General features: G+C 42.9%; 1 protein-coding gene across 1 annotated transcript; it reads left to right on the top strand.

Moving 5' to 3' along the window:
* Nucleotides 1-23,968: 23,968 nt before the first annotated feature.
* TNFRSF21 (TNF receptor superfamily member 21) lies at nt 23,969-90,397 on the top strand. Its single transcript, XM_070584752.1, has 6 exons — nt 23,969-24,876; nt 46,115-46,766; nt 48,590-49,084; nt 68,532-68,797; nt 87,440-87,668; nt 88,985-90,397. The coding sequence occupies exons 1-6, from the start codon at nt 24,790-24,792 to the stop codon at nt 89,212-89,214; spliced, it is 1,959 nt and encodes a 652-aa protein (XP_070440853.1). The 5' UTR covers nt 23,969-24,789; the 3' UTR covers nt 89,215-90,397.
* Nucleotides 90,398-144,179: the final 53,782 nt, after the last annotated feature.

The following is a 144,179-nucleotide window of genomic DNA, read 5'->3' as shown; positions in this document are numbered from 1 at the left end:
GTTGCCACAAAAGGAGGTGGACGATTTATTTTCTCTGTGATAAATCTAAAGTAGATGGGTTTTCCTTTCTCCAGATAACAAGGCGACATTGACCGTCAAAATCGATTCTCTCTATTTTTTTTTTTGGTGAGGAAGAGTGGCCCTGAGCTAAGATCTGTTGTCAATCTTACTCTTTTGTTTTTCCTCCCCAAAGCCCTAGTACAAAGTTGTATATCCTAGTTGTAAGTCCTTCTAGTTCTTCTATGTGGGATGCCACCACAGCATGGCTTGATGAATGGTGGGTAGGTCCGTGCCCAGCTTCCTAACCGGTGAACCCTGGGCTGCCTAAGTGGAGCACGTGAACTTAATCACTATGCCACTGGGCCAGCCCCAGGAATCTCTTTTTTTAGTTCATTTAAACTCTTAATTTTATGTAATGATATACCAAACCACAAAAATAGGCCAGTTTCATCCTACTGTCCCAATCAGAAAAAAATTTAGTGTAACTGGGAAAGGAGCATATTGATAGCTGAGTTTCATATCAAATCCTTAGGCCGTATGGACGATTTCATGGTTGTATAACTAGTCTATTTCTTCAAGATTCACTGGAAAAAGAGACCCTACCTATTTTTCTGGGCACAAGAAGGTAAGTGGCCTTGCGGGGATGCACACAGGGTGGCCCTTTCAGCTTCCATTTTCATCATGGCTCCCAGGGAGCCACGCGCTCAGCCAGCTCCAGGGTGTCTGACTGCCAAGGCTCTCGGGCCAAAGGGCTTTACCCCCTTCGATGGAATACAAATTTCTATGAAGGGCTTATAACCTTCAAAGGAACTTGAAGCAATTATATTCTGGCTTTAATATAGAAGCCATTTGTTCCACACATTTAAATCAATCCAGTTACATTTCAATTTACACAGTTAACATTTGTTGAGCGGTTACTATGAACAAAGCACTATATAAATGCTTCAGGATAGCAGTTCTCACTCATGCAGGGAATATAAGAAGACCTGGGGAGCTTTTCTTTTTTTTCTTCTTAAACAGCTTTGTTGAGGTTTAATTTACACAGTCGTAAAATTTACCCATTTGAAGTGTACAATTCAATGATTTATAGTAAATTTGCAGAACTGTGAGAACATTGTCACAATCTAATTTTAAAACATTTCTATCCCCTTGGGAGCTTAAAAAAATACTGATGCCCAGGCTTCACCCAGATCAATTTAGTCAGACTTTTTGGGGTGATTTAGGCAGCTTCTCAAGTGGTCGTGAAATGGCACGTGTTAGCAGGACCGCTGTAGAAGGTGCAAACGTGGCTGGTTCGTAGTTCCTGCTCTCAGGGAACTTATAGACCCCAGCCACCTCAACCGTGGCACTATTGACATGTTGAGCTGGTTAATTCTATCTTGTGAAGGGCTGTCCTGGACATTGTAGGATGTTCAGCAGCATCTTCGGCCTCTATCCACTAGATGCCAGTAGCACCCGCCACCCCAAAGTGTAACAACCAGAAATATCTCCAGACATTGCCAAATGTCTTCTTGGGGAAACTGCTCCCCATTGAGAACCATTGATATACAGAGGCAACAAGACAGAATTACAAGTAAGTGAAACTTTGACAGAAACATAGTAATACCAGGAGATACAAAAACAATGCTAGAGCATTTTAAAGAGGAAGAAAAGATCTTGTATGTGTCTCAGTGTGGTATAGCGGCAAGATGATGGGCTGTGATACAACCAATGTTTAGACCGATATCCCAGATCTGTCACTCGCTGGCTTTATGATCTTGGATAAGGTCGCCCAATTTAGGGGGAGTAGAGGGAGTGTGCCAAGTGTTAGCACACAGCAGGCACTGGATAACCTTCCATTGACTGGGCACTCACTCTGCCAGGGATGATGGTAAATGCTTTACATAATATCTCATTTCATCCTCACTACAATCGTATTAAATAGGTACCATTATTATCCCTATTTTACAGACGAGGAAGCCAAGACTTATAGAAGTCAAGGAGCCTACCTAGGTCATGGACCTGGGTAAAGTAAAAAGGGAGATTCAAGAGGAAGATTGGTTTGACTTGAAAACCAGTGTATTTGAGAACTATGCTACATGACGATGCTTTTTAGACTTGCTCATCGTAAGGACCACCTGGTGCATTATTAAAAATGCACATCTCAGAATTCAGAAGTTCCGGGATAGGATCGTGACTCTGTATTTGCTTCAAGTACCACTGATGATTTCTATGATCAGCCAAGTTTGGGGATGATTCTTATGGTGATTCTCCTAAGTACTGAATAGGTTTTAAATAAAAAATAAGCTAGCTAAAAATTCAGGTTTGGAAAATTAGGAAAATGTGTGGGATTTTGATAGAAATAGTAAGGAGGGGACAGCATGAACAAAGTCGAGGATTAAATGTATGGGGTGCGCTGGACCGTTGCAGTCACAAGAGCTAACATCTATTTCGCACTTACAGGGAACAGGCGCTGTCCTAGGCATGTCTCATACATCCTCTTATGTAATCATCACAAACAACTTTGCGAAGTAGGTACAATTATCTTCTCATTGACAGATGAAGACACTGAAGTGCCAAGAGGTATAAGATCTCATGGCTGGCATGTGGTCAAGCCAGGATTTGAAACCAGACAGCTTGCATCCCATTCTCATAACAACCAAACGGAAGCACCTGAGGCTCATGGGGCATGTGGCATGTGTCCAACACACCTACTGAGTCACAGGGATCAGGCGGAATCTTGAGTTTGTCTATCCCCAAACCTTTATTTTTCCACTACACCACAATTGTCTCACTCCAAATTGTGGGGAGCTGTGTGTACTGTATCTTCCTAATGACTTTAAAAATATTTGCTTCACACCCATCATTCATTCAACACTAGTCGGGGAGTGCGTGCATTGGGCCAGAGCCACGGAGCTCCAGAGAACTAAGGCATGCTTGTGTCCTGGGGGATCACAATCTTGTGTGGAAATGGACACATAAACAATTGATTCTAACAGTAGGAAAGTGTAAAAGGCACTCTGTCTAGACAACAGGAAAGACTAAATTCTGCCCAAGGGAGCAGAGACATGAAGAATAAGCCCCAGACACATGCTGGGGGCAGAGTCTATTCTTAATTCCTCAGAAGAGGACAAACTGCATTTAAAGGTTTGTTGATGGTAGGATGGAGATGGATTAAGAGGAGATAAATGGTCAGTCCAGTCAGGAAGCTATTCTCATAGCCTGGAAATAGGAGGGGAGATGCCAGGGTCCTAAATTAGGGCCAGGAGAGTGGAGAAGGGAAGGTGGGGAGAGACGGTGGGGAATATGTGCACAATGGACAGCAGTTAGTTCTAGGTCCTTCTGTGCACTCAGTCCTGGGCAGGGGCCTTACGGGGGGAGGGGTGAGAGAGTGCAGCGCTGGATCTCTGTGATCACTCTCTGATCCTGCGGGGAGCTTTGCTGACCCAGAGAAAAGGAAGAGAATCGATCCCAAAGCTCTTGTGCACAAAACTTCCCCTCCCTTCTCCCAAACATACAATTCCTTCCTTTAGAGATCTTTTAGGGTTAGAAAGTGGCCCTTTGGCAATGCAAATACTTTTGGGAGAGCATCTGACATACGGGAGGAAATGGATGAGAAGTGAAGACAAAATTACCCAAATTTCTAATTTTGCTAAAGCCTCTGCTGACAGTTTGTAAGTGAAAATTCTAACTTTTAATTTTTTTATTGAGATCACAACAGTTTATAACATTATATAAATTTCAGGTATAGATCATCATATTTTGACTTCTGAATATTTTTGGTTTTGGTGTGGAAGATTGGCCCTGAGCTAACATCTGTTGCCAATCTTCCTCTTTTTGCTGGAGGAAGATTGTCGCTGAGCTGACATCTGTGCCAATCTTCCTCTTTTATGTATGTGGGACGCCACCACAGCATGGGATAATGAGCAGCATGTAGGTCCACGCCCAGGACTTGAACCCCCAAACCCTGGGCTGCTGAAGCAGAGCATACAAACTTAACCACTAGGCAACCAGGCCAGCCCCTGTCTTCCGAAAATTTTAACTTTGAGTAGCTCTTATTATTACAAGGATATTATGGCAGGACCGACTGGAAGGCTTTCCAGTTTCTTAATGCAAAATGTGAGTTGGCATTCATTTCCAAGAGGAATCCTTGGCAGATAAACTCTTGTGTCCTCTACAGAAGTAAGCCCACAAAGGGACAGCCCAAAGGAACTCAAAAGAAAAGAATCTACTGTACAGTCACATTCCAGAGGGCCATCACTGGTGCATGTCTTGCTGATATAATGGCCAAGAGGAATCAGAAAGGCTTAACCAGAACAAACTAACCGGGCTGCCAGGGAAACAAAAAAGGCTAAGAAAGCAACTAAAAAGACTGCAATGGCTGCTGCTAAGGCTCCAGCAAAGGCAGCACCTAAGTGAAAGATTGTGAAGCCTGTGAAGGTTTGTGCTTCTTGAGTTGATGGAAAATGCCAAATTGGCAGATCAGATTTTTAAATAAAGATTTGACTATAAAAAAGGCTCAGTTCTTAAAATAAGGTACAAGTATTTACATCTTTTCCTTTGCTCTATCCTCATTTCCTCCCTCTTGTTTTTTCTTAACAAATTTGTTCAGAGGCTTCTATGAGCTAGATCAGCTGGACCTTCCCTGGCTCCGAATATCTAGACACGGTTGTCTTGAACCTCCACTTGGTGCCTGGTGGGAGTCCAAAGCCCACCCCAAGATAACTGTATTCCCAGGAGGCTTATAGTGTGTTCTGATCCAAGATCCTACTTTCCTTGAGTTCATAGGTTGATGAATCACCTGGCAAAACCCTGTGTGCCGTCCCTTCTTCCTGCCTAATCTTTCACTCCAAGCATGTGATGTAGGACTCCCTAAAGACTTAGGGAGACAGAGGGAGGCTTTCCATTGCAGAAAGGCAAATATCTTCAAACCTACAAAGTCAGCCAGCCTTATCACTAACAGCAACTTTCCACTGTCCTAGACCAGATTCCTAGTCATGCCACCCTCTTCCTCTCTTCTTCCTGCCCTTCAAAATTCTCCTCTTTGCTTTCTGAGAAGGTATCCAGGTCCCAGCAGTCCATACTCTCAGACCTACTGGATATCAGAATGATTCAAGAGCTCGACAGCACAGTAAGGGGTCTTGATTTAACAGAATCCAATCTTCTTAGATGGAAATTTGTGGTTGTAAATAGCAGGTCTCCTTCTCCCCCCTCCACTTTAATCACTCTCTGTCTCTACTATTACATGGTATCTTCCCTTTAGGAGCTCTAAGACCCTTGGAAATAAGGACCAATAAAGATATGAACGAAGCGCTGAAAGACATCAGGAAAGGAAAGACTTGACCCAAAGGGGATTAAGGGAAAGCTTCAGAAGTAGTCTATCCATGTATTCATCTACCATCCATCCATCCATCCATCGACTCATCCATCCATCCATCCACACAACCAACATTAACTGAGAGCCAGCTAAGTGCCAGGCACTGCTCTAGCCATTGGGTATATAATCATGAAGAAGACAGCAAGGGCCCTGCTCTGTTGGGGTTTATATTCTATTTAGGGGATATGAATTTTGATTCATGTCTTGCAGGAAGACTAGGAGGTCACTGCATAGGTAAGGGAGCCAAGACTCTCCCAGCAGAGATAACAGGATGTACAAAGGCACAAAGGCAAGAAATAGCATGAAATCTAACTTAACCACTTAGACAGTTAGTATGGTTGGCTCATAGGGTGTGCAGTGTGAAGGCAAAGAGAGGGGAAGATGAGGCAGGGCCAGTCATGCATGTAGCTGGGAGTTGGGGTATTATCCTGTGGTGAGGAGAAGGTTTGATAAATGACACATTGTCTCGGCCTGCTTTTTCCTGCTGCTGTGCCTTCTCCTCCTCTCTATTGCAGTCAGCATGCATGCAGTCATTCCCACCAAATGAGTCAGTAGAGATGGGAACATTAATTTATTTGAGCAGACATGTGTCAACATCATTTGGAGAATAAGGCACCGGACTTATTACATAGACTCAAATAACGTGATTAGGACTAGTTTGAAATCAGCAAACCTCAGGCCTTCCTAATTCAGTCCTGACCGCTTTAGCCCACTCTGCTTCTCAGCCTGTCTTCCTAGCTATTTCTATCTCCTTATCTCCTTATCCCTCATCTCATTCCCCCCATAACCCCAACACACACTGTTCGCCCATCTCAGTCTCTCTCCTGCTGTTTTGGTTCTTGTTATGGCAAGCCACAATATTCACTGGGTTTCCATAATCAGAAAGGGGTAAATTCTTAAAACATCTCTCTCTTAATCTGGGGAAAGGTATTGTCATAAAAAACATGGGGTGATCCTAATCTCTTCACATTTTTATTAGAGTGACGGAATTCAAAAAGCAAGATCTGGACAGGACCTTAGAGATCACCTAGCGAGACCCAACTCCTTTATTTTAGAAAAATAGTCTCAGAGGAACTTACCTAAAGTTAACATGGCTCTGGGGTTGAAAGCAACAGAGGCACATTCTGGCTCCCTTACTCTGTGAGTAATATGTATGAGTATGTGTGTTTGTGTGTGTGTGTGTGTGTGTGTGTGTGCATGAGTGTTGGAGAGGAGTGTGTGGTTGGAGGCCCTGGGCTACCCAGGGAAGTGGAAAAGGTAAGACACTGTCCCAACAGCCATACAGCCAGGCTTTAAAGATGCTGGAACATTCTTTAGGTTCTGCAGCATTTGATACAGCACAGAATCCAGGTCATCTGGCCTTGCCTTCAACGTCAGTGAACTCAGTTCCTACTCAGTCTCTGCTTCCACTATTCCTGCTACTTCTGCTACCTCAGGTTGATAACTTGAAAAAAACACTTCATCTGTCTTCTTTATGGCTTATGCTGGCTCTTGGCCTCTCCTGATTATGGTTTCTGCTTGTTGGTTCTCTGTGGATGAGTCAGCTCGTGCCCTTTGCTGACTCTCTCTCCTTCTGCCTAGCCTTCAAACTCCCTAAGAGAGACGGACTGACTGATTAGTTCATTTAGTTTCACAGTTATTCTTTTTGGACAAAATTCTTGTGCTGGACCTTCTTGAAGACTGCCACCTGCCCCGTGGATCAGCTGCCCTTGGGCCCATCACCTGTGACCAGGGCGGCAGTAGTTTGCTTTCATTAGACAGGACTGCACAGGTGGCAGTGTCAAGTAGACTCCTGTAACATTGGTGACTAAGGCGAGGCTTAAATCCAGGTTCAGACTCCGAGTTCAGCGTCTCATCAAATTTGGAAAGCCCAGACTTGCCTGGGCTCTCCATGGTTCTGTGTATTTCTTCCTCACCAGCTGCATGCCCCTTAGCTTCTCCTGCCCTGCATGGCATCTTGTAACATGCACCCTCTCACAGAGCAGGCCCATGCTCAGATCCTGGAATTATTGAAAGGGACCCAATAAACTAACTACAACTCAGAAGGGCTTAGTCTATTTCCTTGGGTATGTACATTTTAACGATGTCTGAAGCTGAATAAATTACCTTCTAATGCGGCATTTCATACTGTGCTGGAAGGAAAGAAAGATTTGGGAGGGAGCAAATTTCCCAGGGCTACTCCAATTACTATACGAAGAGGAACTTATTCTGTAGGCCAGGAAATAAAGCTTCTAACGTCTTCTACACAGATCATCTCCTCTGTTGCCACCACCTTTATTTCACTGATGGCAATTGAGAAGTTAGTAAGTTTTCTGAGCACAACCCAGATTAGGGATGTTGAGTCTGGCACAAATAAACCCATTTTTTGCTCTACGAGAGGCTTAGAAAACACAAGGGGAAGAATAGGAATGTGCTTTTCCAGGGGAAAACGCTTTTAATTTCAGAATTCTCCAATTTCCATCACTCATTGCAGTCTCCTGCAAAGTAGAGGTCAGATGTCATTCACCGCCCTAGAGTTAGTTTTCCTATCTTCCTGGGGAGCTGTTTTTTAATCAACAAATATTACCCTAGTGCCTAGTATGGACCGGGTAATATTTAAGAAATCCCATTTGGTACCCTGTACTGAGTAAGTAGCAGCCGTATGTATATACATACATGCATATATATAAATATTCAATTTCTGTTAATTTCATGTTATATTACAAAGATTTTTATACAACTAAATATGTGAAAAGATATTCTCAAAAGATATTATTCTAATAGCTACAGAATATTCCATTACTTCAATATATAGCATAATTTAAATATTTCTCTGTCGGTGAATATTTAGGTTGTCTTCAAATGTTCACTATTGCAAAGATGCTATAAGTATCCTTCTCATAAATCCTTATTTACATTGATTCTTATTCCTTAAGATAGAGTTCCAGATCTGGAAGCAGTAGGTCAAAGAACGTGATGATTTTTAAAGCAAAAAAAGTTATCTTTGAGGCTGAGCTGCAAAGGAGCTGCGGTGGCAGACAGAGGACGAATGCCAGGACCCCCTTCCCGAGTCAGAGAAAATTCGTAAGTCAACACTCAGTTTCCTCCATCATGGGAAGAGAGCCTGCTGTACGTGTGACTTCCCTTCTGTTGGAGAAATGTGTAAGCAGAGTTAGGAGAAGTCAGTCCTTTCATATCGCTGACCACCTCCCACTCCCAGCTTACACGGCCCTCTCCTTTCAGTGGACTTCTGACTGGTCCTAGAATAACATCTAGAGCCCGTTCAGGGCCCGACAACAGGCGTGTGATCTGCCCCGACTGCCTTTTCAGACATCTTGGCACTCTCCTCTTTCCCTTCCTTCAGTACCTGGAACGTGCCAAGCTCTCTAAAAGGTATTAGTCCAGCCTTTTCTTCTGTGTGCGATATTCTTCCCCACACTCTTTTTTTTTTTGGAGGAAGATTAGCTCTGATCTAACTACTGCCAATCTTCCTCTTTTTGCTGAGGAAGACTGGCCCTGAGCTAACATCCATGCCCATCTTCCTCTACTTTATACGTGGGACACCTACCACAGCGTGGCTTTTGCCAGACGGTGCCATGTCCACACCCGGGATCCGAACTGGCAAACCCCGGGCCTCCGAGAAGTGGAACGTGCGAACCTAACCGCTGCGCCAGCGGGCCGGCCCCTTCCCCACACTCTACCTGATTTAGCTCTTTCTCTTCCATTAGGACTCTGTTTTAAGTGCACCTCCTCAGAGGGTTCTTGCGTGTCACTCACAGTGTCGCTGCTTTGTAGAACTTACTAAAATTTGCAACTGTTTTCCGTATTTTTTCCCTCTGGTTTCCATTGATGATGGCACAGTAGCTCCTGGGGATACCACGTAAAGTCTGGAATCCCCGGGGCCTAATACAGTGACTGGCATGTGGTAGGCATTCAGTAACTATTTATTGTTGAATTTCTGGTGACCTCGGCCAGTTGTGGCAGTGGGACAAGGTGTACAGTAATATGAGATGTGGGATCGAAAGCCGGATTTTGAAGGGAGGGACTTGGTCTACAGGCCCAAGGTTGGGTTGATCTGTGTTACCTGGTGAAGTAGCTGAATAACGCCTCCCAAAGATGTCCACGTCCTAATGCCTGGCACCTGTGAATGTCTCAGGATGACACACTGAGCTTTGCTTGACCAAAGAGCCGACCAACGACCCTAAGGCTGGAGTAGCTGTGATCTGGGTTCAAAGCCAGGACTCCATTTATTAAGTGCCTGGCTCGGCAGAAATCTGAACTGCAGTGGTCACAGCATCCACTGAAGGCAAAATAAAACCAAGACAAGGCCAGATGCTGAAGTCAAAACTGAGTGTAAACCTAAGTGGACCTCAAGATGCACTCTGTTTGTGGGCATTGAGTATTAGAAAGGGCCTAGCGTAATTAAAATGACATGGACTGTGACATTAGACTTGGGTTTGAATCTAGACTAGCCACGTACTAACTAGCTAGTTAGCCGTGGACAAGTCCTTTAACCTAGCTGAGACATAGTTTCTCATTTGTAAAATGTCAGAAATAACATCTACCATATAGGATAGTTTGAAGATTACAAATCCCATTTATAGTGTGCCTGGTACATAGTAGATTTGCAAAATGGTGATTATTATTATTACTGGGGTCTCTTCCTGGAGCCATTGCCAGAGTCATGGATTAGAGTTAGGGTTCTGTCTTAGGTAGGTTCTAATGGATGGGGGGCATTCTCCCCCACCCTAAATCCCAAAGAAGGAGGCAGATATCAGAAAGGGAGATACTAAGGGATCAGGTCCATTTCCCCACCTCCTCCTGTACTCCCAATCTCAAAGCACAATTTAGCAAACCATAAAGTAGGAAATATTTGTATTTCTCTACCTCATAGAAAGCCTACAAAACCTTTGTATAAAAAGTTAACATTCAATCTCATTTTCCTCATCTCTAAGAGTAATCATAGTATCTTCCATACAGGGTTATTATAAATATTAAATTAGATAATGTGTGAAAAATACTCATCAAGGAACCTGGTAGAGGCCGGCCTGGTGGCATAGCCGTTAAGTTCCTGTGCTCTGCTTTGGTGGCCTGGGGTTCACGGGTTTGGATCCCGGGCATGGACCTACACACCACTCATCAAGCCATGCTGTGGCAGTGTCCCACATACAAAATAGAGGAAGATTGGCACAGATGTTAGTTCAGGGTGAATCTTGCTCACTGGAAAAACAAAAAAAAAGGAGCCTGGTATATGGGAAGTGCTCGGTAAATGCTAAGTGTTGCTGTGGTGGCGTAGTGGTGTAGCAATGGTGAGCCTGAAGATGCTAATAAGGAGGATGGTGATGATGAGGATGGCGATTCGAGAGTGACTTCAGGGTTAAATTCAGGGGATGCCCTGGGAGTTGACAGTTCTCACACCGCCTTAAGGCAGAACTCTTTCTTTGGGGTGGGGATGGGTTCCAACAACACAAATTTATTCTCTTGCAATTCTGCAGTCAGAATTTTTTGAAGTCAGTGTCATTGAACTAACGTCCCGGCATCAGCAGGGCTGGTTCCTCCTTCAGGCTCCAGGGGAGAATCTGCTTCCTTGCCTTTTTCAGCTTCCAGAAGCCACTTGCACTCCTGGGCTCATGGCCCTCCTCCTTCTTCCAAGCGGATCACTCTAAACTCTGCTTCTGTCATCACATCACATTCCTGTTCCTCTGACCTTCTTGCCTCCGTCTGACAAGAACACTGTTGACTACGTTTATGACCCACCGGCTAACCCAGGATAATCCCCTCCTCTCAGGAGCCTTAACTTTGTTACGTCTGCAGAGTCTCTTTTGCCATATAAGGTAACGTTCACAAGTTCTGGGAATCAGGACGTGGATATTTTGGAGGGAGATTATTCAGCCTACCACAACCACCCACTGTCTGTCGCCTCATCCTCAGGGTAGTTTCTGGGACCCATTTTGTGAGGCCTCCATTACATACACCCTCAACACCCTTGTCACTCCCCTCCTCTGTTGTAACCCTCATCCCTGTGTAACCCCACACTCTACTGACTATGTGCCTGCATCCACGCAGCTCAGGGAGTCTGGAGAAAAACGCAATTGTGCCAGTAGGTCCCATCTTACATTTTTTTTGCTCCAGATCTCAAGCAGGGGGCCTCAACATTGTGGCAGGGCTCCTGACACAGACCACAGCAGAGACAGACAAGGTAGAGGCAGAATTTTGAGATAATCAATAAAGCCAAAAAAAAAAAAAGGGATCGGAAAGGTTAAATGGAGATAAGACAATTCCATCTGGATTCAAAACTGAATTGTGAGGAATATTTGTCCCCATTGTGAAGAGTTTTTGTGCAAAGCCCTCTTGGTGATGGAATTCTACGGCAGAGGGAAAGTCATGTGGCCAACCCAGTGAAAAAGGAATCTTTCCAGGTCTGCTAGGAAGCTTGGGGAAAAGGTCATGTAAGTACAGCGCTTAAATGCTTATGGGGAAGACAGAAAAAGATAAGATAAACACAGAGAGATAAAATATAATCCCAGCTAGAGAAAAATGCTGATAGAAATAAAGGAGGGAAGAGACTGGAGAATGACAGGGGTTGCTATTTTAGAAAGAGGAGTTAGAGAGGGCTTCTCCGAGGAGGTGGCACATGAGCAGAGGATGCAGTGAGGGGGTGCAGAAAGAGACTGGCAACCAGGAGAGCAGCCTGAGAACAGAGTGAACGCCCTGAGGCAGGACTCGCTTGGTGAGTTTGAGTAGCAGCCTGGGAGTGAGTGCGGCTGGAGCGGAATGAGCACGGAAGGCAATGGCGGATGAAGCTGGAGGGTCCTCAAGGGCCGGAACGTGGAGGCTCTTGGAGGACTATATATCTTCTTCTGGCTGCTTCTCTGGCGGAAGGAGAAGACAGTTAGGGCTTTTCCCCTGTCAATCGGAGAGCAATACTGCCTTCAGCAAAGCCCTGCTCAGGCGTCATCTCTATGAGAAGCCCTCTTGGATCTGGGTTCCCCCGGAGGCATAACTGATCAGTCTCCTGCCTTCTCTCATGGCTCTGGGAGCACCTCCTCGTGAGCAAGTCAATACTTTTCAAGGTGTCAGCGTCTGCATCAGACCAGCTCTCCCTTCCTGTCAGAGTGAAGTGACCCACCCCTTCCCGAGACCCGACATCTGAGTCACCACCACATGACAGGCTCTTTCAGAAGATTTCCTTCTTCCTGTTATGTTTGCAAAGAAATTTTGCTTTCTTCTCCGTGGTCCGGCTTTGTTTACTTTTCATATTTTTGCATTTGTTACATGATTCGCATTTTTGGCACATGGGATGAAGAGGGACTCAGAAGTGGGGAAGGGGTCAGGGAGAGGTGAGAGAAGAGCTTGGAAGACCGACGTTGAGAGCATGTGATCGAAGAAGGGTGAAGAAACCAAATACAGCAAAGAAGGAGAGTCTGACCACCCCTGGGCAACCGACTTCGGCACCATTGCTGCCCACGCCTTCTGCCTGATCCAGGGGCTGGAGTGGGTGTCCTTGACTGTCCCTGCCAGGAGCAGCTGAGTCCCACTGACCTCCTGCAGCTGACATGCAAGAGGGTTGGGGAGCTCATTTTTGAGCATGAGGAAGATGAATAATGGGCCTCGGGTTTTAAATTTGGTCATTACATCGGTCAAAATTAAGGACTGAAAATGTAAAACCCAAAATTAACAATAGCAAAAATAAAGCATAACTTTTTGTCTACAGATGTCATCACTCTGGTGTATTTTTTTTTTTTTTAAAGATTGGCACTCAAGCTAGCATCTGCTGCCAATCTTCTTTTTTTTTTCCCCCTTCTCCCCAAAGCCCCCAAGTACATAGCTGTATATTCTAGTTGTGAGTGCCTCTGGTTGTTGCATGTGGGACACCATCTCAGCATGGCCTGATGAGCGGGGCAATGTCTGCACTCAAGGTCTGAACTGGCGAAACCCCAGGCTGCCGAAGCAGAGCATGCGAACTTAACCACTTGGCCACGGGGCCGGCCCCACTCTGGTGTATTTACAAAAAAGAGCACAAAGAGTAGGCCAGCTAGGCAGGCCTGGGTTCAAGTATTGACTTTGAAATTTAATAGCTGTATAATTTTAGTATATAATTACATTTTTCCACACCTGAGTTTTTCTTGTGTGTAAATGTGGATAAACGTACCCAGGTCACAAATGTGTGCAATTAGTTAACCCACACATTTAATTAGTTAATATAGTATATTAGTTACATATATTATATTAGTTAATTAATGGATATACCTAGCAAGTTGCCTAATCTATGGTTACCACCCACGGTCCCTCCTTTTTAACTTACTCTCTTTTTCTTTCCTTCCCATTTTTTAAGAACTGTACAGCATTCCAAAGATATTTAGCAAGAACAAAAACACCAAAAAGATTTTAATAAAAATGTTGACATTTTTCTAAGGAAATGTTTCAGGTGTCATACCAAACCAAAAGCAGAAAGAAGGAGAGAGAGAGAAGAAGAAGAAGAAAAGAGAAGAGAGGAAGGAAAAAGCTACATAATTTTCCCTCTCTTCTTCCACTCTCTCTCCCTTTCTCTTTCTCTCTCAGAATATAAATTCCTGGAGGGCAAGTTTTCCAAACTTATTTTTATATCAACTCCAGTCAATGTATTCTGGTTGGATTTACCGCCAATCTTGAATTAAACAGGCCACGTTTTTCAAGCCCCTGTAAGGAGAGCGTTGCTCCAGGTGCTGCAGGGCGATACAGACGTGGACAAGAAAGGTCCCTGTCTACAGGTGGCTTCTACTCTAGCTGGAGCAGTGAATCTTATGAAAATAACTATAATGCACAGTACACATTCATGCGCAAAAAGAGCAAAACCTAATGTGTGGTTGGAACCAAATAACTAATTGTCCTTTCCATGCATGTTGAGGTTTTTATATCTAAGGAGGATATGAGGATCTGGGGCAAGGTTAGTACTAGTGACTCCAACGCTGTTCCAGACCACCATCCTCTCTGGTCCGGGCTATTGCAGTAACCTCCTAACTGGTATCCCTGCTCCCCAGCAGTCTATTCTCAACACAACAGCCAGACTGATCAGGATAAACACACATCATCATGAAACTCTACTCAGTGGCTTCCTGATGCACTGGGAAAAGCCAATGTCTTACCCATGGCCCACAAGGCTGGCTAGGATCTGGTCCCTGTTACCAACTGACCTCCTCTCCTGCCACTCTCTGGCACTGGGTTTCTTGTGGTTCCTCCAAAACAGCAAGGACACTTGTGCCCAGCGCTTCTGCAGGTGCTGTTTCTTCCAGACACCTGCACAGCCCCCTCCCTCCCTGTCCTCAGATCTTTATGCAAGTATTGTCCTCCTTGATCATCCTATTTAAAATTGCAACCTCTCTCTCTGCTTTGACTTGTCGCTGTTCTACTGTGGAAGTGACTTAGTTGCCTAGGTCTGCCGTAGCAAAATTTCACAGTCTGGGCTGCTCAAACAACAAAAATGCATTTTCTCGCTCTTCTGGAAGCCAGAAATCTGAGATCAAGGTGTCAGCAGGGTTGGTTTCTTCAGAGGCCTCTCTCCTTGGCTTGTAGATGGCTGGCGTCTCCCTGTGTCTTCACGTAGTCTTCCCTCTGTACTTGTCTGTGTCCTCATCTCTTCTTTGTATAACGACACCAGTCCTGTGGAATTAGGGCCCACCCCAATGACCTCATTTTACCTTAAAAACCTCTTTAGAGACCCTATCTTCAAATGCAGTCATATTCTGACGCCCTAGGGGTTAGGATTTTAACATATGAATTTTGAGGGGACACAATTCAGTCCTTCAAAATATCTTAAGTATTTTTGTCTGTCTCTTAGTAAGTTCCACGACAGCAGGGGTTATTGGCTGTTTTGTTTATTGCTATGTACTCAGAAATTTGAACAGTGCCTGGCACACAGGGGTGCTTAATCGATATTTGAAATGAGCAGATAATAAAGGGATGGAAAAGAAAGCAAAAGTAATCTTTCAGTAGTTTGGATATGTAATGGCCGGCGGCAAGTGAATTTAGAGAGCTGTCTTCAGCGAGGGGCAACCGGTAAGGGAGCGGAGGATCTCAGATTCTTCCCTGATCTCAGTCAGCTGGGTAAAGCTGCATTTCTCAAAGTGTCTTTTGGTTCCTGCCACCAACAGGTGTCATCCCTAAGCAGCTGGGTAGGACTCTAGCTTTGTTGCTTGACTACACGAGCTTGATCAGTTGCTTGCCTCTCTGAAAATCTGTTTCTTCATCTGTAACATACTGTTAAGGATTTTCGCCCTATAGGATTAATATGAGATGATGGTTGTGGAAATGTCTGGCATATAGTAATCATTCAACTCAAAAGTTTGTAACCCCCGGAATTTCAAGTTATACCCTTTTCTTTTCTTTTTTGGTGAGGCAGTTTGGCCCTGAGCTAACATCTGTGCCAATCCTCCTCCATTTTGTATGTGAGATGCAACCACAGCGTGGCTTAATGAGCAGTGTGTAGGTCCATGCCTGGGATGCAAACCCGCAAATCCCAGGTCCCTCAGGCAGAGCATGTGAACTTAACCACCACACCACCGGGCCGGCCCCATACCCTTTTCTGAATTCTACAGAAATAACACTCCATTCCCTGCCTGTAGCTTTCCCAACATCATATACTGCTCTCTGCCTTGCAAATCCCTCCATCTCAGCCCATTCAACAGGAAAATTTGAAAAAGAAGCAACAAAAATGAGGTGTGGTTATTTTTAAAAAATTTCTTGTAAACAAATACAATTAGTTTATTAGGGAAACAGCAATTTAGTGCCTTAAAATAAAACTCATTTTACAATTACTCCTAAGAGAAAAATTCCATAAAATACTAATTTAGTAACCAATACTGTCATTTACAACCCTTACTTTTAATTTTTTAATTTTTTTTTGGTGAGGAAGATTGGGGTGAGGAAGATTGTCCCAGAGCTAACATCTGTGCCAATCTTCCTCCATTTTGCATGTGGGATGCCGCCATAGCATGGCTTGATGAGTGGTATGTAGGTCTGTGCCCAGGATCTGATCCCCCGAACCTGGGGCCACTGACGTGGAGCATGTTAACTCAACCACTGTGCTGCCAGGCCGGCCCCGATCTTTGCTTTTTCACCTAGTGAATGGCTCTATATTAAAGATGGAGTTGAACAGATTTTTGGAGTAGACACTTACGTAGGATGGGTTTTCAAACAATACCGTTCATAAATCAGTTCTAGAAGAGACTGCTTTAAGATGCAAATATCCATTGTGCTGCTTATTATGAATTCTTTATTTAGCATTAGTTTTAGTGCTGTGAAGAGAGACGGCTGAAAACCTTGCAATGTGACACCACATTGCTGATTAATCTAAGGCTCTTAAATATTTTAGATATTTCAGTGAAATGCCTAATTTCCAAGCAAAGTTTGGATGTTCATGTTGCTTGGAAAGTGACTTCAGATACAAGCAAGTTACTTCAATTCAGACTGGGGCTTAGTACGTGCAAGATGTCCAAAAATCTTAATGCCGTTTTAAACTTTACTTCAAAAGTATATATCTTACAGGTAACAATTACAAATCATTTAAAAGTGTTATTATTTCAATTACTCTAGCTTTATGCATTTTGGTGAATTTTGAATAACTACTGTTTTATTTAAATTTTTTTCTGTTTTGGTCAGTGTTTGCAATCTTCAACTAGAGGGGGTGAAAATTCAAATTAAATACGTATTATTCCAAAAAATTTTTAAAAAGCATCAACTGTACAAAAAAGCTAAAAACTTAAACTTTCAAATTTTGGGGGTAAGTTTGTTGCATGTATACTTCCAAAAGTAGTAAAGTTTAAAACTGCCCCAAGGGGCCGGCCCGGTGGCGCAGCGGTTAAGTGCGCACGTTCCGCTTTGGCGGCCCGGGGTTCACCGGATCGGATCCTGGGTGCAGACATGGCACTGCTTGGCACGCCATACTGTGGTAGGTGTCCCACATATAAAGTAGAGGAAGATGGGCATGGATGCTAGCTCAGAGCCAGTCTTCCTCAGCAAAAAGAGGAGGATTAGCAGTAGCTAGCTTAGGGCTAATCTTCCCCCCAAAAATTAAAAAAAATTAAAAAAACAAACTGCACCAAGTCCTTTGGGGCAGCCCTTGGAAAACATTATATATAATAGGTGCTGTGGGAATAAAGGTGACAAAGATTTAATCAGAAGGGGAAATTCCCTCAAGGAAAAAATCCCTTTGTCCTCAGCTCAGTTGCTACAGTCAGGGCACCAACGACCAATGACCAATCGTCCAAAAAAACCTCCAGGCCCTTGAAGGGGTGAGACGGGGTGTGCGTGGAGGATGGTGAATGGGGGAGTCTGTAATTACATTGCCTACATTTCCATTGCTTAAGTGACTTTGGATCCAGTTTTCTCTTGCTGATGAAGTTATTCCTCTGTCCATTTGTCAGAGGCTTTTAATGCTGCCCTCGTCATTTACAAAAGCTGAGGAAGGGCTCAAGAGAGTGCTGGAGTGTCTGTTTATCCAAAAGGTCTTCTGCCTCCAACGAAGGATCTTCTACAACCTATTGTAGTGAGGCGATCTCCTGTGCATTGGCTAAGCGAGTGAGCTATGAAGCCACAAGACTTAGGTTCGAATCCTGTCTCCACCAGTGGCTAGGTATGTGACCATACACAAGTTACAAAATCTCTATAAGTCTCAGTTTGCCAATTTGTAAAATGGGGATGATGATTCCAATAATACATACCCCAAAACTTTGTTGTGTGGATCAAATGAGATAATGTATGTAAAGGACTTACGTGGTGCCTAGTACATGGTAAATGGTCAATGCATGCTGCTGACTATTTGTGTTACCTTTGTTACAGTGCCCCAAACCCTCTCCTTGCTTCCATCAAAAATGGAACCTTCAAATGAAAAAGGTTTCTGCATTTGAAGTTGGCAAAAGTTGGGGGCAGAGGATCTGAGGAAAATAGAAGTAAAAGAAAAAAGCGTGATTGTACTGAGCAGTGAGGACCAAGATGAGGCCAGACAGCATGGAGCTCTGTTAGCGTGGACACGACTTCTTGACCAACACTGACCTGAGAAAACAGAGGCAGAGCTTCTGCGAACGTGGATGAATGTTGTAAGGTGAGGATGGTTGGTCATGGGGTGAGGACTTCAAGGATGACTCCGGGGCAAATGAAGTGACAATGGGAGGACGGATGACAGACTAGGAGAGCGGGGAGAGGTAGACAGATGGGAAACTGTGGAGAGAATGAATACAAGGCAGGCTCAGCAGGGCTGAAGGAGGAGAAAAGGACAAGATTTTTGATCAGAGAGGAAAGACCTTAGAGCTTGGAATGGCAATGTCGTGTCTTCCCTCTGCCTTTGCTTGTGTTGCCTCCCTGGCTCAGAAACCTAACCAGTTTCTTCCAAAACAAATTTCCGCATTTTCAGGGAATAACCCATCTAGCCTTCTCCAAGTACTCAAACCCTCAACAGTCTTACTTTCTTCTATACACGTGTAGCTCAGGCCACACATCTTGGTACTAAATTACAGTCTTGTCCTACATGCTTTCATGTTTGTTCATCTCATCTGTTTGATTTTATTGTAAGCTCTTGGAAGGCAGACAACTTGCTGGATATTCTGTCTGCAGCCCTGCGTCTTCGCACAGTGCTGGGTGAAAGCCTGGCCTCCATATCTACATGGTGATCGGGTGGAAAAGGAGATCAGTCAGAGAGAGCAAGTGGGAAAAGTGCAGAATCCAATGGCTTGATGAATCCCAAATGGGACGAGCAACTCCCGAACAGAAGCTAATTGTGCTGCATGTTCCCTCCATTCCTCTCAGCATCTGCTTGGACCTCCTCTTTCCCAAACGCTTCCTTCTTCAATCTTCTCTCCCTTCCTACCTCAAACAGCTTGAACTCCTCATAGCCACGAGAAAGCATGGCACGTGAGCCAACTGAAATCCTAAAACTTAAGTGGGAGAAAGGATTGTAAAAGATCTCTTAGTCCATATTTATCATTTTGCACATCAGGAAGCTTAAAAACACACAAACAGATACAGAGGAGTATAGTGACTAGTCCAAATTTTTACAGCAGAGCCAAGACTAGAAATCACATCTCCCAACTATAACAGTTTTCTTGATGCTACATTGCATCGTATCAGAGTAAGCAATTTTTCTATTCATCCTAACTTCAAATTCTATGCGTCTCCGAAGAAATTTCAAACTTTCCAACTCAATGTGTCTTCTCTAATTAGAGTGGTTTATAACAGATAATTCTTTCAAAAGGAGATTGGAGAAAGGAAGTTGATTTATTGAGTACATGCCAAGGGACAAGCACTGTGCTGGGAATTTTACATATTTTATCTCATTTATTCCTCATATCACCACTATGAGATGGTTCTGATTGTCTTATAAACAATAGATTAAGGTATTGCTCAAACCCACCCAATTAATAAATAGTTTAGTGGAGATTTGATCCCATATCTGGTGACTCCCCCAACCCAATGACTTTCAATTAAAGTATTAAATGAAGTCTATTTTCTCATTCTCTCTCCTATTAAGTGAGAAATGATTTAGGGCACTGAGTGGAAAAAGCTTATGGCAAAATGAAAGTGTTATGGGTGTGGACTCCTAAGGCACCTGGATGCTGGCAAGTCAAGGTGAGCTCTATTTTTCACAGGTGACAGTTTCTCTCCTTCAGGGAAAGGAAATAATTCAATCTCCTCACTGTTTCTGGGAGTGAGACAGAGGTGTCATACCTTCAAAGACTTGGCTATTTGACTTTTCAAATCATCTCTCTCTTATCATCCAAAAGACAAGGAAGCTTCTGGAACTGTGCCTGCTTTGCAATTCTATTCCCATTTGATCTTATCCAACAGTGTCTTCTTTGTAGCACGTCACCATGGAGACTTGATCAAACTCTTGCTCATGCACTTAATCTTGGAATCTGTTGCTGAATGGTTGATATTCCTTCCTTAGGCCAAAGAACAGAAAGTTCTTAAATGAATTCCTTTAAGAAAACAGAGCTGTGCACAAAATGTTTAACCCAAGTCCGGGATATGGCACTTTACTAATACACCAGATTAAACCTGTTATTGTTTGTATAACCCAACTCAGGATGTTTGAATTAAGGCTTGGAAAAAGAAAAGGTACATCAGGTGTGTTAACTATTCCACAGCTTGTCAGACTTTCCAGTTTGCTTCACTCAACAAATATGTACTGAGTCAGGTAAATATCTTGAATCTTGACTATGGAGACATGAAGATGATTAAGACATGGATTTTGCCCCCAAAGAGCTCAAGAACTGGCCAGGGACACAGATAATTAAACTGACTATAGCATAATGTCATGCATGCATGCCATAAGAGAGCCACGTGGGGAAAAAACGAGAGGAAGGATCGACTAAGTCTTTCCAAATGAGGGTAGAGAAGGTGAAGAAAGGACGTTAGGAAAGGCTTCTCAGATGAGGTACCATTTGAGGTTGGTCTTAAAGGGTGGATTCATAGGGATTCGTAAGCAGAGGAGAGGAAATGAAAACAATACCTAACAAAGGCTTGTTAACAAAGGAAGTATGACATGGACTGGGTAGTTAAGAAACGTAATGATCTACATGGGATTAGTATGTAGAAACTGGGGTTTATAGGGATTGGCAGGGGGTGGGAACAGAAAACGAAGCTGGATATAGGAAGTAAAGGCTCTGTGTGCCATGTTGGTACACGTCTACTCAATCTCCTTGCAGTGGGGAGGGTTGAATTATAAACAGAGATCAGGACATGAGTAGTTTTATTGACTTTGAACTTCAAATTGAGAATAAGGAGGAATTGTTGGGTTTTTGGCCAGAGGGAAGGACATGATCAGATTCGGCTTCTAAAAAGCTCACTTTCATTAGGGTGTGAAGAAGAGATTAATTGTAAGGACTGAGAGGTTCAGGCAAAAGGAGAGGCGGGGATACCAATCATAGGTTTGTGTAATCCTCTAGGCAAGCAGCCTTGACCAGAGCAGAAGGGATATAGGGGAGGAGCAAGGGAAAAACTGATAGAGACGGAATTAGAGTAGAATTGACTGAGATAGAATTAGCAGGTCTTCAGACAGATTGATGAGAGGGATGATGGATAACTCAGTCCTAGCCAATAGGAATGCTTTTCAGAAGGCACACATGATAAGTGTTCTTGCCCAGAACTTTAATCACATGGCCATACCTAGGAGCACCAGAGGCTGGGAAACACGGGCTTTTATTCTGGGCAGCCACACAATCAGCTGAAAATAAGTGTGTGTCTATAATGGGGGACAATAGCAATCTCTACCACCCATTCCTGCTGAACTATTTTAGTCACCTTTTCACCTTTCTCCTCCCTGAGACTCTGAGCTCCCCAAAGGCAGGATCAGCTCTTATTATTATCTCTGCAGTGGCCAACAGTGCCTGTCACACAGCAGATACTCAACACATGTGGAGATGAAACAATCTTGCTGTTGCCCAGACAAGCTTCATGCTCTTCTTTCCTCTGAGCTTGATTTTAGCTGATTCCTGCACCTTTTGCACGCTCACATCTATTCCTGTCAAATTCCTGCCATTCCTTTGTGGGTCAGCTCAGGATGTTGGCCATAAAGCAGTCACTGCTCAGAACCTCAGAACGTGGACAACTGTTATTTTCATTATGAAAACTGGGTACTTGATTTTTAAAGACTAAAATTTTACTAGAACTGCCAAAGGTACGCAGGATAAATAAAAAAATAAGGTAAAACTCAAGGCAAGATGGTAATTTTGGTGATTTCTCCAGTGTGCAGATACATAATCAGGTTTTTAACTAGAAAGACAGAAAATGGAAAAAATAGATAGAAAAAGCAGATCGGCTGGAAATGTACTAAGGGAGAGGAAGGAATTAACAATGATTTTGAGACTGGGAGGCTAGGAGACTTGTGCAGCATCAGTAGAAATAGAAAAAGCCCAAAGCTGGGATGTGTGTGAAGAGATGCGGGCTGGAGAGTGATTATATGGCAGAGATATGACAAAGCTAGTTCTTGCGCATGATTGAATTTCTATCCTTTCCCAGAAAATAAACGTCTAAGTGACCATATTGAAAATGTGGCAATGAGTTAAACAATACTTGAAGAATTTTTACAAAGTGAAATGAAAGCATTTATACATTTTAATTCAAAGCAATAAAGTTTCACATCCCATCTAGATTCAAGTTATTCATAATCTATTTATCACTCATATAGAGGGATATTTATTTAAATGTTAACAGCAAACAGGATTGAGTGAATTCTCATCTGTCAAAATGGATATTCGATTTCAACTTGATGTGATCGATGTTATCCCAGGAAATGATGAAACCTGAAAGTAGTTGAAGCCAATTCAAACTTAGGTTTTAGGAAGATTGATAGTTGAGAAAGGACTCCTTATACTTGCACAGTAACCCAAACGCTAAATTTGCCCAACTTCATGGAGCAAATCACTCAGATCCTACTTTGAAAAATGTGAAGTTTGGATGCAAAGAGTTAAATGGACTAACTAGCAACAAACAACTGCTTTGACCACCCCCCCGCACCTTTTTTACACCTATGTAACTTCTTTAACAAAAACTTACGATGGTATTGACCAGTCATTTGAGTTTTTGAAGAAATAATGGAAACTGTTATATATGGAGACACAATGCACATCCCCGACTCTTTTAAACTTCTGGAAATAGCTGGACAGATTCAAGTTCAGACACTGCCCTCTCCTTAAAACTCCATATTTAGTCGTAACATTTTCTAGAAGTTCTTTGAATTTAACCAGCAGTTATATGTTCTGGCTTTTTCTACCTCCAACATTTATGGACAATTGTTTTCTTTACTGACACATGTTTAAACCAATAGATTGGAATTAAACCTCATATTAATTTTAGCATCCCCCAAAGTGTTCAGAGAACAAAGGCCAAAGCACTATACATTAAAAAGAAAACGATTAGTTGGCACCTCTGCCTAAGTTACCTTCCGGGATACTGGGTATTGAAGCAGATAATTGAGAAAGTGTGTTTATCTTGAAGTAGAAGCGGTCAAGGGAAGTTAGACTAAGACAGCACCATAGGACCCACAAGTGAGCATGTGGACCAGACGGCCAAAGAGGTCATTTCAGTATAGTATGCCATGGGCTGTCAGTACATAGACAGGGGACACTACTGTACCAGAAATGGTGGCCACAGTCAGGAGACTCTGCCTTCCCGAGGTTAAACAAGGCTTAACACATTCAGAAGTGTGGGAGATGCCAACCATCCAAGAGAACGTTCTGCTGGTTCTTACTTCCGAAGCGGTATACTACCTCCCTTTCTACACACCCACATCCCACAAAGGCATTTGGAACTCAACTCAAACGTTTTTAACACTTTTTTTGTGGGGAAGGGTGTTTCTTATCTCTGTGATAATCTGATTCAAGACTCTGGATCCTTTAATTATGAAAATGCACCTGCCCACATGTTTCAAGGATTTCCAAGGCCTCTCGAGGACCATCCATGGACCCAACTCCACGGACTCCGGGTTTGGAATTCTTCGTCTGATTTCCTTAACTGCATTCATTAGCCTAGAGGTTCTCAAACTTTGCCACATATTAAAATCACATGGGTAACTTTAAAAAATCCCAATGCTCAGGCCACATCCCGTTCCAGTTAAATCAGAGTCTCCGGGGCTGGGACCCAGGCATTAATATATATGATCTAATCTCCAGGCGATTTTAAAGCTCAGCCAAGTTTGAGAATCAAAGCACTGGTTTCGTTTTGGCACGCAGTTGCTCTAAGTCCTCTAGGGTCGGCTGTTTTCAACCATTGCGTCAGAAACAACAGAAAGGCGTCCGCTGCAGGAATAATTTATTTAGAATCATCTAGGAAGAAAGAAGTTAATTTGGGTCAGCGTGCGCATGACTTCGCAGCGTTTTCCCTGGGTCAATAAGCAGCTGCAATTTCTTCAGCGAACGCCAAGGGGCACCCTCTCCCTCCTGGCTCCACCTGGAACGCCTTCCCCTTTCGGATAGCACAAAGAGCCCGGCCTCCTCCAGGGTGACATCACAAAGGGCCGATCCCCCGCCCCTTCGGCGCCACCACGTGTGTCCCTGCGCCCGGCGGCCAACCGACTCAGTCCCTCGCCGGCAGGTCTTGGGCAGCGGAGGAGGGTGGTTGGCAGTGGCTGGAAGCTTCGCTATGGGAAGTTGCTCCTTCGCTCTCTCGCGCCCAGCCCGCCTCCCTGGTTCTCCGCAGCCGCTGTCGGAGGAGAGCACGGGGAGGCGCGGGCTGCAGCCGCCGCTGCCTCTCCCCGCCCGGGCGGCCGCGCCGCTGGGCAGGTGCTGAGCGCCCCGGAGCCTCTCTCGCCGCCTCCCTCCTCTGCCCAGCTGCCCGGCTGCCGCAGTGCACATGGGGTGCTGGAGGTAGATGGGCTCCCGACCGGGGAGGCGGCGGTGGATGCGGCGCTGGGCAGAAGCAGCCGCCGATTCCAGCTGCCGGGGGGCCACACGCCCCGGGCGCGCCTGCGAGTCCGGAGCTCAGCCATGGGGACCTCCGCGAGTAGCAGCACCGTCCTCGCCTCCTGCAGCCGCATCGCCGGAGCCACGATGATCGCCGGCTCCCTTCTCCTGGTGAGCGCTCGGGGAGACCGGGGGCGGCGGCCGCGCGGGAGCCGGAGGCGCCGCTCTCCAGGAGCGGGGCGGGTCTCCGGGCTGGGGCCGCGGGAGGCGTGGGGTCGGGCCGGCCGGGTTGGGGGGCCCTGCAAGACAAGACAGCACACGGGAGGGGCTGCGACCGGTTTATTTGCGGGAGCCGCAGAGCTCAGCCGGGACTCGGGAATGTGGGTGAATTGTTTTCCTTAAAGCCTGGCTGCTCTGGAGGAGGCGCTAGGGGTGGCCGCCGGTTTTCCTGCGCATTTCAGGGCTTTCCCCCTACTCGGCCGCCCTCGTGCTCCCCACCCCCTCCCCACAGCCCCCCAGCCCCCGGCCGCTGTTCCCTCCGCGTGGTGTGGGGCTGGGGCTGCGGCGTGGGGCGCCGAGGGCTCCCCGCGGCCGCCGCTTTGTTGCAGCCGCAGTGTCATGTCGGGATGCTACCGCAGTGGGAGAGAGTGGGACCGGTGCGCGCCGGGCGGTGGAGATGCCGGGCGCATCCGCGCCTTGCGGTCCCCAACCGGGCGCAAGCCGCCCCCTCCCCCATCTCTCTTCCTTGGCTCGGGTGGGTCCCAGTTTCTGCACGCCAGAAAGAACCTTGAGACCCACTCAGGCGCTTCCAAAGCGGCAGCTCCCAGCCAGCCAGCGCGCTGACACTTAAGTTGGGGGAGGGGGAGAGAGCGCTGCATAAAGGAAGATGAATTTTCTCCAGTCTTTCTGTCCCTCGTTTACCTGGGTCCAGGCTGAAGACCCTACAGGGTGGGGCAGGTTCCTTCTTCAGTACCCGGGTCACATTCAGCTCTAGGGCGTGCCCTCTCCGGAATCCCATCACTTACCTGGTTGAAGCCTGACGTCACCCTTGACTCAAAACTTATCCCAACTTCCCCAGAGCCCTTCTCCTTCTTTCCAAATGTTAGGGGAGAGGGGGCGAGTTAGGTGGGAGAAAATTAATTTAAGATCAAACCCTTGAGCCACCATAAGCTTCCCATGCCTATCTTTTTGTCTCTGCAAGGAGGGTGGAGATTCTTAGCTAAAAACCAAACAAAAACAAAAAACAAGAGCCTATTTTCATGGCAGGGCTGTGTAAGGGAAAGGCAGGCTTGCTGTCTCCTTCCCGAAAAGGGCTTCATGCCTGCCTGGCCAAGATCTGCCTAGATCCCAGGGCACTGCAGTTGCTATGGCCTGGGCATTCATCCTACAGACACTGGTTCCCTGTGAGTGTGTGTTTTAAGGGAAGAGAGAGACTACGGGAAAGTTTGGTGCCCTTAGCATTTATAATGAGGCAAGTCCTAGTCTCCTTCGGAGACTCTTTTCTGCCCATTTAGAGTAACGGGAAAGTCAAGATTTGTAGCCTTGAAACAAGCTGCGAGGATGGTGAGCAGTTGCGGGTGGGGGGAGGTAGTCCCTTCAAGCCGGCACCTGGATTGATATAGTCTTGGTGTGGAGAGAAACCCGTCTAAGCCCATGGGAACACTGATCTTGACATCAGTGGACGTAGATCTGTCCTTGAGTTTCTTCCTTCTCTGCCTTGGATCTACTGTTCTAGCCCGCCACATGTCTGTCGGGTCCCTCCAACACTCACATCGAGTCCAGTCCTAGATTAAATCTTAAATCAGTGTATTTCATTTATTTTACCTTTTAGCATGAAATAGGTTCTTTTTTTTTTTTTAAAGATTTTATTTTTTCCTTTTTCTCCCCAAAGCCCCCAAGTACATAGTTGTATATTCTTCGTTGTGGGTCCTTCTAGTTGTGGCATGTGGGACGCTACCTCAGCGTGGTTTGATGAGGGGTGCCATGTCCGCGCCCAGGATTCGAACCAACGAAACACTGGGCCGCCTGCAGCGGAGCGCGCGAACTTAACCACTTGGCCACGGGGCCAGCCCCTGAAATAGGTTCTTAAAGTAAGGTCTCGGTGTACTCAAAGTGTAAGAGCCTGGCTCCTTTTCTTAAGTCATTAACCTGGATTTACCTAAAAATTTTGCACTGGATTTGCAACTGAAAACCTGAGAATTGAAGTTTGGCTAATTTTTTTAAAAAGTGAAATTTATAGTGGAGCTTAGAAGCAGCCTCAAGGTGTTAGCTGAAATAGGAGTCCTTATTCTCCTGTTAACTACAATAGAAAGGCTCCACTTCAGTTCATGGAATGGCCGGGGGTCGACCCCTTGTCCTGAAGGGTGACTGAGAAGGGTGTACATGGGTCACCGGGGGCTATGTTGTAACCCCCAAGCAGGGTGGGGAGGTGCCATCTTTTATTTTTCCCATCGCCACTCTTGCAAGCTCCAGTCCTCAGGACAGGTGTTGTTAATGTATCAGACCATGGGCTCGTGACATATTTCTCAGGATTATTTATCCCATTGGGATTCTTGACCATGTGAAAATAACAGGCACCAGGTCCCAGAGCCCAAGTAAACATGGCAGGGTGCTCAGAACACTCCTGGGGGCCGTTAGTGACCTAAGTATACATTGTGATTAGATTAGACAATAATGAACCCAATACAACGTCCTGTTTATTATGGCTTACATTTACCCCTCTTCTTGCAAATATCTCCTCTATTGTGTGGCAATATTTGTTATTGTCATCATTTTTGATGCTTTTTCTTGTCGTGACAGGCTAGCTGTATGAAAGAGAACTTACTATAAGATTTTAAAAAAAAGCTAATACAAGGCCAGCCCTGGGGGCCTAGTCATTAAGTTCAGCGTGCTCTGCTTTGGTGGCCCAGGTTTGGTTCCCAGGTATGGACCTACACCGCTCTGTTAGCGGCCATGCTGTGCTGGTGGCCCACATACTAAAAAATAGAGGAAGATTGGTACAGATGTTAGCTCAGGGCAAATCTTCCTCAACAAAAAAACCAACCCCCCCATATGTGTATACTTATATATGATAATGATATGTATAACATATAGTATGATTTATATGTATATAAAAATTACTGTGCTAGGTGCTTTGTATATAGTATCTCATTTAACTCCCACTGTCTCTGAAGGGGGTGGTATTATTTCCATTTTACAGATGAGAAAATGGAGGCTGCAAAAGCATCATTGGTTTGACCTGGGCCACACAGCTCCCAAGTGAGGGCACTGAGGCTGGAGCCCAGGACTGTCTGACTCTCAGCTCACGCTCTGCCTCACGCCTGGGCCACACTGCCTGTGTCACAACTCCAAACTGCTGGATGATGAAATGTAACAGCAGAGAAGGCTCACTGGGGCAAAGTTGAAATGGGTGGTTTGGTCTGTCGCGGAACGTAATGAGAATTACGAGAGTGCCTCTGGTAGGAAGTGTTCTTGCTGCTTGCACTTCTGTTTCTGATGAATTGAGGTGTCTGCATGATACTGGAAAGTAAACCATAAACTGAAAGACAAAATTTTCTGTGTTCCAGCCCAAAAGTCTGTAGAGAAGATAAAGGAGATTTAGGTTTGTGCCGGTGTGAAGGAATGCCCTAGAAGGGCTTGCCCACTATGATGCGACACACTCAGGGATGTCTCTTGCCCTCAGGGAGCTTGCTTTGACTGGACGGATAGAATGTGGGCAGTGGGGCCAGCAGAAGAGAAGGGAGCCGTAATTGATGAGGAAATGGTGTCTCAAGTTTTCGAAACTGCTATTCTGCATATATTATGAATTCCAGAGAGAGGGACATTTGCTGCAAGGGCCTGGTCTTCTGTGTGCTGGCCTGGAAAGTACCAAGTATTAGTATTTGTCACTGTTATTGAGACTGGATACCTAGCTTGGTGCCACCTTCTGACCTTAGCTTCTTGAAGTTGTTGTCTAGAATTTGGCGCTTGACTTTGGCTATTTGACTAGGTAGGTGTGGCGTGCTCTGGTGGAGGCTGAACTTCTGATGGACTTGGTGGTAAGTTCAAGTAGAACTTTGAATTAGAGCTGATAGTACATCCAAAGGATTTTTCTCCTCTCTGTATAGCTCTTTCTTTTAAAGATTGGCACCTGAGCTAACATCTGTCGCCAATCTTTTTGCTTTTTCTTCATTTACCCAAAGCCCTCTGGTATATAGCTGTATATTCTAGTCGTGAGTGCTTCTGGCTGTGCTATGTGGGATGCCACCTCAGCGTGGCCTGATGAGCGGTGCCATGTCCTTGCCCAGGATCCGAACTGGCGAAACTTTGGGCCGCCGAAGTGGAGCGCGCGAACTTAACCACTTGGCCATGCGGCTGGCCCCTGCTCTCTCTATGTCTTAACTCCACAACACTGGAGTGTGAAAGTTGGAAGGAAAAAAACAGCCTAGATTTGGGAAGCAATTTATTGTATGTTAATAAACCTACATTGAGCACTTTCTCTGGGATAGGCATTGTCCTAGGCATTGGGACCCCAGGGATGAATTAGGATCTGAGTGAAGCCCCACAGGTACAGTTTACATGGTGTATAAAATGTACATGGCTCCCAGCAGTGCTGGTTGGGTTTCACTGTCTTATATGGAATCAGTGGCTGAATGTGATATACTCGAAGTAATACACAAAATGTGATTGATGTTGAAATCTTTAAACTGCTTGAAGTAACTTTGGCTGTTAGTCTGAAAGAGGAAGGAAAATCTTCCAAGTCTCAGAATAACATAGATTAGTCTTGGTAAGGAAGGTGACTCATAATCAGAAGAATGGAGAATTCTGGGGATCTGTACTGGAATGCGGGGTTTCCAGCATTCCCCGTGAGTCTTCCATCCTTGTCAAAATGTATAGAATGGGATCGAGCTTTCTCATCGAAACTGTTTCTAGAGGCGTGTGGCTGGCTGAAGCTGCCTCAGGTCCAGTCCAAACCTCCAGTGTAAATAACATACGCAAGCAAACCCAATCAGCAAGAAATAAATTCCTCGAAATGGAATGTCTGCTACCTTAGGTTAAGAAAAAACATGAGACTAAAAAGGCATAAATCCACCAACTGGCTAAATTACATATTTTAGCGTGGCTAAATTTGGACAGAGTCTATCAAGCTGGATGTGTAGGCACAGTTAATGCCCTATTTTCCAGGACAGTTTGCAGAAGGCCCCTTTCTCCAGGTGTGCCCTTATTGGATAGGGGCAAGTAGGCATGAGCTGCTGGGCTGGCCCTGGCTGGTGGTCTGTGGACTTTCTGCATTGTGGATCAGAATGCAGAGACATCACTTTACACTTGATTCCATCTGTCCAGATGAGAGGTAAAACCTCTTTGGAGATTCCATAGGCAAGTTGAAAATTGGTTTTGTACTCACCTGGCCCTTTATAAAGTACATGAAATGTAATTGGCGTAAGCAAACTTCATTAATTTTTTTGGTGTCGGGAAATGGTCAGATGCATCATCAGACTATTCAAGGGCCTGTATGAATCGAGTGACTTTTCATTGCGTAAACTCCAATGCCTATTTTCCAGTAAGCACTAATACTCTGCTGGCCCTCTTCCCCCAGTAGGCCTGGCAAATTCCGGTGATGCCAGGCCACTGGCAACTTCCTGGCAAACTCAGGTGCTTCTGTTCTGTGACAAGAGGAGCCCAGAGTATCATCACCTTTGGGCATGTGCCTGATGACCATTTGGAGCAGACTCAGTCTGCACCATCAGGCTCAGAGATGTCTCTTTGACAGAATGAAAACTGAAGCCATAGTAAGAGTCAACTTGGCCCCCCAAATTGAACCCCCCTTTAGCATTAGCAGGACACTGGGCTTTGTTGCTTCTGGAGTGGCAGCTGCTGTGCTTTGATTCTTTAGGAATAGGGGCAAGATCATGAGTAAATACTGGCCTTGCCCAGTGTTTGTATTTGTCAAATACCAAAAGTAAATAGGAATCCTAAGTTGGCTTGCATGCTGCCACCTGGCTTTCCTACCACCTCCCGTTTCCAGCCTGAGTCCAGGAGGAGGGGAGCTGGGCAGAGGTTATACCCCGGGAGGAAGCTGGCAGATGTCATTGAGCGTGTGCTGAACTGGGACTGTCGAGAGGTGGGGCTCACTGATGCAGGCTGTTGATTCAGAGCAGCAGTGGTCTCACTCTTCTTGAGGGGTGCTAAACGCTGCTGGGAACGGTTCATTCTCCCTGCATTCTGGCTATCTCGATTTTTTTCACATCAGCCTCCTGGCCAAGGAGATGACAGATGTTTGCAGTGGTGGGAAAGTTGTGCTCAGAAGGACCTCAGACAGTGGGCATGGCCAGGATGTGGGTGGGTAGTCAGGGCACTGAGCTGTGGCCCCATCCTGTCTTTAGAATATATGAAAATTATGTCAAAGGCTTTGTTCTAAAGTAAAAAACAGAACAAAAAGAAAAAAAGGAAAGGAGGCTTAGTAAGGGAAGTCATAGCAAGGCTCATTATCTGCTCTTTGTATAGTTTTCCACGTGCTCTTCTAGCCTGGAACTACTTGGTGGCTCTGTTGCTTGGAGCCATTTGCAAATCTGTTTTGGGTGAAGGAACATGAGTTTAATGGCTTTAGGAGAGAGGAGAGGAATGAATCCATGAGTCGTACAATCAAATGAGAGCAGCGGGGAATTTAAGATGGCTTTGGTGCTGAGAGCCCAGAAGGGAGGAATATTAATGGCTGTTAATATTAATCATTGATTTGATATTACCAACTCCTCTTATGTTCAGTACTTACCATTGACATTGTGTTGAGTACCTTCTACAAATGATCCCGGTAAATCTTACAAATCCATGACCTAGTAAGTAGCATTAGTCCCATTTTACAGATAAGGGGATGAGGCTTAAGAGAGGTTACGGTCAAGCAATTGACAACTGCTAGAAAGAAGATTCAAATCTAGGTCAGTGTGGCTTCGTACACACCGCTCTTAGTGCCCGCTTGTGGGTAGGAGACGAGTAACCTGAATTTACTGGAATTTTGTTTTCTGTTAAAGGAATGATTTTACCCAAGAATTAAATGTTCTCTTTCCATCCGATGAACACTTCTGCTCCATGATGGCATTTGGAAGTTTAGCCAAAATGGCTGATTATATAGTAAGAGCAACCTGTGTGTGTGTGTGTGTGTGTGTGTGTGTATGTATTAAAAGGGGAGGGCGTGGAGTCATTGGCAAGCGTTTTCCTATGGTGTGACTCTGACGGGCAAGGTGCCATGGTTAAGATGGAAAGATCCTCTTGCAAGTTGAAATGTTATAAATAGGGGATGGATGCTTTGCTTTCCTGCTACTTGGGTCATTTTGAAAAATATTTGCTTAGTGAGTAACAGTGTAACATGGGTTCTGCTTAGCAATGTAGTTTCAACTTAACTTAGCCTGAGAACCTGGGGACTGTTTAGGGTTTTCTTCGCTGCTAGTCTGATTATTTGTATGGGATGAGTGCATGGGTTTGCAGCACCTGTTATTAGTATTTCCTTTGTTAGCTATTCATTTCAGGTCTCTGAAACTTTAATTCCGTGATGTGCATAGTCCCACTGATGATGTTCTCTTGTGGTTTCTTGCGCTCTCTGTAGCAGACGTGTAAACAAGCTTTTAAACACCCCTCCTAGATTGTAGATACTGAGAAAGAAAGGTAAAGTGTGAGAGGAAATTTAATCACTGGTTCTGGGAAAGAGGGTGGAATTCTGGTCTCCCAAAGAACCTTTGAGATGAGACCATTATCTGATTTCATCCTTGGCATGGCCAGGTCAGCTTAATCAGGATTAGGAGAGGAGGGAGGGGTCAGAAGGGGGAAAAAGATTCAAAGGCAAATGTTGGCAGATTCCAAGAATAATTTAACTGGGTTATTCACTCCTTGCTCTTCCTTTACTTCTAGAAGTTCATGGCTCCTTGTATTTAAATCTTGTGTACCTGGCCCAGGGAAAATGCCAAATTGGACAAAGTTTGGGTCTGCGTCTCTCCTCATTTGGAATGCTCAGGGGCCAAGGTTGTTATTTCATTTCAGCTTCTTAAAGACGCCGGACAGTGTGTTATTCATCTTTGTATTCTGGCTCAATGGCATGACACATAGTAGATAAGCAGTAAATGATTGTTGAATGAATTCCGGAAGGATCTTGTTCTAAACTGTTCATTCATTCTGGACAAGTTAGAGAGCAATTGGAGTTTACGCTACATTTCAGTACTCTGAGCTACAACTCAAGGGTATTTAGTTATTAACGAAGAACATTTTAAACTTAAGCAAGTTGGCAGACTAGAAGAACCTAGTAGGTATGGAATTCTCTTTATGTGTCTTCCCAATTCATTTTTATTCTTCGACAGTATGCAAACATTTATGTATAGTTAAAAACTAATGTGTATGTACTTAGTTGTGTTTTGCTTTTCTTGTGTAGCTATTTTCTATTATCTTACAGATATTTTTCACTCATTTAATGAATATGGTGCATCTATTAAATGTTAGATGTTACTAGTCTCTGGGTATATGATAGTAAAAGGTTATTCATGGCCCCTTCCTCTTGGAGTTCATAGATTATCAGGTAAAACAGAAGGGGTGACTAAGTCCTCTTTAAGGACTGACCTCCTTAAGGAACAGAAGGAAGAGTATGCCAGTATGAGGGAACAGCATGGGGAATGGTCCAGAGGTAGGAAAGAGGCTACGTGTTCAGAGAGCAGAAAGAAGGCCATCATGGTGGGGGCTCAGGTTGGTGTGGTTGGGCAAAGGGAGTGTGGATTGAGGTTGAAGAGGTAGGCAGGGCCCAAATCATATGAGACCTTTTAAGGTGTGAACGTGTCAGCATATCATTTGGAGTTCAGAGGCAAGCAGGGTTGAATTAGATTTTGTTTTTTTTTCCTGGGAAAGACTTGCTCTGAGCTAACATCTGTTGCCAGTCTCACCACCCCCACCTTTTTTTCTCCCCAAAGCCCCAGCACATAGTTGTATATTCTAGTTGTAAGTCCTTCCAGTTCTTCTATGTGACCTGCTGCCACAGCATGGCTACTGACAGACAAGCGATGTGGTTCTGTGCCCGGGAACGGAACCTGGGCCACCGAAGCGGAGCGTGCCAAACTTTAATAACCACTAGGCCATCAGGGCTGGCTCTGAATTAGATTTTTTTAAAGCTCGTTCTGGCAGCTCTATGGAGAATGGATTAGAAAAGGGAAGCACAGAAGCAGGAGGCCAGCTGCAGTCTTTCTGAAGCTCAGGGGAGAGGTAAAGATTCTCGGTGGTGGCTGGGAAGAATGGGGATTAGTGGATAGATTTGAGAGATTTTGCAAAGAGTTTACTGATGGTGAGATATGAAGGGGCAAGTGGAATTGAAGGAAAGCAGTCATGAGGGCTGACTCCCTGGTTCCTAAGTTGAATAGTCCACAGCGGTCTGATTACCTTGAAGGGAAAGGCTGTGTGCGGGGGGACGGAGCGGGATTGGGGAACCCGAAGTTTGGATCTGTAGGTTTGAGGTGCCCGGGATTCCTGGCAATTCAAGCTTTCATGCCTGCCATTTTTCATGGCCCCCTCTGCTCTGGTTGGCAGTGTGTTGGGCCATCCTTCTGTTGTTGGATGCTTGGGTGGTGGTGGTTGTTCTCACTGCCAGCAGTGCTCATGGAATTGTCTCTGTACAAACCAATTGCTCTTTGTCCTTTTGGGTTGTTCCCAAAAGTGAGGTATATTTGAGGTATATTCCCCAAAGTGGAATTGCTCGGTTACAGGAAATGAATGAACAGTTTTATGGCTCTTGCCGCATATTGCCAGATTGTCTTTAGAAAGACTGAATTAATTTAGAGCCCCACCAGCAACCTATAAATGTGCCTTCTACCCCACAAGCCTGCCAACACTGGACTTTAGCATCTTAATTTATTTATGCTGCTTTAATATAGACATGTAAGGGTCCTTGGTTATGCAAATTTGCATTGCCCTAGTTGCTAGGAACATCATAAATTTATCCAGATGATGATTACCTTTCTAATTACTCATGTTGTCCTCTGTCTCTGCTATGGACTGGACTTTGTGTAAACCTCATTTGCATTAATTCTTTATATATTCTCGTTATAACCTTTTATTACTGTGTATGACATTTCTACATTCTACATTTAATATTATATTTAATAACACAAATTTAAGTTAATATTCTTAAGCCCATTTTTTTATATATCTGAGAATATCTTTTTTGTCGATTTTAATGGTCAGAAATTGATCTCTTTGCAGATGGACTAAATAAACTATTTGATTACTTTTAATTGTATATTTGATCTTTTTAATGTTGCGTTTGTTGACTTTTCTGGACTTCAGCATCATATGAACTACCTCAGTGTGATCTGCAGGATGTTCATACCCATTGCATAAGTAAGGGATTGTATGGCCAAATAAGTTTGGGAAGAGCTGGGTGCTAATAAGTGACCATTTTCTGCAGCCTTCCTGCAGGGTCTCCTGGAACGCCAACAGGCTAATATTGTGTCTCTCCAAGAGAGGGCTGCAATCAGGAGCATTTCCTAAACTTTCAGACCAGGGATTGGTAAACTTTATCAGTAAAGAGCTGCATAGTAAGTATTTTCAGCTTTTTCTGCCTTGTGGTCTCTGTGGGAACTACTCAGCTCTGCCGTTGTGCTTTGAAAGCAGCTGTGGGCAATACCTGAAAGAAAGGGCGTGGCTGCATTCCAATAAAACTTGATTTGTGGGCACTGCAATGTGAATTTCAAATAATTTTCATGTGTCACAAACATATTCTTCTTTTGATTTTTTTTTCCAACTACTTAAAATGTAAAAACCATTCTTAGCTTGTGGGCTATAAAAAAAGCAGGCAGCCGGCTAGAGTTTGTTCACCTATGTTTTAGACCCTAGAATCATTTTATTTTTATTTGTTTATTTATTTTCTTTTGAGGAAGATTAGTCCTCAGCTAACTACTGCCAGTCCTCCTCTTTTTGCTGAGGAAGACTGGCCCTGAGCTAACATCCGTGCCCATCTTCCTCTACTTTATATGTGGCATGCCTACCACAGCATGGCATGCCAAGCGGTGCCATGTCTGCACCCAGGATCGGAACCAGCGAACGCCGGGCCGCCGAGAAGCGGAACGTGTGAACTTAACCACTGCGCCATTGGGTGGGCCCGACCCTAGAATCATTTTAACATCTTATAGGACTAGATCAGGGAAATTCACTCTGGAAACTGCTTACTTAAATTCTGCCCCATTTGTCTGAAGTGTACTTATTAATAGTAAATCCTTTCTCCTCTTATATTTTCTCACTTGCTATGTACTAAGTTTATATTTTAAATGTGTGTGAAATGCCAGTTGGTCCTTGTGTGTCCTTTAACTCATTGTTGTGCAGGCTATATCTTTGTTTTGTAGAATGCTCCAAGTCTCATCGGGTATCTTTTAGGATTACAGCTTTTTAAAATCTGGAGTCTTGGATACTGCAGAGGGTTCCTGGATCCAATTCCAACACGTGTGTGGAGGCGTCCCCACACCAACGAGCAGATCTTGGTTGCCAGCAGGGTGTCTGAGAATTCAGTTCCTTCTAACGCTGTCTACCCAGGCAGAGAATCAGATTCCACAGGTAAAAGGCTCAGTCCTACAAGACCACCCTTCTCGAGTTTGATTAATTTGCTAGAACGGCTCACAGTACTCAAGAAAATCTACTTACTCACTAGATTACCAATTTATTACAAAGAATGTGAAAAGATACGAATCAACGGCCAGATGAAGAGAAACGTAGGGCGAGGGCCGGAGCAAAGGAGTTCCTGTCCTGGAGTCTGGCGCAGTGGCGCAGGGAAGCGGGGAAGCGGTCTGGTTCCCCAGTATGGAAGCTCTCCTTCTGGGTTTTTAAGGAGGCTTCATTATGTAGTCATGATTGACCAAGTCGTTGGCCATTGGCAGTTGATCCACCCTCAAATTGCCCCTCGGATCCCCCCTCTCCTCCCCTCTCCTGCCTGGAAATCAGGGAGTGGACTCCAGTCCTCTGATCATCCGCTGGTGCTGGTTCTCCCGGCAACCAGCCACAGCCCTTGGGTGGGGTCCAAAAGTCACCTTAAGTCATCTTTGTGGCCCTGAAGCATTTCCAGGAACTGAGGACAAGAATCTAAATATTATAACAAAAGATGCTCCCTTTGCTCTTATGCTCGGGCAACTCCAGGGTTTTGGTTGCTGTGAGCCAGGAACTGTGGATGAAGACCAGATATATCTGAACAATATATTTTGGTCCTCTGAATTGACCCAATGTATATTGCTTATAAATCACAGTATTGCAGGAATTGGATATTTGCATTTTCATTGGGGTATTTTAAAAGATTGTCTAATCCTGAGGGAATGAAGCTAAAATAGAGTAGAACGATAAGTAGAAGGAGTGATCATTAAAATAACTGACATTTGTGGAGCACTTACTTGTGTCACACGTGTTCTACCTGCTTTATCTGTGTTAAAAATTAATTGTGAAAACAATCTTAGGAGAGTAGCTATTACTATTATTTCGATTACACTAATGAGGACATGGAGACGTGGGCTGAGCCTCTTGCTAAAATCCCCCAGCTGGGACCTGAGAGAGCTGGGCCTGCTCAGCACCCTGGAAGCTAAAATGGGTTTTGTTTATACTTTCGTGCTGGAGTTGCTGCGCTGGCTGGTGCGTGTTAGCCTGCCTTGGTTTATATAAGGATTCTATAAATTCTTTGAGCACAGAAGAGTATCTCCCTGAACCTTTGCCACTGTCTTGTTTATAACGTGGCTTCTCCCTGTTGGTGGGGGTCGTAGCCTATAGAAATAGTCGTCGAAGCGGATGGAAGGAGATGAAGTTCTGTGGTCCAGGGATTGAGTGCCGGGTGCGCAGAGGCCTCTCTCTGCACTGCAGGTTGCAGGGAAGACGGCATCTGGGTTAGGTCTTGTCCGTTTTTTTCCTTTTCCCAGTGTCCCCTGAGCTTGCCTCCTTCTAGTCCTACAGTCAGCACATTCTAGCCTTGGCCGTCTCCATATTCACTTGCTTTGACAGCAGTCCCTGCTTTTGACCCAGCAACAGAAGACTTTTTTAAATCGGAGAGGGGAGAAGGAAATGCGGGAGCTGACCAAATTTATGTAACTGGGAGCAGTACTGTCTGTGCTTTGTGGAAGCCTTATCCTTGGAGCTTTCCTCGTTGCGCGTTCTTTTTCTCCCTTCAAAGCTAGAGAACTCTCAGCGGTCAGTGTCTTGCTGTTATGAATATGTGAGGCTCACAATGGCCAGACATTCTAGGGCGTCTAGTTCTACCTGGCTTTTGCCTTTTGATCATCTTAATAGATGTTGCATAGTCACCTTCTCAGGAATAACTTGCTCTCCTTATCTTTATTATAGTATCTGCAGTAGCTGAGATCCCTCTGAAAGTATTAGTTTTATGCAGCATTAAAAAATTTCTAGGGGGAGCTGGCCTGGTGGCGTAGTGGTTAAGTTTGCGTGCTCTACTTCAGAGGCCCGGGATTCGCAGGTTTGGATCCAGGCGCATACCTAGCATCGCTTATCAAGCCATGCTGTGGCAGTGTCCCACATAAAATAGAGGAAGATTGGCATAGATATTAGCCCAGTGACAGTCTTCCTCAACCAAGAAGAGGAAGATTGGCAGTGGATGTTATCTCGGGGCCAATCTCCCTCACCAAAAAAACCAAGTAATTTCTAAAGTAAATTCACAAGCTGTGTTCCTGTTTGTCCATTATGAATAGACAAAAGTTTACCACTGCCTTGAGTTTGCTCATTTCCATTAAAAATTATTGGAATTTGCTAGGGAACAAGAATGACATAAATATGTTGTTCTTGTAAACTGCAAGGAGTTTTTTCCCATTTGTTCGAAGGGTGAGGTCATGGGATAAGAATTGTTGAGGTAAATAGGCATCAACTTTCTAACGTGTATTAGCACATCTGGATGCTTCTGGTCTTCAGTTGGGTCCGTCTCTTCCCTGGAGTAGAAGTGACAACAGGGCAGATGTGATGTGGGTCACCAAGGTGAGTGTGGGGGGTCCTGGAAGCCTTTATAGCTTGTCCTTTTATTTTATTTATTTTTTTGAGGAAGATTAGCTCTGAGCTAACATCTACCACCAAACCTCCTCTTGTTTGCTGAGGAAGACTGGCTCTGAGCCAACATCCGTGGCCATCTTCCTCTACTTTATTTGTGGGACGCCTGCCACAGCGTGGTTTGACAAGCAGTGTGTAGGTCCGCACCTGGGATCTGAACTGGCGAACCCCGGGCTCCCGAAGTGGAACGTGCGAACTTAACCGCTGCGCCACCGGGCCGGCCCCGTCCTTTTAGACCTGCCTCTTCCCTCCTTCGAAATCTTTGTCCTGAGCATTACCTTTTAATCACTCAGTAAGTATGTGTAGTGTTCTCATATCCTGTTGGGGATGGGACACTAATATTTGCCTCATTTGTCCATTATTGTTGGTGAAATAAGTGTCCTGGCGAAATAAAATTTTCCAAATTACCAAAGTTTAAACTAGGATGGAACATAGATAACTTCTGAAGAATAATCTCATTATACTGCTTATAATTCTAAGCACCGTTAGTATATAAATCTTTTTCATAAAGTGAGAGGAGATGTTTTAAATTCATGGTTATATTTGCTTGTCATCTTAAGCAACATGCTGAGCATCATTCTTGTAAGCCAGTTATGGTTCTGGAAGTACAAATGATGTCGTCAGGGTCTTTGGAGGGGAAAGGACCTCTTTCCCCATAGGCTGAAGGCTGCCAGACTGCTTTCTCTCTTGAATTATCCTGGCGATTCTCTCACGCTTGGCTTAACACCTGTGCTTTCCTCCAGCAAGCTCCTCTGCCACCACACTTTCATGTGCTGCTTCTAATTATTTATGGTCTGCAGATCCATTCGTTCATTTAGTCAACAAACGCATGAGGTATACCCTGACTCACGTGCGTCCTTGAGGGCTCGGAGAGCATTAGGAGGGAAAACAGATTCTGTTCTTGTCCTCATGGAGTGTGGGGTCCAGGGGGAAGACACACTAAACAGATCCATGTGCAACTACAAAATTGTGGTAGTCCTATAGGAAAAAAGGGAAGAAAGGGAAACCTGTTTTAATTTGGGGAGAGGGCCAGGGATGGCGTTTCCGAGGGAGTTCCATCTCTGGTAAAGATTTTGCATTTCGTCCGTGAGTCATGAGGGAAGCCATTGGGAGTTCTAAGCAAGGGATGGAAGGATCAGATTTGGTGTGTGAGTGGGAGTGAATGTCAAGAAAGGAAGCCAAGAACTCAGTCCTCATTGCTAGACACTCTGAGGAGGTCTGAGGATCCCTGCAAGGGAGCTCCTGGTCCCTGCATTTTTGGACATTTCTTTTCACTGCTCAGTGCGGGTATTGGTAGCCTTTTTTTCTGTAAATGGGCAGACAGTAAATATTTTAAGTTTGCGGGCCATATGGTCTCTTGCAACTATCCAGCTCTGCCGTCGTATGAAAGCAGCCATAGGCAATGCCTAAACGAATGTCTGGGTTCCAGTAAAACTTAAAAGAACAAGTGGCATGCAGGATTTAGTTTGCTCACCCCTGGTTCAGAGGATGCTCTGTTGATGATTTCCGTGATCTTTATTATTGAGGTGGTTGAGCAAGGGAGGAAATGCAATCTACGTGGTTGTTCCTGGCCTTGAGCTGCTTATGATCATTATGGGAAGATAAATATATACACTTAGGAGGTCATCAACAAACATTATAAGACAATATGTAATTAGATACCAAAACAATGAAGAGAAACAGGAAATGTGATGAAGAGTTTGCTCCTCTACTTGGAATCTGGGTGTCTAGGACTAGTTGTAAAGGCTCCACGGAAAAGGTGAAATTTGACAGACAGTCACAGACACCTTGAAGGTTACAGTTGAATATAACCTAGTCCAACCCGCTAATTTTACAAGCGAGTAAAACAACGTCCTACTGGTCTTAAGGCAGAGCCTGGACAGGAACACAAGTCTTCTGTTCTCTAAGTCTTTGCCTGGGTACTCTTTCTACTTCAAATCTGATCCTTCTGCAGGCTGAAAATACAGATCTGGTAGATTCATATTAGTGGGGAGGAGGAGGAGCGAGAGGCTCTAAGCCATGGCTTGTGTGGAGACTTGTCCTTGAAGAAAGCGGTTCTCAAGACTGAGCAGCGTGGCTGTGGCTGTCATTTGGGATTAGAAGGAAAGAAGAGAAACTGGGGCGTGGAGTGGGAAGGGAAGGAGGGGAATACGGAATAGAGAAAAATGCACACGTACGCCGACATATGGACTAGGAGGCAATCTACATGTCCTTAGAAGGAGGAACCTCTACATTAAGGCGTATCCGTACTGTCGAAGAGAACTGGACCGTTATAAAGAATGAAATGTCTGTATTTCCGACATGGAAAGATTTCCGCGATGTAGTATTAGAAGCTGAATGAAAGCAAGTCACAGAATAGTATGTGTGGCCTGTCCCCTTGAGACACGTGAAGCAAACCTGCAGTAACTGAGCCAGCCAGCTTAAAGTGCGTGTGTATGTATTATGTGTAAATGCTCAGAATGGTCTGGAATCATGCACACCAAAATAGACAGTGGGTTTCTCCAGGGATGGGTGGATTTGAGAAGAGACTTCAACATTTTACTCTATTTCATAATTATTAGCATTATTGCAAAAATGTTTATCTTTGTTATAAAAATAATTATTAAAAAAGAACAATATGAAGACAGCAAAGGTGCCAGGTTGGGTAAGACGTGGAGGGAGGGGCTCTGAGTGGAACTGGGCTGTCTCCAGAGTGTTTCTCAGAATCAGAGGATTAGAGTTAGAGGGGTCCTGTCTTAGCTCAGGGGGTCCAGAACTTAGCTGGGCATCAGAACCACTTGGAAAGCTTAAAAACAGACAAAACGAATTCCTGGCCCCATTGCACATCCGCATGATCTCAGGTGATGGGACTGGGGATGTGACCTTTTTAAAAAGCTGGTAATTCTGATGCTGCGTTTGAGGCCAAAGGCTTTGGTGAACCTCTGATTTAGTTTCTCTGCCTCTGTACAAATGAGAGCATTAAGGATCGGGATCAGGTAGAACCTCAGGGTTTCTGGCTCCCGCTCGCCCACTTTTTAATGACTGTGTCTCCAGATTCAGGTGTTTTCCCTAACATTAGCTTTTAGGTATCAACTCAGCTCGGTTTTACAGTTTGTACGGAACATTCTTAAATATTGCTTTTGAACTTGACCCTCTTCCTCCCCATTACCCATCGCTTCACCCCTAGAATCGTCTTTGGGAATGATTTTTACATCATTCTGATTTTCTTAGAACCCAGAGGGCCACCACCAGGCAAGTTTTCAGTTGACTAAAAGGAAAATAACTTTTCTCAGGTGCCACCTGTGTCTCTGTTAAGAAAAAGGGACAGTGCCATCGCTTCTCTCAGCAGGGTTTCAGTAGGCTGAGGAGCCCAGGGGGCAGGTCCTCCAGCTATGTAGCTCAGATGGGATTGGCTGGTAACTTTGTTATTGGCAGAGTTCTTTGGGGTCCTTATAGCACAGTGATTTTCAAATTTGCTGTAGGAGTAAACCCTCCTTAAAATGAATTCTTATCTGGAAACCCCCTTAGCACATTGGTAAATCAGAGCTGCTGTGTTTGAGGCAGAAATGGGGAGCTTGGCGCCCTACTTCCCATCCCTGCCCATGGGCCCGCAGGTGCCCCCTCCCGGGCCTCAGGGGCAGCCCTGAGAACCGTTCCATCCTGTGCTCTCTTGAGTGCGATTTGAAAACTCTTGATTTCTTCCTCTTTCTTCTCTTATAGGTCATCGTTCACCAAATCCAGCTGATCTGACCTCTCAAATCTGTTGCCTTCTCCTCTTTCCATGGCCACCACCCTAGTCCAAGTCACCCAACTTCCACCTTAGCCTTCACCTTCTGAGTGAGTTTTCTCCTCAGCTCTCGCCCCACGCCACTTTCACCTTCCACTCTGCAGCCAGATAAGTTTTGAGTTCACAAATGTAGAGTATATGCCTCTTTCCCCCCACCTTCCGATATAAACATATAATGACTTCTCATTGCATTCTGGATTAGGATCAAAATGTGGAGCCTCTCCAAATTTGACAATGGCCACTGTGTTGCATCTTGAGGTAAAGCTACGTAAATTTTTTAGTTCCTGTGCTGAGCTTCCTTCTACTTCAGACTTTTGCTCTGGGACTCCCTCTGCCTAATCCCCTCCACTTCCCCTGCCCAGAGTTAAGTTCTGCTTCTCTATCCTTCAGAACTACTCCAGAATATTTCTCTACCATTCCTAAGCTAGGAAGCGCCTGTTAAACCCCCTCTCCCAGGGCTCTGTATTTCTCCTTCTCAGAAGGAATCTCAATTCTAATTGAGCAATTACTGATGTAATCGGTTGTTTCTGTGTGTCCTGCTTTGGAAGGTAAACTCCAGGGGCCGGCCTGGCCTGGTGGTTAAGCGGTTAAGTTCACACGTTGCGCTTTGGCGGCCCACGGTTCGCCGGTTCGGATCCCGGGTGTGGACATGGCACATTTGGCAAAAGCCATCCTGTGGTAGGCGTCCCACATATAAAGTAGAAGAAGATGGGCATGGATGTTAGCTCAGAGCCAGTCTTCCTCAGCAAAAAGAGGAGTATTGGCGGTGGATGTTAGCTCAGCTATTCTTCCTCAAAAAAAAAAAAAAAAAGAAGGTAAACTCCATAGGGCTGCCCTGTAAACTCTCAAGGTTCTATCCTCAGCCTCTGGCCCAGTGCCACACGTGGCACGGTACACACGTGGTAGGTCTTCGATAAATATTTGTCCAGGGAATTAATAGTGTCTGGTTTTTGCATAAGTCCCACATCTAGTGTTCAGCCCAGGTGAAGCTGCTGAGGCAGCATTGTTTGTCAGCTCTATTTGCAGGAGCTGGAATTGCCTCCTCTAGCATGAGGTAATTTAAAGGTCCATTTTTAGAGCCACATTGTCTAAAGTGGGTTACCTACAATGTTGCAGTTTAAAGGGCCCTGAGCTTTGCTTTAATTAGAAACGTGATCAGTTATTGTAAATGAACAAAGAACTGAATAAATCCACTTAAGGAGTGGGGAAGTGTGCAGGTGTAATGAGGTTTGGAGGTGGTACTGCCAGGGGGCCCTGTGGTAATTCAGTCATCGGGGACTGATGAGAACCTAGTAGCATCCCTGGCCTTAGATCTAGAAGCATGTACTTGGGGAGATAGATGAAGCTGTAGGAAGCTTAGCTGCAACCCCAGGTGCAGACGCACACACCGTGAATTCGTGACGCCCCTGTGCTGGTTCCACAGAGCCATCCCCTGGGTGTGTTTCTGGCTGACCACCCAGCCTTTCTGCACAGGTAGAGGGCCAGACTCAAATCCACAGTGCATCAGAGAGATGTTTGTCCCCAAGCATTGCTCTCTGGCCAGATCATCCGTTCCATTCTTTGCTTTCATTTAATTTGCATGTGTAATAACCTGCCATTTTGGTTATTTATTCATCTTTCAAACTTCCAGAACACTGCAGCTATCTAAAACTGCTTTTGCACTTCGAAGCTGGATACGTAGGAACTCAGAGAAGTACAGAGGAGAGCCACTTTTGCACCCTCTTGGGTCAAGTCCTTAGCTTTGAGGGGGTTGGGACGAGATTTGTCCTCATGTATTTGCCAAATGCCACTTAGGTTCCACAAGATGGTGATGGACTTTCTTCCCTCAATGTAATGTGTCTGCCATGCTCAGAAGAGGGTGGCTGGGACTGGTTTTGCAAATAGAAGGACCAAGAAAAGGAAAGAAAGCCAGAAGTAAAAAGGGAAGATATTACAGAATTTACCGTTATCAACCAGGAGATTCCTTTCCTTCAGAATCCAAGATGAAGTTGAGCTTCTTAACCAAGAAAATCAACCGCCATCATTTTTGGTCTCAGAGTAAAGAAAAGATATTCTCATAAGCTGAAGATTTGTTTCCAATATTGTCATTTAATTGGAGGCAGCTCTGGGATAGGGTAAGGGGGTCTCGAGATACTTTTGGTTCAAATAGTTAGATTATGGGATGGAGAAGAATTGAATCTTGGGTTACCTTTCAAAGTGCTAAGAAGATAGGAACTCTGATCACCTATGAAGTATTCTTGCTTTCTTCTCTCAGTTACTGGTATAGCAGCAAAGTTGGAAGGAATTTTGCCCTGGTCAGTAGCTGGTAGTTTGAGGAAGCCATTATTTTCTTGACACATAACCTTTCTCATTTTGTCGAGGACAGTGGAAACTTTCTTGTTGGAACCTGTCAATCTCTATTATTGCAGAAAAGCTTCCTTTTAATGTTCATTCTTAAATGCGCCTCCCACCCCCGCCAAGGACCTCCAAATTTAGTACCATAAGTATAATTTCCTTGCTCCCAAATTTTCATTCTGGAAGCTACTATAAAATCCTGTCTAGCTGGGTGAAGCTTCTGTTCTATGCATTAAATTTATATGTGTATTGAGTCCTTGCTGGGCACAGCTTTGTGCTTGAGCTTCTAAACGGCATCAGCTCCATGATCCAGTGACCATGGCCTTCAGAGGCTGAACAAGCAGGATGTCCTAAAAACGTCAACTGTTGTTTAAAGCATGTTAAGAATGCCAAGGGCCCACCCCTGTTTTTGTTTTTGTTTTGAGGAAGATTAGCCCTGAGCTAACATCTGCTGCCAGTCTTCTTCTTTTTACTGAGGAAGACTGACCTTGAGATAACATCTGTGCCCATCTTCCTCTACTTTATATGTGGGACGCCTGCCACAGCATGACTTGCTGAGCGGTGCCATGTCTGCACCCAGGATCAGAACCAGCGAACCCTGGGCCACCGAAGCGGAAGGTGTGGACTTAACCGCTGTGCCACTGGGCCGACCCAGGCCTGCCTCTGTTTTGCAAAAATAAACAGAAACAAACAAAACATGTTTGGCTTTGCATAGACAAAACCTTTGGAAAAATTGTGCCATGTCTATTGGTTAACTCCAACTGGGTAATTTGGTGCTGTGAAAGTAGCAGCCTGAACATATGCCATCTTGCTTCTCAGTGGCTTTGTCGTGGTGTCAAGAAATGCCAACTTGACATTTGAGTCATGGAAAGGAAGACAACTATTCAGCAAGTCATTTTCCTCTTGCGTTAAGATTTTGACTTCTAGATAGCATTTTTAATATGAGCTACAAAGGGCTTTCACGTTCATATTCTCAATTGATTTTTTTGAGAAGACTTGTCAGCTTTATTTTACAGATGGAGAAAAAGGAAGCTGAATCAAAGGTCAGGCAACAAAACCAAAGCTTCCCAGCCAGTAGATCAGGCCCTAGGATGGAAGCAGAGTCTTTGCCTCTCTCTTTGTATTGTGTTGCAGGAGCGGTGTTAAGAGGATACAGCACTGCTCAGGTCTTTAATAGGAATGATGATGGTGGTGTTGGGATTGTTCCATTCCATCCTTTTCTTCTCTTCTGTTCCTATATCACACCTTCTCATTTTGTTCCTTCCCCTCCCCTTTTATTTCTTTCAGCTTGGATTCCTTAGCACCACCACAGCTCAGCCAGAACAGAAGGCCCCAAATCTCATTGGCAAATACCACCACGTTGACCGTGCCACCGGCCAGGTGCTAACCTGTGACAAGTGTCCAGCAGGAACCTATGTGTCTGAGCACTGTACCAATACAAGCCTGCGCGTCTGCAGCAGTTGCCCCGTGGGGACCTTTACCAGGCATGAGAATGGCATAGAGAAATGCCATGACTGTAGTCAGCCATGCCCATGGCCAATGGTTGAGAAATTACCTTGTGCTGCCTTGACTGACCGAGAATGCACTTGCCCACCTGGCATGTTCCAGTCTAATGGTACCTGCGTCCCCCATACAGTGTGTCCTGTGGGTTGGGGTGTGCGGAAGAAAGGGACGGAGACCGAGGACGTGCGGTGTAAGCAGTGTGCTCGGGGTACCTTCTCCGATGTGCCTTCTAGTGTGATGAAATGCAAAGCATACACAGACTGTCTGAGTCAGAACCTGGTGGTCATCAAGCCGGGGACCAAGGAGGCAGACAACGTCTGTGGCGCACTCCCATCCTTCTCCAGCACAACCCCACCTTCCCCTGGCATAGCCATCTTTTCACGCCCTGAGCACACGGAATCCTATGGAGTCCCCTCCTCCACTTATGTTCCCAAAGGTAACTTAAGTAACTTAACTTCATGAGTTATTTATTTGAGGACAGCTTTGAGCCCAGGGAAGTGACCAAGACTGGGCTTATACCAAAGATGTTTTCTTTATTTTGTATATCCCAAAGTCACCCCTTAAAGAAGGGGCTTGCGTTTTGTGACTAATTAAATGTAGCTTCTTTGGACCTGTTAGAAACATATAGACTTAGAATAGAAATTGAGGGGATCAAATATCTACAAACTGGATCACATCAAGCTAGAAAATAAGAACCGAAATAAACAAGGACAGCATGTGGCCTTATGTAAGTCACGGAATTTCTTCAGGCCCTGGTTTCAGACATGTCAAATAAATGAGTGATTTAGATGTTTAAGGTCCCTTCCAGATTAAGTTTTCCAACATGGAGTCCATCCTGGGTGGACACAGCCGGAAGGACAGAAGGAGGGAGAAAGGGAGAAAATAACATGCCATCTGCATGGGAGGGATGAATATTGGATCTAAGTGGGGCAAAGAAGGGGACAGAAAGAATTTCAGGAAATAAGCAAATTTGTATCACATTGACGATAACTAGCGTTCACATCTGGAAAATAATGTTTGTTTTTTCGAATGATTTTAACTTTATGCCTTTCATCAAGTACCCCAGTTTCCCTCAGAATTCATTTTAAACTTCAGACAGAATATAAAATTTAGCCTTTATTTTCAAATCCCTTCCTATTTAATTTAATTTTGTTGAGATGATAGCTGACTTGAGTTGTGCTTTCTAGCCTAATTGTGTGTGATTTCGCTTGACCTTCATGGTAACCCAGTAAGGAGGGCCTTCTCAGAACCGCCATTTTGAAATGAAGAAACAGGCTCAGATGACCTGTCCAGGCCTTCTCAGGGCCTGAAACAGGCCAGGTCCTGTCTCTTGGAACTCAGAATCCCTGGCTCTCATGCTTGTTAATGAAGACTACTTGTGGAAGCTTCTCTGAAAGAAGTCCACTAAGCTGCCAGCCCAAATTTTGTTTATCTAGTAATAGCAGATACTAAGTAAGTCTTGCGCTATTTTATTCACTGACTTGTTTCACCAAACCTTCTACTGGTTAAACATGGATTTGAGTTTGAACTCTTTTCGTTTTTTTTAAGATTGGCACCTGAGCTAACATCTGTTGCCAATCTTTTTTTTTTTCTTCCTTTTTCTCCCCAAAGCCCCCTAGTACATAGCTGTATATTCTGGTTGCAGGTCCTTCTAGTTTTGCTATGTGGGATGCCACCTCAGCATGCCCTGATGAGTGGTGCTAGGTCTGCGCCCAAGATCCGAACCCGTGAAACCCTGGGCCGCTGAAGCGGAGCACGTGAACTTAACCACTCAGCCGCGGGGCCGGCCCCTGAACTCTTTTCTTTATCTCAGTCGTAGTCTGAGTTTTCCCATTGCATCATGAAATAGTCAAAAGGTGGGAGAGGAGGAATAGAGGAATTAAAGGTCCAAGGAATTAAATTTGAACTAGTTCTCTGAATAGTCAGTACAATTAAGAGTTGACTTAAAGCTGTGAACATACGTGTCCGCTCAGTATGTGAAACACAGGAGAAGCTGCTATGAAACTCAGATGTTGGATCCCCAAGCGATGCCCTTGGTTCTGGCATGAGGAAGTGAGTTTACCTGTTCAGTTAGTTTTTACCTTCCGTATAAAGGTGCTGTTAGGGTCTTTATGAAAATATGCACTATAATTCATTCTCAGGCTCCAAAGGTCATCTCTTCTTTATCTGGCCTGGTTTGGAGATGACCAGGAAGAGGAGGGAATATATAGATCCCCAAATATAGAAAAGCTCTTCCCCCCTCCTTACTCTTTTTTCTAGGCATGAACTCAACAGAATCCAACTCTTCTGCCTCTGTTAGACCAAAGGTACCGAGTGACATCCAGGAAGGGACAGTCCCTGACAACACAAGCTCAGTGAGGGGGGAGGAAGGCGTGAACAAGACTCTCCCAAACCTCCAGGTAGTCAACCACCAGCAAGGCCCCCACCACAGACACATCCTGAAGCTGCTGCCATCCATGGAAGCCACTGGGGGCGAGAAGTCCAGCACGCCCATCAAAGGCCCCAAGAGGGGCCATCCCAGACAGAACCTGCACAAGCATTTTGACATCAATGAGCATTTGCCCTGGATGATCGTGCTTTTCCTGCTGCTGGTGCTTGTGGTGATAGTGGTGTGCAGTATCCGGAAAAGCTCGAGGACTCTGAAAAAGGGGCCGCGGCAGGATCCCAGCGCCATCGTGGAAAAGGCAGGGCTGAAGAAATCCGTGACCCCGACGCAGAACCGGGAGAAATGGATCTACTACTGCAATGGCCATGGTGAGCCTTCTTCTCTCCTTGCTTTCGGATCCTCCTGCCTCTCCTTCCCTGGGCCCGGTTGTCTGAAGGAATGGGAAATGCAGTTTCTGGAAGCTCTTTTGTATACCAAGCGCTGTTTGATCACGTTGTGTCATGAAACATAAGGTGCTCGGCATTTGACATAATACACTCAGAGAGAATAACCACTTTGCCCCTTTCTTCCTCTGGCACATTTATAGGAGAATGTTGTAGGATAAGAAACCCGAGAGTGACGGTGAGGGACTTTGTTCCACTTTGTCGTTGAACAAATGAGGAGATGGAGTTCGGAGAGCTTTGGCTGTGTTGACCCAGGCTGGTTGTTTGTTCAGGATGCGTCGGACTGACTCCACGGCTCCTGACGGGGGGAGCCCTTGCTTGTTCTACACTGTGGGGCCGCTAAGAGAACAGAGGGGGAAATAACAACTTGTCTTCAGTTTGCCTTTTTGAATATGAATTTTGCTGTTAGATTCCTGTCACTTTTCTCACGTTTACTTTTGCCTTCCTTAGGTTTTTAGGATCCCATTTCTGTCAGGAAGATAGGAAGGTCTTTTGGATTATAGACACCCACAGCTTAGCATGTTGGTGACCATCTGAGGCTGGGCCCTGCATCTTTTACCCAGTCTGTGTGTGTGTTGACACAGTCTGGAATATTGTGGTTTTTCCTCTTTTGAAGACAAAAAATAGCTTATAGAACTCGTCCCAGCAGCTAAGTTTGATCCGAAGACGGCAGTCTTCAGACCGAGGCAGTAACTTCTCTTTCTTTAAACCCTACATGAGATTTCAGCCTGAAGTTTTGAAGATCCCATTCAGGTACCTTCTTTCTACTTAAAGACAAAGATATAAGCCTAACTTGCGGAAAAGCAGTTTGACCTTTTTATCTTGAGTCTTAAATGTTTATACCCTTTCGCCCAGGAATTCTATTTTTGTGAATTTATCATAAAGATATAAACCAGAAATACTTAAAAAGAAATTTAAGCACAAAGATCTTAAACTTTTAACTCAATGTTATGTGTAATAAATGAAATTGGAAATAATCAAAGGGCCAGTTTTAGGGAAATGACTAAGTAAATTATGGCATACCCATACAATGGAATATTATGTTGACATTGAAGGTTTTATGAATTTTTTTTTACCTATGACCTAGGAAAATGTTTATACTAGGTTAAAGAAAAGAAAAGAACCCAAGCTACATACTTTATGTGATATAATCCCAATTCTCTTAAAACTTTAGAATAAAGATTGAAAGGAAATATACCAAAATGACAACATTGTTTCTTCCAGTTTGATGAGATACATAAAATAATTTTTCTGAACTGTATCATGGACCCTTACGCCTAGATACTTCAGTGAATATTTCCTAACAGTAAGGATATTCTCTTAACAAAAACATAGTACAGTTTTCAACCTCAATAAATTTAATGTGAATATAATATTTTAGTTTACTGTTCATATTCCAGTGTTGTCAGTTGACCCGGTAAGGCCATTGGTAGATAGCATATTTTTTTCCTCTGGTCTGGGATCAGCTATTCATTCAATTGCCCTTTAAGTGGCCAATCAGAACACTTGTTCTAATATATCTAATTAGTAAAAACAACGTGAGCGTCCTGCTGGACTATGTAAATATTTGAAACTGTCCTCTCATTATTCACTTTATCAAAGTAGCAACTTCGTTCCTTTGGTAGTTGCATTTATGGATTAGATTGTGGTCAGCTATATTTCTAAACTGTATTTGTCAGTGTCGTTTTCAGAATTCTTGCAAACACAGTGAGTTATAGAAGCAAAACTGCCCCAGGAGCAGAAAGCAATTTAACACAATGACCTTAGACATTCCTGCGACCCTGCTAACTTTGTCAGCTGCTGTGCCTGTGTCCTTAATATCCTATTTCATAAAAAGAATGGAAGTGCCAAATCTCTACAAAACCTGACCATACGTTCTGTGAACGCAGTAATATGCTTTTCCAAATAAATCACAGTAGTCTCATTCCGGTGCAGCTATCTCTTTTAATAATTTAACCTTTTCCCCCAGATTTTTGCATTGGGATACTTATATTTAAGGTGTTTTTCTAAGGAAGACCTCTTCTTTCCAAATTGCTCTTCTCAAAGGTACCACCAGGTACAATTCCATTACAAAGAGAGGTTCTGTTTAATAAAAACCATTCCAGGTGCTCAGAGAGGCCTGTAGAAACAATACCTTGTTGATCTGATTTGCAGTGAGTGCTGGGCAGCAGATAATCCTGTATAATAAGATCTTGTTTTGGGCCTTGTCCATTTCACGCTGAATTCCTCCTGACGATGAGAGTGGGGATAAAAATGCCTAGCTCTGCGTGTCCTCTCTAAGACGTTGTGTAAGAGCTCACTTACCCCTGCCCGCCTTAAGCAGACCATGCTGTGCCCACGAATGCCGCATAGACCCTCAGCACTTTGAAGCTAGGCCATTGGTTCTCATCTTTCTTGTCACCAAGAGCCTCTTCTTTATTTGGCTCTGCTCACCCTTCTCTGCTAACCATGGACTTAGGACTTTTAAAGTTGAACTCTACAAAACTGTTGTCTGACTTTCACGGAATCCTACTGTTAGAAACACGAGATGAGACCTTATGTCGCCAGGAGGATGGAAGATTAAGGGTGCTGTGGCATTTTGTAAGCTTCCTTCCTTTCTGAAGTCAGAGCAAATTTACGTTTGGTAGATTGGGACTGTACTGTGGTTTTTTGCAATATGTCTTACTTCAGCAACAGGAATTGGAAGTCCCTTCGGAAATTTTATACACAGAAATTTATTTAAGAGTTTATTACGAGGTCCAAGTGTCATCAAGATGTCAGTCTATTGTTAATGCTTAATTTGTTGTGGTCTTGTCCTTTTTAAAAACTATTTCTTTATGAAGTGTCACCCCAACATAATGGGGTAAGTAGGAGTCCACAATGTTCAGTTTAATTTAAAATTAAGATTAATGCAGGTTCACATTAATTGAGAGGTTACAGGGAAAACAGTATTTTTTCTTTGATCTGTTTTGTCACAAAAAGCCTAAAAGTAAAGATAGTGAAAGTTAGTCTGTACACAACTGGCCATACGTGGCACTGAGCAAGTCTAAATGGTCTCAAAACACTTTCCTTCTCTTCTTACTCTCCTCTCCCTGCCCCACTTCTCTCTGTCTTCCGCCTTCCATCCTTGATTCTCCCTTCTCTTTAACTATTTGCAAAAGGTGTGAAGTTGGGTTCCCAGCAATCTGTTGCCCTGGGGTTGGGGGGGGGGGCGGGGGGAGGCGCGGAGCTTGAAAAGCAGATGAAGAGTGGAAATTGCCCTGAAATTACTAGTGGAGGAGACTCTGCAAGGTTATAAAGAGAGCAGAAAATCAGCAGTCTCTCTCTTTAGTCATATTCCCCCCCTTTTTTTTTTTTGAGACTTAGGCTATGAAGAAAAATAAGGGAAAAAAGGGTGAGAGGCAAACGAATTGGATTTATCTTGTTTGAACTGCACTTAGTTCTGATGAGCACGTTCTTAGTCCTGTGCCTTAGGGAGAGTAAGCAGTTGACTGGGACAGGACAGTAATCCCTTCCCGTGTAGTTACTTACAGCACATGACATAGAAAGACAGCATCTTCTTTAAATTGACCGCAAAAGGGATTGTGAAAACAGCTGGGGCACTCTCTCAAGCAGACTGTTTTGTACCTGCAGCGGTGAAAGGGCAAATGTCTCCTGTAGAACTAGATTCTAAGATGTTATTTCTTAATCCCTTTCGCTCTTATTGTCTGTCACTGGTTAGCTGTTTGTGGGTATGTGGTTTCTCTCCCCACATTGCTTATAAGTTCCTAGAGAGCAGACACTGAGTCTTGTTGTTTATCCCCTATGCCTGGACCATAGCCCAGGGCCCAAGGAGGGGTGGTCTAGAGCTGAGCCGGCCCATATGGTAGCTACATGAGCTTTTTAATTAATTTAAAACTAAAATGAACAATTCATTTCCTCAGTTGCACCACCCACAGCTCAAGTGCCTAACAGCCGCACGTGGCTAGTAGTTACCATGTTGGACAGGACAGGTGTGGAACATTTCCATCATAGAAAGTTCTCTTGGATAGCACAGGTGTAGAGCACCCAGGAAGTAAACTTTTTTCAAGGTTAGATTGTTTTCAAGCCGTTGAATGATTGGTTTCTTTCCTTTGGACTAACAACGATATGTGGTGCTAGGGATTTAAACATAAAGATCTTAAGCTGGGTTCTTTGTACTAAATTGCCATAGATACCAAGTAGAATGATTTCTCAGAGCTAAAGGAGGTTTTTATGACAGCACTGCTTTAAAATATGCAAAAACTGGCTACAAAAAGATTGCTGGTCTTCTCCCATCTGATTTGCTTCTTTAAAGTAGAATAGTTTGGCCCAAGGACGCTGGAGAGCAGAGTGATGCGAAGAGAGAAAGAAACCCGCTAATTCCAAGGCCGAGGCCCCTTTGTAAATGCTTAGGTGTTTGTGTTTCACCGGAGTGGAAGTGGATGAGCCTTGCTTGCTGGTGGCCTTAAGCAGAGAAGCTTGTGGGAGTCATCTGCTTGGGTCAGAGGTGGGAGCGAGGGAGGCAATGCAGGCACGGACTTTTGGGGGAAGTAGCACCATAGCCTAGAAATTGCGTTGGTAAACTTAGGCTCTAAAATTCTAGATTGCCATTCCCTCATCATCTCAGTTTAAGACCTTTAATTTCCCTGGGGCTCTGTTTATAAGGTTAGAAAAAAAGTGTTATAAAATGCAGTTAAGAGGAAAGACTCTGGAGTTGAGTTCCACTTACTAGCTGTGTGATCAAGGGCACGTTATTTAACCACTCTGTGCCTCATTTTGCTCATGTGTAAAACGGGAATAATAATAACACATAGTTTGTTGTGAATATTAAGTAGGTGAATGTGCCCAGTGCTTAGTACTTTGCTGAGCACATGGCTAGCAGTCCATAAGTGCTGGTGTGAGGATGAGGATGATAAGAGATGACACACCATCCTCACTACTGTCATCATCATCTCCATCCTCTCTGGTAATCTCTTGGTCTGTTTCCTGATTCACTCGCAGAAATAATGACCATAATGAGTCTTGTTAAAAATACGTGCGATGGTACTTACGTAGTGTCAAAACTACCACTTTAAAAGAGCTTCTTAGAAACACGGTTTTCCCTCCATACCAGGTATGATTCCTTAGTAGTTAATTGATCTGCTGTTGTAGGCAGTGCCCTCTCAACTGGGCAGAAAGCCTCATAGATAATTCACCAAGATTCCTTATTGGCTTTTTCTCTAAACTGTCTATACCAGGGGTCAGCAAACTAGGAAATATTGTAGGCTTTGAGCATTATATGCTCTGTGTTGCACCTACTCAAGTCTGCTTTGGTAGTATGAAAGCAGCCATAGAAAACGGGTAAAGATGGGCATGGCTGTGTTCCAGTAAAACTTTATTTGCAAAAACAGGCCATAGTTTGCCAGCCCCTGATCTATAGCATAGAGCCGTCATCTCTTAGCAGCTTCTCGTCTCTTGCCTCCTGGTGGCTTGCACAGCTTGGGTAAGCAGTCTGGTTCTTCTTAGAGACTTTCTCAAATTCCAGCAGTTCTAGCACCTTACTTTTAGCAGTAACTGCTTCCCAGTCTCCTGAAGGGATGAGTAACAAAGCAGGACCATCTGATATGTGTGGGAGCGAGGAAAAGGTGGCAGGTATCCTTGTCTTTTCTCTTAAAAATTGCTCCATGCTCTCTCTGTTTCCTAAGAGAGACAGCTTTTCCCAGGAGAGCTCAATCTTACCTTGTGGGTCCACCTCACAGGTATACCTGCTGTGTTGTTGCTACGACTTCTCTCTTAGACAGACAGGAGCTGTGGAGGAAGAAAGGATAGCTTGGGTTCCAATCTCTCCTCCTGTCCTTTGTTTGCTCAGGGAACTGATATACGCTGAGTGGAGAGAGGGGCCAAGAGGAGTAGTAGACACACCTACCTGGCTTTATTTTTTATTTATTTTTTGAGGAAGATTAGCCCTGAGCTAACTGCTGCCAATCCTCCTCTTTTTGCTGAGGAAGACTGACCCTGAGCTAACATCCATGCCCATCTTCCTCTACTTTATACATGGGATGCCTACCACAGCATGGCTTGCCAAGTGGTGCCATGTCCGCACCTGGGATCCGAACCGGCGAACCCCGGGCCGCTGAAGCTGAACGTGTGCACTTAACCGCTGTGCCACCAGGCCGGCCCCACATCTGGCTTTAGACTCCAGGTCCACCCCTGCTTTCCTTATAGAGAAGCTGAGAGTAATTGAGTCCAAATGTCTTCCTGGTTCAGAGCTCAGATAGTGCTATTTGAGGAGAGCTGGGAGGGATGCAGGTTCCGCTACCCATATAAGGATGTCTGAAATGCCGTCCTTTTAACAAGTATGTGATGGTTGAGCAGAGGATTGGGCTCACTCCTCACAGGTTGGAGTACAAAGGAGAAGCTGTGGGCAGACATAACATAGGGCTAGGAAAGTTGAAGTCCACGTCTGGCTCTGCTACTAAAGGGCTAGATGATCCTGGGCAAAATACTTTCTCTCTTTGTATCTCAACTTGGTTTGTAAAATGAGGACAATCGAACTCATCACAGGAGGGTCACCAGATTTGATCAATGTGACTGTCATAACCAAGTGTACCTACCGTCACACTGATGTCTCCCAAGGAACCACTGCCCTGACTGGTCCTGTGATGTGCTGTAGAGTGGAGTACAGTGTGTTGCTAGTCAGAGATAAGAGCCACGCTGAATCCTAACTGATGCCAAAGAAGGCCTGTGTGCTCGCTACAACACGCTTATAATAGAGTAAGGTCAGGGCAGCAAAAATTTCCACTTAAATCAGGACACGATTAGGGAGGACAAGAGAGTGTGCAGTAACTCTGCTTGCTTTTTGGGAGAACGTGAGACTTTTTTCTAGTGTGGTAGAGATGGAGCAGTTATTACAGAACTAACGTTTTGGGTTTTTCAGTCCCTTCAAAAGTGCAGTCTTGATTGCAGGGAGTTGAGAAGCCCTGTCCACAGCTTTCATCCATTTCTGAATATTACGCTGAGGGAAACCTTGGTGTCCTCTTGTGGGCCAGGAAGCCCCAGCCACAAACAGAATTCTTGAGAACACTTTGTGTTGGTCACAAGGCACATCTGGAAAGTGCTTTACCTGCTTTGGAAAAGCTGCTCAACTCTCATACTGGTGACAGGAGGTCAGCAGCTCAAACTCACCTTGAAGAGCAGCCAGCCTCTGGGATACGTGTGTGCTGGCAGAAAACCCCTCGCAGTTCAGCTAAATGGTCATAAATAGGTTGAGGCTTTTGCTACACTGCAACTCTCTTTAACTTTCAAATATTCTTATCATAGCTCATTAATGTGACTATTACTCTCCCCAGTAAAAGTTCTTAAATTATATGTTTAGCACAGATCTGCACATCTTTGTAAGTCACAAAGTGCTTAAGATTTTACAAGATAATCTGAAAGTGATCCTTAGGGTGAGGAACAATGTCCCTTATATAATATTGGAAGGCTAGGGTTATAGAAATAATTGATTTCACTTCCAGAAAGGCAATGTCCAAATCTGGTTCCACCTGCAGATAAGAGGCTAAGTGCCCTGGGGGCCCCTCAGAGGCCCAGATGAAGCTCTTGGCCACAGGGTTTATCTTTAGCCATGATGACCATGAATTTCTTTGGGGAAAAATGCTATGAGAGATATTAGATTAGAGAGGAACTATCTTCTTGATTTAGTTACATATTCCTCCCTCTTTGTTCTGTTTTTTGCTGTATTATCTTCTGTTTGAGAGTTGTTGTCCATATGTTGAGTTATTTTCCTAAAGAGAAACTCAATGGTCGACCTGCCAATTCTGAATTAGTTGTGCTCGGCCTGAAGCAGGAGAATATAATATATGAAGTAAACATTTCCTGTATGCACTGTGCTATCCTGCTCTGAAATCATGGGGGAAGTTTATAACCAAGTTCACCTTTAAGGGATCCTGAGGCAAAAGAAATATTAGGAAATTTCAGAAATAACTCATTATTAAACTGTTTGATTTCTGTTATTTTTCATTGAGTTGTATGTAGTTGAACGCCAAGTTCCAGGCACTGTCCTAGGACGAGGCTAGGCTACTAGGCTTTAGTAACATAAGGAGTGCTTGTTTTAGTTTTATTTTGGGAAAATTTCAAGTTGGAGAGCAATGGAGATCATGGGGAATTGGTATGTGTGCATGCGTGTGTGTGTGTGTGTGTGTGTGTGTGAAAGTCAGAGTTAGAAGAGACTCATTTAGTCTAATCTTCTCACTTTACACAGAAGCTAAAACCAAGGCCCAGGGAACAACGGTGACTTGTCCAGGGTCGCATGCCCAATGGGCCAGAGGGGAGGCCAGAGCCTGGGTCTCCTGACTTCTGGAAGGTGCCCTCTATATTTCACACATTGCCTTTCTGGTCAAAGGACTGCAGGGTTCTGCTCAGTGCAGAGGATGTCATGGTTTGAAAACAACTACTCTGGTTTGGTGAATGAGATTATGGAGAGGCCATTTGCCTGTGAGGATGCTGGAAGCTTGGGTTGGGAGAGCAAGAGGACTTAGCCCTTTGGCCATTGATTTGCTTAGTAAACTTTTGTGTCCTTGAACTGAGCTATATTTAGACCTTGAGTTTCTGGTATGTGTTTTTTATTTGCATAACTCCTCCCACCTTACCTAGCAAACAAGCGAAAATGCCTCCCTTCTCATCCATCTGTTGTCTTTAGGTTTTCCTCAGTAACAACTCCATTCTTGGTTCTAGATCCTTATGAGTCCCAACAATAGGCTCAGAAAAAAGGTTTCCCTTCTTCCTGAATTCTGTTCCTCCTTTAGGAGTGGTCAGGTGTGGGAGAATTGGTCTGTATTGGGGGTTGTAAAGGAAATGCAGCTCCCAGATTTCCAACTCTGCAGACTTCATCCTCATTCCAGGGTGACAGTAAGATGCAGTCGAACTGTAGGAGTGGAACTGTGGTTGCGTTTCTTATATAAGTATTTCCCCGGGGTTGCAGTGGTTGGTTAGCTGATGGATGTTGAGTAACTGGAAGCGGTGCCCTGGATGTGTTTGAATACTGTCAGTATATTCTTCAGTCAGGTTTCATGAATGACTTAAAACCTTCCCTCTGAATTATTAAAACCACCATAGGCAGTGTTCAGAAATGAAGGATAAATGAAATGTGTTAGGATTTCGATAAGAAGTACTTCTCCACTTCATTTTTGCTAAAGTGAGGTAAGGAGATGGTTGTGACTGCTGATATAGGCCAGATCAGGAGGTGATTTGGGACTGCAATGATGACATAAACTGTGACTACAGATCAATTTTTTTAAGCTTGTTAAGGTTTTTGCTGCCATTAAGTTTTCATTGTCTACTTTAACAAAGAATTATATCGTGCTTACTCAGTGCCATATCCTGTTCTAAGCATTTTATAAATATTCACTTAATTTTCATAACTCTCTGAGGTAGGCCACTCTCATTATCATTTTACAGATGGGGAGGGGAAACTAAGGTAGAGAGTAACTTGCCCAAGGTCACATAGCTAGAGAGTGGCAGTGCCGGGTTTTAACTCATGCGTCAGCCTCATTACAGACACTGCCCTTTGATTCTTAGCATTTGGATTTCCCATCACTTACCTGATGCTAGAAATTTCTAGATTTCTGTGGTTGATTTTTTTTTTTTTTTTTTACCATGCTCAGTCAAGAAAAATGTTCAGGGCTGGCCCCATGGCCGAGTGGTTAATTTCTCGCGCTCCGCTGCAGGCGGCCCAGTGTTTCGTCAGTTCGAATCCTTGGTGTGGACATGACACTGTTTATCAAGCCATGCTGAGGCGGTGTCCCACATGCCACAACTAGAAGGACCCACAACTAAGAATATACGGCTCTGAACTGGGGAGCTTTGGGGAACAAAAGGAAAAAAATAAAATCTGAAAAAAAAAGAAAAATTTACTTCCCTTCGCAAAACCCAGCTTGTTCTGAAATATAACTACAAAATTGTCATTGATGAAGAGTTTTCCTCTGTAGAGATTACTCCAAGTTTTTACTTTTCACTTTTCTTTTTAAGATTGCTTGAAAAGGGGGCTGGCCCGCTGGCACAGCGGTTAAGTTCACATGTTCCGCTTCTCGGCAGCCTGGTGTTTGCTGGTTCAGATCCCGGGTGTGGACATGGCACTGCTTGGCAAGCCATGCTGTGGTAGGCATCCCACGTATAAAGTAGAGGAAGATGGGCATGGATGTTAGCTCAGGGTCAGTCTTCCTCAGCAAAAAGAGGAGGATTGGCAGCAGTTAGCTCAGGGCTAATCTTCCTTGAAAAAAAAAAAGATTGCTTGAAAAGGGAAAATTCTAAAGCCAGATACCCAATAGCTGAAGGCTCCGAGGGCTGTTTTAAAAAATAAAGTCTGGTTCAAATAAGTCAGAGGTGGTGGAGTCCTACTAATCTGAACTCACAGCTGTGAACTTGGTTTTCTCAGCACCAGACAGCAGCAGCCATGGAAGCCTTCCTTCCTCTGCCAGAAGTCTCCTTGCCTCAGAATTCCAGACAGCCGTCCTGTCTGTCAGCCCAGATTTCCTATGGGAAGTACACTTGGCAGTGTAAACACCAGGAAGCCTGGTTGAAAGGAGCAGATGATTCCGTTTAAGAGGCCGCTGCGTCCTAGCGCTCTGTCCCAGGGCACTTTCCAGGGCCAGGAATGGGCGGCTGTCTCCACCCCCAACCCCACTCCCTGTCTTTTCCACCTTTGCTTCCAGTAATGCCATTGCCAGCAGATGACACCTTTCTGTTGAACCTCTGAGGGCGTCTGAGATTATACAGCACACGGAACTGCTGCGGGAGAGAAGCCTCTTATCGCGATAGCCTGAAAGGCATTATCTCATGCCCAAAGTGACAGGAGACAAGGTGGCTGCAGATGTGGCCTTTGCCCTCTGGAGTCAGAGGCTACTGTCCTCCCGAGGCCACCCACTGATGACTTCTTCCTCTAAGCTTTAGGGGGAAGGCATTTTTTGAAAAAATGTATATTTTATTCTATAACTTACCTAACGAATAGCTTTTGAATTTAAACTATTTGGGATGTTTGGGGAAGGCATTTTTTGAAAAAATGTATATTTTATTCTATAACTTACCTAACGAATAGCTTTTGAATTTAAACTATTTGGGATATTGTAAAACAAATCAGCATTTTCCCCACATAGGGCTAAAATACAAATAGAAAAAAAAAAAAATCCTTAAAAATTAGTGTCCTAGAATCAGCCTGGTCAGGTATTATGTAAGCAGATTTTGCCGAGGAGGAGGAATTTCTAGAATTCTATTTCGTTCTTCCTGAGTAGTTGGTCATTAACAACGCAGGGTATGTACAGCTTGGACATGCTGGGTTTGATGATGGTATGTCGAACTTTAAAAAATAGTTGGGTTCACGTTTCAATTAAAAATAATAACTTTGACTATATTTCATGAAATTGAAGACTGCCAATTATGAGATATACTTTTATATACCACTAAGGAAAAAAACTCACTGCAGGCAAGCTATGAAAAGACACTGATTGAAATATGCATTCACATGTCTTAGAATCAGTGAAATGTGACAATATTTTAGCCACAGTGTTGTCTCTTTTTGATATAGTCTGACAACACGATTCTACCGCGATGTTCGGTTCTCAGCTTTCCTCTCTTGGGTCTATTGGCAGCATTTGGCACTCTTCGTTGCCTTCTCCTCGAGACACTTCCTTCCCACGGCCTCCAGGACTTTCTCCTCTCCTAGTTCTCTTCCCACCTCCGGCTGTTCCTTCTCCATCTCCTTGGCTAGTTCCTCTTCTTGAGCCCGAACTCCAAACAGTGGAGATCCCCAGGGCTCAGGCCGGGCACCTCCTTTCCACCTGTACACTCTCCCTCCCTTGCTGACCCGGGGCTTTAAATACCATATGTCTGCTGGTAATTCTCAAGTGCGTATGTCCAGCCTGGATTTTACCCCTGAACTCAACATGCTAATGTCCTCCTGCCTGCTTGGCAGACCCAGGTGTCTGCTCGAATTTAAGATGCCTAGAACTGAATCCCAAACCATACTTCCCTATCGATGACCCGCTGCAGAAGGTGGCTCCTCCAGTCTTTGAGTTGCTCAGAGCAACGCCTTAGAGTCATCCTTGACTCCTTTCCTTCTTTCTCACCCTGTATTCGATCCATTAGCAAATCTCATCAGGTCTACTTTCAAAATATGTGCGGAAGTTGACCATTTCCTGTTGTTTTCACTACTACCACTCTGGCCTAAACCACTATTGCCTCCCTCCTGGATTACTGCTGTGGCCTTTAACTGGTTGCTCCACTTCTGCCTGTGCCCCCTTCAGTTTATTCTTGACACAACAGCCACAATGATCCTGTTCAAATGTAGATCGGATCATGTCATTCCTCTGTTTAAAATCTCCAGTGACTTTTCATCGTGTATGGACAGGCAGCCTAAAGGCCTGGTGTGATCTGTATTCCCCTCCCCACCATTGCCCAGCCTATGACACCTTCCACTCTCCCGCTTGCTCACTGGCTCCAGCCACACCAGCTCCCTCCTCCTGCTGTACGCACCAATACTCTTCCTTCCTTCGCACCTGCTGTTCCCTCTGCCTGGAACTCCCCCAAGATGTCTGCCTGGCTTGCTCCCTTACCCTTTAGCTCTTGATTGAAATGTTCAGCCTCAGTGAGGCCTTCTCTTACCTATGGGGGAGAAGGCCCCATATCTAAAATTGCAGCCCTACCCCCTCCATCCCTTTTCCCAGCTCTATTTTTCTCAGAGTTCCTCGCTGTGTAATGCACTAAATATTAATAACTTCCCGTGTCCTCCAATAGAAGGCCATGTCCATGAGGCGGGATTTTGTTTCGCCTTGTTCACTGCCATGCCCCAGTGCCTAGACTAAGTGTCTGGTGCCGAGTAAGTGCTCAGTCCATTTTTGTTGAATGAATAAAGGAACAGCTTCAAACTGAGACTAAGACAAGGAAGAAGGAGGCAGTTTGGGTTTTGTGTTTTTTCTTTTCCTTTGTGGCGTGAAATCAAAGGTCATTCGTTTTCGTCATAGCATCAGTGATATCTCTTCCATCTGGAAAATTGTCGACAGCTGCAAGAGAGTTTGTCCCCGGTAAACAGTCTGTCCGTTAGCATCACGAGACCTTTGCACGGTGGTTTTTAGTTGCCCCTGAAGTTCATCTGAGCTTATGATAACTCAGGACATACCAAGTGCCCAGCCCCGATAGAGCAATTTCTTGTTTGATGCCTCGGGAGTGATCCCTGTTGATGGACCATTTTGTAACCATGCTATGATATACTGGTTACCACAAAACACATGTTCATGTAGGTCCGTGGCTTTTAGGAGCACTTCACTCTGTTATCAGGCCAGGCAGACCACAGCCTTGACAGGTTGTCTGTGCAAGAGGATTCTGCGGGAGTGGGGCAATCTGGGAGACCTTTCCTCCTCCTGAGCTCTGGCCAGTGACGTGGACAGGGTGGACCACCCTCAATGTGAAGAGGGCACAGGCTGTTGCACAAGAATGGGGTTCCTGTGCCAGGAAGCCCGGGTTCCACCCATGGGTGACCACACCGTGGGCCTTCCTTCTCATTAGTACAGGGACTGGAGATCTGGCAGGGCCACACAGCGAGAGTGATGGCAGGTGGCCACTCAGGTTCTCAGTGGCTTAAGTTATAGAGGCTAATGAGATGATAAATGTGAGGGGGATTCTGGAAAGGGGAGGATGACAAAAATGAGTCTGATTCATTCAAAGATTCATTATATTCCTGTTATGTGCTAGATCCGGGAGGTGCTGGGGATCAAAGCAGACGTGGGGCTTAGGCAGAAAGTGGTCAGAAAAGTCATCTCCGAGGACATGCCCATTGTACAGGGAAGAACATTGACACTGGGAATGCTAAAACCAGGTTTTTATTCAAATTTCTGAACTTGACATACATTGCTCTGGGCATACATGGTATGGGTCGTGTCCATCTTTGCCCTTGTGTCTGCTGTCCGCAGGCCTCAGGTCACAGCATGTGCCAATGAAGAGCGTGTCTTGGGGGAGCGGGGATCCATGTGGCGGTAGAAGGGAAGTAGTCGTGAGCTCACGTCTCCTGTTTTCCATGTGTGTGAAAGTCAGACTGCTGTGTGTGTGTAGAGAAACCAGCACAGGGATAAGTGGAGTCAGCTGTCCTGGGAGGAGGTTGTGTATTAATTGCCTCCATGGCAATTTTCTCCTTATTTGTGCCTCTGCTTCTCTTTCTAGAACAATAATGAAAATGGACATTACGTTTAACAAGTTTGAGAGATGCGGTGGGAATACTTGTCTTTTAAATAATGAGCATTCGCTACCATGAAAGAGCTGATAAACGCATTCATCTCTTTGATGCCCACGATTGGTACACAACCTGGTTGTCCAGCATGAGATCCAGAGTGCTGTGTTGTGGGTTACAGACGGCCTGTGTTCCTCCAACTCTCTCATCACTGTCCTTCATACCTCTTCCAGGAAAGGCTTTAATATGTGTTATTAATGATGGCACTCATTTCAGTATTTATCTACAAAAGGAAAGAGCTTTAAGACCATTTCTGACTATAAATGTCAATTCAAGTTTTTATTACAAGGGGAGGAACTCTTTATTGCATACTGGAGTTGACATTGAGCTTCGAAAAAAAGACGAGCCTCAAATTAGGGTTGTCACCCAGATAATATCTAATTGAGGGTTTCATGATGCACTGGAAAATGCCATTTCTTCCATAATAACCCAGTTGATCGCCTTGTGCCTTTATTCTCGAGCTCCCTTGTGGCGGATCTGGGCCGTGTCAGCTCACCCGGAAGAGCCCACTGACTACTGTTGTGACACCCTGCATGTGGCCGGGGTGGCAGCAGCATTTTTCCTTTCACATTTGTCTCTGTGGATGGTGCCCCTCCTGTGCGAGGGTACCCTTTCTGGCACAAACAATTCTGGTGCTTGGCTTCATGGCTCAGCACCTATAATCCTGGTGCTAAAACCTGTATCTGTGCCAAACTCCTCCAACCTTTTGGGTACATTGCTCCAAGGACTCTTGTCCATGCAGAAATGGAGGGGACAAAGGAAGGAGGACCAACGTGCACCGAGGTGCTGTCCTTTACGGTTTTAATATTTGATCCCCATAAATCTCCTTACCCACACTTTGAAATAAGAGGTCGTATTTTCGTTTTATTGATGTGGACACTGAAATCTTAGAGGTCGTGCTAAGCTCACAACAACCAACAAGTTATGGAGTTTGAAACTATATCTTGTGATTGCAGAGTTCGTAATCTTTCTACTGCCTGCACCTTAAAATTTTACAAGCATTTCCCTGGGGCCAGGGCCACCTTCTCACACCCAGCTCCTGGCAAGTACAGCCTCTGGTTTATAGGGCTTGGGTTCTTTGGAACCCTGAGCCTGTTCCCCAGAGCTTCTGGACCTGACATCATAGGAAAAGCAGAGTTAAGCTCCACACCTCTGTCTCTGTCAACCCTTCAGTTGATTGAAGGTTATGTTGCTTTTCAACCTAAGAAAAAAGAGACTTGGCGTCCCGTTCAGCCAAACAATTCAGATCAGTTCAACAGATATCCTCGGACTCTGATGGGGCAGATGACCAGGGCGCCCTGCCGAGCAGAGAGTTGATCTCTATTTCACTTACTATCACTTCACGTTGAGGTTAATTGGGATGGGAACTTTCATTATTTGAGTGTGTTTTCTTTTAACAAAATGCTTTTCTAAATTTAGATGCCATTTGGTAGTCTAGGTCTCTTTATTGCATTAAAAAATTTTTTCCTAGGTGTCTTTAAATTGCTATAGTCTCAGGGGTTGGTGGATTACAGCACGTGGGCCATATCCAGCCCACAGCCTGTTTTTGTAAGTAGAGTTTGAGTTAGGACACAGCCGCCATCATTCGTATTGTCTCTGGCTGCTTTCACATTGCAATAGAGTTGAGGAGTTGCGACAGAGACCGTATGGTACTCAAAGCCTAAAATATTTATTGTTGCCCTTTACAGAAAAAGCTTACTGACCTCTTTTTTTCTTTTTTAAAGGGTACCACAGTTTTAAAGAAAAGAACTAAACTTGCCTAGCCCCAGAGAAAACTTTCTAACTTCTGCTTGCTCAGTGCTAACAGGCCAGGAGGAAGCACACACACCATGGCCAGCCCCCAGTGCATTCACCTGTAGTCTAGATGGGCATGCCGAGGAGCATAATTGCAGTGAATAATAATGCTCCTCTACGATACCACCTTCCCTATTAATCATAACAGGTATCGCTAACCAGCTGGGCCACCTTGACCTGGTCACCAACCTTTCTACACGAGATTCCTCAGCAATAAAATTAAAAACACTTAAAAAAATTATATATATCTCACATAAAAGTATGTGTATATATAAATACCTGTCATATGTGGTTTTAAATATATATATATATATAATTTAAAAAGGAATAATAAAATAAATATCGAATAAAGTAAAAAAATGAAAAGAAGACCCGTTTCCTCACCACCATCCACCATCCAGCTTAGGAAATAGAACTTGTGATACTTTTGAAGTCCCTTCTGGGCACCTAATAATGTTCCCCTTCTCCCACCCAGAGGTAACTGTCTCAATTTGGTTTAATCATCTTATTGTTTTTCTCTATAGTTGTATTTAGTTTTGCCTAAAACTTTTTCTTTCAAGCCCATCAAATTTTATGTTTCATCCGTGTTACTTCATTTTCTTGGTGATAAAGTCTTTCTGTCGTAAAATCTCATAAGGGTTATCCATCCAGCAAACACAGTAATACGCAGTGGCTGCTCAGTAAATACTCTTTCCATTCTGCAGGGTTTTCTTTTCCCTGTGGTGGCTATGGTAGGTGGAGAAGGCGTGACAAACTGATGGGCTAGGTCAGGCTGATCTCCCCTTCTCCTGTTGGGATTTTGTGACCAAGTGCTAGGCTGGGAGGCTGATATCTCCAAAGGGAGCCGTTGTCTCCACCATAGTTAGACTTATCACCTCCAGAACGGGAGGGGACAGTGGTGAGGAGCATTGCTGACCCAGGCTGCTTCACAGGCGTGACCTCCATGTTTTCATAGTAAAAGAATAAGATGAAACCTGATTCATAGGCTTACATTTAGTGTCCAGTCGATTTGAGTTGAAGGAAAATCTCATTGTATCCATTCTTTGTGTTTTCCTTTTTTTTCTTTATTTTGTGGCTGAAAAAAAAAAGTATAAACACTGGGTTTTGGAAGAAGGAGCTGTTGTTGAGCTTAAGCCTTTTAAACTCTGTAATTACTCTTTAAAGGCTGTGTATTTGCATCAGAAATGCATTTAGTCTTAAGTTTTAGTGCCCAGTATATGGAGCATTTGTAATGATGGGGTCCTTCCAAAAATAGACCAACTCTATAGAAAATGTTAATCAGCTCATCCCCAGGGACCTTAGCGAGTATCTCCACTGTACAAATGAGGAAATGGACATGACAGTTAGTGGTTTGCCCAAAGCCACACTGTCATTGGCGTTATGAAGATTTAAGCAAAGGTCCCACGTACAAGAAAACGCAGTCATGTTTTTGTGCAAGACACTGTGAGCCGTAGTCAAATTGACCTAAATGAAGATTCAGGGACTAACAAGCCTTTTAGTGTTTGGAAGAATCCACCTCGTCAACCACAAAGAGCCCACTTGCTCCTTTAAGTTACCTATGGGGATTTAATTAGGACATGGGTTTTCCAAGGAGTCTGTTTTGCTTGAAATCAAAAGCTCTGTATCTGGCCAAACATTGCTGTGAAAACTGAAAAGCAACTGGTTCAAGTCTATTTCACACTGCCAGGGAAAATAGCATGAGAAGTACAGTAGTGTCTCGATTTGTGGCATTCTACTTCTGCAGTTGACGAGAAGGCAGCCTTCAACTAGGAATTTACTTTTCAAAAACCCTTTTCAGGGGGTTGACTCAACATGTGTATGCCGTCTTCCCAATCCTCTGCCTCAAGAGCATTGCATGGCAGAGTAATGATTTAGATGGAAGAACCACGGAGTCCTCCATTTTCAAAGAAACTTCTGGAATTGTATTTGCTCTTGGGCAAAAATTGAAAACTCATTTTTTAAATAAATATTTACCCCAACAGCTGATTGGAGCAAAAAAGATTTTTTTTTTTCCTGGTTAACCTCTAGTTAATTGAAAAAATCAATTGACCTTAATGGTAAGCTCCTTTTATTCTCTTTTCCTTTCTACGCTTAGAAACTTTATCTTATTATTTTTTTTTTTGAGTAGTAAATGTTTTCAAGACATGTTAGTGATGATAACTCTGCTATCGGGGCGGATGAGGGTGAGCTCATTCAGAGACATGATATTGACTCGGACGACTCACCCACCTACTGTGGTAAACAAGCCGAGCCCTTACTGAGAGGTTATCTATGCAGCCCATGTATAAATTTGGGCAAAGCCAAAGTGTGATTGCAAAGGGAAGGTGCTGTAAAGAGGAAAGACACGAAAGCGTGCTGCTCAGGGCCAGCCTCCCCTCACAGAGGGTCAGCACCAGGTGCCTGTCCTGAGTTTGCAGATTCTGAGATTTGACTTTGGCGTTTCACCTTGCATTCGTCATATCTGGGAACTGTAGACCCACGCCGACCAAGTTTACAAGTGACTTATAGGCCAGAATGACCATGTATACATTATCTGGTGAGTTGGGTTCAATACCCAACCCACCTACCTTTGTGTTATTGGGAAAATTGCCTAACTTTTCTAAGTGTTTTTTCTTACCTGTGTAATTGGAATGTTAATGGTTTATAAAGATGTTCAATGAGCTAATGCCTTAACATAATACCTGGAAGATAATAGCTATTGTTATTATACGATCATTTTGGCTGTTGTTGTCATTATGACTGTGCAAGTCAACTTAGGAGGCTGAATCAGAAAATTTCTTGTTGAGCATAGAAGTTAGAGTACAAGAAGTCAGAAGTTCTTAAGGAATGTCTCCACCGGGCTGGAACAACTGGGTACATTGTCACTTGACATAAAGGACACCATTGCCAGAATCTGAACACCCTTTACCCAGACAGCACTGGATAAACTCCACTGTGGTTTTAAACTGTGGCTTATGTTTTTCTAGATTTCGTGAAGTCACCACTTTTTTAGTCTGGGAGCCTCTTAGTTTACTTGGTTTTAGCTGTTTTTAGCAGAATCAAAGGAAATCACTCTGATTACCTTGTTTGGATTTGGCTTTCAAAACATCTTTTGGGGTGATTTATTATGCTTCCAGATAGCTCCTCCTTCTGGTTCCACATTTGGGAAGTGAAATTTGAAGGACGGTACCTAACTGGTCCCCAGGTTGGGCTGCACGTGCCAAGTGCTTAGAGGAGGCGATGCATTCCTTTGATGTACAGCAATGGGAAAAAATCCTCCCTTTAGTTCATTAAAACAGATCAGCTTCATATAAAGGTTTCCCTCACATGCCTGTGTTTGTTTTTTATTTTATTTTCTCTCTGGTTTAGGTATTGACATCCTGAAGCTTGTAGCAGCCCAAGTGGGAAGCCAGTGGAAGGACATCTATCAGTTTCTGTGCAATGCCAGCGAGAGGGAGGTGGCCGCTTTCTCCAACGGGTACACAGCGGACCACGAGCGGGCCTACGCAGCTCTGCAGCACTGGACCATCCGGGGGCCTGAGGCCAGCCTCGCCCAGTTGATTAGTGCCCTGCGCCAACATCGGCGCAACGATGTTGTGGAGAAGATTCGTGGACTGATGGAAGATACAGCCCAGGTAATGCAGCCCGGGTCATCTGTCTTTCCCACTAACCTTTTGGTCCCTGTGATTCAGATTTTACCGGGTATATGGAACAAGGAAAAATAACTGATATTAGGTGTTTAGGTTCATACAGACACACACACCTTCTAGGGTGGTGGTTCTCAGTGGTTGTCCATTAGAATCGTCTAGAGAACTTTTAAAAGATTCTAATACTTGGACCCCACTGTAGATCAGGCAAATCAGAATCTCTAGGAGGAGGACTAGGAATCAGTATTTTTAAAAGCTCTCCAGGTGACTCTAATGTGCAGTCAAAGTTGAGAATCATTGTATCTGTGGTCGGTTCCAGCATCAGACTGTGCAGCCAGATCTTCTCCTTGTTGCGTAACACACTTTGAACAAAACCAAGAGGAAATGCTTTTTTTCCTATACCCTCCCCACTCCAGAGGGCGTTTTCTGTGATGTGGCTTGGGGAGGCCCACTCTTACCTCCTGAGGATGCAGGTGGTGCTGGCCGCAGTGGGTACAGGATGGGTCCTCCTCCGTGGGCCCGTTCAATCCGTACATCAGGTGGGAACCGAGGGACCCAGCGGTGTGGTTTATTTATAGTCTCTGGTCAATGAGCCCTGGCTTTGGAGCCAGGCAGCACTGGATTTGAATCTTGGCTCTGACACTCACTAGCTGGATGACTAAGGTAAGTCACTTCAGCTTTCTCTGCTTCTGTTGTCTCGTTTGGAAGCCAACTTTATAGGATTAAGACAGACTAGGAATAAAGTATATAAAATGCTTGACAATTGAAAGTGTTCTATAAATGGTACTTATGACTGTGATGTAACTCATTTTACTTAGCCCTTCCTTAATCATAATATGCTTCCCTGGAAGGCCATGAATTAGGTACAAATTTGGGTATTGAATCCTATTTCTCAATGCCTTTGATTAAAGTTTTGCAACATATTCCAATAGTGAAGAAAATGCTGCCACTGAGTCTTGATAAAACCCACTTAAAATTTAAAAGACCATTCTGCCTGTGTTATTTTCCAGTGGTCTAAATTCATTGCCTAAAAGAGCTAGGGAGAGATTTTTCCCCCATCAATTCCAATTCTCTATCATTGTGCACCAAATTTTGTATAGCAAGGGACCTCAGTTCTGTATATTTAAGAAGTCCAAATGCTTTTATCTTTTTATGCTAACAGTGTAGTGTTTCTTCACTATTGAAGTAGACATTTATCAGGCGGATCTTTTATCTAAGCGACTGGATGAAAATCTGTGGGCACTAATCATCTCTGAAGGTAGTCTTTAAAGCTCCTGGCACATTTTTTTTAAACTTCTTTAAAATGTGGAATTTCAGAAAAAATATTTACTAATAGCTGCGGTGGTAAACATTCAAAGGCACACACCAGTTTCTTGTGATTTTCTGAGAAACAATCTCTGTAAGTATAGTTCACAACTAAAACCAGGCTTTACGTAGCTGGATTTTGGGGAAGGAAAGGGAGATGTTTATTCCCAAATTAAATAGAATGGCTGTGGTTCAAAAAAAGGGAGCCCAGAGCCAAACATGATTGTGCTTCCTTGGGATGTTGGCTTTAAGGAAAGAACTGGACAGGCAAGCAGCAGACTTGAAGAAGGATTTAGATACTGGAGAATAAGTCAGTGCATCTCCTTGATGGTTCCTGCAAGAATGACAACATATTACTTTTGGGGATTAAAATTTTCTTTTTTTTTTTTTTTTGAGCAAGATTAGCCCTGAGCTAACTACTGCCCCTCCCCCTCTTTTTGCTGAGGAAGCCTGGCCCTGAGCTAACATCCGTGCCCATCTTCCTCTACTTTTTTCTATGTGGGACACCTACCACAGCATGGCATGCCAAGCGGTGCCATGTCTGCACCCAGGATCCGAACCGGCGAACCTCAGGCCGCCGAGAAGTGGAACGTGCACACTTAACTGGTGAGCCACCGGGCCCACCCCTAAAATATTTTTTAAAATGACAAAGCTGAAAGGGCACAAGAGAAAGGATAGGTAGAAGTTTGTTTTTCTGTGCTGAGCGAGGGAGCCATCCTTGTTCTAATCTGGGGAGAGCAGACTGGTTTATGTGACAATCTGTTCTTCCTTGGTTGGACTGACTGAAGGTTTGTGATGTTGGCTCAAATTTGCCAAAATTCTTAAACTTTCATTTCTCGTTTCTGCAAGGCCGTCTTATTTCTCTGTGTACACTCAGCAGTCACTTAGAATGTGGTCCTAGTCTTCAGGTACTTCCATTTTGAAGGTGGTAGTGATGGTGGGATATTGACTGTAACAAATGACTTTTGTATGTTTCGCTCATGGTTCCATTGAGTTCCCTGAATATTTAGTGAGCACCTCCTTATTCCAGGCGCTGTCATGGGTGCTGGGAAAGGGGAGCGCAGAGTCTCCATGGAGAAGACTGCATATCAAGGAGAGTGATTCATAACAAAAACTACTGGGTCAATGAATAAGAACACAAAACACATAGTCCCTAAATCGCTTGTACCTTTAGTTCTTTCCTTCCTCTTATCTCTTCTATATACAAAAAGATTCTAATATCTATTTTTTGTTATTTATTTTTTAAGAAAGTGACATCAGCACATCCTATAGCTTTCTCTTTGGTTCTAGTGTAGCCTTCGTGTTAGGGTGGAGGCTGAGAAGGCAGTGTTGAGCTTCTTGTTCCATGTTTTAATAATACCCATCATTGTCTAGCAACATGCTGGATCCAGCTTTGACTCTAATTTTAATAGTCAACGAGGATGAATTTCTGGCTGCCAGCTTTTACTAATCTCACAGTATGTAACTGTCTGTTCAGAGCTCATCTCTGAGGTTTGTCAAGTCCAACAAGAGAATCAGGATGCAGGGGGCATAATTGAGACTTATTTTTTCCATATTATGATGGATTTGTATTCTTTGTGTGGTGTGGTAATGCTGGAAATTTGGGACTTTGGCCCAGGAGTTAATGGACTCTTAATGTGTAAAAATGACTCTGTGTGTGTTAATAGTTAATGTTTTTTCCTATTCATGAGTCTCAGAGCACCTATGTTATGTTCCACTCGAAGGATTAGCCCTGGTGTGCCTTTCAGTTGCTTCTGTCAAGAACAGCTGGTCCATTATTAACCATTTTTTAATTAAACACATCCAGAGACTGATTCTTTCTTCTTCCTTTTTTAAAAATTTTTTATGCATTTGGGGCTGGCCCCTTGGCCGAGTGGTTAAGTTCGTACGCTCTGCTTTGGCGGCCCAGGGTTTCGCCAGTTCGAATCCTGGGCACAGACATAGCACCGCTCATCAGGCCATGATGAGGCGGTGTCCCACATTCCACGACTAGAAGGACCCACAACTGAAAATACACACCTATGTACCAGGGAGAAAAAGTAAAAATAAAATCGTTAAAAAAAATTGTTTTTGTGCATTAAAAAGATTATACAGTAAAATTCACTTTTTGGTGTACTATTCTTTGAGTTCTTTTTTTTTTTAAGACTTTTTTTTTAGAGCAGTTTTAGGTTTACAACAAAATTGAGAGGGAAGTACAAAGATTTCCCATGTACTCCCTGCTCCCACACGTACGTAGCCTCCCCCATTATCAATATCACTCACCAGAGGGGTACAGTTTTTATGAAGTATGAACCCACATAGACACTTCATAGTCCCCCAAAGACCATAGTTTCCTCTAGGGTTCACTCATGGTTGTACATTCTGTGGGTTTGGACAAGTGTATAATGACACGTATTTATCATTATAATATCATACAGAATACTTTCATTGCCCTAAAAACCTCTATGCTCTGCCCATTTATCTCTTCCCTCCTACCCCACTCCTGCCAACCACTAATCTTTTTATTGTCTCCATAGTTTTACCTTTTCTAGAATGTCATATAGTTGGAATCATACAGCGTGTAGCCTTTTCAGATTGGCTTCTTTCACTTAGTAATATGCATTTCAGGTTCCTCCGTGTCTTTTCATGGCTTGAGAGCTCCTTTGTTTTCAGTACTGAATAATACTCCATTGTCTGGATGTACCACAGTTTGTTTATATTTATCCGTGCATCTTCTTGACTCTTTATCTGAAGCGTGAGCACGAGCATTTAGAAAGAGCAGCAGTGCAGTGGGACAGGACTTGGAAATTAGTGGGATTTTGCCAAAGCTAGTTAAAAATCAAAACAAAACCCTAATATAGCATTCCAAATTGTATGTTTTCTCTTTTTTCCATCCTTTTACTTTTATTTTTTTCATGTGACTTTATTTAAAGAAAGTCTTTTGTAAGCAGCATATATTTAAGTTTTTTAAAAAATCTAGTCTGACAGTTTTTGTCATTTAATTAGAGAATTTCAGTTTAGTAACATTTTAATGTAATTACTCATGTCGTTGGGTTTAAACCTACCATCTTATTTTCTTTGTATTTGTCCTGTCCTCTTTTTCCCCCCTCTCCTTTGTTGCCTTTTTTTGGATTAATCAAGTATTTTTAATTATTCCACTTTTTCTCTTGTTTTAGTTTGTTAGTTGTATATTTTTTACTTTACCATTTTTTTGCAAGGAAGATTGGCCTTGAGCTAACATCTGTGCCAGTCTTCCTCTATTTGGTATGTAGGATGCTGCCACAGCATGGCTTGATGCGCGATGTGTAGGTCCATGCCAGGGCTCTGAACCCATGAACCCCCGGCCGCTGAAGCAGAGTGTGGAAACTTAACCACTGCACCACCAGGCTGGCCTCATTTTTTACTTTAATTTTAGTTGGTACCATAGGGGTTCAGACATGCACATTTAAATTATGAGACATTTTATAAATGTACACTTTTTGCTATTTCTGAACAATGCAACAGCCTTAGAAGACTGTCATTCTATTTATCCTTCTCTTGCATTATGTCTTTTGTTGTCATGAATTTTAACTCTACCCATTTCTTAACCCCCTAAAGACATAGTTATTATGGTTTTACACAGTCAGGATTCACGTAGATGTACCTGCATGTTGATCTTTTTGGTTGTTCTTCCTTCCTTCCTGCAGCTTCAACTTCTACCTGAGATCATTTCTCTTTGGCCGAAAGAATACTTAGTGTAGGTTTCCAGCAATAAACTCTGTTTCTCTTTGTCTGGAAAATGCCCACTAAGTAAATTGCATTATTTGCCCTTTGTTTTTGAGAGATGGCTGGCAAATAGAATTTAAGCTTGACAGTTATTTTCTTTCCATACTTTCATGCCTGGGTTTAAGCCTCCCCTGCTACACAGCCAAGGAGAGGAGGTGATGGTATTTTTAAATCTATATTACATAACAGATTCTGTGCGCAATATCAGACCGGGCACTTTGGGCAACACAAAGATGAGTAAGACAAAGTCGGTGCCATCAAGGAAGCTTACACATGCTTATATGATTTAAGGGAGCAAAAGCACAAGAGTGGGAGGAGGAAGTGCTGGGTACACAACTAATAGGCCATTAACGCTCCAAATCGGGACGTCAGCATGGAGACGAGTGCCAGGTTCAATTCTTGTCCTGGCAGCCTTTCACTTTGGGGACGCTATGGTAAATTCCTTGGCCTCTTCTGCCTCACTTTTTCTTGAGAAGATGGCAACACCATCAGTGTGTGTCCTATGAGGTGATGTGAGAATTAGCTGAGTGTGACCCACGGTAAGCACTTGATGAATGTTTACTATTAATAGTTGCAATTACTCGTAGGCTCTAGAGGTGTGAGGGGTGGAAGAATGTTCCTAACTCACTCCAACTCTTATACAAGTAATGGATCCTTTAGATCCTGAGCACCGAGGGTTACTTAGTGTTGGATGGGGAGGCGCTCTGAGTTCCAAGAGTGCTTAAAGCAGAGGGTTGAGCACGAGGGTTGCTATGTGGGTTCAGTGCCCAAGAACTGGAAATTCCAGCTAACTGTAAATATTTATTCCTTCCTGCCTGAGCGAATAAATGTTCCTACGCCGGCAGGGGTGTTTTTCTCTGGTGAAGAAAGAAAAGTAATGGTATGTGTGAAGATAGCCGCCTGCTCCCTCAACCAACGGCTGTCAGAAAAAGGGGAAACAAAAGTGAGCAACTGCATTTCTAGATTTCTTTGTATGTTTCTTCCGTTTCTTTTAGAGACTTTTCTATATTCAGACAGGCTTGACCAGTACAATCTTTCTCTTTCCTTTTTTTGCGTCTCCCTTGGTGGGGGAGGCCTCGGTTTTTTGTCTCTATAGGAAACTTTAGGCAAATGATTTCTCTGATTTGGATTTTTCTATTTAAAATGGGAATTCAGGTGGTTATCAGAATTAAGGGAGCTAATGGCTTGTTAAATTGTGAGATGTAAAAAGGGGAGGTGTTAAAGTAACGGTTGGGAAGTATTGTAATTTGAATTCCAGCATTCCTTTATTGTTTCATTTTGGAAAAGGGAAGGAAAAGTAATTTTATGTACATTTAAAAAACGATAATATTAAAAACAACCACAATAGTTTAAAGTGATATGAAGTGTTACTTTAGCTGTCTGCTTTGACCAGAGATTCGTGAATGTACAGAATTGGTGCTGATCAGGCAGGGGAGCTGGCTATCTTAATCCTCCTTCGCTCCTTCGTAAGATTGGATAGATTAAAATGACACTGGAATCTAACCACTAGTGGACCTGAAGCCAGTGTTGCTGAGTTTTTGTGTGCTAGAATGATTCTTTGTTAGAGATGCTTAATCCTTTCCAGAAACCACATGGGAGCATAGGAGACGTAGGAGGGACAGAGTGCCTCTCTCTTTCTCTCACTCTCTCTCTCTCTCTCTCTCTCTCTCTCTCTCGTTCAACCAAGTGTTGGAGACTGGGTGGCTTTGCTCTGTATAACCGTCTGGGAGAATCTCAACAGTGTGAAGAGCACTGGGCATTCTCTTTGGCAAGGGCGGTACCACGGCTGCTGCTGCAGAAGGAACTACGGTTACTGACTTTTTGCTCACCAGCTGCGCCATGCAGCTGTCCTTATCTATGGGCTGCTTGTGGCCAGCTATTTTCAGAAATTTAATATAGTGAGGGTGAGTTGAGCCAAATACCAGCTGTATATGTAACTGTTGGCTTTTTGGCTATTCAAATTTGTCTTTGCCTTTAGTTTGCCAGTTGGCTATCTCTTAGAAAATGGGGATTATTGTCCTAAGGTCTTAAGATGTTAGCTAAACTTGCACGTATCTAGCCCTGCCCTCTGCCTCATTAACAGAGCATAGATGGTCATTTGAGGTCAAGTTACCTAATTTGCAGGATATGACTATGGGCTCTGGGGAACTTCTGGGGTAGTGAGGAGAAGCAGACATTCTAAAGGGGTTGCTGACACACGGTAGGCCCAGGTGCACTTAGTGATGCCTGTGTTTAAGGTGATCATTGTGCACAAAGAAGTGATGTCTATATAAGCCTGTAGAGTTTTAATGACATTTCAGGCTGTTCTACTTAACTTATTCCAAGGTTTCATTCAGTGAGTCAACAACCTATTGTCGAGCACCAGCTCTGTGCCTGGTATTATGGAAAGAAGAAAGGTGTCCCTGCCTTTCAAGAGCTCACTCACTGAGATGGCGACACATGCAAATAATGACAGTTCAGTGGGATAAGCAAATGTTATCAAAGGAGTGTGCACAAGGAATTATAATATCGTCAGAAGGCAGGGGTACTTGAACCACCAAAAAATACATAGAAAACAAAGAGCAGACATATATTTGTCCATTTGAAAGTCATTAAAAAAAAACAAACCAGTCTGTAGTTTCTTTCAAGATTGTTTTGGTCTTCTTCCCCAACACTTCCCCATCTGGGTTCTGCCTCGGGCGCCCCACCTGCTTTTTCACGCTAAGGGCTTCTCAAACCTTTGACTCTGAAAAGCATGTCTGTTTTACTTAGAGCCTTGTTTTGTTCAGTAACAAGCTTTTCAGAAACTTTTCACCATTCTGCAATAGTAAAGCTCCAGGAGTGAGGTTCTGATGGCCCACTTCATGTCAAGTGCTGGAGTTCAAACTTTCAATCTTCAAGAACTAATGGAAGGGACTGACAGATCCAACAATTGGACTTTTGACTCCTTGATTCGTAGCTGTCTTGTAAGGATCTGGTGCGGATTAGAGAGCGTATATACTGGAGACGATGCTTGTAAATGTCCAGTCCTGCACTTGACATACAGCAGGGGGTTCAGTAAATCTTAGCTACTGTTTTCTATGTTGGAATTTGAATTGCACGTTCTCCTTTTTTGCCTCAAGAGCACATGATACCACTCTACTTTCAATAAATGCATGTTGAGGAGAAAGGGACCCCGCGTTTGCTGAGTATCTGTTGTGCCCCAAACGCTGTCCGGTTGCTTTGCATCTCTGCTTATCTAGCAAGCTTCGTGGTCCTGCAAGGTATAGGCAGATGTTAGAATTATGACGTATTTCTGTATTTTATTGAATGCCATGTCAATTGTAAGATGCACTATTATTATATGTACCACAGAGAAAGCAATAAAAATACTGCCAATCACAGTTTAACATATATCTGTATTTTAGCAATGTTAAAATGTGAAAAAATATGTATCATAGAATTAATGAAATATGGTAGTTGAGCTTGAGGTGTACACATTATAAGGAGAAAAGTCTGGAAAACAGATTCATGGGGGATCTTGACATTGATATACTTTCCCTCCCCAACCCGCATGTCCTTACACGTGCTTTTTTTTCTTTTCTTTTTTTTTTTAGTAGCCTTTAAGGGTGAGATGGTTTAACACAAGCAATTTATTTAGCAGACATTAATGGAATGCCCATTTTTGAGCTCTGTATCAGGCACTGGAGATACTAAGTGGAAAAAAAAAAGACACTACACACAAAACACAAACATCCCTCAAGATGCTGACACTTCTATAGGAGGGATCGTTACATGAACCAAACCTTGCAATATATTCTGTGACACTGCTAAACAGAATTTGAAGAGGGCTTTGATTTTTGCCCTGAGACACGGTGTCTCTGCATTCAGAAAAGGCCTAGTCTATTAGTTGATGACATTTTCCACCCCTTTAATCCACACCCTTAAAGGCTTTCTCAAAAAGTGCATTGGGAGGAAATCGGAATCAATATTGTGAAGAGAAGCTTATTTTCTCCATCAGTTCCCAGTGCTGGAGATAATATTTTAATCTTTTTTTTTTTTTAAGTCAAAACTCATATCTGGATAAAGCTCAATGGCTTTCAGTTTTGGCCGAGCGTCTCTGTCCTGTTGTGAGACTCAATCACGGGTACACCTGCTACTGGGGAATTGCACTATGTTCAGCAGGAGGTTTTATTATACACGAGTTAATTTTAATGATTTAATAGCTTATTCTTCACCATTTCCTTGAGAGACAGCTGTCACTCCTAATTTTCCCATAAAAAAATTGTCACAGACAGAACTCTGTTCTGATTTCTCCATAGTTGGGCTGAGTCAACGGATAGGCTGGAATGACCAACCGTTAAAATGACTTATCATCCAAGGAGGTACTAGAAAAAAAATATAGGGGAAATTTTTTGTTTTTAGAATCACGATAGGTAAGTCTCTTCTGAGAATGATATAAAATCAAAAGCCGTACAAGAGAGGTTCAACCATGTAACAATGAATATACAAGCCAGAAAACACCATATGCAGATCAAAAAAAATAACTGGGAGAAGTTGTTTGCAAGAGAGGGTTAATTTCCTTTAAAAATGAAGAGCTTTTATAAATTAATTAGGAGACCATCGGGGCCAGCCCTATGGCTGAGTGGTTAAGTTCGCGCACTCTGCTTCGGCGGCCCAGGGTTTCACTGGTTTGGATCCTGGGCGCTGACATGGCACCACTCATCAAGCCATGCTGAGGCGGCGTCCCACATAGCACAACCGGAAGGATCTACAACTAGAATATACAACTATGTAGTGGAGGGCTTTGGGGAGAATAATTTTTTTTTTTTTTTTAAAGATTTTATTTTTTCCTTTTTCTCCCCAAAGCCCCCCGGTACCTAGTTGTGTATTCTTTGTTGTGGGTTCTTCTAGTTGTGGCATGTGGGACGCTGCCTCAACGTGGTCTGATGAGCAGTGCCATGTCCGCGCCCAGGATTCGAACTAACGAAACACTGGGCCGCCTGCAGCGGAGCGTGCGAACTTAACCACTCGGCCACGGGGCCAGCCCCTGGGGAGAATAATTTTTAAAAAAGGAAGATTGGCAATAGATGTTAGCTCAGGGCCAATCTTAAAAAAAAAAAAAAAAATTAGGAGACCAGGAACCCAAAAGAAAAATGGACCTGAAAGAAAAAAGAACAAGACAGTTCACAGAAAAGGCTCTTAAAGGTATACAGGTTTTTCAACCTTGCTCAGAATAAGAGAAGTTCAAATTGAAACCTACACTGAGATGCAATTTTAATCTCTCAGATTGGCAAGGAGGAAAAGGTCTGACAGCATTCTTGCGTTGTGAGGGTGCAGGGAAAGAGGCATAGCATCTGTCGTGGTACGGGTGTTCAGTACCCAGTCCCTGTGGAGGGCCATCTGGCATTATCTACCAAAGTCCATGTCCGTTGACCACTGACATTCTACTTCTAGGAGTGTGTCCTACATGTATTCCCACATATGTGCAGATTGGTGCAAGTGTTCATTATAACATCATTTGTGATAATAAAAAGTGGAACCACACAAATGCCCTTCAATAGCCAACTGGTTATGTCGGTTATGGAACGTCCCTACAGTGGAGCAGTATGCATTTGTCATAAAGACTGTGTCAGCTGTTTATGTGCTAACCTCAAGAGCTGTTTTTCTGTGAAAAAAGGCAAGGTGCAGAACAGTACGTACACTGTGCCACCCTGTTATAAAAAAATATAAAAAATAAGAGCTGGGGTGGGGTGGGGAATATACGTCCCTGTTTATTGGTATAAGTATAGATTTCTCTGCAAGACAGCGAGGGAATTGGTATAACAGTAGTTACCACCCAACAGTGAACTGAGTAGCTGAGACCTGAAAGTCAGAGACTAAAGCCAGAGTTTGTGAGGGAGAAGTGTTTTTCACAGTATCCCCTTTTGTACCTTTGGAATTGTGTACCACATATATTTAATTCTAATAGCATGAATCCAACTAACGACTTCATTAAATAATACTCATTCAGTCAAATTTGGCAAGTTCAAAAAACTCAAGTCACAAAGATGAGGTTGAACTAAGGCTCTCAAGTTCATGAGTTTCCTGTGAAATTACTTTCTAACCTCCATAATATATTAAGGCAAACTTGTAGGATGTGTGCAACTGTTTTCATGGTTAGAATTGTCTAAAGGCTGTTTTCTGGGAAGGGCTTCCTAGTAGATCTCACTGAGTGAAGTTCGGGGAAACCCAAGTCATTTCCTACAGAGCACCCTCTCCTAATGCACTGATGCAGCCGTGTTCTTCTGAGGCTCGGCGGTATGTGTGAATGTGAGTGGGCGCCAGCTCTGAACCAGGAGAGCCCACTTGCTCACTATCCTCACTTCCTCTTTTGAGAAAGCTAGTCAGTGAGTTAGCTCAGGGCTGCAGCATTAACCGTTGATGTCAGCAGCCTGGACAGCTTGCAGACACATGCGCCAGCTGCTAGGCGCACCTCCCCCCCTTCCCCTCCCTCTGTCCCTCTGGAGTCAGCTGGTTCTGACTGGCTTTGGCAGCTTTGTACAGCACTACTTGTGGCTTCCTGTGGCTCTTGCCCTGTGCATCCAGGAGAGGAGCAGTTCTCTTGCCTAGGACAAGGATCGGCTGCTGACACGGTGACTTAAACGTGGATGGATTTGCAGCCTTTGGGATTCAGTTTGGAAATTAACACTGAGAAGTGATCAGAATTATGCAAGACTAGAGCAACTACCTTGATTTGAGGTTGGGGTACTTAAGGGAGAAAGACGTGCCCAGCTAACCTGGGCTGAAGTTTAAGTAGAGTCTTAAGTAAGGTTGCAGTTGAAACAAAATCCTTTCATTATCCTGTGCTTGGACAGATCAAGGGTGGGTGTGGGTGTCTTTAAAAAATAATTCCCCAGTGATTTTGGCATTGTTTTGGTCAAGTTAATCCTATGAGCCTCCTGGGTGGATGCGTTCCTTCTGCAGGCTCTGCCATTGGCTGTCAACTCACCTGGGCAGTGCATATAGCTCTGTTTACTCAGCTCTGCTGCCTCTGTGGGCTGGCACAGGGGTTCCCGGGGAAGCTGAGCAGAACACCTTGGCGTTGTACTCCTGTTCCTGCTTCCGTCCCATGACCTCTAGTGACCCCAGGGAGATCTAGACAGCATAAGACCAGCGATGTCCACTTGCCAACTGATGATTTAGATTTAAGTGTTAGTGCTGTTCCCTATTTATGCAATAGAAGCACCTCCTTGCCTCCCTTTTCTGTGGTCTGGGCTGAGCTGGAGAAGAGGAAAGAAGGAAGAACAATGAAAGAGTAAACAACCAGAAGCCTAGGAAAAGTTTGGGGAATTTTTGTCTTAAGATTATTTGGCTCTTAGCCAAGTAAGACGAGACAAAGGAAAGTTGAAAATACAGTACAACAAACACCCATAAACTTACCACCTAGATTCAACAAGTATTCACGTTTGACATCTTTGCTTTATCGATACATGTGTGCGTATATTTCCAGTCCATGTTCCTGTTTGCAAGACTTCCCTCCAGATTTTTTACTACTGACAGCCCTTCTTTTAAAGGTTAGGAATCAGCCTCTTCCCATTTCCCTCTTAACTGTTTTCTTTTGTGTTTGCAAAAAATTTTGTTGAGTCAATTCAGATTATTCTTGCCAAGACCCCTTACTCGGGCGGGGTTGGATTTAAGGATTTACACTCAGAAGGATAATTAAGTCATTGTCTCTTATCATCTGGGTCTTTAGAGAAACCTAGCTGTTTTTCCCTTTTTTGTTGGGGGTGGTGTGTTTGTTCCTTTTTTTTAAGGGAGAAGTCAGTGTATACAGGTATTCAGTATCTGAACTTAGGAGTTGAATAGATTCAGATAAATTTTGCTGGTAACCCTCATTATCTGAACTCCCACTTATATCTGAAATCCTAGAACCACATAGGTTTGGATAACAAAGCATTCCTTGTTGGCTGAATTCCTGTCTCTAAACAGAGGGACCACATAGAGTCAGATATCAAGAGATGCTTATATGGCAAAGAGAATTAAAAATACAATTATTTTTGTCAGAGCCCAATCTTACATTCCTACATGGACCTATAGGAGGTCATGAAATCTAATTTGATCTTGATTACACGGACAGCTGGGAGAGCAGGGGAAACAAGCTTGAGATAATATCATAATCTTTAAATAGCTGTAGTTATGTATTTGTGACTAATTCCTTTGAGATAAACCTTTAGTGGAAATTGAATTTGTTTGTTTTTTTAAACGGTCACTGGTCTGTTGGGGTCTGAAATATTTTCAAATAGAAAACAAGTTATTGGCTACAGTTGAGGAGTCTGGTATTTACAGAATCTCTCATGTGTATCTCAGGGCAGTCATCCAGGCAGAGCATAAGCTCTGCCGCTGAGTTACAGGTCCTTGCAGACACTGCCCCGGCCCTTCACTGTGGCTGAGGGGCCAGAGCAGCTCCTTGCAGTCATGTGATTGCTCCTATTGAGTTTACAGGGTTTGTCAATTTCTCTAACTGCAGTGGGTCCAGACAGGAAAGTGTCATAGCTCAGCAAAGAGGATTACTTTCCTTATCTTGAATCCTGGCTCTGTGACCTTGGGGCAGGTTACATAAACCTCTTAGAGCCTCAATTTTCTCATCTGTAAAATGGAGCTAATAAGAGCTACCTTAACAGCAAATGGGGCATGTGTATTTCGTGCTGAATCATTTAGCATGGAATTGATAATGGCTTATTTCTTGAAAGTCTCTTTGTTTACTGGATCTGAGTAACAAACTGGTCAACTTCAGATGGAAGAGCAATTAATTTCCATTGAATTTGGCAAGTGGACTTTTAAAAACCATCCTTAAAGTGATAGAAATTTTCAAAAATGTGACATAAAGTTCTTCCTTCTTTCTAAGTGTTGGATGAATTCTGAGGGCAAAGTTCAGTTGAAAGGGTGACTTTTGACTGTAAGGAGCTTTCTTCTTGAGTCTTTCAGGCCTATCTGGCTACAGGTGGGGCAGGAAGGGGCCTGGTGGAATCTGACTGGGTAGTGCCAGGAGCCAAGGGGTTAAGTTGAACCATTTTAGCAGATTGAAAGGGGCATCCAGGCTGGGTAATTAATGCTTCATTTCAGGGCGTCGCTGATGCATCAAAGTTGTTAATTAGTTTTATGAAAACAGATTGTGCAACCACAGGGAGATTGTAATTGGGTAGTAATTGAAAATAACTCGGTGGTAAATCTTAGTTGAGTGAACCAGTTGGGAGTAACTTGGAAGGAGAAAGGGGTTTAGGGTAGAGGGGGAGGGGACCATGAAATAGCAATGGTAAGACAAACTATAAATAAGATGTAATTTGGGCAGAGGTGACCTCATCTAACCTTTTTTCATTTAGAAATAAGGAAACGTGTCTGAGAAGGGAAGTGGTTTTTTTAAGACCACACAGCTAGTTAGTGGTATATTTCCTTTCTTCCCTTGCAGTGATGTTCCAGGATTTTCATGACTTTGATTTTTAGGAATTGACTGTGGGGAACACGAAAGGCATGCTGAAAAGATAGCTTCTGAGGCTCGAGTTCTCCACCCATTCCTCTTTGTAAAGTATGCTTGGGAATGCTGCTAGGTCATAGGAGAGAAGAAAAGTTGTCTCAAAACCTTCTTTCGTTTATATACTACCATATATTTCCATGACTAAGGCTTGGAAGGATTTTCCTTTACCATTCATGGCTCCACCATCGCTAGGGGCTAGCGAAACACTTCAACCTTCCACAGTAATACCACCCTAGGAAAGGCCAGTCCACAGGGAAGTGAAGTTTGATATTAAAAGAGGAGAATTATTTTTGAGCTTCCGTTTCAAGTTGTGATTTGGTTGACTGCCCACAGTGGGCGCTTCAGTCTTGGAACCTGGTTGAGGTAGGAGTGGAGGGTGGCAACGACACGGCTGGAAATGGCTCGTTCCAGTTCAAGCCAAATAGAAGTTAATCATTGTTCTCTCAAACACTGCTGCAGACCCGTAGCTCAGAGATGTTCAAGCCCATACGTTTCAATCAATACCTTGTTTACCTAATTCCTTTGCATGGTTCCTTGTCCTCCATGGTTCTGGTAATCAGAAAGGAAAATAGGTCAGCAATGGAACATTAGGTGTGACTCAGCTGTTGAGTAAGGTGAACCATTTCTCTCCCTTCCCTTATCAGTTTGGACTAATAAATACAGTATCTGGAAGGACTAAGTGTCCTTGAATGGAAACCAACCAGGATGACATTTGGGGCTCATTTGGCCAAAATAAATTGTATGCTCTTGAAGTTCACACGACAGAATCACTCTGTTTTTGGCTGTTTGGGGAGGTCCCCTCATTATCCGCCCCCCTTTCCTACCCCCTCATTTGGTCTATCTTACTGTCTACCTCATTTCTCAAGTAAGTCTTCCAAGTTGACATGATTACCTCACGCTTATAAAACAAAAAGAACTGTGCTTTTCAAGTTTCTCCAAAGGAACTTCGAATATTTGGTGGCTACATTGCCTTCACTGGCCAAATTTTTCCCAGAGTCCGCTTTTAGTCTTAATATCTGCCTCTGTGCAATAAATTGGGGGTTGTTGCCCTTTTGTGCCCATGGACACTTCAGAAAAGTATAGAGAGGAGCTCAGCCAAGGAGGTGATCTTCAGCTATCCTCCTTGGCTACCAAGATAAATAAGAGCCGCTGCAGCCACAACATTTTCAAGTTAGCAGAAGGAAAAGAGACTTATCAGTTGGTGACTGCTTGTAAAAATAACATTCATTGTTTTTGTAATTATAAAAGTTAATATGTCCCTGGAGAGAATTTGGAAAGCTCAAAGAAGCATAAGGAATAAATCAAGTTACTCATAATCTGTTTTGTGAATATTTTGATAAGTTTTGTTCAAAGCTTTTACAAGAGGCTAAGACCCTCCTCTGTGGAAATCTGGTTTTCCTGTTTAGAGTATTTGTTTTCTCTTTGAGGATCTACATCTTATAAGTGTTCTTCATTTGCTGTAAACCCAATACTGAATCATGAACTTTCTGAATGAATAAAATAAAGAATTAATTTATTCCACGCATCCTGATGACTCAGTTTCTGATTAGAGATATCACAGGTAACACAATGCTTGAGTTGCAGTGCCAACCAATTTTGATGAATATTGTAAATATTAAGGGACAAGCAGGAAAGGAGTTAGTTTCCAGGAGCAATTTTTTTTTTTTCTCATAAGAAACCATGCAGATAACTTTAGAGGAATCTGGTATGCATCCAGCTACTGTGTATCCTGCACGAAGTGAGGGATAGCTAAACTTAGCAGCTGAATAGATTTTCTAGAAAGATGATGATCCAGTGGTTCCTGGTTTTCGCTGTAGTTGTTAGCTCTGTTGTGCTGATGCCAAAACCATTCCTAGGGGCGTTTTTATATTCACTTGACTTGTTAATTACGAGAGCGCATCACTTCACCATTCTGCCTTTCTGAATTATGTTGGCAATCATGTGCTTAATTTCCACAGATAGGATCCTTTGACAAAAGTGGGGAAAAAGTTAAATATTTAAAGTTTTGAACTGAGTTCAGGAAATAGGTGGGTGGACTTCTTAGCCTGTTGGCATGCGATTTGTGGGCGGGAATTTCTTTTTTAAGCAAGAACAGTGCACTATATTGACTGACCATGTCATCCAATGTAATGTCCCTGAGAACGAGAGTGTAGACAAGTGCCCTTTGTCTATTTGAATGAATAAAAAAAATGTGTGTTGGCATGAATGGCCATGTGCATTTTTAGGGAGGAGGGGCGCATGCCAGGGCCCATTGAATTAAAAGTTTTATTAAAGCGTATACCTAAAACTTGTGAGTGGATCAGAAGGGGGCCACTGGCAATGAGTGTTATCTGAGTCCTAAACTTGCACTGGAAGCAGAAGCAGGGTGTGGGTGGCTGTACAGAAGAAAAATGCTGTTGGAACATTGGATGTGTGGTCTTCAGAATCTGCAATCAGTTGCAAGAATTTCTCAGGCCTTAAAGGTTGTAAAAGAGGCAGTTGTGTTTGCTTTGTGTGTTTCACAATTATTCAACGTAATTCTTTGAAATGAGGGTCAATGTCTTCCTGATTGAGGAACTTGACATGTGTGAGTGAAGTCATGGGGGTTCTGATGAGCAGTGATTAACAGTTCTGGGGAAGAGTACACATCACTGCCTGCACTTTGTCCTCTGTGATCTGGCCACCTGGCTCCCAGAGTTTCATCCATGCCGGAAGAGCCAATAAAAAGATAAAGTCAATGGACTAGGAGATGCCACGAGTGCCTGCCAGAGTTCTAAGGTATAAGGCCAAATGGGGCCAAAGAAAGATGTCAAGCAGACCGGAGTTGAGCACTGGCTTTCTCCCAGTAGCTGGGTGCCCTCTCTGGGCCTTAGTCATTTCACCTATAAAATGGGCTGATATCACCTAGCACTTCTCTCATCTCCACTGTACCCCTGGTACAAGCCATGATTGTATCTCACTTGGCCTCTGTAGCAGCGTTTTGACTGCTCTGCCTACTTTGATTTTTGCCTCCCTGGAATCCGTTCTCCACACATCAGCCAGAGTGGTCATGAAGCTCACTATCTGCCTCTGAAACCATCTTGGTTGTTTGCTTACTTGTTACCGCCTCTCTGACCTCCGCTCCAGAATGCCAGCTTCACAGTCTCCGTTGTATCCTTAGAGCCGAGACAGTGGCTCCAGTGGAGTGGTCCTCACTCTCTGCTTCCAGCCGCTTTTACTCTGGTGTCCTCCTGTTCTCATTCTTTCAAGCAGTTTTATTTAATTGCTAAGCTAGTTTGAAATGGGAGCCAGGGTCTGGGTCTAGTCTTAGTGCTGCCGCTCAGCAGGTGGGAGCCCTTAATTGAGAAAGTCACCTCACTGCTCTGGGCCTCATTTTCCTTACCTGGAAAGAGCGAGTTGCCCTAGTTTGCTAGGGCTGCCATAATAAAGTACCACAGACGGAGGAGCTTAAACAACAGAAATTGATTTTCTCACGATTCGGGAGGCTACAAGTTTGAGATCAAGGTGTCATCGGGGTTGGTTTCTTCTGAGGCCTCTCTCCGTGGCTTGTAGCAGATGGCCGTTTTCTCCCTGTGCCCTCACATGGCCCTCCCTCTGTGTCTGTGTCCAGATCTCTTCTTTTAAGGACACCAGTCACATTCGATTAGGAACCAGTTGTACCTTAATTCCCTCTTTAAAGGTCCTATCTGCAAATGCTGTCATATTCTCAGGTACAGGGAGTTACGACTTCAATGTAGGAATTTGGGGGGACCTAATTCAACCCAGGACAGAGGGAAATATACTAGCTCTTATCAGACCTTTTCCAGCTCTACACAATTATGTTTTATTTTGGAGGTCTTCCTCCTCACGCCCTTGTCCAGTTCCACTCCTGTGAGCCAACAGCTTGGTGTCTATGCTTCCTGATTTTTGATACTCACACATATCCTCATGCATATTTTTAAAGGGTTTAAAACTATGTGTGTATAGCAATAATATAATAAGTTATGGACTGTCAACATGGGAGAATGTATCTGTAAAATATTAAATGGAACAAAAAATAGCTCCTGAGAAGGGGTTTTAATTTCATTTGTTTTCTGTATAACTTTTGAAGGATAGCATTAAAGATAATTTTCTTTGCTTCCCTCTCACAGCTGGAAACTGAGAAACTGGCTCTCCCGATGAGTCCCAGCCCACTTAGCCCGAGCCCCATCCCCAGCCCCAACACGAAACTTGAGAATTCCACCCTGCTGACGGTGGAGCCTTCCCCGCTGGACAAGAACAAGGGCTTCTTCGTGGACGAGTCCGAGCCCCTTCTTCGCTGTGACTCCACATCCAGCGGCTCCTCGGCGCTGAGCAGGACGGGCTCCTTTATTACCAAAGGTACGGACCAGGGCAGGACGGCTCGCATCGGGCGTTCATTCTTCATGCCTCCCCCAAAAGGGCCGCTGGGATTTCTCCCTCGCCAGTTCCACAGTCCAGTTGTGGTTGAGTCCTTTGAACGACCTGCCCAGGAAGACCTGTCCTAGACTCCAAGATGAGGCTGGCTTGAGAGAGACCATGTCATTAGTCAGTGGGGACTCGCCTAGAAAATCTTTACAGCTCCCACTGCCTGGCCGAGAGCCAGCATCCAGGAGTATCGGTCACCCTTTATCCTCATGATGCTATCAAATGTGGGTTTCAGGGAAGGTCTGATAAAATGCAGTCTGGCAGGTTTTTTGAAAATTATTTACCAGGCTTGCCAGAATCCAAGGATTTAAGTAAGTATAACCTATCTTGAGAGTCTGAAGTATAGGGCTTAGTGACAAATTAAAATTCACTCTGTTACAGTTGATTGTAAATAACTAGGTTTTAAACATTATGGATTGGTACTTTGGGTAAATAATTTGCCACTTTCAGTTTTAATAGCAAGGTAGGGAATTGCACATTATGTTGATGATAGATTTTTGTTATAAATTTCCTAGTTTGGGAAATTCCAGGTATATATTACTTGAAAGGTTATATATTATATATTTATAAACTGTGTTCTATTTTACATATTTATATTTTATCTACTTTATGTATTTATATTCATTTATTTTGTATTTATATAAAAGATTTATATTTTGGTTTACAGTTCATGTTTTATATTTTAGAGAAAGCTTTTTATAATAGTAATAAAAGTTACTGTTCCTCACCCCATTAAAGGTATGACGCAAAAAGCAATATTTTCTTATTTACGTACTTTTGCCCTCAGTAGTTTAGTTTAAAAATATTGCAGGGTAATTAGAAAGTCAGATAAGCAGATTACATTGACTTGGAATTTTTGACGGGAAAAGGACTGGCTGATATCTTTATTTAGTAAACACACTGCCATGGGAGAGTGGAGAGGTTTTAAGGATTTCTGCATTCTCCCTTTGAGTTTAAGAAGAATTTAGAAGTCATTTAATTCTAGGCAAATGTCATGTTAATGATACATCAACAACCCACTGGAGCAGATCCTTGTCTGATCTCTCTTAGGCAAATCTTGCTGGTTATCTTATGTGCAATGCAAATAAGAACTGCTGTGTTGTTGAAAATGTGCCAGAGGCTCACTCACTCACCTCAAGGGGTGCAGGAGGCGAGAGTCTGGGGAGAGGGTAGCTGTCACTCCAGCTCTCCTCCTGCCCCCGTACAGTTCCTTTACAGCTATCTCCTTCCACTCCCTCTCTTCCCTGCAGAAAAGAAAGACACAGTACTGCGGCAGGTACGCCTGGACCCCTGCGACCTGCAGCCTATTTTTGATGACATGCTCCACATTCTGAATCCTGAGGAGCTGCGCGTGATTGAAGAGATTCCGCAGGCTGAGGACAAGCTGGACCGGCTATTTGAGATTATTGGAGTCAAGAGCCAGGAAGCCAGCCAGACCCTCCTGGACTCTGTTTATAGCCATCTTCCTGACTTACTGTAGAACACGAGGGACACTACACTCTGGAAATTCCTCAATTTTAGTGGCAGGGTGGTTGGTTTTGTTTTCTTTTTTGATTTTTTTGTTTTTTGGTGTATGTGGGTGAGTGTGTTTAACAGAATACATGGCCAGTGTTTTGAGTTCTTTCTTTCTTTTTTAAACCCTTCTGGGAAGTTGGTTTATAAGCCTTTTCAAGGTGTAACTGTTGCAGCATACCCACCACTAAAGTTTTTTAGGTTCCATATTTTTTTTCTCTGTTTTGCCTTCTTACGTATTTTCACAATTGTTCTGTGCACTTTAAATTCACTTAGCATACCACAAATGCAGTGTGACTTTTCCAGCACACTGGATTGTGCGGCTGTCAACTTCTTAAAAGTGTAATGGCATCTTGTGAATCCTGTAAGCAGTCTTCATGTCACAACATCCATGTCTACTTTTTTATTATTACTATTTTTTATTATTATTTGTCATTTACAAATTTTCTCAAGGGTTTAGGAAATGTAAGACCCTGTTGAGTTACTGTAATGCAATTAGATTTTGAGTTATCTTTTTAATATGCCTTGTTGTATAGTTCATATTCATGGCTGAAACTTGACCACACTATTGCTGACCGTATGGTTTTCACCTGGACACCGTTAAGAATGCTTGATTCCTTGTGCTCTTCTTACGCTAATATGCTCTGGGCTGGAGACATGAAATCCTCAAGCCATCAGGACTTGTTATTTAAGTGGCTTGACAACGGGGCCACCAAAGAACTTGAATGTCATCTTTTAGGGATTGAGCTGTTCTGGAACCTATTGCTGCACTTTGGAAAGTCACAATTGAGTGCCGGTGGCACCTTTTCCATAGGGAATTTGCCCAGCTTTGCTTTAAAAGATGTCTTGTTTTTTATACACACATAGTCGATAGGTCCAGTCTGCCCTCAAGGCCTTGGTCTTAGTGGGTTTCCTTCAACATTCAATCACTTCAATTAAAACTGGCTGCAGCTGTAAGAACTCTGTCTGATATATTTGCAACTATGCTCCCATTTATAAACGTGCTCTCTAATGCTCAGTTGCCGGATTCTAATGCAAAGGTGGTATGGACTCCTTTTGTGTGGGTGGGGTTTGTGAGTAGCGGTGAGGGACTGATATCAGAAAATGCCTTCAAGTGTACTAATTTATTAATAAACATTAGGTGTTTGTTACTTGAGTAGTTTGAGTGTATTTTATCCTTGCCTTGTGTGCGTGCTCGAGTTATAACTTTTTGATTAGTGTCTTGGAAAAATGGGTGTATTCTAAAGACCTCAGCCTTTCTACTCTGTGAATCATGCAGATTAGCAAAGGTTTGTCTATGGAAAAGGCCCTGCAGCTTCATAGAGAAGGACGACCAAGCATTGGAGATGACCAAGCATTTCCTAGTCTTGTGGGGTTCATCTGAGGCTCCTGTTTTTGAGATTGTCCCTATTTTAAGAAATGAGGACTTGGAGGTGGACAGGTGCAAATGATGAGTAGGCCTTGGAGTATATTCTTCTTACTCATTTCCATCCAGGAAATTTACCACTCATGGGAGGGTCTATGCAAGTTCCTGAGCTTCTATATGAAACCTCATTGCCCCTGAGTAACTTCAAGGGGCTTTCTTGGCAGTAAGGCAGGGGGAAGTCTTATGTTGGTGGGATATGTTATATTACTCTATATTCTATCTATTGTATTATATATTTTGTCACATGTCCCCCTTAGCTTGGGAACCCTGGTTCTACAGTATTCCAACGGCAAGAGACTCAGCAATTTTGAGTTCCTCTTTCAGTGAGAAACTGGAAGTAGATAGGCTGTCTGAACTCTTTGACACCCACGTCAGTGACATCAAAATGGTTTTCTGGTTTCATCCACCTCCGTGTGACTGCGTTCTGGAGAGCCATCCTGGTATTTGGTTTCATGGTTCTCAGGACAGGGTTCCCCTCCTCTTTTGCTGACAGAAGACAGAAACTCTTCACAAAAGAAAAGCACACGAGAATGGGTTATAGTTAGCAGTGGAAGAGATAGATTTTGTTTTTCAGAGGCTTTAGGACCACCAATTATTTTATGTGTGGGTTGAAAGCATAATAAATGAATGAATCAGCGTTATGGTTATTAAGTTTATAGATTCATAGCTCGAGGATGCTTTTTATTAATCATTTACACAGCTTTATATTTTACAAAGTGCTTTTTACATTATCTTATTGAATCCTCACAACTATCCTATAAGATAGATACTATTATTGTGTCCATTTTATAGCTGAAAAATAGGCTTATAAAGGCTGAGGAACTTGCCTAAGGGCCTATAGAGAGTTGTAGAGATGAGACTTGAATCTGATTCTAAGACTATTTGTTCAGGACTAGTAACCAGAACTCCTTCATTGGGTTGAAACGGGACATAGAGATCACAGTTATCTAGATTATAAGTAAAGCCCTATTCGTAAGCTCAATAAATAATTGTGAAAGTGTAGGAATGGATGGCATCTCTCGATGACCCAGGGAAAAGGGACATAGGAGTTGTGGTTAAACAGAAGCTCAATATTGAGTTAACGTGATACTTAGCTTTCCCCTGCAAAAAAATGCAACCACCAGCTTCATTATGAAAAAAATACAATGTGCTGGTCAGTTGATGACAGTCTTCTTTGCATGCTATGCTGCTTGCGTTGGAGGTTTCTGTGGTTTGAGCTGCCTGCCTTTGCCGGGTGTGCTGAACTGGAAGGTTTCCAGTGTGGGGTTGGGAGGATAACCAGAACAGTAGGAAACAACCAGGAGCGATTGTTGGGAAATCTAAACCTGACGATAAAGATCATGTGGGCAAAGGAAAGACTGCTTGCAATTAGTTGAAAGGCTAAGGAAAAGACGATTTATTTTCCTTTAGGGAGTAATACCGCTTCCTCTAGGACAATCTAAGCTAAATGCAGAGGAGCTTTTAAACAATTAGATCGGGCTGCTTCTCCCCTACTCTGGGGAGAAGTTGCACGGGACTACCGTGGTTCCCAAACTTTGATGTAAGTAAGAATCACCTGGGAATGAGCAGTGTGTTAGGGCAGATTCCCAGAGACTTCGATTCAGGTTTGTGGTGAAGTCAAGAATGAGCTTCCCACACCATTTTTCTGGAAACCCTCACTGGGCCAGACTTTTGAGAAAAAGTGCTTTGGATCCTTGCCACTGTGGACTGAGGCCTAGCAGAACCCCAACACCTGGAAGTTTGTTAGAAATGCATAATTTGTCGCCACTTTGCCATGCTCTTTAAACTTTAACGAGCAAATGAAACACCTGGGGATCTGTTTCACTTGTTGGGGGTGAGGAGGCTGGATCTGGGTGATGTGCATGCTGGTCTCCAGATGACATTGAGTAGCCTGAGATTATGCTTCGGTTTCATGGAAAGAGGACAGCTGATATGGGAGAAGATCACACCAATTCCATGTGAGAGAAGGAAACAATTTCTGGCGATCCACAGAGATTTCCAGAGTCAGGCAACTGTGGTCAAAATGTATAGCCGTGGTTCTCAGTCCTGGCTGGACACTGGAATCAGCAAAGAAGCTTTGAGAAATCCAGCGCCCAAGCTAAATCCTAGACCAGTTACAACAGAACCTCAGGGGATGGGACCCAGGTAGCATCATTTTTTTGAAGGTCCCCAGAGATGCCAATGTGTAGTCAGCTTAGTCAATCACTGATTTCAGATCTCACTCCAGATCTGATGGATAAATGTTACAGGGAGTTAATCTGGGAATTTGCAATCTTGATTTTGCTACAGCCAGTCCCACTCAACTCTGCACACTTGCTTTAAGACCCGTAACCCTGCTGGAAAGTTTTATGTAACTGTTGAATCGATCCATTACCAAGGACAGATGGGGCAACATCTTAAAGCCGAATTGCGTTGATAAACCCACCCACAACTCATCGATTCTTCACAGTTTGAGCATAATGTATAAGGTATGGTTAATCAAGAACGTTTGGGAAGTGATGTTATTCTGATTTATGTTTCTACATACATTTGACTGAATGTTTGCCAATTTTCAAAGAAATCAAGTAAGATATAAAGAGTCATAAAACTGCACTGACTGTATCACAGAACCTCCGACTTTTGTCGAACCTGGGCCATTGGAGCATCAATCTCGTGCAGCCCTACAGACACAGCAGGTACCTACCTTGCACTTGGGCTTGAGAAGAGTAAGTGTGATCTACTGTTTAGCAGAACGATGGCCCTTACCCTCATAAGAAACCTCGGACATCATCTAGAGCACCATGGTTTTAAGGTCAGAAGATAGGCCCAAATCTGCTAGTTAATGGCAGAGCCTGGTTCCTTACTCCCCGTTAGCACTCGCTCTTTCACTGTTTAAAGATATCCCTCTTGCCTCTCTACTTGAAAGTAGAAAATGAAATTAATGATTTGAGCAAGAATTATTTGAGTTAGAAATCTAAAAACGTTTTTACCCTACTTCACTTCAAGTAGCTGCATGTATGAAACACACTGGGATGCCAGAGTCTTATTATTTCCAAAATATAGATATTCATAAAATATCTTACAAGGATGTATAAGAAACGTATCAATGGATGCCTCTAGGGAGAGCAGCAGGCTGAGCCGGGAAGAGCAGAGGAAAGACATGTTCCTTTCATGATTTGTTCTTTGGAGCCTTTCGAGTTTTGCACCATGTGTATGTATTAGTGAATTAAAAATATTATAAATAAGAATAACTTTTTAGAATATTTCTATAGCATCCAGGGAATGTACACCCATGAAGACCAAGGTAAGAGTTATGTGAACCAGACTTAAAATGTTAGTAATAAGGCCGCCCTGTGGCTGAGTGGTCAGGTTCGTGCGCTCCACTTTGGTAGCCCAGGGTTTCACCAGTTTGGATCCCCGGCGCGGACGTGGCAACGCTCCTCAGGCCATGCTGGGGTGGCGTCCCGCATGCCACAGCTGGAGGGACCCACCGCTAAAAATACACAACTATGTACTGGGGGACTTTGGGGAGAAAAAGGGAAAATAAAATCTTTAAAAAAAAATGTTAGTAATAGCTTTGTGAGGAGCATTTCAGTAAAATCTGCAAAGGGAATCAGCCGCTTGCCCTGCTGTCCAGGGCAACCTCTGTGATTTCAGATCTTTTTTCCAGGACTTGGCTCCCAGACAAACCTAATGTAATGCAAAATTCAAATGGAGAGAATTTAATCTTAGAAAGTTAGAGAGCTGGAGCAGAGATGCTATTTTCTGGCCAATCTTTTTATATTTCTCAACTCAGAAATCACTTGCAATTAATATCTTCATGAGGAACAAGGTCAAAGATTTCTTAAGAGTCTTTTAATAGTTCCTCATCTCTTCGAAGTGCTTCTGTTCTGCACTGGCATTGTTTTCACTCACCTTCTGCTTTTTTTTTTTTTTTTTTTGAGGAAGATTAGTCCGGAGCTAACATCTGCTGCCAATCCTCCTCCTTTTGTCAAGGGAGACTGGCCCTGAGCTAACATCTGTGCCCATCTTCCTCTACTTTATATGTGGGACACCTGCTTGACAAGCGGTGCCATGTCCATACCCGGGATCTGAACCGGCAAACCCTGGGCCTCTGAAGCAGAATGTGCGCACTTAACCACTGCACCACCGGGCCGGCCCTCACCTACTGCTTTATCCACAGCAAAATGCCCAACAGGAAACCTCATGGGGGAGGAAGAGAGGCAAAAAGGTAAATTATTTCCAATAGTCCTGAGAACAGTTGTTTCTCATTCTCTCTAGAAGCTTAAAACAGCCAATTTTACACCAGGTTTTGGTTTTGTTTAAATACAGTGTACCTGCCAACAGAAATATTCATTTCCACTCATCCATCCATGAAACATTTGAGCACCTACCATGGACCAGACACTACACTAGGAGCTGGAAATACAAAGAATTCCACCCAAGATTGTAACTACCATCGAGAACAGGGCATTTGTCCGTTCACTGCTGTATCCTCAGCATCTAGAACAGTGCCTGCAACATGGGAGGTGCTGGTTACTGAATATATGTTGAATATATATGTTGAATATATATGAATATATATGTTGAATAAATGAAAGCATGCAGCCTCCTGACCTCAAGTTCACAGCTCAGTAAGGGAAAGAGACACATGAACATTATTATCAAATGTTGCTGAGTGAAATGATAGAAATACAAAGACGGCATTAAGAGAGTCAGAAACCTATGAATCAAGGAAAAATATGTCCCCTACTGTAAGCCTTCCTTCTTAGTAATTTCAAAGAAAATTGTGGCAAAAGCAAAAGGCTGACAGTTTTAGTTCCATGCGTTTCAAAGCTTTGGGGAGTGAGCTAGATTGCATAGGTATATTGTAGACGTTATTATGTAAGCCAGGAATTCAGATCATTTATACATTGCCTAACCATCATGAGAAATGAGGCCAAGTCATGTGACAGCTTTGTACATATCACATATTCAGAGGGGAGAATGTATATATCCTTTCATGGAACTCCTCTTATAAAGTATCCAAAGCACTTGACATTATTCACTCTTTAATCTTAACCTGAATCTTGTGACGTAGGAACTGTTGTTCTTTCCATTCCACTGATGAGGAAACTCGCGCACAGACAGATTGTGACTTCCCCAAAGTTGCACAGCTAGTTAAGTGATGGAGCCAAAAAGGGTATTGTAGAATTGAGTGAGCCAGGGATGGTCCTAAATACCAAATAAGGTGGACTGGATTCCTGCCCTTGTGGAGCCTTTCATCTGGACTTAACCAAAGTTGGATTTCTTTTGGTTTATTTGTTTGTTTGGCTTTCTCCTTGTTAATAATTTATTTTTTACTTTGAAATAATTTAAGATACACAAGAAGTTTTAAAAGTAGTATAGAGAGCTCCTATCTACCCTTTGTCTAGCTTCCCCACAGGATAACATCTTTGCATAGCTATAGCATTACCCAAACCAGGAAACTGACATTATTACAGTATTATTAACGAAACTATAGACTTTACTCTGTTCACACCAGTTTTTACATGCATTTTTTTTTTTTGGTGTATAGTACTTCGAAATTTAATCACATGTGTAGATTCATGTAACCACCACAATACAACTCTCCCGCTACCCTTTTATAGTGATCTCTCCCCCAACCCTAACCTTGGCAACTCTTCTCCACGGCTAAGTTTAGTCCTTTAGAGAATGTTACATAAATGGAATCATACAGTATGTAACCTTCTGAGATAAGCTTCTTTCCACTCAGCATAATTCCCTTGAGATCTAACCACGTTGTTGAATATATCAACAATATGTTCTTTTTTACTGCTGAGTAGTATTCCATGGCAGGGATGTACCACAGTTTTTTTAACCATCCATGCACTGGAAGACATTTAAACTGTTTCCAGTTTTTGGCTATTACAAATAAAGCTGCTTTGATCATTTGCATACAGGTTTTTGTGCAGAAATAAGTTTCCTTTTTTTTTTAAGGTAAATACCCAGGTGTACGATTGCTGGATAGTATAGTAGGTATATGTTTAACTTTACAGTAAACTGTCAGACTTTTCAAAATGGTGGTACCATTGTATATTCTCAGAGCAGTGTATAAGAGATCCGGCTGCTCTGCATCTTTGCTAGTCCTTAATATTGTCAGTATTTTAATTTTAGTCATTCTAATACATGGTCCAAGCTTGAATTTATAAAACTATAGCGATGTACAAATAAGGATTTAAAACTGAAAAGCACTACATTTCTGATGCTCACTTCTATTTAATTGCCATAATTTAGTTCTTTCTTTTTCTTTAAATTTTATTTCATTTTGTTGTGGTAAGAACACTTAACATGAGACCTCCCATTAACAAATTTTTAAGTGTATAGTACAGTATAATTGACTATAGGTCCAGTGTTAGACAGCAGGTCTCTAGAACTTGGTCGTCTTAACTGAAATTTATGCCCCTTGATTAATAACTCTGTCTCCCCAGCCCCTGGCAACCACTATTCGATTCTTTGATTCTTTGAATTTGACTATTTCACATACCTCAAATAAGTGGAATCATACAGTATTTCTTTTCCTTTGACTGGTTTATTTCCTTAGCATCACGTCATCAAGGTTCATCCCTGTTGTCATATATTGTAGAATTTCCTTCTTCTTTTTAAGTCTGAAGAATATCCCAATTTATGTGTGTACCAGATTCTTATCCATTCATCTGTTGGTGGACATTTGGGTTATTTCCATATCTTGGCTGTTGTGAATAGTGAGGCGATGAACATGAGAGTGCTATTGTCTCTCTGAGATCCTGATTTCAATTCTTTAGGATAAATACCTAGAAGTAGGATTGCTGGATCATATGGTAGTTTTAGTTTTTCAAGCAATCTGTATACTGTCTTCCAGAATGGCTGTAATTAGTTTGCATTCCCAGCAATAGTGTACAAGACTTCCCTCCTCTCCACAGCCTCACCAACACTTGTTATCTTTTGGCTTTTTGATAATAACCATCCTAACAGGTTTGACGTGATATCTTACTGTGGTTTTGATTTGCATTTCCCTGATGATTAGTAATATTGAGCTTCTTTTTATATACCTCTTGCCCATTCGTGTGTCTTCTTTGGAGAAACATCTATTCAAATCTTTAGCCCATTCTTTTAATTGCTACTCTTTTTTATTTTCTGTTATATATTTGTGATAGTCATAATGTAATGCTATTAAAAATATAATATGAAACATCACAAATTGAAAACCTAAAATTACCTTTTATTTTGTTTTTTATGGTATAATATGTAAATATTTTCATAAGGACTCAAGATAAATACTAAAGATCGCTTTTGCTAATTATGTTAGGACAGGTTCTTTGATCCCATTTCAATCCTCCAAGTTTTTTTTTTAGACCATCAAATTAATTGTAATTTAAAAATTATGATGGATTTTCTTTTTTTTAAATTTTATTGAGCTCATAATAGTTTATAACATTTTGAAATTTCAGTTGTACATTATTATTTGCAGTCACCATATAAATGTGCCCCTTCACCCCTTGTGCCCACCCCCAACCCCCTTCCCCTCTGGGAACCTCTAAACTGTTCTTTTTGTCTGTGTGTTAGTTTACCTTCCACATGTGAGTGAAATCATATGGTGTTTGTTTTTCTCTGTCTGGCGTATTTTGCTTACTTAACATAATATCCTCAAGGTCCACCCATGTTGTTGCAAATGGGACGATTTTGTCCTTTTTTATGACTGAGTAGTATTCCATTGTATATGTATACCACATCTTCTTTATCCAATCATCTGTCCATGGACTCTTGGGTTGCTTCCACTTCTTGGTTATACTGAATAATGCTGCAATGAACACAGGGGTGCAAAGTCTCTGAATTGTTGGTTTCAAGTTCTTTGGTTAAATATCCAGTAGTGGGATAGCTGGGTCATATGGTATGTCTATTTTTAATTTTTTGAGAAATCTCCATACTGTTTTCCACAGTGGCTGCACAGTTTGCATTCCCGCCAGCCATGTATGAGGGTCCGCTTTTCTCCACACCCTCTCCAACATTTGCTATTTTTTCTCTTGGTGATTATAGCCATTCTAATGGGTGTAAGGTATATCTTAGTGTAGTTTTGATCTGCATTTCCCTGATGATTAGTGATGTTGAACATCTTTTCATGTGGCTATTGGCCATCTGTTTACCTTCTTTGGAAAAATGTCTCTTTATATCCTCTGCCCATTTTTTGATTGGGTTGTTTGTTTTATTGTTGTTGAGTTGTGTGAGTTTTCTTAATATATTTTGGAGATTAATCCCTTGTCAGATATATGATTTTCAAATATTTTCTCCCAGTTGGTGGGTTGTCTTTTCATTTTGTTCCTAGTTTCCTTTTCCTTGCAAAAGCTCTAGTCTGATGAAGTCCCACTTGTTTATTTTTTCTTTTGTTTCCCTTGTCCAAGTAGACCTGGTATTTGAAAAGATCTTTCTAAGACCAATGTCAAACAGTGTACTGCCCACTTTTTTCTTCTAGGAGTTTTATGGCTTCAGGTCTTACCTTCAAGTCTGATCATTTTGAGTTAACTTCTGTGTATGGTGAAAGATAATGGTCTACTTTCATTCTTTTGCATGTGGCTGCCCAGTTTCCCCAACACCATTTATTGAAGAGACTTTCCTTTCCCCATTGTATGTTCTTAGCTCCTTTGTCAAAGATTAGCTGTCTGTAGATGTGTGGTTTTATTTCTGGACTTTTAATTTGGTTCCCTTGATCTGTGTGTCTGTTTATGTACCAGTACCATGCTGTTTGATTACTGTAGCTTTGTAGCATGTTTTGAAGTCAGGATTATGATGCCTCCAGCTTTGTTCCTTTTTCTCAGGATTGCTTTAGCTATTCAGGGTCTTTTGTTGCCCCATATGAATTTTAGCATTCTTTGTTCTCTTTCTGTGAAAAATGTCATTGGGATTCTGATTGGAAGTGCATTGAATCTGTAGATTGCTTTAGGTGGTATGGACATTTTAACTATATTTATTCTTCCAATCCACATGCATGGAATATCCTTCCATTTTTTTATGTCCTCATCATTTTCCTTCAATAATGTCCTATAGTTTTCATTGTATAGGTCTTTCGCCTCCTTGATTAAATTTATTCCTAGATATTTTATTCTTTTTGTTGTGATTGTAAATGGGATTGTATTCTTGAGTTCTTTATTAGAGAACTAATAAAGTTCTCTGTTCTGTTAGTTCATTATTAGAGTATAGAATTACAGCAAATAATTGTAAGTTGATTTTATATGCTGCAACTTTGCTGTAGTTGTTGATTATTTCTAATAGTTTTTCTGAAGGATTCTTTAGCATTTTCTATATATAAAATCTTGTAGTCTGCAAACAGTGTGAGTTTCACTACCTCATTGCATATTTGGATTCCTTTTATTTCTTTTTCTTGACTAATTCCTCTGGCCAAAACCTCCAGTACTATGTTGAATAAGAGTGGTGATTGTGGGCATCCTTGTCTTGTTCCCGTTCTCAGAGGGATAGCTTTCAGTTTTTCCCCATTGAGTATGATGTTGGCTGTGGGTTTGTCACATATGGCCTTTATTATGTTGAGGTACTTTCCTTCTATAACCGTTTTATTGAAAGTTTTTATCATTAATGGATGCTGTCAAATGCTTGTCAAATGCTTTCTCTGCGTCTATTGAGATGATCATGTGGTTTGTTTTCCCTCATTTTGCTAATGTGGTGTATCACATTGATTGATTTGTGGATGTTGAACCATCTCTGCATCCCTGGTATAAATCCCATCTGATCATGGTGTATGATCTTTCTAATGTATTGCTATATTCAGTTTGCCAATATTTTGTTGAGGATTTTGCATCTATGTTCATCAGTGGCATTGGCCTGTAATTTTCCTTATTTGTGTTGTCCTTGTCTGGCTTTGGGATCAGGGTGATGCTGGCCTTATAAAATGTGTTAGGAAGTGTTCCATCTTCTTCAATTTTTTGGAATAGTTTGAGAAAAATAGATATTAAATCTTCTTTGAATGTTTGATAGAATTCTCCAGAGAAGCCATCTGGTTCTGGGCTTTTATTTTTTGGGAGGTTTTTGCTTACTGTTTCAGTCTCTTTACTTGTGATTGGTCTATTCAGATTCCCTATTTCTTCATGATTCAGTTTGGGGAGGTTGTATGATTCTAAGAATTTATCCATTTCTTCTAGATTGTCCAATTTGTTGGCATATAGTTTTTCATAGTTTTCTCTTATTTATTTCCCTCCTTCTGCTGACTTTGGGCTTTGTTCTTCTTTTTCTAATTCTGTTGGGTGCATTTTAAAATTGCTTATTTGAGATTTTTCTTGTTTGTTGAGTGGGCCTGTATTGCTGTGAATTTCCCTCTTTACACTGCTTTTGCTGCATCCCATATGAGTTGGTATGGTATGTTTTCATTTTCATTTGTCTCCATATATTTTTTTATTTCCCCTTTAATTTCTTCAATGATCCATTGGTTGTTCAGTAGCATGTTGTTTAGTGTCCACATATTTTTCACTTTCTTAGCTTTTTTCTTTGTGTAACTTATAGTTTCATAGCATTATGGTCAGAAAAGATGCTTGATATGATTTCAATCTTCTTAAATTTATTGAGCCTTGCTTCATTTCCCAACATGTAGTCTATCCTTGAGAATGTTCCATGTGCACTTGAGAAGAACGTGTATTCTTTTGGTTTTGGATGGAGTGTTCTATATATATCTATTAAGTACATCTGGTCTAGTTTTTCATTTAAATCCACTATTTCCTTGTTGACTTTCTGTCTGGATTCTCTCCTCCATAATATCAACTCTGTTCTTCAGGGCATCCAGATTTTTCTTTATCTCATCCACTGTGTTTTTCATCTCCAACATTTCTGGTTCGTTTTTCTTTATAGTTTCAATCTCTTTTGTGAAGGATTTCCTCTGGTCATTAATTTTGTTCCTGATTTCATTCAACTGTCTATCTGTATTTTCTTGTAACTCACTGAGTTTTTTTAATGATAGCTATTTTGAGTTCTCTATCATTTAGATTATAAATTTCTGTGCCTTCAGGATTGATTTCTGGTTAGCCAATTTTTCAACTGGGTTTTTGGGGTTTTTTTGCTATTGAGTTGTAGGAGTTCCTTATGCATTTTGGAAATTAATCCCTTACCAGATATATGGTTAACAAATATTTTGTCCCATTTCATTGATTGTCTTTTCACTCTGTTGGTTGTTTCTTTTGCTGTGCAGAAGTTGTTAGTTTGATGTATTTTGCCTATTTTTGCTTTGTTATCTGTGCTTTTGGTGTCATACTCATGAAACCATTGTCAAGACCAATGTTAAGAAGCTTTCCCCTATGTTTTCTTCTAGAAGTTTTATAGTTTCAGGTCTTACGTTTAGATCTTACTCCATTCTGAGTTGAGTTCTGTGAATAGTATAAGATAAGTGTCCAATTTTATTCTAATCTTTAGGGGAGTCTTGACTCCCATGCTCTGTTTAGGTTCTGTCAGAGAGAAATTTGCTCAGGTGGCTCCAGGTCAGTGTCAAAGACTGAAGTTTAAATCGTCTAGCATTTACCGTATGGTGTTCTGAGGAACTTCTTGTGACATGTTTAAAGAGTTACACAGATAAAACTCAGTAGGCCAATAAATTTGAAAAAAGCTACATTACTCTGCCCCTTTCCTTCCATCCACTGAATATTACAATGCTCATTAGTAGCATATTAAAGGACCTTAAAAGTCCTATAATGAAATAACCTGTTAAACAGTTTTTAATTCAGCATTTCCAAAATTCACATGATCATGAAATACATACACTTATACACACATATATACATACATATACATACATATATATATATACTTTTTAATTCATTTGTTTTTACAAATGCCTATTTTCTCATGGAAAAGTAATTTTCTACAGAGCAGAGTCTAGAAGACACTAAGATAGATCACAACAGTGTAACATCCTAGAAAGAACAGTGGATTTTGGGTCAGAAGTCCTGGGCCCACAGCTGCTGCTGGTTAGAGCTGGGAAGGTCTGAGTACATTTGAGCCAAGTTTCAGAGTAAGGTAATATCCCAGTGGCTAAAGAGGCCCTGAGAGGCCCAGGGAAGCAAGAGGCAGAAGACAGACACTGTTTCCATGGTCAGGTCAAGCTCTGGTTCAGAGACCAGCATTTGGACACATAAGAAAGAAAATTGACACCAAGGAAAGCAATTAGAAAGTGATAATGTGATGCTGATCACTGAGGTTAGGCTTTGGCAGGGCCAGAGATTTCACCTTCACTTTCTCCTGGGTCAGAAACCAAGTCTAGGGTTATAAGGGTCACAAGGCTGCAGGCCCAGCAGGGCTGGGACAGACTAGGGAACTGTGGGCTTATGAGCCCAGGCTGAGCTGTTGAGTCAAGACAGAGCCTGAAGGTCCACATGGGAGCCCAGCTGGGAGGTATGGGGGCAGGGTCCCAGACAGTATGTGTCCCAGGGATCTAGAACTTGTAGGTCACAAGGAGAATTTTCAAGGCCTCCTAGTTTAAAATCCAGTTGTGGCTCCAAGCAGGAGGAAGGTGGGAGATCAGCCACTGCCCAGAGAGAAGGATGTTAGTATGGAGAATGCTAAAAGCATGTGTTGGGCTAGCACATGAATGATTGGAACTAGGGGTAAAAACCCCATTAGTGATGGTCTGAGAGTGGATAGATTAAAGACAGGGATTTGGGGCTCCAAATACCCAAAAAAACAGACCTCTTCTCTAAGATCAGATCTATTCCTGGAGTTGGGGACACAACTGAGCTTGTAGATGAGGGTGAGAGGTGGGTGGACGGAGTCAAGCAAAACAACGCAATCAGGGCATAGAAAAATCATGGGCTACAAATGAAGAAAATAGGTGAGCGAGCTCCTGACTCAAATGGAGAACAAATGAGTCGAAATTAAGTCACATCTGGATGCAGGGGAACTGGCATTGTTCTGGAACAAGATGCATGGTGGGCCTCAAATCTAAATCTCATAAAGTATGAAACTAGATCTCAACATGGTCCAACTCTTCCCCCCACCATCCAAGCTGGTCATTGAGTCATCTTCCTGAAATTTGGCTAACTTTATTTTAGAAAAAAATAATTGTAAGTTTAGTAGCTCCGGATACTGTGGCCCAAGGACTAGAGTATTATGTAAATAGTAGGAACATTAGAGGTCATTTAATCACATTTCTCACTCCAGAGCTCTCTATTGCATATTTCACTGCAATTCAAATTCATGACCCCTGAAACTTAAAAACATCCCTCCAGCCCTGGAGCTCTGAGACCAGTCAAGTGCAACAACTCAAGTGCAAAGTGTGGCATTTTCAACTGCCAAGCAAATTGGGGCAGTGACGATAGCCAGAATAGATAATTCCATGGCAATGATTATCTACACACTCCAATTCAGCAGGCATTTGGCAACTCTGGATTTCAGTTTGAGTTCTACAAACCTAGTTCAGAGACTCAGCTCCATGATTCAACAGTTCTTGTGCTATGAAGTGAACATTTCCAAATATAGTTCCACAGGTGCATTGCAGATACAGTCAACCTAATAAAAACAACCATGCTAAAAATGACTTATCTGCATTCCCATCTTTCCATCCCAATTAGCATTTGTTTTGTTGTACCAAGTGAAACAAATATATAAAAATAATAAGGTCTGGTCTGGTTTCTGTTTTGAAAACATTTTCTAGGAAAACAAGTGTTTGCAAACTAAATAAATGTGCGTGCCTTTGATAATATGCCTAGTCTGACACATAGGTTCTATATCAAGAAAAAATCTTGGGGCTGGCCTGGTGGTGTAGTAATTAAGTTTGCATGCTCTACTTTGGTGGCCCAGAGTTCACAGGTTAGGATCCTGGGTGCAGTCCTAGCACCACTTTTCAAGCCACACGGTGGTGGCATCCCACATAAAATAGAGGAAGATTGGCACAGGTATTAGCTCCGCGACAATCTTCCTCAAGCAAAAAAAAGGAAGATCGGCAATAGATGTTAGCTCAGGGCCAGTCTTCCTCAAACACACACAGAAATCTTTGGGGGAGGCACCAGTCTTTAGTAAACCGTCAAAGGGCAATGCTTGGGGCCGGTCCTGTGGCCAAGTAGTAAAGTTTGCAGGCTCCGCATTGGCGGCCTGGGGTTCACTGGATTGGATCCTGGGTACAGTCCTCTGCACTGCTCATCAAGCCATGCTGAGGCAGCATCCCACATAGAAGAAGTAGAAGGACCTACAGAATATACAACTACATTCTGGGAGAGAAAAAGAGGAAGATTTGCAATCGATGTTAGCTCAGGGCCAATCTTCCTCACCAAAAATCTTTAAAAACAACAACAACAAAAGCAATGCTAGTCTTGGGAGGATATATTCTCATAGGAGACACTCTGGAAGTTCAAAAGTGCTGGGTGAATCAGGTGCTTGGGGAGAGCATCATAGCTGTGCCTCCATCATATCAGGACTCCTCTCTCCCACCAGCCCCCTTCGATCTAATCAGTACTGTCCTCCAACGTCTGGACAGTGCTTAATTCTACATTTCCAAGGCTCATTATTCTCCCCACTTTATCTACTCAAATTTACTGGTCCAGCCACACGGTACATTTTGGAGTTCCCCAAACAGGCCCCCGGTTTCCTGCACAGACCCTTATCAGGGCTGCTTCCTCTGCCCGGAATGCCCTTCCTGCACCCTCAACTGCCTCCCACCTCCTCCTCCTTCGTTGGCTAATTCATTCTTACTCTCCAAGACTCGGCTGCACTCACCACCTTCCTGCCACCTCTCCGCCTCCAGTGGTCGGCTAGATGTTCCCAGCTCATTTTTATTTTGTCACCGTGTTTCAGGAGCCGTGCCCAGCAAATGTTGGTGGGATTAATGAAAAGAAGTTGGGAAGTTATTAGGCAGTTAGGAGACTGGATAGGGAGGAAGACAGGACATTCAGAAAGGGAGGGAGGAAGGAAGGGAAGCCAGACGCCACGTGGAGCTCTAGAACGCACAACGTTGAATGCAGTAGGAAGGAAACGTGGCCCTTGCTAATCAGGTCTTTCCAGTTGGAGTTGATGAGGGAAACCCAAGTGAGACCATTAAAGCTACAAATCGCAGGGCAACATCCACAACAATGATAGAGAATAAACAGTGTGAATATAAAGTGGAGAAGCACTGAAAATGGAGAATTAGTCACTCTCTGCCCATCCCGGGAAGCAGGTAGCTTGCTTTCTCATTTGCGATGCCCATCCCTTGTTTCAGGAAAAGGAAAATTAATGTAAAAGGTACGTGTTCCTTCTTCTTTTCCTCTCTTTTTGAAGTATCTTCATCGTAAATTGATGCAGTGTTCTGGTTTTGCTTCAAAATAATTTGGGTTTGAGCAGGGAGCAAGTGGGGGACACAGGAAACAAGCCCGGCTATGTGGTGGTTACTGTTGAATCTGTGTGATGGGTACATTTATACAAAACTTTTCTACTTTTGTATAAATTATTTATTTAAAAAATACAAAGTAAATCCTCATCAGGAACCATGAGTTCTGCTCTGGTTAAATAATTTACCAGGCTAAATTAAATACCAACTGAATGTTTTTATATGCCTTCCACAAAATTTAATTGCCTACATGAAATGTGTCAGATACTTGACAAGGCATAAGACACTTCCTGTGATAAATGGAACTGTCTCTATGTTTCCTGCTTCCTCATCAACCTGAATCCTGGTTGTTCTGGACCCTGCCTCAGTTCAGGAGTGATTTATTTTGGGAGAGATGGTGAGGGTTATCAGTGGCCCCACATCTGAGAAATGGGCACAGCTTTCTCCACTCATTGGATGCCACTGAGGGCCTCTTACATATTAAATATCCACAAAATGTGGGGACACTCACCACTGCCATGCTATATCCATTACGTGGTTTTACTCATTTACCACACTTAGATAAGGGAATTAAGGCACAGAGACGTTAAGTAACTTGTCCAAAGTCACAAAGCAAGTAAGGGGCAAATTGAGGATTTGAACCTCAGGGCATCAGACCCCAAAACCAATTGATTTAATCATCAAGAAATGCTGAAGTCAGCCCTATAATGCCTCCGTTTCCATATCCACTTCGTTTGTTCTGATACCTTCCCACTCTCAGATACTGGCTTTAGGGAACACTTTCTCACTCCCTTCCTCCCATTTTAGAGGTTATTTCTCTTTCTCTCTCTCTCTCTTTCTCTCTCATATACCTGATGCCTGGATTGCCTTAGGCTAAATACAGTTACTCTTAATCCTCAGATATTATTTTCCCCCACAGCTATATTATTTTTGGTTTTAGTCTTTGAAGTTGCCAGTTAGGGGAAGTGGTGATGTGATGGCAAAGAGGAGAGGAAAGTAGACGAGTCAGCTGCTGCCCTAAGAAATTACTGAGACACCTTCCTCTTTCTGGAGACAGCTCCTCAGAGAGGCAGAGAAGGCTAACGACAGTAATAGTGACCACTAGTTACCACTTAGTGACCGCTCAATGGATTCTAATGCAAAGCACTTTATAAGAACTTTCTTTAGAACGACCCAGTGGGGTAGGCACTATTCTCTCCGTTTTATTTATTTATTTATTTATATTTTTTATTTATTTTCTTGAGGAAGATTAGCCCTGAGCTAACTACTGCCAATCCTCCTCTTTTTGCTGAGGAAGACTGGCCCTGAGCTACCTGCCCATCTTGCTCTACTTTATATGTGGGACACCTACCACAGCATGGCTTTTGCCAGGCAATGCCATGTCTGCACCCAGGATCCGAATCGGCGAACCCCGGGCCGCTGAGAAGTGGAATGTGTGCAAACAACCACTGCGCCACCGGGCTGGCCCCATTCTCTCCATTTTACAGAAGAGGAAGTGAAGCTAATACAAGTTAGGACTTGCCTCAGGTCATGTAGCTCGATTTGCACCAGAGCTGCTGTGTACTGTTGTGTAGGTTGGGACCTCCTCTGGGTGTGCCATATGGATCAGTGGAGGCCTTGTGCGAACGAGGCCCAGCTGACTTGGGAGTCAGAGCATTGAATCTTGATGCCCAGAAGCAAGCCTGTGCTTTCTGCAGAGCACACACTCTATACTCCTTGTGTACACTGGACTGTCACAATGACATTTTGAGAAGGGAAAGGTCAATGTGGATCGGTAAAAAAAGAAAGATTCATGGAAAAATTAAGCCTAAGGCACCCTTTAATGGATGGGCAGATTACTTTTAGACAGAAGGAAAAAACAGGCTTTCCTGGGCAAGAGAGGAGGGCAAGAAGCAACAGAGTTAGGCAGGAGCATGAGAGCGCAGGGAAGAGGGAGACAGCAGTCCTGAATAAAGTAGGGCTGCAGATGAGGGGAGGGTTCTAAAGATAGGGAGTGAGGCGGGGTCAGACTGGGGGCCCTAGAATGGGGCAGAACAGTTTAGACTTGAAACAGGAGGCAAGATGGAGCCAGGAGAGTGATCTGACTCAGGGAGGGGTGAGATGAAAGCATTTTTTAGGAGGATTAGGCTGGCTGAGGCACAAGACGTCTTGGTCTTAGGCAGGTTCAGACCAAAAGTTGACAAGAAGTCCCGAAGGAACTGTCATGTTCTGAGGGTTGCCCCAGCTTTGGTCTCCCAGTCACAGTTACGGCAGCCTCCTTAGGAAGGCTGGAATTACCTAGAGGCCCTGACTCTGTCTCTCTGGGACTCACCCTCCCACCAGCTTGGCTTCTATGCTATCCTCTCAGCTTACGTTTCCAGGTGACCTAAACTAAAGGACTCAGCAGCTTGGGGTTTTCCGAGGCAACTCCGGAACTTGCCCCATCTGGCTTTCCAGAGGAGAAAATGCATTGCTCAACTTGGCCAGGGGCCTTTGCAGGCATGTGTCCATGGCTAACCTCTGCTTCTCTTTGGCTCACCTCATATCCCCCTCTCCTTTTGTGTGGCCCTTTTTCCCACCTGTGAATCCATTGCACTGAATTGAACATTTTCTAACCCTCTCTGGCCCCTTTGCATGGGGACTCTGAGGAGAAATTTTGCTGCCAGCCCCAGAGCAAGGTTTGGAAAGACACTATGTGCTGCCAAGTCTAGGACCTCAACTTAATGAGAGAGAGCGCTTCATTAATCCTACTCTCTCTCATTGGCCGTGTTTTATAGGTGACAAAGAAGGCTCCAGCGGGCATTTGTGCCGCACCCCAAGGCAGGTCGGGAGCTGGGCCAGAGCAGCAGCTCTTGATCAGCCATAGCCTGGTCAGCACCACCTCCAGGACTCACTTCTCTGTTGGTGCAATGGCGCACTTGGGCGTCTTGTCCTCCAAGTCCTTTCCAGCTCCTGCCTTCGGATTCCCTGAGGACCTTCTCATTCCCCATATGTTGGCTAGATGGGATCCTGGCCCTAACCAGGGCTGTGGCTGCCCAGTGAGGGTACATGAAAGCAACCTGCAAACAACAGTCACACACATGCTCACACACACACCGTTTCTTCCTGCAACTCTGACCTCTCTCTCCCGAGACGATTAATTTGGATTACAATTCCCCCAAGAGGCTTCAGCAAACCTATTACCTATACGCTTGTCACTAAAATCCTCCTGGATGCTAAGGCCCATGGTTGAGACAAAGCTAAGGGAAGTTCTCCATGTTTAATGTGCTTGTGGGGTCCCTGAGTCACACCATCTCCTGGTCCCTGTGCTCGGCTCCATGTCCTTGAATTGCCAGATCCTCTTCTCCGCTCTTCTCGCTTCACAACAGCAATAGTCAACAGGTGATGGATATCCAGGGTGCTCGAGGCCCTGGGAAGGCCCAAGGTGGTGTCCCAGACCAGTGCAGCCCAGGGTTTCAGTGCAATGAAGATTTCAATCCGTTTAAGGGAGACAGAGAGATTTATGTGGTAACTACACAGTGAGGGAGGAAGCTGTCAGTACCACCGGAGTCTTCAGGAAGCTGAGGAGCTGATAAGTTGAGGAGATTTCTGGAGGCTGTGCCTGCAGTGGAGATGGGAAGGATTGGGAGGACTTGGTAAGTGGAGTGGACGGGGGAGATTTCCCAGGAGAACATGAGCCAGCATGCATGTCAGAGAGAGGAGGTCTATGACAAGCCTGGACTCGCCTGTTTGAGACAGAGTGTCACAGGCAGTGGGAGATGAGGTTGGAGAGAGAGAAGGAGGCATCAGTCAAAGACACTGGGGATGCGGGGAGCTGCCAGCACCTGGAAAAGTGGGCCCAGGTGTGTGTGTAACTGCCGAGGTTCTCATGGGAAGGTCAGTCGATTATAGTGACTTGGTTATGAGTTACCCCTGCTAAGGAATCTTGAGACAGCTTTGAAGAAACGAGCATTGACAAGACAATGGCTTGTTTTCTCAGCCAACATCTTTCCTCAGTGTGGATGTTGGCCTTTATCACATTTCACTCCCTACAGTTGCTTAAAGTGGTACCTCATAGACTTTGAACATTGGTTTCTTGTGGGCAGATCAAACTGCTAGCAGCATCAGGGCTGTGTGTGTGAGATGGAAAGAAAGACAGAGAGAGAACACATTGAGGAGGCAGGAGAGAAAGGACAGTGTGGAGTCTTACTGTGGGTGCTCAGTAAAAGTTTACGCTTCATAAATGCTGCTGTATTAAACTGAAGAAGAGAGCAGAATTAAAGAGCTGTACAGAGGCCACCATGCGTTCTCTTTCTTGATTGGTGGACTCTTCCACCAACCAAGTCAGCACCATCTGATTACCTCTGTGGCAACGGAAATGTTGGCAAAATGAAGGAGCAGCTTGGAAGTCAATTTCTTTGGGGACAGGTTTGATCTTCCTTGCCCCTAGGTTCTGTAGCTCTTCCTAGTCTTGGATTATTAACTTTGCCTCGCAGCGAGGCTGACAATAGAACCCATAACCCTGGGTCAGCCACCTTACCAATGCAAGAGTATGACTTCAGAGTATGACTGGTTCCACATTAGGCTGTCACCATACTAAACTCACACAAAGGTCTCCTGAGTTTGGGCCAGCACGGCCACAGTCAGTGATGGATGGAAGGTGACATACGCCATCTCTTCTAAGGAACTTAAACAAGGAACTTAAACAATTACTCAAATAAGTACTAATTGAATGTCCATTATGCCATTCAGTACTTGGAAGCAGCCATCTGTCCTTCGACACCCCAGGAATTCTAACTTTGACTTGGGCTTGGGCCTCCTCTTGCTCCAGAATCATTTGGTTTCTCTCAACTACTTTTGTTTCTTCCTCTGGAAACCAAAGAAATAGCTCTGACCTAAGTGCTCACTGGGCAAGCATAGAACTTGGATAATTAAGAATTAGTACAAGAAACTCAGTTCTTGAGTTCTCCAGTAATTTTGGACTGCGTGGATATTTTCCCCCTCATTTTAAAGGTATGAAACATTTCACATCTAGAGAAAAAAATAGAGCGATATTGCTCACCTGGGTACCCAATATCTAGTTTTTTCAGATATTAACTTTTAGCCATAGTTGCTTCAAAGTTTTATTTATTAAAGACACAGAGCTTTGTACTTTAATCTCAGTTCTATTATACAACCTAGGGATAAATTGGCTATCCCTTTGTGCCTTTTTTCTTCTTTGCTGAGGAAGATTCACCCTGAGCTAACATCTGTGCCAATCTTCCTCTGTTTTGTATGTGGGTTGCTCTAACAGTGTGGCCAGTGAGAGATGAGTGATACAGGTCCGCTCCTGGGAACTGAACCCGGGCTGCCAAAGTGGAGCACACCGAACTTAATTGCTAGGCCATGGGCTGGCCCTGTGCTTTGTCTTTAAAATGCAGTGAAAGGTTGGGCTTTAAAATGCGGGAGGTGACAAAGAGTCCAAATTCTATTGCAGAAGAATTATGAAATATTCTTAATAGAAATTCTAGAATATTTTTAAACTGAAGTTTACCAGTTACACTAATTAAACAGAGTTTAAGTGGATCTTAAATTCTCCAACTACTAAAACCTTTAAATGTTTGAAGTCTTTCTTTCCACAACATAATAAATTCACCCATCATTCTAACTATTGTCCTTGCTTTCTTCAAACCAGCCATATCCAAATGATCATTGGGCACTTAGAATTTAAAAATATGACTTATTCTTTTGGTTTCAGTCCTTTGAAACCCAAAAGTCCGATGTCACGTTTCTAGTTTGGTTTGGTTTAACAATTTGCTAGATTGTTCTTTGGGAAGACAGATATGTGTGAATAGCTAACTTAACCTCATTAATGAGTTACTACTTGAATACTCTGAGCTTAGAAGTTGAGGGGTTGTTTCACTTAAATCAGAAAGTTGGTTTGTGAGGTAGTCATTCATATAGAGAACCAATATGATAAAGATTTATAGAATTTAGAATATGTAAAACATGTGAATAATACTGGAAATACTTTGAGAGCTTGAAGATCTCTCTAGCAAATCCTAAGATTTTCCATTCTTATTATAGATACTATTAAAGATTATTGTCTCCAAGGACAAAATCGTGTCATACATAGCATGTGCTTAAGTCAATGCAAGATAGAGAACAGTCACTTGAGTTCGGTGTGGATGATAACAGTGCCCAATGCACTTATGGGAACTATGAGAGGTTCAAAGATGACTAACACAGTGCTAGTTGCTCATCAAGTCGTGTAGCCAGGGAGACATGTACAACCAAATAGATTAGAAAGTAGCGAGAAGCATGTGCTATAACAGACTTACAAAGGAAATTCCACATAATCAGTGAGATGGAAACAGTTTCCTAATTCACCAAAGATTTATGTGGCAAGTACCAAGTAATCCATTCTACCTGCCTGGAGTACAGGGAAGCTGAAGATATGATGGTGTTCGATTTGGTCTTGAAGAATGGCTAGGATTTCAACAGGAAGAGAATCGGTAATGACAGTAAAGGCAAAATAGGGAAAGAAGCAGGAGAGGAGGAAACTGGTGCAGGATGAGCAATTGCCATAGAAACATAGTGGGCTTTGAATTTCCGAGAAGATTTGTCTACAATTCCAGTCTTCAGTGTCTTACCGTCCATTCACTTATCACTCCGCTGTGATTTTGCCTTTGTCTACACCACTTGCTCAAAGGGTTTCTGGCCAGGTCATCGATGATTTCTCCATTATAAATCCAATGGACACTCTTTCGTCTTCATCTTACTTGACCTCTTGCAACACAGATGCTGTGGTCCAGTCTTGCCTTCTCACTCATCCGTTGGCTTCTGCAACACCTTTTTTTCCCTCCTTTTTCTCTGACCTCTGTTCTCAGTTCTCTTTTCTCTGGTCATCCCTTTTTGCCCCAAGTCTTTAAGCATAAATTTTCTTTTGTCTTAGTAGCAACTACTCTCCCATATTGTATCTGAATAATTCTTATTTAGCCTTCAAGTCTCAGCTCAATTATCAGTTCCCTCAGGAAGGCTTCCCTATCTCTCTACTCCCCAGTTCTTGCCCCTATGCAGTTAGAAGCCTCCAGGTGAATGCTCATGGTACCCAGCTATCCTCCTAGATAGTACTTACCACACTTTGTTTTCATTGGTTGTAGCATCTAAATCTAAACACAGAGGTCGTGTTACCATTACATTCTCAATACTTAGGACAGTGATGGGCTAACACCAAGTACTTAATAAACACTTCTTGAATAAAAGAATGGTTTATTCAAGTGGCATCAAGAAATTTGGGCTGGTTAAAATAGGGTATATATAGAAAGAGATGAGAAAAAAATGGGTTGTAAGAAAATCTTGGCTTTCAAACTAAAAATTTTAACTCCATTCTATAGACAAAAATTGACATTTGAAAGAGACCTGAGCCAGAGAACGACATGTTCTAGCATTAGTCTAGTTGTCTGTTTGTTAACTGGTGTAGTGTAGCCCATGGAGTGAGGTACACGGCATGGTCTATTTGAGCAACTGTAAGAACAGAATGACAGTATGGATTGAAAATCGTGGTGGCCAAAGGTATGTTGGGAGATGATGAAAGAGAGGAAGTCATCGGAAGTGACTAAGCATTCTCTTCTACATTACCACCATTCACTGAGAGAAAGGGTGCAGAGGAGGAGCCAGGTTTAGAAGGAAGAGAGCGAGTTCATTTCTTGATATAGTTTATTTGACTTGGCAGGATATTTTGGAGATATTGCAAAGAGACATTTGGAAATTCCAGCTTGTCGCTCAGAGAAGGTTTGAGCAAGAGATGTGGATTTGAGAGACATTTGAAAAGAGGCAATGGTTGAAGATGTGACAGTCACCAGGGAGAGAAGAGAAAAAGAAAAGAGTTGAGAGCTCCACTTGTGACCTTGAAGAAATCTCACCTTTTAGGCAGAGGAACAACAAAGCCAGCAAAGAACAAATAAAGAGATTTTTCAAGAAGGAAAAGGTAGTCACACTCAAATATTGTTGAGGTCAGAGTCTTCAGAATGTGAAAAGGTAACATGAAAATTAGTAGATAGCCAGGCAAAGATGGAGAGAGGGGGATGATCTGACATGGATTTCCAGAAAGGAGAGATGGTTGAGTTTAGGAGGTGGAAAGTAATGCAGACATGATCCGGAAGTAACAGTCGGGGAGAGGGTAGTGAGAATGTGCCCTTCTTGACTTTGAGATATAGGAGAATTGAGGAAGGAAGCAAACTCTACTTGACAAGGTGAAAGGCTAAGCTAAAGTGAAAGCTAGGTTTTCATTAGTGGAAGGGGGAGGAAAAGGTGAAAGTATTCAGGGCAAAGATCCAAAGTGTAAAGGAATTTATTGACAGTGGAATGAGAGTTCTTAAGGTTACAGTAGCAAAGTTTAACAGTAGTCACTAAATTTTCATTGAACCAAGTCAACCTGACGTTATAGCACATCTCATCAGCTATCTGTCGCCAGTATGTAAATTACGGTGTGTTAACTTTTATCGCAGTTAATTACATGTTTCATAAAGATTATCACTAATTAGTCATTAGCATCCCACCTTCCTGATTTCTGTTCTTTTGAAGAACCACCCTCCTTTATTGTTTTCTTTAAATGGACTCATGGTTTTCTTACCCTCATTCTAAACAATAACACCGACCAAATCACTGGTTCACACATATTTTTATACCCTGTAAATTGAATACATAACAGTTAAAATACAAAAGGCTTATACAGGTAGGGCATGGGATCTGGTACCTGACAACCTGGTTCAAATCTTATCTCTACCGCTTACCAGCTGTGTGACCTTGAGCAATATATTTAACTTCTCTGTGCCTCAGTTTTCTCTTACATAAAATGAGGATGCTGCTCAATGCTCCAGCCCACTATGATCTCTTCTTCTTTCTCTCAAACTTTTCAGTAGCTCTTTCTGTCTTATTTTCTTTACGACTTGTCACCTGTCATATACCACCTTCACTCTCTTTTTCATTCCAGGAAAATCACTGGGCACTTAGTACAGTCACTGGGGGTACGTAATGATAAAGACCCAGGCCCCTCTCCAGGAGCCCATAGCCTACTCTAGAAGGTAGTGACAGATTGGCAAACTGACCACTACAGTATAGGTCGTGCCTTTGGCATAAACTCCAGAGAGTAGCTGTGATCACAGTGGAGTCCTACCAGAGCTGTGATGCTTGAGTTCGGGCTCAGAGGATGAGTAGGAGTCAAGTGCACAGATGTGGACAGTAAGATTTAGGCCGTGGGAGCAGATGACGGTGCTGGAAGATGCTGAGGTTTGCGGGCACAGTGCACTGAGAAAGCTCTAGGTAGTTGTCAGTGACTGGAGCACAGGGCAGGTAGGAAGAACAGAGCAAGCAGGACTGGATTATGAGGGGTCTTATAAGCCACATAAAATGTCTAGATTTTACCAAAAGTATGAGGTTAAAAGCACAGATTCTGGAACAATTCTTACAGGGTTCAAATCCTCCTTATGCTACTTACTGGCTGGTATCTTTGGGTAAGGAAGATAATTCTCTATGTCTCAGTTTCACCATCTGTAAAATGGGATAAATTATACACTTATTGCTCATGAGTTACTATACATAAAGTGCTTAAAACAATGTCTAGTGCATGGCAACTGCTATAAAATGATTATTACTGGCTATGGAGGGATCATTGAAGGACCCATATAAGGGAGTAACGTGGTCAGATTTGAGTCTTAGAAGTGACTCTAAGAGGAGTATAGGGATGAAGTGAAGAGCCATGAAAATGGGAGTCAGGAAAATGATAGGAGGAAATTGTAGTAATGCAGCAGTGAAGTAATGAGGGTATTGGAGATGCAGATGGAGGAGTGGGCAGATATGAAACAAATTAAGAAAGAGGTGTCATAAGACGATGGCCCACCGGATAGGAGATGTAGGGGTGAAGGAGAAGGGGGAGTTAATACTCAGTGGTCTGCTGTGAACACTTGGGTTTCTATTTGTGCCACTAACCAAAATAGGGACAGTCGTGGGTTTTGGAGTCACGTGGGCCTGAGGGCCAACTCACTTTTATTGAATTAGCCCTGGAACCTCAGCTAAGTCATTTGACCAGGGTGAGGTTTGATGTCTCCTCCTGGAAAACGAGGTTGATAAAATCAACGTTGCAGAGTCTTGAGGGTTGAAATGAGGCCAAGTAAGAAATACGCCGCACACAGTGCCTGACACACACAGCAGGCACTCAGTGAAACAGCGATGATGGTGGTTTGGGGTTTGAACATGCTAGATTCCAGGTCCCTGAAGAACATCCTTGTGGATAAAAACATCTCCCCAAATAGACAAAAGGAATCTTCGACTGTGTCCCTTACAGCACTTATCAAGAGCTATACTTTCAACCTACAAGTGCTCATGACACTCATAATCATTTTGATTTGCTATCTCACTTCATAGGACCTGGGATGATCACTGCCTTGTTAAAACTCCAAGGCTTACCTTGGTTCTTTGGCAAGTGAGAAGCCACTTAGGTTTGGGCAAGTGGAGACTGAAGAAGGGAGAGGAAGAGAAGAGAAGGGCTAGTGCCCGCAGAGTGATGATTCAGTAAATAGAAGGAGTGTCCCTATCTGTAGACAGGCTCAAGGGGCGAGATTAGCCTTCTCAGCAGTCCTTTCCTCCCTGGCAGTGGCTTATCAGAGCAGTAAGATCTTGGTTGACATTTCAAGTCTCAACCAGAAGAGTTTCAAGAAAAACATTCTTTCCTTAGCTCTGGTTTCTGAATTAAGGAAAAGCAGACACAATGCTTCGTATCAATGGATTGGCTCGTTGCCATCCTTCTTCCTGGGTGCATGAAGTTTCTCCCTGTGTGGAGAAAGTTTCCAAGCTCTGAGAGAGCCCCCTTGGTTGAAGAAGCCACCAACTCCAAAAGCAGTCCTTCATGGTCTTTGATATTTGTTGAATTGAATTTGGGGAACTATAAGGAACCCCACTTCCGGTTCAAGCTCAGGGCAGGTCCTGGACTTTAAACAAAGAGGGGTGCAACTCTTCTGGAATCTGTGGACTGCCTGGTTCATCAGATAAAATCTTCTGAGATAGAATCTAAAGGGAAGTTTCCAGAGGGGATTTCAATGTTTTTCCTATAAACAGCTGTGAAGCCTGCAGCTGAGTCTGAACTTTCCTTTGACTCCTGGCCTGTGTGTTGCCTTTTGGATAAACACCAGCTACTCCTCTGAATTATCTCTGAGGTATAAAGAGCCTGCCGAGGGTCTTCATTGCCTGAATTCTAGAAAGGAGAAAGTGAAATTGATGGCTGCTCTTTACAGCGTTCAGGAGCTGGATTTCAACATATAATGAATCGATCTATCTTCCTTTTATTTTGCATATCAATACTATACACCATAAAGCCAAATCAATACTAATCAGCAATACCTAATTACGAACTAGATTCAAACTGAGATCTAACTGACCATTACTGGACATCTGTAACAAATATGTCATTTCATACCTGTCATCGCATTTAATCATATTAATCTTTATAACATATCAGTCAGACAAACATTATTAATCCTGTTCTAGAAATAAAGAAACTGAGATTCAAGGTCACTTAGCTAACGTGTTACTCTAACTGTAACCATAGGAAAAACTTTATTTTTTAAAGGTATTGTTTTCATATGGTGAAACACTTATGAAAACATGAACAAATGCAGAAAAATTTACAAAGAATATGTTTTTAAAGTTATAAACTAAGGATAATGAGAAGAACTATACACTCCTTGGGGCCATAGGCTATATCTTGTTTTGCTTTTCACTCCCACACCCCAGCATGAAGAGAGATTTGATCAAGGTCTGTAGAACAACATGGGTGGATAACAATGATTTCCTTGGTCTTTCGATGACTGTGTACATTTTCAGAAAATAGTAGAGTTCCAGAACTGGAAAGGATCTTAGAAGCATCTGCATAGTGGTTCTCAAACTTTAACACGTAGCATCAGAATCTTCTAGAGAGTTTGTTAAAACACAGTTTGCTGAGCCCTAGCTCCCCAGAGTCTCTGATTTACAAGGTCTGGGATGGGACTGAGCATTTGCATTTCTAGTAAATTCCCAGTGAGGCTGATGCTGCTGGTCCACGGACCACACTTTGAGAATCGCTAATCTGAGACAATAGATTTTAAGGACTTATTTATTAAGGATAACATTTATTAAGGACTTATTATGTGTGAGGCACTGTGCTGAGTGCACTACTTACATTATGTCATTTAATCCTTACAATAAGTCTAAGGATGGTGACATTATTAGCATCCCCATTTTATTTATGAGAAAAATGAGACACAGAGAAGTTAAGCACTTTGCCCAACGTCACCTATCTAACAGTTGGTGGAACCAGGGCTGTGAACTCAGGTGGCCTGATGCTAGATCCAGCACTCTCACAGTATGTTATAGGACCTCATGGAGTGAACTACCCCTTGCATCAATCCAGATGAGGAAATGAAGACTCACAAGAAGAAGTGACTTGCCCAAGGTGACACAATGAATTGGAAGAAGAGTGTAAATGGGGACTGGGGCTTCCTAATTCAGCATCTTTCGCGCTGCCTTCTCTTGACATCGAGCACTAGGAGTGGGCAAAGTCTCTACTCCCTCTTCCAGTTTGGATTCCCGAGGCCATCACCCTCTAACCAGTTTAGTGGTATATATATCCTTATGATGTTCTGCTATCCTATTAGTTTTCTTTATTTGCCTGCTATTTCACCTGACTAAGGAAGGTAGTGGTTACCATGGCGGAGAGGATAGAGGGTGATGGATGAGTTGTGAGGCTGGAGGCTAAGCCCTGGGAAGGAAGGAGTTAACCAGACTGATGAATGCTTGGGTAGAAGGAAGTGTCTCCACGCATCTTGGCAAGTCCTCAGTTGTGTCTCAACTGACACTTAGATAGCCTAGCTCTTAGGGACTTTAGGTCACTGTACCTCGACCTCCCGAGTCTCCCAGGGATGCTGGGAAGGAAAATTAGCAATGTTTGCTTAGCAGAAGATTGGGCCTGGGAGGGCTCATAAGATCCTCCATTGAGTTCCCTAGAGGCTCTGTCCTTAGATGTGCTGTCCCCATTGCCCCAGAGTGTGCCCTTTCCTGGGCCAGCTGCTGGACAAATGTTTACAAAGAGAGGCAGCACACTGCAGTGGACAGAGCACTGGCCTCAGCCCAAGTCCCTCCACACCACTGACAGCTCATGAACTTGAGTTAGACTGTCATCTTTCAGAGCTGCCTTCCTCATCTCATCTATAAATAAGGCCAAGTTAATGGCCTCCCCCAAATGTCCACATCCTCATCCCCAGAACCTATGCATATGTTACCTTAAATGGCAAGAGGGGATTTGCAGATGCGATTAGGGGTCTTTAATCACCCATAAGGTAGGGAGATTATCCTGGATTATCCAGGTGGGCCGCATGTAATCTCAAGAGTCCTTGTAAGTGGAAGAGAGAGGCAAGCGAATCAGAGGCAGGGAAGGAGATATGACCACAGAAGCAGAAGTTGGGGTGATGTGATGGCTGGCTTTGAAGATGGAAGGGGACCACCAGTCTAGGACTGCAGGCAGCCTCTATAAATCGGAAAAGGCAAGGAACTGACTCTCCCCTAGAGCTTCCTGAAGGAGCATAGCCCTGCGACTCCTTGATTTTAGCCCCTTAAAACCCCTTTCAGACTTCTGACCTCCAGAACTGTAAGAGAATATGATCTGTGTTGCTTTAAGCTAAATTTGTGATACTTTGTTACAATAGCAGTAGCAAACTAATTTAGGGCGCAAGTAACAACGGCCCTGTCTACTTCTTAGAGCTGCTGTGAGAATCAGATGAGATCATTTATATGGCGCCACTGTAACCCACTATCCACATAGAAGGCGGTCATTATCAGCATTGGAGTGATTCATTACCTGAGACAGGAAACATGGACAGATAAGCACAGCGATGTACTGGTAAACGTCTAATAACCAGTTCTTGGGACCAGGGCAGGTTGAGGGAAACTTTGATTGGGAGCATTTACCTAGTTCCATGGTATCAATACTCCCACCATGGCCATTTCAAGCCACGACGTGAAAGTCACTCAACCAGGAGTTGGGAAAAGTACACACCAGCTCTCACCACTACAAGACAGCTCCAACACACCCCCGCAGAAGCACAAACCCAGCCCCAGCACAAAGCAAACAACACACGGAAAATGCTCATTCTGGGGGGCTCTGAACATAAGCCTCCCACAGGAGGGCCAGAACACTACTGTGAGCCCGGAGGTGGCATCAGGGAGGCAATCTTCTTTCCGAATCTGCACTGAGAGTTTGTCATTTTCTGAACGCGAGTGTATGGTGATTCTGTACCTTGAATAAGGACAGATCGAGAGGGGATGTGATCAAAAGGTAAAACCTTCTAGTTGTAAGATAGATAAGTCCTGGGCACATGGTGTACAGCACGATGACTATAGTTAATAATAGTTGTATATTTGAAAGTTGCTGAAAGAGTAGACCTTAAAAGTTCTCATCACAAGAAAAAAATTGTAACTGTGAAGTGATGGATGGTAACTAAACTTACTGTGTGAATCATTACACAATATATACATTTATCAAATCAATATGTTGTATACCTTGGACTAATACAACGTGATATGTTATTATATCTCAATAAAACTGGCAAGAAAAAAGAATGAATAGAATCCTTACATAGCCCCCGGGAGAATTCAAATTTGGTCGAAGGAAAAGCCCCTTAAATGCAAGGACTATCCCTCCCAGGGCAAGTTCCTATAGAGAAAACAAATTTTGGGACCTGAAAAGTGGGTTCTTTTGAAATGTGGCTCCCTTCTTGGGGTGGCAGGGAAGTTCCATCCAGCAACTATAAATTGGACTACATTCCAGCACTCATGAAAATGTGTGATGACAACAAGTAGACATGGTCCCTGTCCTCAAGGCGCTTATGGTCTAGTCTAGTACTTCTCAGACATCAGTCACTGTGTCTCATACTCACGTCTTCTGCATAACGATTTATCACCTGTACTTATACTCCTTATTGTCAAGTTGAAAATTTTAAGTGTAAAGTACCAGAGTTGGATTTGGCTGGATATAAAAGAAACCCAACCACAGTGGCTTAACCAAACCAGGGGACGATTATTTGTGTAATAAAGAGGCTACAGTTAAGAAGTGCAGCACAAGGGCAGCTGCTCAAGGAAACAGCCGCTTTCTCCCTCCTCCTCAACCATCCTTAGCATCTTCATGGTCCAAGGTGTCTCTACTTTGTCCAGCCATTTCACCTGGTTTCCAAGCAGAAGATGGGGTGGGGGGATGGAGGAGAATTGAAAAGGAAAAGGCATCTGCCAGCTCTCTGACTGTCTTTTTTCAGGAAAACAAAAGTTTCCCCCAAATTCCCATCCAGTAGACTATTGCTTACATCTCATTGGCCAGAACCTGGTCATACACCACCCATAGCTGGAAAGGCGTCTGGGGAGATGAATATGTGTAACTAGGAACATGGCTACCTGAACAAAACTTAGGCTCTGTGAATAAAGAAAGAGGAGATAGTTTAGGTAACTAATAAAATCTATCATGATATCTATCTACTCAGTCTCAAAGAAATATCCATAGGGGGCTGGCCCAGTGGTGTAGTGGTTAAGATTGCACACTCTGCTTCTGCGGCCCAGGGTTCACGGGTTTGGATCCTAGGTGTGGACCTACACACCACCTGTCAAGCCATGCTGTTGTTGCATCCCACATACAAAATGGAGGAAGATTGGTACAGATGTTAGCTAGCGACAATCTTCCTCAAGCAAAAAGAGGAAGGTTGGCAACAGATGTTAGCTCAGGGCCAATCTTTTTCACCAAAAAAACCCCCCAATCTGTATAATCATGTACTTACTGGGCCAGTTGTGCTAATGCATATTAAAATGTAAAGCAAAATGAAAACATAAAGTGCATAGCTATAAAGAATTTAAATATCGGACTTTGGAAAACGGGACTGTTACTACCAGTGGATTTCTGGATTGCTTTACGGGGATGTAGAATTTGCTGCATTCCCTTCTTAGGCCACAAGGCTTGCTCTGGCCCCAGTGGAAAATGATTTTCAAGGGCATGTGGGAGAAACTGGCTTTGGGATATGTAGGATCAGGGAGCAGGCATATAATTTTTTTTAATTGAGATATGATTATATACAAAAAATGCACAGATTTTAAGTGTACCATTTGATGAGTTTAATGAATGATTACCCTCTGAAACCAACATTCCAATCAAGACATGACTATTTCCATCACCCCAGAAAATTACATTGTGCCCCATTTTAGTCAACCATTCTTCCACCCAGGGAAACCGTCATTCTGATTTCTATCCCCATAAATTAGTTTTGCTAAACAGGTACCTTTGAGTTCATTCAATGAGGTCAAGGTAAAAAAATTTTCAGTGAGTTTAACATCAGAATTAAAGGAAGAAACTTGTCTACTTTTCAATAACACACAGTACCCAGCAAATAGCAGATGCTGACAAACAGCAGCTGCTTTGGTCGTGTTGGTGGCCAGGGCTGTCCTGTCTCCAGCCAGGAAAGGTTTCACTCAACATCCTGCCTGCAAGGAGGCCATTTCTTAAAGGGCTAGCCTTCCTCTAGTGCACATCATTCACAAAACTGTACTACTGAGATCGTGGGCATGATTACTAACGGGTCCTAACTTTCTCCAGAGCTTCAGATGGATATGTAAACTGGGTGGATGCCTGTGTGATGAGTGAATTTGCTCTTCAGGACGATAAACTCTGGACACACAGCCTGGAGAGAGTAGGTGCTCTCGAATGACTCATTAGTAACCAGCAGGCAAGGCACAAGGCACATTTGTCACTTTTCCTGCCAAAGGCCTCTCCTACGCCCCCTCCAAAGTCTCCTTCGACTCCACCCTCCTCAGATGGAACAACTGGGGGAGAAGACACACTTTTGCAACCAAGGTAAGGTCAGAATGGCTGTTGCTCTGAGCCAGCTCCTCATCAGGAAAGCATTAGCAGAGTCAGCACCATCGTGGGTGAGCTTGTTAAAACGCTTTTCTCTTTTTCTCTGACTTACAATGGAGATACCCACTTTTGTAGCTTTTTTTGTAAAAACAAGAACAAAATGGATGCCCGGAACACATATCTAGCTGAAGCCAAGCACATCTTTGGACAATACAATGCCGTGGGCCGTTTGGTTCCCAGTCACACTAAGTTACATGTGCAGGGGACAGCCATGCAGGGTATAGGCTTGGGGGTGGTAGGGACAGCATCTGGCCATCTGACCAGCTTTGTGACCCCTGCTCTCCTCACCCTCAGTCCCAAGTTTCTAGAATCCTGCTGTTAGCTATGGCTTGGGCACATAGTGTCCTCGGAAGGTTGCATCTTTCCTCATACTGAGTTATTCTTAATTAAGCCCACAGGACTCAGCCCTGCATTCTAGTCCCTGGACAGGCTGTTCCCAACCAACCGTCGTCACTGGCTTCTACCCCAGGCAGACCTCATTCTACTCTAACTAGTAGCAGGTAATAGGCACGGTCTCTGGAGCCAGAAAAACCTGGGTTCAGCTCAGTTCAGTATTCTCAGCCGACTGAGCTACGCCTGTACTTCTTCCCTCCTCAACTCTTGCTCGCACCATTACCTCAGCCTGAAACGCCACCTCTGCTCCTTCACATACAGGCAAACCCTATTCACTTCCAAGGTCAAGTGCAAATACCACCTTTATCCCTTCTAACTACACAACTGGGTGTCACCTCTTCTTCTGAGTTATCTCAGCATTCCATCTATTTGCCATTTTCCATATCTTGGTTTGAATTGTTCCTAGAGCTCTCTCTCTTCTGCATTTCTACCTTGAATCTCTGTCATAAAACCTACTATACAGTAGGGTTTCCAGATAAAATACAGGCTACTCAGTTAAGTTTTTAGATAAACAGTGAGTAAATTTGTTTAGTGTGAGTAAGGCCCAAATATTGCATGGGAAATACTTATACTAAAATTTTTCTGTCATTTATCTGGAGTTAAAATTTAACTGAGCACCCTGTATTGTGTGTGTGTGCATGCACACACACAACGTTGGGCAGCCCTTCACACCTGACTCTTTTTTAACAGATAGTTGTACACTTATCTGGCTCCTTCCCTGGATTGCACATTATGTGACGGTGGCAACCTTGCCCGTTCATCTTTGCATCCCCCAGTGTTTCTTCCTCAAAGCAGTTGCTCGGTAAATATGTATTGGTTACTAAAGGGATTGTCACACCAGCAGGTATGCCTGAGCTTTGGAATCAGATGGACCAGAATGCGTCATGCTCCCACCACTAGCCTGTGTGTGCCTTAACAAGCTACCTCACTCTCAAATCACCCTCATCTGTAAAATGAAAAGAAAAGGAGTGTACCAATTCTGTAGGCACTATCTACCTTGTGTTCTCTGTGTGCACAGAAAGGGCTTAGCACAGTGGCTGGTCCATAGAAAATGCTTAATCATTGTTAGCTATTGCTTTGGAAACGATGAAACACCTTCAGACCAGATAGCTTGAGTTTCATGGCAACTACTTTGCTATAGGTAGTAAGGGTTATATAAAGGGACTAACTATACATAGTTTGGAAACTGAAAATGCAGGGTGGATCCCAGTCTTCCTTTGGAGAGAGTTATTAACTCATTTGTTTTTTCTTTTTAGTTTTCTAAGCCAAGGGCACGTTCTTTTCTCAGGCTAAGGTCTTTGTCTGGCTTTCTAAGATGTCAGTTCTTCGTCTCTTGCTCTAAGCCTGCCGTCCCCAACACCCTGAGACATTCTAGTGCCTCATCCAGCCCTGCATGACTGTATTTCACTTCCCTTTCCTCTGGTCCTGAATGCTAGATCCCCAGCTAGAAATTATTTGCAGCTTCGTTGATAACATTGCCCTTTGTGTGCGTGTGTGTAATGGGGGAAGAAATAAATTATTTTAATATCTCCTAATTATCCAGGCACAGTTGGGTGGGTGGCCATTAGCAAAGTCACTCAAATATGACATGTACGTTTTACTCTGCAAGAGTCTACGTGTGAAGAACACTCTCACCGGCTTTAATGGCACATCTGTGCTCTCCCGGGCACTGTTAGACGCTTGGCTCACATCGACCCATTTCATCCTCATGAGAGCTCTGAGGGGTGAATGTTTTCGTCTCAATCTTGTGCATGAGGAAACAGAACAAGAGCGATTAGGGACTTGCTCTAAGGCTACAAGGCTGGTGGCTTCTAGCTGCAATTCAAACCAGGTTCCTTGACTCCAACCGCCAGGCTCTTCCTCCACTGCCAGGAGCTCTTCACCCTGGCGGCACATTGGAATCAACCCAGGGAGCCTCTCCAGTGTACAGATGTCTGGACCCCAACCCCGAGATTCTGATTTAATTACCTTTTGAGAATCATTATAATTATATTGCTGTCACCTCATCCCTTTTGCTAGAACATGAAAGGATCAAACAGCATCTAATTTGATTCCTCACAATCTTCCACTTGTGGAACTTGGGCCCTAAAACTTCCTTATCATTGTATTCAAGGGTTACTATCTCGATGGCTGGGAAGGACCCTAGGTACGTGCATGCTCCGTATAACTGCAGAAGTGTGGCTGCAACCGCTCAGGAGGGCCAAGGAGAGGTGGCCGCACATCCTGCTCTTTTTCTGTGTGAAGAGTCCTTAAAAACACGTATTTTGGTGCTTTTTCTCCCAAGTTTATTTTCCACTGCTTTCTTTGGGAACCTTTTGCTTCAAGGTCCCCAGTTTTCAGAGGCTTGTTTCTTTGTTGATCTTCACTCCATGGACTGCTTCATCTTTCTCCAGGCCCGGATGGGTGCAGGCTAAGGAGGTATGATTTGTTTTCTATGCTCAACTGAATCTGTCCTCTTTTTTGTTTTCATTTCAGTCCAAGGATTTGGCTGATTGTACTCACTTATCTCAGGAAGTCTTCCCCACAAAAAAACCTGTCATGTCTCGTCAATGATCTACATTCGAAGTTGATCTTTGTTTCAATACTAGTGGCACACTCATTAGGACTGTGATCTTTGACCAATTTTATTTTTGGGAATCCCCAGTTTCTATCATTGCTAACTGAGGCATAGTAAAATCCACTGCTCACGATTTCCATGAAAATCCACTTACTAAACACAATGGGTGTGTGTTTGTTTACTGTGTCTCCTCAACTAAACTGTGAGCTCTTCTAGGCACCACGACTGTTTTGATTACACTGTGTGTCTGGAGCCTAGAATTGTGGTGGGATTTAGTAACTACTCAGTAAATATTGGTGGAATGTTGACTGTTGAGTGTTCTTGGGAGTCAAACATACCAGGTTCTGAGTTTCTGATGCACTACTTAGGAGCTGTGTGATGTTGAGCAAGTTGTTTAACTCCTCTGAACTTTCATTTTTACATTTGTAAAATGATAATAATAATAATATACCTCATACACGTGTTGTGAAGATTAAATGATATGTGCACATAAAGATATGTGCATCCCACATACAAAGTAGAGGAAGATTGGCACAGATGTTAGCCCAGTGCCAATCTTCCTCAAGCAAAAAGAGGAAGATTGACAACAGATGTTAACTCAGTGCCAATCGTCCTCACCAAAAAAAAAAAGAACTCTAGTTAATAGTACGCGTGCGCATCCTTCTAAGTGCTAATGAAGATGACGATGTTACCTAGAACTATTGATTTCCACAATAATATTTTTGGGAACCAGAAATATATTACAAAATTAAGAATTACTTCAAAAATAATAGCTATTCAACTCTAATGAGGCAATGTAATGAAGAAGAAGTGTGTCCACTTGGGGCTGGCCCCGTGGCTGAATGGTTGAGTTCACGTGCTCTGCTTCGGCAGCCTGGGATTTTGCTGGTTTGGATCCTGGGTGCAGACATGGTACTGCTCATGAGACCATGCTGAGGTGCTCACAGCTGGAATATATAACTATGAACTGGGGGGCTTTGGGGAGAAGAAGAAGAAAAGGAAAAAAAAAAGAAGATTGGCAACAGATGTTAGTTCAGGTGCCAATCTTTAAAAAAAAACAAAAAAGAAGTGTGTCCACTTGCTTTTTCCTACACGTTTTCCTCCTTTATGGGGTTTTTTCTTTATAAAGAAGACAACAAACACGTAAGTCCAATTCATCCTCAGGCATGAGTGACACCAGAATTTTTTCCAGGGGGGAATAATTGTATTTTAAAAGCGGCCATGAGGTAAGACTCATTGGCACACTCAAGACTTGTGTATTTCATTTTATGTAAATAATATCTTTAAAAAAAGGAACTGTAAAAAAATATTGAACTCAGGGCTGGCCCAGTGGCATAGTGATTAAGTTTGCACGCTCCCCTTCAGTGGGCCAGGGTTTGCAGGCTTGGATCCTGGGTGTGGAACTTACACACCGCTCATCAAGCCATGCTGTGGTGGTGTCCCACACACAAAGTAGAGAAAGATTAGCACAGATGTTAGCTCAGCGCCAATCTTCCTCAAGCAAAAAAAAGAATGATTGGCACAGATGTCAGCTCGGGGCTAATCTTCCTCAGCAAAAAAACCCAAAAAACTATTGAACTCTAGTTAATGGTACGTGTGCTGCAGAATTTGAGGGTGAAGTGTACTGATGTCTGCAACTTACTCTGAAATGCCTCAAAAAATGTGATTCATTAATGAATGGTGAGAAGCCTAGAGATGTGATAAAGCAAATAGAGCAAGAGTGCTCACTGTAGGATCCAGGGGTTACAGGCGTTCACTGTACACTTCTTCCAATATTTCTGTGTATTTGACATTTTTCATGATAAAATGTTGGGAGAAAAAAGAAAGTTTGGGGGCCCTAGGGAAAGGCAACACGCAAACCCAAGGAGGACGTGTTCATGCAGATTTGGGGCCTGCTTCTTGTTAGGATCTGTACTTTAGGAAGACTTCTCTGATTTTCTTTCATTCATAGCCCACAGGAAACCCCCAACATGACCCTGTATAATCTTGACCCAGATAAAGAAAAACATGGTCTGAAGTGGAAAAACAGCAATGAAAAGGACACATGAAGAATGGAGGGCAGAAGCAGGAGATCCTTAGGCACTTTGGGGAATAACTAAGTCATTAGAATCCCAGCTGTCCAGGGCTGCTGGGAGAACATGAGACTCTGACCTGTGCCATCCTATTATTTACCATGTGGGAGAAAACTATTATTAGTAATTGATCATTTGGTAGCGAATTATGAACAAAAGTGCTTGTAGGCCATTTCTTTAGAAAGGCCTGTATGATCCTAACTAGGGTTTTTGGAATGGCAGTTTTTTTCTTGTTGTGGAAAGATATAATAAGAAAGGATTTGATAAGTCTGAGAATATGTGTCAACTTTCTACAAGTTAGAACAGTTTGGAAAGTTGGTTACAGGGTAAAGATAGGTTTTACGTTTATCTACTTGTAAATAATCAAGAACATACCCTGGTCATCTCAGGAAATACGAGCATCTTCTCTTGGCCGTGGGAAGCTGCTGATGGGATGCAGGAAGACTTTCAAAAGAAGATGGAAAGGAACGCCCATGCCATGGGGCAGCTGAACAATGGGCCGTATGTCACCATTAGCTCATTCGAGTGGCAGTTTGAGGCCCATTTAGTTGACTTTTTCTTCCGTTTGCACAAATGGAAACACCTCGCAGGGTTTATGAAAAGCAGATGTGTTAAATATCATCTCTAAAGCTGGTTTAACCAGGAAATGATGAGCATTAAAACACACAAAAAGGAGAGAATGCACAGGAGCAGGGGAGAGAGTAATGTGTAACCTGCAGGAATCCCAGCCAGGGAAGAATATCCAATTCAAGGTCAAGGCCAGGCACCCCCTGTTGCATAGGTAGAGGGCAAATAACACTCACTTCTTCATCGTCTGCTTAAGAAACAGAACCGCCTCCTGCCTGGGTTCTCTGCTGCTCCCTGGATGATCACAGGACTCCTGACGGCAGATTCTGGGGGCTTGTGCTCATTTAAGGCAGGTTGCAGCCAGCAAGGCCGTGCCACTCTGTGAAGCACTCAGGGCCTGGCTAGCACAGAGAACACCCCTGCGTGTGTTACAAAAAGTGCCTTCGGTGTGAATTACAAAAACGTGCCCCTTCCTCTGGGATGGCATGAGATTTGGGGAGTGGGGTAGTGGCTAAATTTCAACTCCCATCTTCCCCTCAGCTGGGTCCCTCTGTCCAGTGCACACACTCTTGTATCTGTACGTGGTAGCCCTGGAAATCTTCTTAACTACCCTACTATGAGGAAGTTAAGGCTAAAAAGTCTTATTCAAGGCTACAGCCTAAATAGCAATAGACTTTTCTTGAGAGAGAAGATATTCCCAAAGTTGGCTTTCATCATTGTTTAGAGCAACTGCTACATGCAAGGTACTCTGCCAGGTATGGGGGGCATGGCCTACACAGATCCTCGGCATTTCAAATCTAATTTTGGAGGTAGGTGGCACATGCTCTGTGCTGCCCAAGTACTGTAGACAGTGAGAGCTATGTGAGCTCCCAAGAGGGGAGGAACAGTCGCTCTTTTCAGGTGCAATTGGAGAAGGTTGCACTGAGAAGGTGAGACTTGAGTAGAGCGGAGAATGCATAGGGCTCGGAAAACCAGACAAGACAAGGTAGGATTTTAAGGAGAGAAAACAGTGTGAGCCGCAGTGTGGAGAGAGGCTCCACCTCAGTGACCCCAGTCGCTCCATGGCATCATGTCACCCACTCTTGTTCCCCACTCACAACTGGTGCCTCTGAAGGGCAGTCTTCACTCCAGACCACAATGCTCTCTTTGACGGAACTTTCCCATGCCTCGTGCACCCCAGGTCTGCTTCCTGAAGGGTGGTAGCCCGTTATATAGGAGAACCTGGGGTTAAGTATTAATATGTTAACCCAGCCACCCAACAGAGATACATTTTAATGAGGAATTTTTGGATATATTGCCATAAAAAACTTTTAAACTTTTGGAATTACAGGTAAAACAGAAAGAGTTTATATTTGATATCTATTGCTATGCAATAAATTTCCCCCAAACGTAGCAGCTTTAAACAACAAACATTTATTTCTCAGTTTCTCTAGGTCAGGAATTCAGGAGCTGCTTAGCTGGGTAGGTCAGACTCCGGGTCTGTCATGAGGTTGCAATCGAGATACTGGCCAGGGCTGTGTCATCTGAAGCCCTGACTGGGGCTGAAGGATCTTCTCTAAGCTCACTTACACATCTGTTGGCAGGAGGCCTCAGCTTCACGGGTCTCTCTGTAAGTGAGTGTTCTCACAATACCACAGCTGGCTTTCCCGGGAGTGAGTGATCCGAGAAAGAAAGAGAGAGGAGGAAGCTCTGGGCCTTTTATGACCTAATCTCTGACATCCATCACTTCTGCTTTATCTCATTTGTCACTCAGATCATCCTTGATGCAACGTGGGAGGGAGTTATACAAGGGGATGAATACCAGAATGTGGGGGCTACTGGGGACCAACTCAAAGACTAGCACCATTGAATTCATATTTTGGGGAGACTAGACCTTTTAAAACATATAGCAGAGGTCATGTGATGACCTGGATATCCTAAACATTTTTTCTTTAAAAGACCCCAAAATCCTGATTAAAATACTTTTTAGAGGCTGGCCCTGTGGCCTAGCAATTAAGTTTGGCGCACTCTGCTTCTGTGGTCCAGGGTCGCGGGTTCGGATCCTGGGCGTGGACTTACACCATTTGTCAGCCATGCTGTGGTGGCAACCCACATATAAAGTAGAGGAAGCCTGGCACAGATGTGAGCTCAGGGTGAATCTTCCTTGGCAAAAAAATAAATGAATAAATAAAAATAAAAAATATTTTCTAAATCTTTGAAAGTATGTCACTGTGCTGACTGGAAAATATGAGGTAAAATAAACAAACAGATGAGGAAACATGAATCCAGAGAGACAAGTGAGTGCTTAAGCTGAAGGCTCCCCTGGGGGTACCTGCTTACCCTCATGTGACCTGGAGTGTGGGTCTTAATACCAGCATGGCGAGTGTGAGACAGAGTCTGGGGGAACATGGGAGATCAGATCAGAGACCCTCTTATAAATTACCTTGGACCGGAAAGGATGTCTCCTCAGTGACAGTTTAAACCAAAAGTTTTTTCAACTCCCTTTCCTCACTGAAGACAACAGAAAGGAAACTTGCCTGTCTTAACCCCGGCTCTGGAGAGCGGCTGGAAAAGGCTGAGCATTTATAACCACAGGCTAACCTTCATACAGGCTTGCAGCCAAATTGACACTCCTCTTAGTGCGATTTGAAAACACCTAGTTGATAATTTGTTGTCATGTAGCCCAGAGTTGGTAGTTCTGTCAGTCTAGAAATAATTCAAATCCTCACGAAAGGAATCACCTTTATGGTAGGCCTCAAAGAACGCCAGACATAAAACTCCCTTGAACTGGAGTTCGCAATTAAAACACCGATCACAGTACACTTGAGGAGAAAGGCACTGTTAGAGAGAACGGCAAAAACAACTGGCAGCAGATACAGCCTGACAAACGCTTCGGATATTCGGTTATTGAACGTGGAATACATTTAAGTATATTTAATATGCTTATCAAATGGATGAGTAAAAAATAAGAGATGATAGAAAATGACAAGGCTTATTTGACAATCAAATAGAACCTCCAGAAGCGAAAATTAAATTTAATAAAGGTAAAAAATTATTGCATTTTTTTTCAAAGACTGGCACCTGAGCTAACAACTGTTGCCAATCTTCTTCTTCTTTTTTTTTTCCTGCTTTTTCTCCCCCAATCCATCCGGTACATAGTTGTGTATTTTAGTTGTGGGTCCTTCTAGTTGTGGCATGTGGGACGCCGCCTCAGCGTGGCTTGATGAGCGGTGCCATGTCCGCGCCCAGGATCCAAACCAGCGAAACCCTGGGCCGCCCAAGCACAGTGCGCAAACTTAGCCACTCGGCCATGGGGCCGGCCCCATGCATTTTAAAGGATTACATAAGTACCTGGATGGTGTTTTTGATTTCGCCCCTTGGCTCATAAAGTCTAAAATTCACTCTCTGGCCCTTTACAGAAAAGCTGTGCCAGTCCCGGCTGTCGAGGCACCGGCACAGGAGACCCTTGTTCAGCCGAGGGGTCAGCCTAAGGTCGAAGATGCAGGGAGCAGCCACACAGGCAGGGCTGACCACTGCAGAGCGGGGAGCATGAAGGGGTAAATGAGGGGGGGCAGGGAAGCCTCAGTTGGAATTTGCAATGAAAGGGAGGCTGGTTTTATGTGTGTGTTAAAAATAGCTGGAAGTACGTCTTGAACGACCCTGGAGGGATGTTGGCACCCAGAGGCCTCCTCTTCGTAACTCCTCTGTATGGGGTGGGAGAAATAAATCTGAATTGAATGCATGATTGCGGGGAAGTTATTATGCAACTGTGGATGGTATTCTGCAAATAGAACAAATTAAGAAAAAAAGGGTAAAAAGGGATTTCTTTGCTTCAACCTTGCATCTCAGTTGCATATCCTCAGGTGCTCTCTGATTGCCAAATGTGGATTAAGGCCAAGTGCTTTTTTATGGCCATTGGCTCCACCCGGATGGGCCTCAAAACTGTTTCTGAACACCAAGTGCTGACGCATTTGCCCTGGGAAGAGTGAGGGACAGGCTGGCAGGAAGCCTTGAGATGACCCTAGGGTGTTACGAGCTGCAGGAAGCCAGTAGGGGATGTGATCTTGGGAAAGGACAGGAAAAGCTTCATTGTGCCCCAGGGTTCTTCTTTGAAGATGGACACCACACCCAGTCTGTCCCAGGAGTCCCTGAGCCTGTGAGCTCCTCTCTCCCCGTTCGCAGAACGAGTCAGCAAGGATGGAGTCAGAGAACAAGGAGCTTGGTGGTGAGCAACCATTTTCTAAGCCTCTATTGTATGCCAAGTGTTTTACATTTCAATCTCACAGAGTAGATCTTAGCCTTCCCAATTTGCAGATGAGGAAACTGAGGCCCAGATAGATGCATTAAGAACTGTGTCCAGGGCCACAGAGCGAATTAGCAATGAGTTCAGGTCTGTTCACACAAATAATACATAATCAATCTATAAATTAAAATTGGGGTGAGTTTATTATGAACCAGATCTGAGGACTAGCCTGGGGCCTTTCTTCCCTGAGGAAGGAAGGGCACCAAAGAATTGGGGTGTACAGAGTGGTTATACACCATCAGGGGTGCATGTGTCACCCATGATTGGAATGCCCCTTTTACAGCAGTCACAGATTGCCTAGCCGGTATAGCACGTCACAGAGCAGTTAGCAGGTCTGCTGTCTTGATGGACACAGCAAGGTAGCCCGTCTGTTGTCTTGAGCTGGGTGGCCACAGGTTGAGCGCAGCAATCAATTCCTAGCCTAGGGAGATATGCTTATCCTTAAGGAAATGCCATTGTGGGGGAAGTTGCATCTTTATCTTAAGGGCATTTGCTCCTGTCTTTGGGACATAGTAAACGCTTAAAGCTGATCATGCTCAATAGTCATGTCAGGCCCTTTCGGAAAAACAAGGTCAGGCCGAAGTGGTTTCACAGCAAATGGCTTCCTCATACACTCCAATATATCCTATTGCTCGCCATTTAGTTATCAGGTCTCACTCCAATCGGCAGGTCTCACCGCAAATCCCAACTCCTGCCTCCCTACCAGCAGGTGTAGCCAAGAACCACACGGAAGGAGCAACCCCACTCTTCTGGCAAGAACAGGAAGCGAAACAGAAAATTAAGCCCTACTGCCCTGCCTCCCCTTACTCCCTTGTCTAACTTCGGGATTATTCTGCTTATCAGAGTAATTTGCCCCAAATGTCTCTAATGACATATTATGGCTCTTTCTATCTGACATGTTAGCTCTATCCTCAGCATAACAAATGGATGAAATGAAAAAAAAAAAAAAAGGTTCTGTTATCAGGAAGTTGCTATGGAAATAGTCACACGTTGTGAGTGAAGAGATGCGGAACGATCTGCTAAAATTTTCTGCTGGGATAGATGCACTCAGTAGTCAGGCTCAGGGAAAGCCAGGAGAGCCTAACCCTGGTGCCAGGGGTCGATGGCCAACACAGAAGAGGAGGAAGAGCCTAGTGGGATATAGAGAGTAGATCAATGTGACAATCCCTGAGTGAGGAGGGCAGGCCCGTGGGCCAGTGTGTGGAAACAGACTTGATTCACTGGCTCCATGGTTACCCTGAAAGTCAGGCCTGGATCTCACCTTCTGCTGGAGGGACCAAAACTACAATGAGAACTTTAGCGAAGGGTAGAGGGAAGGGAGAGGAAGAGCATCGTGATGGTTAATGCCCTTGAGGGAATCACGCTAAGTGAAGTGCATCAGAGAAAGGCACATACTGTATGACTGCAGCTGTACGTGCAATCTGAAAAACTAAACTCACAGAAACAGAGCACAGACTGGTGGTTGCCAGAGCCAGGGGGAAATAGGTTAAGGTGGTCAAAAGGTAGAAACTTCCAACTATTGAGCTCTGGGGATGTAACGTACAGCACGGTGACTATTGTTGACAATACTGTATTGGATATTTGGAAGTTGCTAAAAGAGTAGATCTTAAAAGCTATCACAGGGGAAAATAAGTTTGTAACTATATGTGGTGATGGATTTTAACTAAACTTATTGTGGTGATCATCTCACAACATATGCATATATTAAATCATTATGTTGTATACCTTAAACTAATACAATGCTCAATGTCAATTATATCTTAATAAAACTGGAAAAAGAAATATATATTGGATATAATTATTATTATATACTGTTACATATAGTATATACTATATTATAGATATTATATTTTATATATATAGTTGTGGATAGAGACAGCCCTGGGAAAGACTAGGAAGAAAGAAGGGAGTTAACTACTTACAAGTAATTTAAACACTGGCAATTTAATGAGAAGTGGGCTGGAAGTAATGGACTTGGGCCAGCTTTGTGGGCATGCAGCCTATGCCTCAGGGCCCTGCACTCACGAGGGTCTGCACTTGGTTCAATGCCGTGCTGTTGCAGTCTTGAAGTTCTTAATGAGTTTGGAAGATGGAGCCCCACAGTTTCATCTTACTCTATTCCCCACAAATCATACAACCAGTCCTGAATGGACAGGTCTGGTTGTGTCCCTTGGAGAAATGTTGGTGACTGGGGTGGGAAGTGACAGCAATGGCTATTGTCACATAGAAACCTAGACAGTGTTCCCCAAACTCCCCTAGTCTCCCCCCACCCATCACTAACCTTAGGGGCCAGGGACTCGGATTCCTGCTTTAAACAGCTACAGGAAGGGAAGGGGAAAGTGCTGATGACGCAGAGCTGAAAATCTCCCTGTGACTGTCTCATTCTGGGCCCCAAGGCTAAGATTCGTTACCAGTTTAACATAAGCCTTCTCTCCAGGGCTGACTAAGAAGTAAAGTAATGTAAATACCAGTCTGGCAAGGCCTCCCATGCACCTATAGTGGATGATCTCCCCAAGGCACATGCATTTTGCTGGAGAGGTCATCAGGACTGAGCTGGGGAGGAGGTTCTGAGTCTGTCCTTATGGCCCCAGGTCTGGGCTTGGCCAAATTGAGCATCTCAGGACCAGATCTACAGAAGTTATGACTCATGGGTTTCCTTGGGGGACAGTTTCAAGCATATTGTAGTCAGTATTCTAAGCCTATTTCAACTTTCGACAACCCATGCCCCTTTCTCCAGGAAGTCCAACACTCTTTGAATGACAAATCTTGCCAACTTGCTGTTCAGTTTTTTAGATGGTTGGTGAAAGCCAGTAGCTGTAAAGCCTGGGAAATGACATCTTTCAACAGTCTCTCCTTGCTGCCTTTATTTAGATGCAAATATTGCTCCTGTCATTCCTTACAGCCTGTAACATAGATGGTTTTAGTCAACAGATTTTTCTTTTCCACACGTGTGACACACATGCGCGCATACATGTACCCTAGCCTACTCAGTATCCTTTCCTCTTTCTTTTTAAAACCCCAACTTTTCTTTGGGAAATTTTTCCTTCCCCACGCCAAGTCGTCTGCTTGGGATCAATGATGCTTATGGTGCGATGTCATTCCAGTGGGATTTCCTCTAAGGGCCTATCCATTAGTTCTGGTTACCAAGATCCCCAGAACTATTTTCCTTGCCATCCTTCCCATCCTTCTGAATGTTCAACATTATTTTTTCATCCTGTGAGCTACCTGGGACCTAACACTAAGCTTCTTTTTTGCTCACGTTTTTCAGGGTCAATTTATGTTGTTTGTGGTCCAAGAAATCTATTCATATGAGAGACAGTACCATTTTGGAGGGTCTGGACATCCTTTATCCCAATTTCTTAAAAAGTGAAAACATTATAATTACTTTCCTCAAGTCTACTGGAATCCCCTTATGAAGGATAATGTAGTACGTGGGATAGTAAAAGCTAAGTGCAGTTAGTCATCACCTTATTATTCTGACTTACCCTAGGAATTCAGGTTGCGTAAGCAGCAAAACTTCTTACCTTGCTATGTGGTTCTCACATGCTTGGTACAATTAAGTGGACCAGTAGAATAGATGGAACAGTTTGCAGCCTGAGTGCCCTTTGGGAGTCTGGAAAGCCAAAAGAGGACATCCAGGCCCTCTGGTCATTGCAAGCTGTGGCAGAGTGGGTGGTAGGAGTCACTACTAGTGTGAGCCAGGTGCACAGTGAGCTCAGAGGGAGGATTGTTGGTGACTCAGTGCTGGGTGTGGAAGGATGGAGAGAGTAGAAGTTCACAGTTAATTAGTATTTCTCTGGCACTGACTTAGAGATGATTCTATTCTGTATCATTATTAATACACAGGAAAAAATGAAAATGGCATTAATGAAATTTGTAAATAGTGCAAAATAAGATAATATGATTAATATTCAGGAAGACCAGAGTAAAATTAAAAGTGGTCTAGACTAGCTGAACGGTCTTATAGAAATAAGATGGTACTCCTTTGAAAGAAAGATTTTTTCTTTCAAAACTTAAAAGTATTTCAAAGAAATTAGTCATTCATAATTTAGGGAAGAAGGAAGATAACACATTTTGGAGCCAGATATACTTGTATCTAAGCCCAGCTCTGCTGCTACTATGACTGTGATCCTGGCCAACGGCATTGGTTGGGAATGCTCAGGGCTGCAAGTAAAAGAAACTCCAGCTAGCAGTTACTTTAACCATAGACGAACATTTCGTTACCTCTCCTAACAAGAAGTCAGGAGGTTGGATCCAATGCATGTGAAATGCCTCACTGATATCAGAATACTAGCTTGGCCTCTTTGTAATTTTCTTCATCTGCTTATAGACTCAAGATGGCTTCAACAGCTCTAGGCACTATATCCTCATGTGGCAACTTCTAAAAGTAGGAAGTAAGAAGGAAAAGGGAGGGTAGCAGTGACAAAGAAGGTTTTCTTCACATGTCTCTTATCAGGAGACTAAAATTTTCCCCAATCCCCTAACAGACATCTCTTTACTGCTCATTGGTTAGATCCCCAGAAGAGTCATGGTTCAAGAATATGGAATGCTATCACTGCCTTAGACTACTCCTGATTCATCCAGTGGAGTTTGCACATTGTTGCTTAAATAAAATCAGGGTTCTGCCAGGAAAGAAAGAAAGAAAGAATGGCTGTTAGGTCTAGAATCAGCTGTGACTGACATTGCAAGTCAATCAGTTTCTTAGTACCTTGGTGCATTTATCTGAAATTATCTACCAAGCAGGATAGCTTTAATATTAGAATAATATTCCATTATATGTATGTACCACATTTTGCTCATCCATTCATCCATTGATGGACACTGGAGTTGCTTCCATGTTTTAACTATTGTGAATGATGCTGCTCTGAATACAAGTGTACAATGTCTCTTTAAGACCCTGCTTTCAAATCTTTTGGGTTTATACCCAGAAGTGGAATTTCCAGATCGTATGGTAATTCTATTTTTAATTTTAATTTTTCAAGGAACTGCCATACTGTTTTCCACAGTGGCTGTAGCATTTCCACCAACAATGCACAAGGGTTCCAATTTCTCCATAGCCCCCTCAACTCTTGTTACTTTCTAATGTTTTGATAGTATCCATCCTAGCAGGTGTGAGATGGTATCCCATTGTAGTTTTGATTTGCATTTTCCTGACGATTAGTGATATTGAGCATCTTTTCATGTGCTTATTGGCCATTTGTATACCTTCTTTGGAGAAATGTCTATTGAAATATTTTGCCCATTTTTGAATCAGATTGTTTTTCTGTTGTTCAATTTAGGAGTTCTCTATATATTCTGGATATTAATTCCTTATCAGACATAAGATCTGCAAACATTTTCTTCCATTTCGTAGGTTGCCTTTTTACTCTATTGATATTGTCTTTTGATGCATAAAATTTTAATGAAGTCAAATATGTCTACTTTTTCTTTTGTTGTCTGTGTCTTTGGTGTCATATCCAAGAAATCATTTCCAAATCCAATGTCATGAAGCTTTTGCCCTTCTAAGAGTTTTATAGTTTTGCTTCCTACATTTAGCTCTTTGATCCATTTTGAGCTAATTTTTGTACACGGTGTTAGGGGAAGGTCCAACTTCATTCTGTTGCGTGTGGATATCCCATTTTCCCAGGACCATTTGTTGAAAACACTGTCTTTTCCCCTATTGAATGATCTTGGCACCCTTGTCAAATATCATTTGACCATGTATGTAAGGGTTGATTTCTTGGCTCTCTATTCTATTCCTTGGCCTGTATGTCTTTATGCCAATACCACACTGTTTTGAACTTTGTAGTAAGTTTGGAAATCAGGAAGTGTGCATCCTCCAGCTGCGTTCTTTTTCCAGATTGCTTTGGCTGTTCAGGGTCCCTTGAGATTCCAAATGAATTTTAGGGTGGGTTTTTCCACTTATGCAGAAACATCTTTGGGATTTTGATAGATATTGTATTGACTCTGTAGATTACTTTGGGTAGCATTGAAATCTTAACAACATTGTCTTCCAATGCATGAACATGGGATGTGTATCAATTTATTTCTGTCTTATTTAATTTCTTCCAGCATGTTCTGTAGTTTTCATTCAACAAATCTTTGACTTCCTTGGTTAACTTAATTTTTAAATATTTAATTCTTTTTGATGTGATCCTTTGGTTGTTTAAAAGTATGTTGTTTAAGTTCCACAAATGTGAATTTTTTTCATAATTTCCTTTTTAAATTGTTCATTGTTAGTGTATACAAATGCAACTGATTTTTGTTTGTTGACTTTGTATTCTGCTACTTTGCTGAATTTATTTATTAGTTCTAATAATTTTTCTTGTGGAGTTTTTAAGATTTTCTATGTATAAGATCATATCATCTGTGAACAGAGGTAATTTTACTTCTTCCTTTCCAATTTAGATGTCTTTTATTTCTTTTTTTTGCCTAATTGCTCTGGCTAGAACATCCAATACTATGTTGAACAGAAGGGGTGAAAGCAGGCATCCTTGCTTTGTTCCTAATATTAGAAGAACTACTTTCAATCTTTCACCATTGAGTATGATGTTTGCTGTGAGTTTTTTTATAATATGGCTTTTAGTAGGTTGAGGCATTTTTATTCTATTCCTAATTTGTTGAGTGAAATGGTATTGAATGTGTCAAATGATTTTTCTGCATCAATTGAGATGATCATTTGTGTTTTTTCCTTCATTCTGTTAATGTGGTGTATTACACTGATTGATTTTCATGTGTTGAACTATCCTTGTGTTCCAGGAATAAATTCCCGTTTGTCATGGTGTGTAATCCTTTTAATATGCTGCTGAATTCAGTCTGCTGGTATTTTGTTGAGGATTTTTACGTCAATGTTCATAAAGGGTATTGGTCGGTAGTTGGTTTTATTTTTTTCTTGTAACATCTTTGTCTGGCATTGGTATCAGGGTAATGCTGGCCTCATAGAATGAGTTAGGGAGTGTCTCCTCCTCTTCAATTTTTTGGAAATATTTGAGAAGAATTGGTGTTAGTTCTCCTTTAAATGTTTCATAGAATTCACCAGTCAAGCCATCAGGTCCAGGGCTTTCTTTTGTCAGCAGACTTTTAATTACTGATTAAATTTCCTTCCTAGTTATAGGTCTATTCAATTTAGTCTTTGTAGTTTTGTGTTTCTAGAAATCTGTCCATTTCATCTAGGTTGCACAATTTGTTGACATACAATTGTTCACAGTACTCTCTTATAATCCTTTTTATTTTTGTAGTATCAGTAATAACATCCACACTTTCATTTCCAATTTTAGTAATTTGTCTTCTCTCCTTTTTTTTAGTCCTTTTGGCTAGAGGTTTGTTGACTTTGTTGAGCTCTTTTAAGAACCAACTTTTGGTTTCATTGATTTTCAGGATTGCTTTCCTATTCTCTATTTTATTGATCTCTGCTCTAACCTTTATTATTTACTTTCTTCTGCTATCTTTGGGTTTAGTTTGTTCTTCTCTTTCTAGTTCCTTGAGTTTAAAGTTAGGTTGTGATTTGAGATTGTTCTTGTTTTTTTTTTTTTTTTTTGAGGAGGATTAGGCCTGAGCTAACATCTGCTGCCAATCTTCCTCTTTTTTGCTGAGGAAGACTGGCCCTGAGCTAACATCCATGCCCATCTTCCTCTACTTTTTATATGTGGGATGCCTACCACAGCATAGCTTGCCAAACGGTGCCACGTCCGCACCTGGGATCCAAACCAGTGAACCCCAGGCTGCTGAAGCGGAACGTGTGTGCTTAACCACTGCGCCACTGGGCCAGCCCCGAGATCTTTCTTGTTTTTTAATTTAAGCATTTATAGCTATAAATTTCCCCCTTAGTACTGCTTTCACCATGTCCCATAAGTTTTGGTGTGTTGTGTTTTCATTGATAAGTATTTTCTAAGTTCTCTTGTGATTTTTTTGCTTTGATCCTTTGATTGTTTAAGAGTATGTTGTTTAACTTCCACAAGTTTGTGAATTTTCCAGTTTTACTTCTGTTATTTATGTCTAACTTCACCCTGCTGTGGTGTGACACCTATCTTTTAAAATCTATTGAGACTTAATTTGTGGCCTAAATTATGGTTTATCCTTGAAAATGTCCCGTGTGTGCTTGAGCAGAATATGTATGCTGTTGTTGTTGGGTAGACTGTTCTGTGCAGGTCTGTTAGATCTAGCTGGTTTATGGTGTTGCCTAGGTCCTCTATTGCCTTTCATATCTTCTGTCTGGTTGTTCTATTCATTATTGAAAGTGGGGTATTGGAAATTCCAACTATTTTTGTAGAATTGTCTGTTTCTCCCTTCAAATTCTATCCATTTTTGTTTCATATACTTTAATGGTCTGTTATCAGGTGCATAGATGTTTAAAATTGTTATATCGTCTTGCTGCATTGAACCTTTTATTAATAAATAATGTCCTTCTTTGTCTCTTGTAAACTTTTTAGATTTAAAGTCTATTTTGTCTGATATTAGCATAGTCACCCTTACTTTCTTTTGGTTACGATTTGCATGGACTATCTTTTTCCATCCTTTCACTTTCAATCTACTTGTGGTTTTGGATCTAAAATGAGTTTCTTGTAGACAGCATGTAGTTGGGTCATGGTTTTTTTTTTTTTTAATCCATTTTGCCAGTTGAAGAGTTTAATCTGTTTACATTTAAAATAATTACTGATAAAGAAGGACTTACTTCTGTCATTTTGCTATTTGTTTTCTATATGTCTAATAGCTTTTTCATCCTTCATTTCCTGCATTACTGTCTTCTTTTGTGTTTAGTTGAATTTTTTGTAGTGAAATGTTTAAATTTTCTCATTTCCTTTTGTATATATTCTATAGCCGTTTTCTTTGTGTTTACCTGGGGAATTATACTTAACATCCTAAGGTTATAATGTGAATATACTCTAATTTGAATTTATACCACCTTAACTTCAATAACATAAAAACTCTGTTCCTTTACAGCTCTGTTCCTACCTTTTTTGGTTGTCGATGTCACAAAATTACATTTCTATACATTGTGTGTACAAAAACATAAACTCATAATTCTTTTAAATGCCTTTGTCTCTTAAATTGTGTAGAATGCAAAATGTAGAGTCACAAACCAAAGTTACAGTAATACCAGCTTTTAAACTAATGATTTTCTTTTTAGAAGATGTACCAGTCCCTTACATCATGTAGAAAATGAAAAGTGGAGTTACAAACCATTGTTACAATAACACCAGCTTTTACAGCTGCCATGTATTTACCTTATGCGGGATCTATGTCTCTTCACACACCTTCGAGTTATTGTCTAGTGTCCTTTCATTTCACCCTGCACGTGTCCCTTGATCATTTCTTGCAGGGAAGGTCTAGTGGTAGGAAACTCCCTCAGCTTTTGTTTATTTGGGAATATCTTAATTTCTCTCTCACTTTTGAAGGACAGTTTTGCTGGATATAGGATCCTTGGTTGACAGGGTTTTTTCCCCTGTATTTTGAATATATTGACCCACTGTTCTCTGACCTCCAATGTTTCTGGTAAAAATTCTGCTTATGGTTTTACTGAGGATCAATTGCAGGTGACATGTCATTCCTCTTGCTGCTTTCAAGGTTCTCTCTTTGTCTTTGGAAAGTTTGACTATAATGTGTCTCAGTATGGGTCTCTGAGTTCATCTTACTTGGAGTTCGTTGGGCCTCTTGGATATTGATATTCATGTCTTTCATCAAATTTGGGAAGTTTTCAGCTCTTATTTCTTCAAATATTCTCTCTCTTCCTTCTGGGACTCGCATAATATGTATGTTGGTCTGTTTGATGGTGGCCCCAGGTCCTTTAGGCTCTGTTCACTTTTCTTCAATCTTCTTTCTTTCTGTTTCTCAGACTCAATAATTTCCATTATCCTATCTCCAAATTCACTGATTCTTTCTTCTGTCTCTTTAGATCTGCCTTTGAATCCCTCTAATAAATTTTTCATTTTGGTTATTGCACTTTTCAGTTCCAGAATTTCTTTTTTTAGGTTTTCTATCTCTTTATTGGTATTTCCATTTTGTTCATATATCATTTTCTTGACTTTCTCTACATCTTCTTTTAGTTCCTTGAGCATCTTTTAGACAGTTGTTTTAAAGTCTTTGTCCAGCAAATATGTCATCAGGTCTTTTTCAGGGACAGTTTCTGTTGATCTATTTTTTTCCTTGAATGGGTCATTCTCTCCTGTTTCTTTGTATGCCTAGTGTTTTTCTTTTTTTGCTGAACACTGGACGTTTGAATCCAATAATTCAAAACTCTGGAAATCAGATTCTCTGCCTTTCCCAGGGCATGATGGTTCTTGTTACTGTTTTTTTATTGTTGTAAGCTGTCTCTGGGCCAAGGGTCAGCCTGACGTGTAAACTTAGGGTTTTCTTAGGTCTTTTCCTGAGCCTGTGCCTTTCCTTAGGCATGCATGGTCACTTTCTAATTTTCCCTGTATATGCAGTTGCTTTTGAATGTCCTAGTCTTTAATGTTTGGCTCCAAGAAAAGAGAAAAATAGAGGGTGAAGAAAAGGGCAGTAGCCCTTTAAATCTCCTGGAAGTCATTTCAGCTGAGGGGGAGGGGCTTGCAACAATTACGGAAGCAACAACAATTGTTGCCTGCCTCTTTGTCTTCACCTCTGTGACCAGAAGCAGCAATCAGTGATCAGAACACAGATCCCCAATATTTGGAGGACAGGGTCCTTTTTGCCCACCTTGCTCCCACAAGGTGTGTGCAAACTGCTCCAGGAACATGTGCACAGCTGCCTGCCTGCTCCAGGGATGGGTGTGGGGGATTGTTAGCTGCTACTGTGATAAGACCTGAAATTGACTGAAATTAACCACAATGTACCTGTCCAAGCCTTCCCCTTGATGTTGCAAGCCTTCAATAGACTAGGAGTTCCAAAATAATTACATTAGACAAATTTTGCCAGTGCAATTGTTGTCTAGGTGGGAAGACAGATTCCTGATACTTCCTACTCCACCACCTTCCTTGAATCCTCCTAGGATTGTGTTTTTAACATGACTGATATATAAAGGAATTTTTTCCCATGGGAATTTGTTCCATCTTCTAGATCACTATGTATTAAGACTTCAGAAACTGGAGAGTGAAGAATGTATCTGAGAATCTTTGTGAAACAAAATATTAAAGTGGTACTGTGCTAAGAATAGCAAGCAAAAGAAATTTGCCAAGTTCCCCATATTGTGGAATGAGATGTTAGACTATCTAATTTATTGTTTTCTTCTGGACAATTTGATGGGGACCAATAACTGTAAATCAAATGGGTAAAACATGTGTTTTTAATCATTGTGAAAGAGACATATGATTATAATGGAAATAGAGAAGAGTAGAGAGAAAAAAATACCTAAAATTTCTTGCACCAGAGAAAACTGACGTTAATGGTTAAAAGCCAAGGTATAATAATGACTTCATTTTGACCAGGAGGACAACATTAACCCTAGGTTAATTTTATTTTATTATGGTCTTCTTATAGTA

This window comes from Equus przewalskii, chromosome 19, assembly GCF_037783145.1.
Source record: "Equus przewalskii isolate Varuska chromosome 19, EquPr2, whole genome shotgun sequence".
Classification (NCBI taxonomy): domain Eukaryota; kingdom Metazoa; phylum Chordata; class Mammalia; order Perissodactyla; family Equidae; genus Equus; species Equus przewalskii.
The sequence above is the reverse complement of the archived record's forward strand: the minus strand, read 5'-3'. Positions and strand labels throughout refer to the sequence as shown.

What these genes read in the sequence shown, in the direction of transcription:
- TNFRSF21 (XM_070584752.1), top strand. Translation starts at nt 24,790, where the DNA reads ATGGGGACCTCCGCGAGTAGCAGCACCGTCCTCGCCTCCTGCAGCCGC. An exon ending in TGATGGAAGATACAGCCCAG is followed by an intron (nt 68,798 to 87,439) that starts GTAATGCAGCCC and finishes TCCCTCTCACAG; the next exon opens with CTGGAAACTGAGAAACTGGC. An exon ending in GGGCTCCTTTATTACCAAAG is followed by an intron (nt 87,669 to 88,984) that starts GTACGGACCAGG and finishes TCTTCCCTGCAG; the next exon opens with AAAAGAAAGACACAGTACTG.